At 40.0% G+C, this 144179-nt stretch overlaps 1 protein-coding gene across 1 annotated transcript; it reads right to left on the bottom strand.

Annotated features, from left to right (window-relative positions):
- Positions 1–47847: 47847 nt before the first annotated feature.
- On the bottom strand, positions 47848–142984 carry LOC126194666 (beta-galactosidase-1-like protein 2). The gene is made up of 12 exons (XM_049932867.1): positions 142861–142984; positions 122111–122312; positions 108751–108936; positions 104854–104995; positions 93204–93351; positions 79177–79329; positions 77881–78027; positions 75077–75264; positions 69265–69512; positions 68270–68482; positions 56126–56348; positions 47848–47984 (listed from the first exon to the last, which is right to left on the bottom strand). Exons 1-12 carry the CDS (start codon positions 142919–142921, stop codon positions 47916–47918), a joined length of 1980 nt encoding a protein of 659 aa, XP_049788824.1. The 5' UTR covers positions 142922–142984; the 3' UTR covers positions 47848–47915.
- Between the last annotated feature and the right edge of the window lie 1195 nt (positions 142985–144179).

Raw genomic sequence — 144179 nt, 5'->3', positions numbered from 1 at the left:
CTGCTGTCATAAAAAGTCGCACCAAAGACCAGTGTGTCTAGCACGCCGACAGGTTGGTTGCAGGTCCTCAACTGGCCTTCTAACCAACACACGACCATCACTGGCATCGAGGCAGAAACAACTTTTATCAGCAAAAACAACAGACCTACACCCTGCTCTCCAATGAGCTATCGCTTGTCACCACTGAAGTTGCAAATAGCGGTGGTTTGGGGTCGGTAGAATGCACGCTACAGGGCGTCTGGCACGGAGCTGTCCTTGAGATAAACGATCTGTAACAGTTCGTTGTGTCACTGTGGTGCCAACGTCTGCTCAAACTGCTGCTGCACACGATGGTCTTCAGTCTCGGTACTATCACGTGACCATTCGAAGCTGGGCTTCTTGTGACTGTACATTCTCGTGGTCACCGCTGCCAGAGGTCATGTATAGTGGCTAGATTCCTGCCAAGTCCTTTCTCAACATCGCAGAAGGGACATTCAGCTTGTTGTAGCCCTGTTCCTATTATCGACCTCGTTCAAACTCAGTGAGATGCTTATAATGGTGTCTTTGTCGCCTTAAAGACATTCTTGACTAACATAACTCACCACGTCCAATCTCAAAGCTAACTATCGCTCGCGACCGTTACAGTGTGTATTTAAAGAAACCTGATTTTCATCCTCAGAAAGGCGCTACTAGCGCCACTCTTATGCGACTAATGCGAAATTTGAATAGACGTAATATTGTAGGAGTAGAAACACTTCTACCAACTTTTGTTTAAGTCGCGCAACTCCTGCATGGAGCTGCGATTGTTTTTCCGTCAGTGTGTATGGAATAAATTTCATGATAAAGATTTTTCATAGATACTGTATGTTGGAAAAATACTTTTTAATTATTCGGACAGAAAGGGATGCAGCTAATTTTTTCCGCATTACGATGCAAAGTTTCTTGGAACATGCATGCAAGTCCGAAGGAACAGGCACTGCGGCGACTACAGCTGTTATAAAATACAAGAGATGTATTCACAATTGCAAATATCGACAAACATTGCTGTACACAAATGGAATGACTACAATGAAAATCTGTGTCGGACCGGGACTCGAATAAGGAATTCCCGCTTATGACGAGCGGTTGCTCGAGCGTTTGGGATCCCTATCAGGTCGGATTGAGGGAGGACATAGAAGCAATTCAGAGGCGGGCTGCTAGATTTGTTACTGATAGGTTTGATCATCACGCGAGTATTACGGAAATGCTTCAGGAACTCGTGTGGGAGTCTCTACAGAAAAGGAGGCGTTCTTTTCGTGAATCGCTACTGAGGACATTTAGAGAACCAGCATTTGAGGCTGACTACAGTACAATTTTACTGCCGCCAACTTACATTTCGCGGAAAGACCACAAAGATAAGATAAGAGAGATTAGGGCTCGTACAGAGGCATATAGGCAGTCATTTTTCCCTCGTTCTGTTTGGGAGTGGAACAGGGAGAGAAGATGCTAGTTTGTGGTACGAGGTACTCTCCGCCACGCACCGTATGGTGGATTGCGGAGTATGTATGTAGATGTAGATGTAGGCTATCTGAGCACAGTTCACGCCCAGACTCAAACCTCCATATGTCGTCAATAACCTATACTCGTACGTTTACCATATATATTCTCGTTCAGGGAAGACATATTGCTTGAAAGTCGCTTGCCTGGTGTTGGCGGATAAATACGATATTGCAGTACCTGTGTTGTTCATCCATGTATGCATGTCCGAAGGAACATTCCATCGTAATTCGGAATAACACAGACACTCCAATAACGTACTTATCCCCAGACATGGGGCAAGCAACTGTGAATACATTTCTTGTATAAATGTGCTGACACTCTTTGATATAGCAACAGCTGAACTGTAAAGTACCTCTGGCATTGCAAATATATGAATTACTAAGGCTCTCTCTCCAGTATCTGAGCTGTTAAGTCTCATAGTATGCGTGTATGATGGAATAAAACATATTACAACGTTTAAAAGAAAAATATTATTTATTATTTACATACTTTTGCTACATCTTCTATAAATTGTTAACATACATTTGGTACTTGTGGGAAGTAAATCACCATCAGGAGTAATGGTTGCAGACTTCGGTGTTGCACACATATGCACTCCTATACACTCATTTAACTGCTCACTCTCATTGTGAACTTCATGTTCCATTAGATACTCGGCAGTTTCACTAAAGGGTAGTTTTATATATCTTCGACAGAGACTGAATCTTTCTGTGGCTGTCCATTTTGCGTTGTACAGGCCACTCAGATTCCTGACACATGCATGCTTTAAATATACGCATTGCGTTGGGTATTGAGATGTTAACGTCATTGTATCGTCCCCAAACATGTTGACAGTGGGTGCATTGTTGCTGCTACTGATTTTTGTAAACATCCGTCGCCAGTTACGTAAAGGCGTCGTCGCTACTGCTGTGTAGACCGAATTGACATTGCTGTTAACGGCAGGCCGAGCTTACGGGCTTGTGAAATGGCTTCTGCCACAGTTACACAGCTATGCCCCAGGGTCAGGTAACAGGATAGGAGAAAATGGTTCTACAACACTCCAAACAATTAGTCTCACAAATGAGTTAAAAAGGGTTACTTATCTTTGTGACTTGTTGAATTATTAAGTCTGCAACACTGCATTTAATATAACACAAAAAAGCCCCTCAATGGCTAAGTGCAAATAATCGTAGGTAAACTTCACAGTACATAGCAAACGAAATTACTACAATTGTCTGATCAATTCTAAGAGTTCACTAAACGACATTCCCTGTCTCAGTCAACCCTGGACGATGATCTATAACCAAGTGGGTGAGAGCTGCTCTTCTAACTTCCGTGTAGGCTTCTCTAAGTTGTTGTCCGGTCATTGGCGGATTGTGCTTGGCCGGCAACTGGCCGAGGCAAAATCGACACCTTCATCCTGAGTGTCGCGCATTGGGCTGGTGGGACTCGCGCAAGTGGTGAGTCTATGGCACTGGCACCAGTTCGCCTCTTTGTGCCTGTGGTGCTTTTGCCCTGGCTGCGTCTTGTTCGGACGACACAGCACTGATGTATTGAGGGAATGGACTGTGCACAGTTGTCATGCAATCCTCGATCTGTTTCAGCTTGCTGCACAGTTGATTACACTCCATGTCACTCAACTGCACCTTTGTTTTTTGCTGAACATTCTATGTTTCCACTATACCTTCGGATTCTAAACTAACACTAATATACCTCGATCCACAGGCAGGCAGTTGATAAGTAGTGTTCAACAGCTGCACTCTGACAAGCTTGATGAGTGGTGCAGCTGTTCGACTCAGTGGGAGCTCAATGTGTGGAAATTATTTTGTGTCCTGCTCTGATATCTCAGGCACCGGATCAGAAGTCTTGTCTGCATGCTGACTTGGGGGTGGAAGTGATGAATATAGTGCAAACTCAAAGTCTGGAAACAGTTCTCCATACTGACTTGATTTCCAGTCCAGCGTGTCACGATCTGCATCAGGGAGCTTGTCCGGTTGCCGACTTGACTTCTACTTCTGCTGCTGCTCAAATGTTCTTGATTTCCATTCCAACGTGTTGGGAGCTGCATCACAGAGTGTGTCTGCATGCTGACTTGATGTTTGCTGCTGCTGCTGAAATTATCAGCATGAAAAACATACAATACACCTACACACATGACGAATAATAAAAGAGAGGGAGGAATGGCTTAATATTTACAATCAAGTGTGTGAGTCACTTTCTTATGCCTGGAGGTGGTAGGTCTCTGATGGTGCTTCACGATGACGATCAACCTTTCACTATACGCTTAATGGTGGGCCGCTTGATGGTAGTAAGCCTGAATGCTGAGGATGAGTGCCGTGGAGTGGACAAACTCAGCGTCATGGCGATTCGAACATCTGTGTGAACTCTGCTCATATCCTCACGTCAGCCATTCTGGATTTTGCCATCATCAAAGACATTGTAGATTCTAAACTTAGAAACATGACGGTTAGTACCTATAGGGAGATGACAGAGAAATACCATTACTCTCCTCAGTGCTTTACTGTGTTGGAATGTCACACACAAATAACGTTCTAGAAATTCGTAGCAGAAATTCATTCTGAAGTGTTCTTTCCGATGAGTGAGCTCTATAAGATTTCTCCAGACAATTCCATAAAATCTGTACACATAAGGATATCACATGCTGATGGTTTTGCTGACATGCATCAGGTTTCTGAAAGTGGGTGCACTCTATGATATCATCGTTGTTGATGTGTATCTTCGCTGTTCTTGAGTTGGTTTTGTCTACATCAATACCAATTTCTACCACACCATTGCGTACCTACAGTGAAAATTAGTGTTAGTTAAATAATAATACTCTCACCCATCAAATGAGCATGTGGGACGCTGCAGTACATCTGGCTCAGACTCCTTGGCACCTAGGTCGGAGCCTATTGCAATCTGAATTCGCCATAAGGTTTACTGTTTGAATCTATTGAATCAACCATTGCTTCTACTACTACTACTACTACTACTACTTCTACAATTGGTAGCACTACACCAACCAATCCACAGTGACACACAAACCTTTCCATACTTTAAGTGTTCTCTGTCAAGTATCTTTCAAGAGTTAAAATGTGGTGAACCTGCGCAACTTCTATGCTACAGTATGGATTGTTATGGAGAGGGTCAGTTATGGTGGACATTTATTAAAATGAACTTCAGTTATGCTGACATAAAGCTGGCATTCCTGACTTCTGCTCAGTGTTAAATATAGTCATGAAGTCTCACCGCATGAGCAAAATTCAGAATATCAAGTCCGATCTATGATTGGATCAAGGACAACACCAGTATTTGTTAAAATGTGTATGGAACTCCAACTTACTTTCTGTATCCGTCTACCATCCCCGTCACCTCCTGGTGTCTCCTTTCCTCTCCACTCCCCCCTGCTACTCCACCTTTACCGATGTGTCCCATTATCTCTCCAACTCCACACCCTCCATCTCCTCTCCAAAAGGAATTTCCAATGTCTCCCCATCCCAGATGACATGTTTCAAATGAGCACTATGGGACTAACATCTGAGGTCATCAGTCCCCTAGAACTTAGAACTACTTAAACCTAACTAACCTAAGGACATCACACACATCCATGGCCGAGGCAGGATTCGAACCTGCGACCGTAGCGGTCAAGCGGTTCCAGACTGAAGCGCCTAGAACCGCACGGCCACACCGGCCGGCCTGACATGTTTCATCCCGATATTTGTTCTTCCATCCAACTCTGACCCCCCTCTCCTCTCTAGGGCTCCCTCTCTTCCTTTCTGCCATTGCTGTTTCCTCCATGCTACCCCCTTCCCCCCTGTCCTCACTTCTCCTTTCCCAGTCCTTGAGCTCCCTCCAGGGCTGCTCCCTCTCCCTGTCTCCTGCCTCTTGGCGCACTACTGCCCCCCCCTCCCCCCTTCCAACCCATCCTGCTCCCTCTTCCAACTGACCGTGTAAGTAGGCTGTTTATGTTTTCTTATTGGCAACGTTACGTAGCGCTCTGTATGAAAATCACTGGCTGTGCTGTGTGCAGTCTGTGGCTAGTTTGCATTGTTGTCTGCCATTGTAGTGTTGGGCAGCGGCAGCTGGATGTGAAAAGCGCGTAGCGTTGCGCAGTTGGAGGTGAGCCGCCAGCAGTGGTGGATGTGGGGAGAGAGATGGCGGAGTTTTGAAATTTGTAAGACTGGTTGTCATGAACTGCTATATATATTATGACTTTTGAACACTAGTAAGGTAAATACATTGTTTGTTCTCTATCAAAATCTTTCATTTGCTAACTATGCCTATCAGTAGTTAGTGCCTTCAGTAGTTTGAATCTTTTATTTAGCTGGCAGTAGTGGCGCTCGCTGTATTGCTGTAGCTTGAGTAACGAAGATTTTTGTGAGGTAAGTGATTTGTGAAAGGTATAGGTTAATGTTAGTCAGGGCCGTTCTTTTGTAGGCATTTTTGAAAGTCAGATTGCGTTGCGCTAAAAATATTGTGTGTCAGTTTAAGCACAGTCATTGATAATTGTTCAAAGGGGACGTTTCAACCGACCTTCTATCTTCCCTCTCTCCATCTTCTCTGATCTCTCCTCCATTGGCAGGTCCTTCCAATTTTAATTCAGTTACTTTGTCGCGTTTTGGTGTTTGCCATGTATGCAACATAAGTGTAGCATGTGTTCAGTGTCGTCGTCTTGTGTGGCTCTCATTACTGTGAACGCCGTTTTTAATTGTGCTCTTCACGCCAGCAGCGTTTATATGCCGTCTTCGTCGATTGTCATTTTAATTATATGTGGATTTTATGTAAACGTGCCTCATGAAACTACCCCTTTTTTTATAACTCTCATTGTTTCCCCTTCTCATGTGTAAACTTCATCTTTTACCCCCTGTATTTTCTGTATGCACCATTCTCCTCCGTTGTTTTATGTAGTCTCTTGGCTGTTGAGTGTCGAACTGTGCTCCTCCCAGCCCACTCGTGCCTACATGGGGCAGGGGTACGAAATAACAAAATGGTTCAAATGGCTCTGAGCACTATGGGACTCAACTGCTCTGGTCATTAGTCCCCTAGAACTTAGAACTACTTAAACCTAACTAACCTAAGGACATCACAAACATCCATGCCCGAGGCAGGATTCGAACCTGCGACCGTAGCAGTCGCACGGTTCCGGACTGCGCGCCTAGAACCGCGAGACCACCGCGGCCGGCTACGAAATAACAACAAAGGGAAACAAAAGATGGGTCTGTCATGGTTGGTTACATTACTGCCAATGAAATAACCACCGTACACTCTACATACAAATTTTTGTGGCGGATTTTACAAATATAGCAACAGCCTGGATATACCATTTTTAAGATAAAACCTCTTCTGCTACAAGTACTTTATTTATAAGCATGACCTGTTTCACAGCATTATAGCTGCATCATCAGGTGCAATAAAATCAAGTCATGTTCTGATCTAAAAGGAGAATGGGATGACCCAGCGTTCAAAGTCAGCAATTCTTTGCCATGTAGTGGGCGTTAATTATAAAACAGCTTAAAACAACACAGAACACTCCCGTGATATCATATTGATCAGAACATGACTTGATTTTTTTGCACCTGATGATACAGCTATAATGCTGCGGAACTGGTTGTGCTTTATTTATAAAGTATGTACAATTGAAGTAGTTTAACCTGCCAACTTAATTTTTCAGTTTCCAAGTGGAACGTATGTGTGGTTGTAGATTATTTTACCGTGCCACTGCAGACTTCTCAAACGGTCAGGTGATCAAGAACTTTGCAACCACAGAAACGGAGCTAACCCAGTGCGGCTGTGGCCCAGCCAGCATTGAGAAAGTGTTAGCGGACAAGGTCAACTATCGTTGGTAACACAGGGGTGGCGGCGTGTCCAGAGAGGTATTACTCTTCCCTGGTGTGGTGTTAAATAAAGAAATAATTGTTCCTACCACAGAGTGTACAGTTTAGACTTTAACTCATGATGGTGTATCATATTATGTGCTGACCAAACACAAACAACTGTTTAAGCAAGGGGAATTCGCTTAAATCGGATGGAATAACATAGTGACCTGTCTGCTATGTCTATAGGCAAGTTATTTCCTTTTGTCCCAGCATCTCAGATTCTGACGTCACAGTAGAGCTGCACCTGTACTTCAACATTTGGATTCTGATGTCATACTAAGGCCGCAGCATTATCACAGATCCATCACCTCAGTTTCTGATGTCCTAGAGCTGTGCCAGTATGTCCAGGACGCATTGTTGGATCGCCATATTGTATTCCAGGTTGGTCATCCTGGATTCTGACATCATACTAAGGCAATGCTATTATCCCAGATCTCAGCTTCTGATGTCATAGATCTGTGCCAGTATTCCAGGTCAGCCACCATGACAATGCGTCATCTTGGATTTTTTAATTTCTCGCCTTATTATAGTAAGGACAACAGCCCTACTTCCACAGGAATTGGTGTGGGGGAAACACACTAAAGCAATTTCCCATCATTTTTGAATTTACTACCATAATGTGAATTTACTGCCATAATTTGAATTTACCATTATTTTATGCTTAGGGCAATTGGACTTCGTCAGGCAGGAAGGGGGAGAGGGGGGCACTCCCATGACTCATCGATGACGTCAGCACTCCAGAAAAGCACTCCAGAGCGTCCATTGTCTACCTAATGCTGGTTGTTACCCTTACAGTATTTCTTTCAAGATACTAAAATGTAAACTTTCACGGCCGGAAATATCATGTCAATTATAATTATCCGGGCTGTTATGCCGTGGTCGGTTGATGAATTCCGTATTGTTTACCAACGTTTCGTCTCCGACTGCGGGAGACATCTTCAAGGGGGTCCGTAGCTTGATGGAAGGTCCAACACACACACTGGCTCGCTACTGACTGCCGCTAAATTCCGTGTCCGCGCGCCTCCTCGAAACGAGACGCAAGTACTAGCCGCCACGAGCGGATACTACGAAAGGCTCTACAGGGAGGCAATCGAAATCGCTAAACACCCAAATAATTTCAACCGAAAGGAGGAGGGCGTCAAATTAAACGGTATATGGATGCCGGTGTTAAAGAAGATGTGTACCACTCGTCCACTACTGGGTGATGCCAACGGCGATCGACGGCGACGGACAGCGGCCAATTGCACTGACGTTTTCAAAACACGTGACGTCACGCCGCGGCGCGGGGGCGCGCGGACACGGAATTTAGCGGCAGTCAGTAGCGAGCCAGTGTGTGTGTTGGACCTTCCATCAAGCTACGGACCCCCTTGAAGATGTCTCCCGCAGTCGGAGACGAAACGTTGGGAAACAATACGGAATTCATCAACCGACCACGGCATAACAGCCCGGATAATTATAATGGACATGATCTTTCAAGATAGTAAGTAATATGTGTATGAAGTTCGGTTGAAATCATTCCACGGGTTTAGAATGAGTTTTTTACCCACAGCTTTGCCAAAATATGCACATGTCACATACATTTAACACAGTACACACATACTCTATGTGATCAAAAGTATCTGGACACCTGGTTGAAAATGAGTTACAATCTCGTGACGCCCTCCATTGGTAATGCTGGAATTCAATATGGTGGTGACCCACCCTTAGCCTTGATGACAGCTTCCACTTTCGCAGGCAAATGTTCAATCAGGTGCTGGAAGGTTTCTTGGGGAATGGCACCTGCACTGAGAAGAGGTATCAATGTCGGTCTGTGAGGCCTGGCACAAAGTCGGCGTTCCAAAACATCCCAAAGGTGTCCTGTAGGATTCAGGTCAAGGATCTGTGCAGGCCAGTCCATTACGGGGATGTTATTGTCGTTTAACCACTCCGCCACAGGCCGTGCACTATGAACAGGTGCTCGATTGTGCTGAAAGATGCAATCGCCATCCCCGAATTCCTCTTCAACAGAGGGAAGCAAGAAGGTGCTTATAATATCAATGTAGGCCTGTGCCACGCGAAACAACAAGAGGTGTAAGCCCCCTCCATGAAAAACACGACCACACCATGACACCACCGCCTTCGAATTTTACCAGCGTGATGTGTGGCTTAGGAGCAGCTGTTCGACCATGAAATCCAAGTTTTCTCACCTCCCGCTTAATTTTCATAGTACTTGCAGTGGATCTTGATGCAGTTTGGAATTCCTGTGTGGTGGTCTGTATAGATGTCTGCCTGTTACACATTACGACCTCTTCAACTGTCGGCGGCCTCTGTCAGTAAAGAGACGAGGTCCGCCTGTACGATTTTGTGCTGTACGTGTCCCTTCACGTTTCCATTTCACTGTCACTTCAGAAACAGTGGAACTATGTTTAGCAGTGTGGAAATCCCGCGTATAGGCGTATGAGACAAGTGACACCGAATCACCTGACCACGTTCGAAGTCCGTGAGTTCCGCGGAGCTCCCCATTCTGCTTCCTCACGATGTCTAATGGCTACTGAGGTCGCTGATATGGAGTACCTGGCAGTAGGTGGCAGCACAATGCAGCTAATATGAAAAACGTATGTATTTGTACACATATTTCACCTGTATCTCTAGCGAATTTCGCCCTGCAGTTTCGTTTTCACTCACCTCAACGCCATATCTCCTGTCTTACAATGATATACTTTTGCAGGTACATTCAGTGGTATATGTGAATACTGTCTGCGAAATGACTCAGGAATACAGTTAGTAGTAAAGAAGTAATAAGTTAAAACGTTATGCCTGATGCGGCAGTTTTTCTGCATTAAACGTGAAAATGTAATAAGCGACAAACTTTTTTCCTTTCATCATTTTGTGGGGGTTGGCATAGAGAAAAAGTTTCATAAAAGTTTGAAATTGTGTGTAATATTTGTTGCAGGACACTAAGTACTCTCATTCTCAAATACTGGATGAATAAAATCTGCGTAGGTTACATCGTGAGCTACAGTTCTTGTTCACCCCCACCCCTTTGATAGGTAGGTGGTTCTTACATCTTACCCCCAAATCAAGTCTTCTCAGACACTGATATGTGTACCAAGTTGGGTTGAAAATTGGCCCAGTGGTTTAGGAGGAGATACGGAGCATTCTTAAATCCATTATTATAACATCTGTGGATTATTGTGGTGCTGGCCCCTTTTTAAACAGGTGTTTTGTAGAACAGTGAACAAACAAACCTTCCTTGCGCTATTTCAGTTATTTAGGAATGTTCTTGATTATGCTTCATTCTCTCGAAAAATTAATCAGTTATGTATGCAATACCGACGCTCCATCAACAGTGTGATGTATTGGGACGTCGGTGTTAAATTGCATCAGTAGTATTGTTGTCTGTGTGTATTATGTCTTTAGTTACAGTTTAATATAGGAATGATTCCAGTACTGGATGAATTCAGTAACTGCCGATTCTAGCAGTCACACTTATTTCTAATTCGTTCCCTTATTCGTTGTTTATCCTGATAACGGTATGATAGCTTTCCCTATTATGTGCAGATAAATTATACAGTATTTTTCATAATTACTGGCGCAAACGCATACTAGAAGCAAAAAAGTCTCAGTACAGTACACCCGCAAGCGTACCGTTTGCGAGATAATTGCGACTTTGTGGTTACCAGCCACTACCGAAGTCATTCTGAGCAAACACCCATGAGTCCGTGGTGTGGCCCTTGTTTACGTTTTCGAGACGTTGAGTTGTAAACAGAATTGATACGGCAGTGCAGTACAGGGTTTGAGTGCCACTCTTGGCAGTCATTTGCGGAGATTCAGTCGTGTTGTACGAGTGTTAGTGGTAACATGAAACATTACAGTAACGAGGAGTAAGCAGATACGTATTTCGTGTATGATAGGGCTATTGGCAACGCACGGGAGGCTGCACGCTTACACCAAGGAGCATAGCCTGCTTGAAGGCACTACGAGAGTCGAACGTTTAAAAGGGTGCATCAACGCGTCCCAGAGACTGGCAGCTTTTGCACATACTTTGGGCGGGGATAAGACTGCACAAATTACACCTGTGCTTGAAGATGTGGTACTGGAAACAGTCGAACACTCCCAGGAATCTCGACATAGAGATTTGTCACACAAGTTCCTGGAATGAGTCATAGTAGTGTTTGGAGAATAATTCATCGCAATGCAATGTACTCATACCACCTCCAACGAGTTCTGCGGCTTGGTGAGGCGAACTTTGGTCCTAGACCAGGGGTTCCCAAAGTTTTGCCCTGACAGAATATTCGAGAACACTGGTACTTTGGTGAACACCTTGTTTATTTCGAAGGTAAATAAATGTCTAAAAATGAGAAAAACTTATTTTATTCGGTGATTACTTCAATTTCAAATCGTAACTAATAACACAAGAATCATAATAAAATTTTCAAAACAATTAGTTCAAAATGGTTCAAATGGCTCTAAGCACTCTGGGACTTAACTTCTGAGGTCATCAGTCCCCTAGACTTAGAACCTACTTAAACCTAACTAACCTAAGGGCATCACACACATCCATGCCCGAGGCAGGATTCGAACCGGCGACCGTAGCGGTCGCGCAGTTCCAGACTGAAGCGCCTAGAACCGCTCGGCCACACCGGCCGGCTTCAAAACAATTAGTATCGTCAAAATATCGAAAAGAACAGACGTCACATTGTTAATAATTTTTCACAGAACATTTACTCACTTCACGTGGAACACCAGTGTTCTGCAGAGCACAGTTAGGGAAACCCTGTCCTAGACTAACATTCTGTCAGCATACAAGTTGTACGCATCCCTACGTTAGACAAAAACATTTTATTTACAGATGAAGCATGGTTCATTCGTGATGGTGTGTTCATTCAACAATCACTTTTGGAGTCATCTTGGCCCCAACCCACATGATGTCGATGAGTGTCCACATCAGCGACATTTCTCATTGAACGTGTGGTTGGAGTACTAGGTGACTGTCTTACTAGGCTGTACATTTTACCAAACAAACTCAGTGGATGGAATTGCCTTCAGTTTCTGTGGCATTATATTGCAGGATTGCTTATGGATGTTCCCAGAGGATATTGTAAGTGGATGATGGAGCACCAGCATATTTTGCTGCTATGGTGAGACGACATCTGGCGAGCAAATATGGATTGCGCGACAAAAACCTGTGCTGTGGCCTTCAAGATCACCTTATCTGAACCCCATGGATTTCTGTGTTTGGGGTCACGTTAAAGGTGTAGTGTACACCACTCCCATTAACAATGTTGAAGTATTGGAGCAGAGACTTGTCAGTGATGTCAATAATGTCGAAGTGATCCAGTCCAGTCGTGTTTCAAAGGATTCATTGTGGCGACGGGTTCACGCCTGCATCCGGGTACGAGAACGACACTTTGAACACCTTCTTTAGCTACGATTACAGTCATGTAACTGTTGTTATATACATCCAAAACACCTGCACTTTTACCAAAGTACGTCTAATAACGTTTCTTAAAGTTGCACATTACTATTACCTTTTCCTAAAGGGATGACGTTGACATAGAATCAAGTTTAGTGGTGGTTGGTAACCGCACAGTCGCAATTGCCTCGCAAACGGTTTGTTTGCAGACCTATGTTTACTGAGACATTTATGCTTCCGGTATTGTGTACTTTGAACAGTATGCGTTTACACCATTACTTGTAATACATCCTATGTACCTTATATCTACTTAATTCAAACATCTTGTTTTTCCGTATGTCTACTTAATTCAATTAGGTCCTGATTTTTTCTCAGTGGTCCTTAGCTTTTTGTGCAATGTTTTGTAATTGGTTTTGACTTTCGTTACAAATAATGTGGAAACCTTCGACATGATGCACAGGCCCATTAACCGACCGACCGACAGACAAACTGGACGTGAGTAGCAGACCGATCAGTTTTTCTCATCAGGCGGTTGGTTGGGTATGACCACTCGGCAGCCTATCCTTTCACCACGTCACGAAAATTGTGTCGTGTGTAGCGCTGTCGTGCCAACTTCTCGACTGACGTTCGAGAGCTGTCTGTGCGCAGTGAGAAACATGTAGCTAAAATTGTAAACATGACAGATTGCGAGACAGATAGAGTTTTACTGAAGGAGTTTTCGGAGCAATTCAAAGATAGCAAATGCATATGGGACACGGTACTTGATCAAATGGTTCAAATGGCTCTGAGCACTATGGGACTTAACATCTGAGGTCATCCGTCCCCTATAACTTAAAACTACTTAAACCTAACTAACCTAAGGATATCACACACATCCATGCCCGAGGCAGGATTCGAACCTGCGACAGTAGCAGTCGCGCGGTTCCAGACTGAAGCACCTAGAACCGCTCGGCCACCACGGCCGGCACACGGTACTTGAAGAGTACATTAACAGAGAAGCAGAAATGAAGCATTGGCGTTCTTTTGGAGGCATACAAAAAATTAACCCCAAAGCCACACTCGCTGATACACTCTTAAGACTCACCGAAAAGAAATTATCCGCATGGGACGGAAATCGGTGGATGTGATGTACATGTACAGACAAATAAATGATTACAATTTCAGAGAGAAAGAGCTTCACAAAATAAGCAAGTGAATAACACGTTGGTTCATCTCTTACCCTGTCCGCCTCCGAAGCATAGCGATAGCGTTACCGCCTGCCATGCAAGGGTCCTGGTTCGATTCCCGGCAGGGGACTGGGTGTTGTGTGTCCTTCACCATCAGTTCATCATCATTGATGCGCAAGTCGCCGAAGTGGCTTCAACTGAAAATGAGTTACAACATGGCGGCCGAACTTCCCCGAATGGAGCCTCCCGGCCAACACACTATCATTTCATTACCTCTTGCTCTTATGCAAGCATTTATTCGGCTTGGCATTGATTGACAGAGTTGTTGGATGTCCTTTTTTGTCCAGTTGGCGCGTCAGATCATCAAAATCCCGAGATGGGAGGAGGACCTACTCATAATGTTCCAGACGTTCTCATTTGGGGAGAGGCCCGGCGACCTCGTTGGCCAAGGTAGGATTTGCAAGCACGAAGAAGAGCAGTAGAAACTCTCTCCATGTGCGAATGGGCATTATACTGCTGAAATGTAAGCCCAGGATAGCTTGCCATTAAGGGCAAGAAAACGACACTTACAGTACCATCGACTTGTCACTGTGCTATAAGTGTGCCGAGATTGAAAACCGAGGGGGTCCTGCTATGAAAAGAAACGGCACCCCGGACCATCACTCCTGGTGATCTGGAGTGCCACTTCTTTTCATAACAAAACCCCTTTGGTTGTCAGCCGCGGCATACTAGCACAGCGGTAAGTCGACGATATTCTACGCCTCGTTTTGTTGCCCTTCGTGAAGCCAGCCTGAGCTTACGTTTCAGCAAGACGATGCCCGCTCGCACACGGCGGGAGTTTCTACTGCTCGTCTTCGTGCTTGCCAAACCCTTCTTTCACCAGCAAGATCGTCGAATCTCTCCCCAGCTGAGAACGTTTGGGACATTATGAGCAGGACCCTCGAATCATCTCGGGCCTTTGACGATCTAACGCTCCAATTGGACAAAATTTGGTACGATATCCACCAGGAGGACGTCCAACAACTCTATCAATCACTACAAATCCGAAAGACTGCTTGCGTAACAGCCAGCGCATTATTGATTTCTTCAATTTGTAAAGCTCTCTCCCTGGTATAAATCATCCTGTTTTTCTGAAATTGTAATCATTTATTTGCTTGTACACTACATGTACCGATTTCCATCCCATTCGAATAATTTCCTTGTGATGGGTCTTTTCTTTGTCTTACAGAGTATGAGAAGGAAAACGGAAAAATGAGGAAGGCAAGTACTTTCCTGCAGCAGAAACTTCATAAGGCAATCTGACTGTAATGATTAGCACAAACAAATGTTGTAAACTGTTTGATACAGTACATTTTATGACTTTGTCCCGAGATTGTCCACTAATTTCACTACTGCATGGGAGTTTAGGTGAGGAAATCAATGTCTTCTAGAGCAGGAACAGAAAATATGTACAATCCTAAGCTGTGGTGCTTTCCTTCCTAGATGAAAAAAAGATACACATGTGGGATGCAACAGATACAATACAAGGGGAGGAAGAAGATTCCAGTAATATAAGAAAAAATAATTTTTTTCATTTACAAAATTATTTAAATATTTATTTCACTCATTTATATCATTTAAAGATTTACTTCAGTTATTATTTGTTGACATTCATCAGCACTGCTTCTTGAAATTGTAGGCCTACTTGTGCCCCGTTGTTGTAATTCATAAAGATTCCCAGATTTTGTTTCCTTCATTTTGTTCCTTTTCATACTTTGTGCCAAACTTACAAGGGACTGTAACAAACGCTAGTGAGCTGGCAGAAATATGGAATTCCCGACATCCTCTCTATAAAAAGTAGAGCCTGCGAGGTGGATGACAAAAGTAATGAGACTGATTTTTTATCTATCAAAGTTTTTACTTTTTTTCAAGCAACAGTATTGCACCTTCAAAATAGTTCCCTTCGGCAGCTGTACATCGTTGGAATCGTTGTTTCCAGTCTTGGTAGCAGCGCTGAAAGGTTTCAACTGGTGGGGCCTTTAACATAGCGGTCATATTCTTTTGAATGTTCTCCAGAGTCCCAAAATGACGTCCTTTTAAGACAGTTTTCAATTTCGGAAAAAAACTCACAAGGACTCAGGTCAGGTGAATACGAGGACTGTGGAACAACAGGTGTGCATTTTGAGGTCAAATATTCCATGGTAGAATTGGCTGTGTTCATGGGGCGTTGTTATGATGCAACATCCACTTTCTGCAATGTCTGGTCTCACTCTATTCACCCTTTTCCTGAGCCTGCTTGAGTAAAGGGGATTTAAATTCATATAGCAGTACCGACGTGTTTTACCTTTTCTTGATTCAACCCACGCGCCGCCTTCCAGGCGGGATACAAAATTTTGCAACAGATCAGTACCACATTTTCTCTTATGGGAACGGACCTTCAACTGTCCTCAGCCACAACGCCATTACAATAACTGCTACTCTAAAATCCCTCATACTCAATGCTTGCGCAATACTTTACACATAATTTCAAAGAAAAATACTGACCTGATGCTATCAGCAACGTAGCACTCAAGGTGACAGATGGGCTGATGTCTCATCAGAGCATGCGCAGTCGAAGACAGCCGCATCCCTTCTCTGAGCTGATCGTTGTGCTGCTGGTCATCTCAGCACTCGATACTGGTTTCTAGTTATCACAGAGACAGTGATACAAAACATGTTTTCTCCCTTTTACTTGCACACCAACAAGCATTCAAAGTAAAGCGGAGTAATTTTAGTGTGATTTCAGGCTCGCATGCAAAGAAAAAAGGCATAATTATAGTGTGATATTTCCAGTGTGTTGTAGCACGTTAGTATATTATAACTGGCCGTCACCGTGCCACTCCCATTCCTATCCCTTGTCTCACACATCCTGTCCTCCTCCTCTTCCACCGATACACAGCCATTTCCTTCTCCCTCCCCACTGCCTCCTCACTTGTTGAAGCCCATATAACAGAGAATGAAGATGGGAAAAGTAGTCTGGCAGAATTTGTATTTTTTTCATATGTGAGGGAGTGTTGGTCTAATTTCAGTAATAAAGTATGTGAAATAAATATAAAAATATGTAAGACAAAAGGTTTTGTTCTATTTTAAGGCTACATAATTAACAAAGTTTGTTTTAAAATATCATTTGTTTTGCATTATCTTGATGTATTTCCTCGGGCAACTGTAGAAAGTGGTGAGGAGGTAAGTGTTTAATGTCCCGTCGACAGTCATATCATTAGAGACGGAGCACGAGCTCGGATTAGGGAGAATAAATCAGGATGGCCGGACGCAGGTCGGAACCGTCGTCCTCCCGAATGCGAGTCGACAGTGCTAACTACTGCACCACCTCGCTCGGCAAGCAACTATGAAACTATAAAACGCAATACAGGTTTCAGGAGTCATTTTTGATAATACTTGTGGAGATACAGCACTGAATTTAAAGTCGTTATAACTTCTGCCAGTGACTAGAAACCGTAATGTAGCGAACAGCCTCTTCTCGCAGCTTACAGTGTCTCTCATGATAGTCTTCTTTTTCGTTAAGAATGGCTTAGTGATGTTCAGCAAATCCGAAAAGCATTTTATTTTTACAAGTCCGTCTTGATTACACAGATTTCTTACACTTTATTACCGGTTTCGGCTAGGGCCATCTTCAGATCTGCTACAAAAATAAGTATTGTATAAGCTTCTGTGTGACCAAGACGGACTTGTAAAAATAATGTGCCAAGAATGATTGCGGACTCATTTACAGATTTTATGTCGTCAATGAAATCCGAAAAGCATGGTTCATCCAGTCGTAGATAATTACGAAAACATCGGCACCTAGCTCCTTAAGTAACAGATCGAGGGTGAATATCTTCCTTTGCATTAGCCAGTTCTTTACCAACAGCTTTCTCATTCCTTTTCTTGGCCTTGTTACCTCTAAAACAGCTAAGATAAACCCCACTTTTTGTTTCTGTGTAATATCACACGGCATCTCATCTCAGCATAACCTCAATGAACTTACTACAAACAATTCACAATCAGCGATAGGAGTAATGTGGTGCTGTAACTGGTGAATGAAGTCGGTTGGGACCTGTGTAGGCTTTACACGAAGTTGGTTGGTCGGTTGGCTGATAAATTCTTACGGTGAAAGTGTACCGCTCTTAAATAACTTTGCATCTTGTGAAGAGGGTGGGCTCCGGCGTGGGGTGGGAAGAGAGGTGAAGCGACTAACAGCACGCCTTCTGAAGTGAGAGTGTTACGAACACGTTTGGGATCGCAAGCTGCTCAGTCACTGTGCTTATTTGTTTCTTGCTAAAGAGATTGGTGTACGAGATGAGCTTTGTGTACTCGATCTCTGACATCGTGTATGATATCATTGCCAGCATAACGAGGCGCACGAGCTTCGAAGATGCTATCTCTACACACCTGCCCACTCACATACGATAACACGTTCCAGGTTTTCACCGTATTGAAACTTTCGACTGTCAATTTGCAATTTAAGAAGAGAACGTTTCTTCATTGTTCTGTAGTCAAGGGTAGACCTACATGTGGCATCCAAACCTCTGTTGTTACGTTGCTTGCGACCTGGCATTTACAACATTTTTTTTGTCTAGTATTATACACTACTGGCCATTGAAATTGCTACACAACGAAGATGACGTGCTACAGACGCGAAATTTAACCGACAGGAAGAAGATGATGTGATATGCAAATGATTAGCTTTTCAGAGTATTCACACAAGGTTGGCGCCGGTGGTGACACCTACAACGTGCTGACATGAGAAAAGTTTCCAACCGACTTCTCTTACACAAACAGTAGTTGACTGGCGTTGCCTGGTGAAACGTTGTTGTAATGCCTCGTGTAAGGAGGAGAAATACGTACCATTACGTTTCCTACTTTGATAAAGGTCGGATTGTAGCATTGCTGCTCGCGTTGGTCGAGATCCAATGACTGTTGACAGAATATGGAATCGGTGGGTTCAGGAGGGTAATACGGAAGGCCGTGCTGGATCCCAACGGCCTCGTATCACTAGCAGTCGAGATGACAGGCATCTTATCCGCATGGATGTAACGGATCGTGCACCCACGTCTCGATCCATGAGTCAACAGATGGGGCCGATTGCAAGACAACAACCATCTGCACGAACAGCTCGACGACGTTTGCAGCAGCATGAACTATTAGCTCGGAGACCATGGCTGCGGTTACCCTTGAGGCTGCATCAAAGACAGGAGCGCCTGCGATGGTATACTCAACGACGAACCAGGGTGCACGAATGGCAAAACGTCATTTTTTCGGATGAATCCAGTTTCTGTTCTGTTTATAGCATCATGATGGTCGCATCCGTGTTTGGCGACATCGCGGTGAACGCACATTGGAAGCGTGTATTCGTCATCGCCATACTGGCGTATAACCCGGCGTGATGGTATGGGGTGGCATTGGTTACACGTATCGGTCATCTCTTGTTCGCATTGACGGCACTTTGTACAGTGGACATTATATTTCAGATGTGTTACGACCCGTGGCTCTACCCTTCATTCGATCCCTGTAAAACCCTACATTTCAGCAGGATAATGCACGACCGCATGTTGCAGGTCCTGTACGACCATTTCTGGATACAGAAAATGTTCGACTGCTGCCCTGGCCAGCAGATTCTCCAGATCTCTCACAAACTGAAAACGTCTGGTGAATGGTGGCCGAGCAACTGGCTCGTCACAATACGCCAGTCACTACTCTTGATGAACAGTGGTACCGTGTTAAAGCTGCATGGACAGCTGTACCTGTACACGCCATCCAAGCTCTGTTTGACTCAATGCCCAGGCGTATCAAGCCCGTCATTACGGCCAGAGGTGGTTGTTCTGGGTACTGATTTCTCAGGATTAAGGCACCAAAATTGCGTGAAAATGTAAACACATTCCAGTTCTAGTATATTTGTCCAATGAATACCCGTTTATCATCTGCATTTCTTCTTGGTGTAGCAATTTTAATGGCCAGTAGTGTAGCTGTACACATCGCTATTTTTCTCAGGTTAAGTTGCTGGTGACCTGGCATTTATAGCATTTGTGTTGTAGCTGTTTACATTGCCATTTTTCTCATATTACGATGGATTTTTACGATAAATATCTTACAGTAATAATTGCGATAATAATTATATGTTCATTGGGCCATTACAGCAATAGATAACGACACATACTGCAGCTCTTAATGAGCGGCAGGGAGCGACTAACTATTTTAGACGATTTTAATTGTTGACTGCCCTTTTAAATGCTTGGAAGCTCTCGATAGCACACGACAAAATTAAGACCTTTAGTGATTACCTTTTCAATTACATATTTATTTCCCGTGGGCCCTGCAGGGAGCCGAGCGTTCACGAAGTGTGGCGGACAAGCCGACTAGTGTGACATCACAAATTCGTTGTGAGGGTCGTATTTTTGCGGGCTTCGCACAGTACAATACAACTGATAATTCATAAGTACAATAGATTAACTGTTAAGATTACCATTTATATTATAATTAATAATTTCTTTTAAATAGCAGAGTGAGTGCGCAACTAGTGCAGTGTTTGCAGGGGCAGAACTTTAGTCATGGGGGCCTCGGAGCGAATACCTACAGTGAGACGACCCGTCTCTCCTGCATGCCTGCCGTCCCTTTCCACCCCGTGCTTCCTCCTGCCCCCAATGCATCCCGTTTCCAACTCAACAAAACGTCGCTCACAAAACGTTTGTCATGACTGCAGCGTGTTGAGAACAATAAAATTCGTAGACGTTCTCAACTGTTTCGTAATACAGCGATTCTTTTTAATTAGCCTTTTAGTCTCTGCAGTGCCTTTTAAAACGAAATTCGAGTTGTGACTTGATTCTTTTTTGATTACCATTGTGTATGCTACTCATGCAACATGTTTGGGCAAATCGCAGGTCGCAGCGGTCAATCGCTGATCGCTTGGAATTCTCATGCAAGTTGATGAATCTTATATGATGTGAAGTAATAAGAGTGCTGCTCTCGTTTGCTTACTGCGTTTCATGTTTTCCTAACACTTTATTGACTGGGGATAGAAACAGACGTGTTGCACTTCATGCGACATATCTAGAACTTAGGTAGGCAACCGCGTGAGCCGACGCACAGACTCTGTACTGTTGAAAAATGCGTCACGTCGCGCTTTTTTTGTTTTCTGGAGCCCCCCCCCCCCACACACACAAGCGATTGATCGCACTGCCTGGCGACAGATTGCTGCGACTAGTCGCTCGTGCGAGGTACCCGTATTTAACCAACAAATCGTGACGTGGTCCGTTTCTCAACAGTACAGGATTCCCGCGGTGGCTCACGCGATTGCCTAGCATAAGTTCGACATATGTCGTATGGCGTGCAACACGACTGTTTCTATACGCATTTAACAAAGTCTTAAGGAAAACCATGAATTGCAGTAGGAGCATGATAGCAGTCAGTAGGTAAGCCACTGGCAAGCTTTTCATTTCTGTCAGAGGCATACCATAAAATTCTCACAAGGATGTATGGATGAAGATAATGGAGATCTTCGATACAGCAGTTATATTTAAGGAAATTTGATTTTGGAAACCTGTCATCCAGACTGTTTATCACTGTTTGTCCTAGGTTCTTTTTGTTGGAGAAACACGAATTTTATAAATCCTGTAATTACAAGTAAATCAAGATACTACAAATTATACATACTCTTAGAATTGGCCATGTCCCTTGCTTTCTTTATTCACTTATATACATAATGTTCGACAAATTGAGCAATATCACCAGGGTGTCTTGAAACACACACTTTCCATGTACATATCGTAAGAAGTAAATAATTTTTGTAAAACTTTAAAAGGTGTTATAGACAGATTTCATGCATTAATCTACATTTTTGTCAGAAAATTAATTTGCCTTTTATATCATAGGTGTCTTATTAATGGAATGAACTGCGATTTAAAATTGTCATTCTGCTTACGAATCATTAAATGAGATGGGTCACCTTTATCGTCATTGTGAAAGTGTAGTTCGTATCCTCAGTTCCACTGCAATGTCCCCACATTTTCTTGTCTTCTCAACTCCCTAGTACTGAACCAGTAGAGGTCGCTGGAATTCGAGCTGCTAGCAGGATGATTCATATTGCTGCCAACAATGAGATTAAGCCACACTGTGCACGTAGGTCTACCACAATTAGGTTAATTCTGAATGTCATTTTAGTGTTAGTATCTGCATATTTTATGTTCAAGCACACATTTCTCGCGGTGTTTCGATATTTTTGGCCAGTCCCTCTACTTTGAAAAGAGTTGTCCTAAAAATTTACGGCTGTGGGTTAAACACTGTTAAATCCTTACTTTTACCACGAACGCTACCTGTGCAATGTCCTCAACACATTGCAAGTGTAAGTCGTGCTGTGGACAGTGTTTTGCATATTGTGTGTTATTTATGTCGGGCTAAGTGAATTCAAACGTGGGCGGGTTGTTAGTGCTCGTATGGTGGGTGTTTCCGTAACCGAGGTACCAGCCGAAGAGTTTTGTGTTTCGGGAGATGCCGTATCGAATATTTATACTGCACACAGGGAGGAAATAGCATGTTCTAACATATACACTGCTCTGCAGGACTTACGTATGAGATACATAAAGTAACACAAAATATTAATCACTAGGCGGAAATGAATCAAAATGTTTGAGTATGTTGCTAGAGGCCTCCGAGTCATACACAGGAAGTTGGACATTATATGGCGTGAGGTCAGCTTGACTATAGCGCCAAAAATGAAATTGGCACAACACGAGGCAGCGAGAAGTTACTAGTACATTTGCATGACTTCATCTACATCTGCACCTATATCATACTCTGCAAGCCACCTAATGGTGTGTGGCGGAGGGTGCTCTTTGTACCATTAAGTGAGCCCTCCAATCCTGTTCCACACGCGAAAAGCGCGTGGCAAGAACGATTGTCGGTAAGCCTCTGTATTGGTTCTATTTCTCGAATTTTTCTTCTCGTGGTCTTTATGCTAGACGGGTGTGTGTGTGTGTGTGTGTGTGTGTGTGTGCGTGTGTGCGTGTGTGTGTGTGTGTGTGTGTGTGTGTGTGTGTGTGTGTGTGTGTGTGTGTGTAGGGAGGGGGGGGGGGGGGGGAGTAATATGTTGTCTGACTCTTCCCGGAAAGTGCTCTCTCGAAATTTCAATAGTAAATCTCTCCGTGATGCGCAACGGCTCTCTTGTAACGTCTGCCGCTGGAGTTTGTCAAGCATTTCCGCAACGCCTCGAGCCGACTAAACGATCCTGTGACGAAACGTGCCGCTCTTCGTTGGATCTTCTCTATCTCTTTCATCAGTCCTGTCAGGTAGGGATCCCAGATAGATGAAAAATACTCAAGAATCGGTCGAATAAGTGCCTTATAAGTTACTTCTGTGTAAGTTATATTAAAAAAATATGTTGTTGTTGTTGTGGTCTTCAATCCAGAAACTGGTTTGATGCAGCTCTCTATGCAACTCTATCCTGTGCGAGCTTCTTCATCTCCCAGAACCTACTGCAACCTACAGCCTTCTGAATCTGTTTAGTGTATTCATCTCTTGGTCTCCCTCTACGATTTTTACCCTCCACGCTGCCCTACAATACTAAATTGGTGACCCCTTGATGCCTCAGAATATGTCCTACCAAGCGATCCCTTCTCCTAGTCAAGTTGTGCCACAAATTTCTCTTCTTCCCAATTCTATTCAATATCGTCTCATTAGTTATGTGATCTACCCATCTAATCTTCAGCATTCTTCTGTAGCACGGCATTTCGAATGCTTGTATTCTCTTTTTGTCTATACTATTTATCGTCCACGTTTCACTTCCATACATGGCTACACTCCATACAAATACTTTCAGAAAAGACTTCCTGACACTTAAATCTATACTCGATGTTAGCAAATTTCTCCTCTTCAGAAACGCTTTCCTTGCCATTGTCTGTCTACATTTTATATCCTCTCTACTTCGACCATCATCAGTTATTTTGCTCCCCAAATAGCAAAACTCCTTTATTACTTTAAGCATCTCATTTCCTAATCTAATTCCCTCAGCATCACCCGATTTAATTCGACTACGTTCCATTATCCTCGTTTTGCTTTTGTTGATGTTCATCTTATATTCTCCTTTGAAGACACTGTCCATTCCGTTCAGCTGCTCTTCCAGGTCCTTTGCTACCGAGCGAGGTGGCGCAGTGGTTAGACACTGGACTCGCATTCGGAAGGACGACGTTCAATCCCGCGTCCGGCCATCCTGATTTAGGTTTTCCGTGATTTCCCTGAATCGCTCCAGGCAAATGCCGAGATGGTTCCTTTCAAAGCGCACGGCCGACTCCTTCCCCGTCCTTCCCTAATCCGATGAGACCGATGACCTCGCTGTCTGGTCTCCTTCCCCAAACCAACCAACCAACCAACCAGGTCCTTTGCTGTCTCTGACAGGGCTACAATGTCATCGGCGAACCTCAAAGTTTTAATTTCTTCTCCAATGATTTTAATTCCTACTCCGAATTTTTCTTTTGTTTCCTTTACTGCCTGCTCAGTATACAGATTGAGTGAGATCGGCGTAGGCTACAACCCTGTCTCACTCCTTTCCCAACCACTGCTTCCTTTTCATGATCCTGGACTGTTACAACTGCCATCTGGTTTCTGTACAAATTGTGAATAGCCTTTCGCTCTCTGTATTTTACCCCTGCCACCTTCAGAATTTGAAAGAGAGTATTCCAGTCAACATTGTCAAAAGCTTTCTCTAAGTCTACAAAAAGTCTACAAAAAATATAATATAATTAATTAAACAAATTAATTTTTTCGCACTTTTTATCATTTTGATTCCTCATAGATATTTAAGCGAATACAATGTCCTTCATTTTCAACTTACATCGATTCCTGTATTCGATTTTCTGTTGAGATTTACAAAAGTTGGTTAAATGGTTCTCCTTCCGCCATGATTAGTTCTCATTCTTGACCGCGTGTACAATATTGATTCATAATCGGACTTCTTCTTCTGATGCAGGCAGCTACAGTGACCTGACATTAGGATAATGCGCGGAAGAAAAGAAAACTTTCGTGGTTTTGCACAAAAACGAACTCTCAGACTTCATATTTTCATAAAATTATTATGCAGACAACATACTGTTACAAGAAATGCGTCTTCTCGCCACGATAACTAAAGACAGAGTCCCTCTAATAACTGCCAAAAGAAAAAAAAAATGAAAAAGTTTCCACCATTTGTCTTTCACCTTCCGGCGTAGCAAAATATCTCTTTGCCGACGCTTACAGTGGCCGCGCTAGTATTTATTGTCATTGGTAATAGCTTTTATCGCAGCGTGTCGGGGCTTTTCCTTTACGTACCTATACACTTCCTTTGAGAATGAGTTACATTTCCTTAAGATTCTCCCTACGAATCTGAGTCTGGCATCTGCTTTTCCCACTATTTGTTTTATGTGGTCATCCACTTGAGGTCGCTCTGGATAGTTAACGCCTAGATATTTTACAGCGGACACTGTTTCCAGCGGTTTGACGTCAATAGTGTAGCTATACAGTAGGGGATTTCTTTTCCTATGTATGCGCTATTTACTTAAGTCCGGATCAACTGCCAGACCGTGCATCATTCATCAATTCTCTGGAGGCCATTCTGCATATCATTACTATCTTCGAGCATTGTTACTTTGTTATAGACAACGACATCATCAGCGAACAGCCTTAGAGAGCATCCGACGGTTTCTACTAGATCATTTATATATATTTTGTAAACAGTTACGATCCTATCACACTTCCTTGTGGTACTACGAAAATTAGCATTACAGGAGTCGATTTTGTACCGTTAGGAGCAACGTGTTTAGTTCTATCTACAAGGAAGTCTTGAATCTAGTTGCAAATCTGCTACGATACCCGATAAGCCCGTATTTTTTTCACTAAATGGCAGTGCGAGACGGTGTCAAATGTCTTCTTGAAGTCGAGGAACATGGCATCAAACTGAGCGCCATTGTCTACGGCACTGTGGATCTCATGGAGGAAAAGACCGAGCTGAGTTTCACAGGGGCTCTGCTTGCAGAATCCATGTTGAATATTGTAAAGGAGATTTTCCTTCTTCAAGACATCATAAAACCTGTGCCATTATTCTACAACAGATAATTTTTTACATGAGGAACAATCATCAGGTAAGTGCAAGAATGACAAAGTGTGATGAGAGTAGCCAAATAGTTTGGTATTTCTCACAGCATTGGTTCAGGTGCATGGGGAGCGTTCCAAACCATAGGCACTGCTGCCCAAAGGAAATGAGGTGGTTGACCATGGGTCAATTACAGCAGCAGATGACTGATACATTGTGTGACAGGCAAGAAGCAATGCGTGTTATACAGCAGTTGCGATTGTAACCACATTTAAGAGGACCACAATGCACGCAATTTCACTTCTCACAGTGGTATGGCAGCCGCATGTGGATGATCCCTCAGCCTGAAGACCAGTACTTTGTGTTCCAGTGACACCCTCACATCAGCAGCAGCATTTGCAATTGTGCCAAGACCATAGTGATGGGGCAGGACCAATGAACAGTGGGGTCACATGCTTTTCTTGGAGGGGAACAAATTCAGTCGGAGTAATGATTCTGGGCATTTCCTCATATGATAAGTGTAGGAACATCTAATGCACCCAGGAAAATTGTTGAACATCATTGTTTTGGTAATCCAGGTGTTACAGTGTGAGAAGACATGGTGTTTCATGGGTGTACTGATCTCCAGATCTTTGAATACAGTACTCTCATGGGTCAACATTATTGTGAGACTGTACTTCTTCCCCACATGCGTCTTTTCAGGGTTGGATTCAGCTCTGACTTCATATTGGTGAATGACAATGCTCAACCGCACTGAACAATGCAAGTGAGGAGGGGCTCATGAAATGAAAGTATATTCAGCAAATGGAGTGGCTGCCCTCTTCCCTAGCTTAAATCGTATTGAGCACATGTAGAATGTGATGGGGAGATGTACTGCCGCATGTCCACATGTATCAACGACCATTCAGCACTTGTCAACCACACTGGTGGAGGAATGGAACACCCTACCACAAGAACCCCTTACTAAGCATGTGGGCAGCATGGGAGCATGTTGCAGAGAATGCATTGCCTTCTGTGGTGGTCATGCACATTGTTACATTGTTAATCATGGTGAATTGAGTAAATTATTATGTTTGAATAAAAGTGTCACTCCTTTTCATCTCATTCCTTATTTCTTTTAGTTGCCTTATGAATTATAGTGTAGCAGTTCTTACTAGATATGGCCCAGGTTTCACTGAGGTATGTCACTTGGCAGTGATATATAATTTGTAAGTTATTTTCATTCTCAAGTTTTGCACACCGGTGTATTTCAGCCACACAGTCTACAAGTTGCCTTAACAAATAAATTATCCTATGGAGACAGACAAGTGTAAAATATTGCCTCACATTTATTCTCTGAACAGTTTGAAATGTCAGAGAAAGAAAAATTAAGTTTCAATAGCTCATTGATGATGAGGTTTTAGGGATGAACAGAGATGGGAAGCAGATCAGTTGCGACCTTTCAAGGAATTCGTTCAGATAATTGCTTCAAGTGATGTACAAAATTCATGGAAAACCTCAATCAGGATGGCCAGACCGGAATTTGAATGCTGTGCTCTTGAATGGAAGTCCAGTTTCTTACCACTGCACCATGTTGCTCGGTGGTTCTGGACATCAAAACTAGATTATTGACAAATGATAGTTCACAGGGGGCTCATAATCAGGTTCATGGCTAACAGACTTAATTCTTGGATTATCAGAGATTGTGAAGTTTTTTTTTAAATTGTATTGTAAGACCTCTTTGAGGGTATTCGAAATCTCTTGAAAAGATGAATGCAGTGGCCTAATTCTTCTTAATGTTGGCATTGAAACTCTGTGCTAAAGTATCTGAGGAACATGCTAAAACTGGATCCAAGGTGGTCACTGATATGTCCATATCGATTTTGGTGTGTGTATATCATAGGTCAAAAGAGTATACTCTTGGCTCAGCAGTGCGAATAGCTCGGAGGTCTTGGAGTGAAGGAGAGAGGCGCTGCTTGAGAACATTGTGAGTGGCCAACACCATGGCAGTTGTGAAGGGGATAACTGTATAGCATGAGGGGAGTAGAGTACACTCCAGTGATGGTCCAACAGCTGAAAATGTTGCTCTCTGGCAGAGGTACAGTGTGAGCTTCTGTGACCGAGTTGGTGTTTGAATTTCCTTTTCTGGTGGGCGGATTTCAACTGTTAAACTGTGGACCATTTGACAGGATTATTTGGTACCCATGTGCATTTGCCAAGGAGCCCAATGTTGTTCTTCTACATTTGTGGATTAAGTTAACTTAAGACAGTTGGGTTAATACATTCCATGTCACTGGCTTGAGATTTCCAGTTAACGGAAGATGTTGTCAACATTTCACCCCTAACTGACGTTGTGCAGGGTTTCACTCACCTTAGCAAGTTCGCATGCCTAGAAGCTGGCCCACAGCAGTCAGAAGATCCTTACTTGGCGTGTTATTAATTGGATGTTCTTCTGTTGTAGAAGTTTATACATCAGGGTTGAAGTAAAACTGGTCTTAATGGGAGGCTGTGAAGGAGTAGGCTGCATTTGGGTTCTGTGGTGGCGTGCAATGTACCAGCTGTGATGCAGTGGCTGTGAAGATTCAGCTCCAGGGCAGCTCGAGAACAGTTTTATGCTATTGGTAATGAGTATTTAAAATTGTCCTTCTGTAGTTAAGCAATCAAATTAGATTACCATGAGAGTAAATGGTTGTGAAAACACACTTGACCTCTTAGCAACAAATAATCCTGAGTTAATAACGAGCATCAAAACCGATTCAGGGATTAGTGAACACAGGGTTGTCGTAGCGAGTTTGAATACTGTAATCCCCATAGCCTCGAAAAATAAGCGAAAAATATACCTATTCAACAAAGCAGATTAAAATTCACTTGACGCCTTCCTGAGAGACAATCTCCACTCACTCCAAATTAATAATATAAGTGTGGACCAGATGTGGCTTAAATTCAAAGAAATAGTATCGGCAGCAATTTATAGATTTATACCAAATGAATTAACAAACGACGGAACGGATCCTCCTTGGTACACAAAACGGGTTAGAACACTGTTGCAGAAACAACGAAACAAACATGCCAAATTTAAACAGACGCAAAATCCCCAAGAGTGGCGATCTTTTACAGAAGCTCGAAATTTAGCGCGGACTTCAATGCGAGATGCCTATAACAGTTTCCACAACGAAACTTTGTCTCGAAACCTGGCACAAAATCCAAAGAGATTCTGGTTGCATGTGAGGTATGTTAGCGGCAAGAAACAATCAATGCCTTCTCCGCGCGATAGCAATCGAGATACTGTCGAAGACAGTGCTGCCAAAGCAGAGTTACTAAACACAGCCTTCCGAAATGCCTTCACAAAAGAAGACGAAGTAAATATTCCAGAATTCGAATCAAGAACAGCTGCCAACATGAGTGCGTGGAGTAAATATCCTCGAAGTAGTGAAGCAACTTAAATCACTTAATAAAAGCAAGTCTTCTGGTTCAGACTGTATACCGATTAGGTTCCTTTCGGAGTATGCCGGTGCATTAGGTCCAGGCTTAACAATCATATACAACCGTTCGCTCGAAGAAAGATCCGTACCCAAAGACTGGAAAATTGCACAGGTCACACCAATATTCAAGAAAGGTAGTAGGAGTCACAGTCTAACATAGACTGTGGTAGGAGTAATTCACCAAATTACATGCCTATATCGTTAACGTCGGTACGCAGCAGGATTTTGGAACATTATAAATCACCTCGAAGAAAACGGTCTAATGACACACAGTCAACATGGGTTTAGAAAACATCGTTCCTATGAAACACAACTAGCTCTTTATTCGCGTGAAGTGTTGAGTGCTATTGACAAGGGATTTCAGATTGATGCCGTATTTAAGGATTTCCGGAAGGCTTTGACACTGTACCACACAAGCGGCTCGTAGTGAAATTGCGTGCTTATGGAATATCGTCTCAGTTATGTGACTGGATTTGTGATTTCCTGTCAGAGAGGTCACAGTTCGTAGTAACTGACCGAAAGTCATCCAGTGAAACAGAAGTGATTTCTGGCGTTCCCCAAGGTAGTGTTATAGGCCCATTGCTGTTCCTTATATATGTAAACGATTTGGGAGACAATCTGAGCAGCCGTCTTCGGTTGTTTGCAGATGACGCTGTCGTTTATCGCCTAATAAAGTAATCAGAAGATCAAAGCAAACTACAAAACGATTTAGAAAACATATCTGAATGGTGCGAAAATTGGCAGTTGACCATAAATAAAGAAAAGTGTCAGGTCATGCAACATGAGTGCTAAAAGAAACTCGTTAAACTTCGGTTACACGATAAATCAGTCTAATCTAAAACCCGTAAATTCAACTAAACGCCTAGGTATTATAATTACGAACAACTTAAAGTGGAAGGAACACATAGAAAATGTTGTGGGGAAGGCTAACCAAAGACTGCGTTTTATTGGCAGGACACTTAGAAAATGTAACCGACCTACTAAAGAGACTGCCTACATTACGCTTGTCCGTCCTCTTTTAGAATACTGCTGCACAGAGTTGGATCCTTACCAGATAGGACTGACGGAGTACATCGAAAAAGTTCAAAGAAAGGCAGCACGTTTTGTATTATCGCGAGATATGGGAGAGAGTGTCACAGAAATGATACAGGATTTGGGCTGGAAATCGTTAAAAGAAAGGCGTTTTTCGTTGGGACGGAATCTTCTCACGAAATTCCAATCACCAACTTTCTCCTCCGAATGCGAAAATATTTTGTTGACACCGACCTACATAGGGAGGAACGATCACCACGATAAAATAAGGGAAATCAGAGCTCGTACGGAAAGATATAGGTGTTCATTCTTTCCGCGCGCTATAAGAGATTGGAATAATAGAGAATTGCGAAGGTGGTTCGATGACCCTCTTCCAGGCACTTAAATCTGATTTGCAGAGTATCCATGTAGATGTAGAGCTCATTTTTATTTCCTATTTAATTTGATTGGGAATTTGGTGACTAAAGATGGTATTGAATATAGAGTCTGTGTCGTTAGCCCTTCTAGTTAAATGGATGTTTGGAACTTCTAGTTGCAGCGGTAATTACAGCGCTGTGTTTGTTTAGTGTATTATTGAAATTTTTGAGCCTTATAATGCAAAATAAGTAAGGATATTTAAAATTTTAATTAATTTATCACTGATTTGCTGGATTGTAAATATTTATTTTGTGAAACAGATGTGGGTTTGTTTTAAGTGTTTTTAAGATTTAAAGAAGATTCATGTTGTTGATGAAAACTTTGAAAGATCAGTGTATGCCTGTGTAAGCATGTTGGTAAAGTAAGTGGTCTGTTACGCAATTAGCCGCTTTTCCACAGCAAAATCCTGCATTCAAGACGGATCTGCTCAAAGGGTCACCCTCCTATATCCCATTCTTGTAAAACTAGGTTTCAGTCAGAATGCTCTCTTACATTTACTGCATATAATGATGGATAGTGACAATGGAAATCCATTTGGGGGTGTTTGCATCTCAGTAACCAATACTGCCTTGTGTCAATACCAACATTACGCTCAGTGCCATTGTTGAGAAGCATTACATAACTGCACTTTTTTTACAAGGGCTTTCAACTACTGTTAATGCCACATGAGTAAAAATATACTTGTTTCTTCTTCTTTCAAATAATCTATTTGGAGGATACAATGAATCAACGTTGGCTACTCTTCATTGTATTAGACTTCCTTAGTTTCCAAATTTACTTCATCCTTATAGAGTGTTCCCTTTCTTCTTGAGTCCACTTTCATCTAGTTGTTTTCTATATCTCCTGAAATTCTGCCTTTTGAACTGCCTTTGTGGAATTTGTTCTGTTTTCTACACTCCTGGAAATTGAAATAAGAACACCGTGAATTCATTGTCCCAGGAAGGGGAAACTTTATTGACACATTCCTGGGGTCAGATACATCACATGATCACACTGACAGAACCACAGGCACATAGACACAGGCAACAGAGCATGCACAATGTCGGCACTAGTACAGTGTATATCCACCTTTCGCAGCAATGCAGGCTGCTATTCTCCCATGGAGACGATCGTAGAGATGCTGGATGTAGTCCTGTGGAACAGCTTGCCATGCCATTTCCACCTGGCGCCTCAGTTGGACCAGCGTTCGTGCTGGACGTGCAGACCGCGTGAGACGACGCTTCATCCAGTCCCAAACATGCTCAATGGGGGACAGATCCGGAGATCTTGCTGGCCAGGGTAGTTGACTTACACCTTCTAGAGCACGTTGGGTGGCACGGGATACATGCGGACGTGCATTGTCCTGTTGGAACAGCAAGTTCCCTTGCCGGTCTAGGAATGGTAGAACGATGGGTTCGATGACGGTTTGGATGTACCGTGCACTATTCAGTGTCCCCTCGACGATCACCAGTGGTGTACGGCCAGTGTAGGAGATCGCTCCCCACACCATGATGCCGGGTGTTGGCCCTGTGTGCCTCGGTCGTATGCAGTCCTGATTGTGGCGCTCACCTGCACGGCGCCAAACACGCATACGACCATCATTGGCACCAAGGCAGAAGCGACTCTCATCGCTGAAGACGACACGTCTCCATTCGTCCCTCCATTCACGCCTGTCGCGACACCACTGGAGGCGGGCTGCACGATGTTGGGGCGTGAGCGGAAGACGGCCTAACTGTGTGCGGGACCGTAGCCCAGCTTCATGGAGACGGTTGCGAATGGTCCTCGCCGATACCCCAGGAGCAACAGTGTCCCTAATTTGCTGGGAAGTGGCGGTGCGGTCCCCTACGGCACTGCGTAGGATCCTACGGTCTTGGCGTGCATCCGTGCGTCGCTGCGGTCCGGTCCCAGGTCGACGGGCACGTACACCTTCCGCCGACCACTGGCGACAACATCGATGTACTGTGGAGACCTCACGCCCCACGTGTTGAGCAATTCGGCGGTACGTCCACCCGGCCTCCCGCATGCCCACTATACGCCCTCGCTCAAAGTCCGTCAACTGCACATACGGTTCACGTCCACGCTGTCGCGGCATGCTACCAGTGTTAAAGACTGCGATGGAGCTCCGCATGCCACGGCAAACTGGCTGACACTGACGGCGGCGGTGCACAAATGCTGCGCAGCTAGCGCCATTCGACGGCCAACACCGCGGTTCCTGGTGTGTCCGCTGTGCCGTGCGTGTGATCATTGCTTGTACAGCCCTCTCGCAGTGTCCGGAGCAAGTATGGTGGGTCTGACACACCGGTGTCAATGTGTTCTTTTTTCCATTTCCAGGAGTGTATTTTGTCTATTGTAATTCCAGCGTTTTCCATGTCCTTTCCAGTCTCTATGAACCATGCGAGCTTGGATTAACAGCTACTGAGTAATGGGAATATCTGCTTGGTTAGCCTGTTGTTATCCATTCTAAATATATGTCAAAAAAACTGTAGTCTTCTCTTCTTCATTACATAAGTTAGTTTTCCAGTTTTCAAGTATAGCTCTCTGTTTGGTCTTAACCTGTATTCAGCAGTATCGTTTCTTTTATCTCCCAGTATTTTGCTTAAAATTCTTCTTTTGACCTTGTCTAAAGTCTGATTTAAATACACTCCTGGAAATTGAAATAAGAACACCGTGAATTCATTGTCCCAGGAAGGGGAAACTTTATTGACACATTCCTGGGGTCAGATACATCACATGATCACACTGACAGAACCACAGGCACATAGACACAGGCAACAGAGCATGCACAATGTCGGCACTAGTACAGTGTATATCCACCTTTCGCAGCAATGCAGGCTGCTATTCTCCCATGGAGACGATCGTAGAGATGCTGGATGTAGTCCTGTGGAACGGCTTGCCATGCCATTTCCACCTGGCGCCTCAGTTGGACCAGCGTTCGCGCTGGACGTGCAGACCGCGTGAGACGGCGCTTCATCCAGTCCCAAACATGCTCAATGGGGGACAGATCCGGAGATCTTGCTGGCCAGGGTAGTTGACTTACACCTTCTAGAGCACGTTGGGTGGCACGGGATACATGCGGATGTGCATTGTCCTGTTGGAACAGCAAGTTCCCTTGCCGGTCTAGGAATGGTAGAACGATGGGTTCGATGACGGTTTGGATGTACCGTACACTATTCAGTGTCCCCTCGACGATCACCAGTGGTGTACGGCCAGTGTAGGAGATCGCTCCCCACACCATGATGCCGGGTGTTGGCCCTGTGTGCCTCGGTCGTATGCAGTCCTGATTGTGGCGCTCACCTGCACGGCGCCAAACACGCATACGACCATCATTGGCACCAAGGCAGAAGCGACTCTCATCGCTGAAGACGACACGTCTCCATTCGTCCCTCCATTCACGCCTGTCGCGACACCACTGGAGGCGGGCTGCACGATGTTGGGGCGTGAGCGGAAGACGGCCTAACGGTGTGCGGGACCGTAGCCCAGCTTCATGGAGACGGTTGCGAATGGTCCTCGCCGATACCCCAGGAGCAACAGTGTCCCTAATTTGCTGGGAAGTGGCGGTGCGGTCCCCTACGGCACTGCGTAAGATCCTACGGTCTTGGCGTGCATCCGTGCGTCGCTGCGGTCCGGTCCCAGGTCGACGGGCACGTGCACCTTCCGCCGACCACTGGCGACAACATCGATGTACTGTGGAGACCTCACGCCCCACGTGTTGAGCAATTCGGCGGTGCGTCCACCCGGCCTCCCGCATGCCCACTATACGCCCTCGCTCAAAGTCCGTCAACTGCACATACGGTTCACGTCCACGCTGTCGCGGCATGCTACCAGTGTTAAAGACTGCGATGGAGCTCCGTATGCCACGGCAAACTGGCTGACACTGACGGCGGCGGTGCACAAATGCTGCGCAGCTAGCGCCATTCGACGGCCAACACCGCGGTTCCTGGTGTGTCCGCTGTGCCGTGCGTGTGATCATTGCTTGTACAGCCCTCTCGCAGTGTCCGGAGCAAGTATGGTGGGTCTGACACACCGGTGTCAATGTGTTCTTTTTTCCATTTCCAGGAGTGTAGTTGTCACTTGACGTTTGCGCTGCGAAGTTGCGGCGTTGTCACGTCAAGCTTTGGCTGGAGGCAACCGCCTCAGCGCATCGCTACCCCCGGCGATAGAAAATCGTTTTAAAGCCTGTATCTTCTACAAAAAATAAGTAAAAAATTTCAAACCCACATATGACGTATATTTCTACAATGTCTCTCAATCTGTCAAATATCTATTCTTAGTTTTAATTAGGACAAGAATTACGTTAATTTGTTTGAATCCATTTAAATTCTCGATTTCGCAAACAGCTTCTAACTTATCACGTCATTACTGAAAAACTGTTGGTGTCACAGCAAAACATTTTTTTCCGTTCATTACCAAAATAATGCACTCGGCAAAGAATCCTTAAAAGTTTTCGTAGTGCATTACGTTTCCTGTATATAAATTTCTGAAAACAGCGTTTTTAAGCAACCCTATCAGTTCTGAACTCGAAACAAGTATGACGTTTAAAATCTCTATCTCCTATAAATATTGTGTAAATATTTTGAAATTTACGTACAGTATCGATCTAAGTGGTATCTATAATCATATCAAATATCTTTTCTTAATTTTAATTAGGGCCGTTGTTACATTAACTATTGAAGTGTGAGAAATTTTCGCGTCCGGAAAAGTTTTCTTCTTTAGATTGCAAATCTCGAAAACTATTTCACACATTGAATAACATCTTGGTATATATACAAAATGAAATAGAATTAAAATTCAGTCTAACTTACCGTAAGGAGATGACGAGAGCTGGCCAAACAGTATTTCTTAGTCTCACAACAAGAATAAGAATTAATCGAAATAAATTTACAAACACAATATTTAATGGCAGTAAGTACACTACACACTAATCAGACAGTGCGAAAATACCGCTTAATTCAGAGTCAGAGTCAGTGGAACTATCCGTGTCGCTGCTCGTATTGACAGGTACAATCGAGTCTTCGACACTTTGTTGTAAGATATCTTCATTGTTCCATGCGTCCTGTATCACTCCTTTCACGTGATGTACTACCTTCTGCCAGTCTTCCGATGTCACCATTTAAACTACTTCTTTCAAAAGGCGTTCCACTTCGGTTAATGTGTATTTCTTATTTTCTGCAACAATATGCCGTTTAACCTGAGCCCAAATCAGCTCTATTGCGTTGAAATGACAATGGTAAGGCGGCAATCTGAGCACTTTAGGGCCGTATTTTTTTGCTACTTCATCCACAATGTAAATCGGGTTCTTTGGTTGTGTTGCGATACAAGTTCTAATAATTCTGCCCTTGTCAAATTATTGTCGAACTGTACCTTATCTTTCTGTAACCAGCTAACAATGTCGTTTTTCCTCGTTGTGGGTGCTTTATCTTGTATTACTGTGTGATAAGGGGCGTTACCCATAACAATGGTAGAGTTTTTTTTGTTAAGTTCTGGAACACACAGTCTTCAAACCATTTCACAAAAGTATTGTGGTTCATCACTTCGTGGTAGTCGGAGGTCTTCTTTGAACTGAATAGCAGCAGACAATTTGGAATGAAATCTTTTGAATCTCCGGCATGTGCTACAATTATCCTTTTTCCTCAGCCGATCGGAGCTGCCATACCACCGCTGATGGTACCGTCTGTCCAGCCTTTTTTTTAAACTGTGTCCTGCATTCACCCACGTTTCATCAAGCCAAACGATATCAAAATTTGTCCCCACTGATTCCCTAAGAAAGCGGCATCGCCAGGCTGCAATATCTTGGCGTTCCATTAGTAACTTTCTGCCAGAGGTGGATTTATAGCGGAATCCTAACATTTTCACGACTCGTAACAAAGACGATTTACTACCCTGAAACAGGTCAGCCGCTGTGAGGGTTGCATGTAGTTTTTTGAGTGTTGGATACTCCTTCCGTGAATAAAATGCGTATATTCGACATCGAATGGCATCGTCCTGAAAAGAGTCAAGTTTTGTGACCCTCTTCTCTAGTCGCCTCTTTTTCGCAGGTGTCTCCAATTTAGATTATTCACTTGAGCCTTCTTTCGTGAATTTCTCCTTGCAGTTTCTTATTACTGATCGTTCGCTAACTTGCAGAGCAGCTGCAGTTCGCTCCACCACCTTATCCAAAGGAACGAGAGGCCCTCCTGCCCTCTCTCTCTCAAAATACTCCCTTCAGAAACACACACGTATTCACGCGCCTGACTGCGTATAACGACGCCATGTCCTCCACTTTTTGGAGGTTTCCGAGGAGTGTGCAGCCTCGGCCTCCCTCTCTTGCGACTGCTTTCATCAGACATCGACGACAGCGCCGGCTGCCATTGGTTTATTTGTGGCGGGAGCCCTGCAGCCCGTTGCCTGTCAAGTGACAACTAGTTTAAATAATAGTGTAGCTTCACAAGATCTCCATTTCTTGTTAGTTTAAGTGTTTCTGCCGTATACAGAGGTTCAGGTCTGGCTACTGTTTGGCAGTGTCTTCATTTCGTGTTCCGGGACAAGGATTTTTTGTTATAAACGTTTTTGGTCATATGAAACACCCTTTCCGTTTTGTGCACTCTAGTTTCTATAGCTGTTTTTCTTCTGCATTGTATGTAATCCACTCCTCTAGGTATTTAAAGGAATTTGTTTGTGTAATGTTGTCAATTGCAATATTTTGAGGAGCATCACAGATTTTTGTCATGAACTTTGTTTTTGCAAAGGATATTTGTGGTTCTACTTTGGCTGCTTGCTTGTGCAGTTCTCTTTTATTTGTTCTTGGGCATTATCTGGGGAATCTGTAATTAATGTCATATCATCTGCGAAGGCTAAACAGTCAACAGTGATCTTGTTTGGATTTCTTCCTAGTTGAATCCCTTTAGTATTGATGGCCTTCCTCTATTCTCGATCTCTTTCTCCATCACACAATTGAAAAGCAGAGGTGACAAGCCATCTCTCTGTCAAACACCTGACTTTATTTTAAACGATTTTGAGAGCTCTCCCCTAAATTTTACTTTTGATTTTGTATTAGTCAAAGTTGCTTTAATTATTTCAGTTGTTTTGGCATTGAGTCCCAATTCTTTTAAGATATCAAGCAGCGTATTTCTGTCAATTTAATCGTAGGCTTTTTTAAAATCCACAAAAGTAATTAAATATTATAAGTTCCTGAATTTCCTCATTTCTATTATGTTATTTAAGTTTAATATTTGTTCTGCACATGACCTTCCCTTCCTAAATCCAGCCTGACACTCTCCTCATTGTTTGTCAAGTATTTCTTTTGCTCTTTTTAAAAGCACCTTGGACAAGATCTTATAGATCACTGGTAAGAGGGAGATTCGTCTATAATTGATAGGGCCTGTTTTCTTCCCTTTTTTATCTAGTGGGTGTATTAGTGCAGCTGTCCATTCTGGTGGTAAGCTCTGTGTTGTCGAGATTTCTTTGAGTATTTCTGATAGACATTGTATCGTGTTATCACTAGAGTACTTCCATAGTTAAGCACCTATATTATCCTCTCCAGGTACTTTATTATTTTTAAGGTTTTCTATGATTACTATTATTTCTTCTGTGGTTGGTGGCTTTGAGTCCAGTGGTGTTAGGTTTACAATATCGAAATTAAATTTTTCTTTCGGTGGATCACAGTTATGTAGTTCTTCAAAGTATTCGGCAAGTATTTTACAGTTCTCTGTGCTATTATATGCTGTTTTCTGCATTTTTGTGTCCATGAAAAATAGACTAGGTGAAATGTATTTCTTTACGCTACTTTTGAAAGTTTTGTAAAAGTCCCTAGCATTGTTCTGTTTGAAGTTGGAGTCTATTGTTGCTAGTTGGTCTTCTGTGTATTGCACTTTGATCTTTTTAAGGCATTTTGATGCTTGCTTCTGGGCTTCTTTTAGGGAGTTCCTATTTTTATCATTTTTATTTACATTCCATATGTTCCAAGTTCATTGTCTTGTTAGGATTAGTTCGTCACACTCATCATTCCACCATGCATGTTTCCATTTTTTGGTAATTAGTATGGTTTCTTCTTCTGTCTGTACTATGTCTTTTTGAAGTTGTTCTTATGTTTTAGGTGTTGGGTTGATACTGGCTCTTTCTTTTATATATTGGCCTAATTTTGAATTTAACAGTCGATAGACAGTGATCTGAATATAAACCTGCACTCTTAGCAACTTTTACATTGAGTATCTCTGATGTAGACTGCCTGCTTATAGCAACATGGTCAAGTTGCTTCTCCCCACAGACTGGATTCAGGGATACCCATGTAGTTTGTTTCCTACTGAGTTTTTTGAAAAATGTAGAGTTCAGGACTATGTCATGTTCTGTGCATAAATTAATAAGTCTTTCTCCATTTGCATTGGTTCTTTTATGTGCAGGGAATTGTCTACTATGGATTAGTGATGACATTCTTTGCCAATTTCAGCATTAAAGTGTCCCAGCAATATTATTGTGTTTTTGGATGAAATCTAATCTAAGGTGTTTGACAGTTCCTGTTTTTTCATTTGTTGGTGCATGTGTATTTACAATGGTACACAGTTTGTTTACTGATTTGAAGGTTAATTTTGAAAGTCTTTCATTGATAGATTTAAGTTCTACTATTGAGCTTAATATATTTTGGTTTAATTGAATTGAATTGAATTTTATTTGATCCTGTAAGACTACATTGTGTACAGTAAATGTACGTGTAATATAGGACATGTCAAAGTATTAAAATTCTTTATCACTTATTTTCCTACACCTTTAGCTTACATTTTTACATCACTGATAATGAGTAACAATATATACAAATTTAATGGCATAAGTATTCTGCAACACTGTAAAACTCTTTTTCAATGAGATGGTCTTTAAGTTTCTTTGCAAAGTCATTGTGAAGTACACTATCTTGCAGGGTTTTGGGCAGACTTCTTAGTAGTCTTATACCAGAGTACTGGGGTCCTTTTTCTAGCATTGCCAGTTGGTGGGGTATGCTCCGTACTTCATTCTTCTTTCATGTATTGTGGGTGTGTACACTAGCATTTGTAATCCAGTCCTCACTACCTTTTGTGGTGTACATTATTGTTTTGTATATATACAACGATGAAAAAGTTAAGATACCTAAATTCTTGAAACAGTTTCTGCATGTTTCAGAGGTCTTTCTTCTTAAAATGGTCCTAATTGCTTTTTTTTGTAATGTGAACACTCGTTTTGTCTCTTGTTTGTTTGAGTTTCCCCACACAGTCACTCCTGTACACAGAAGGTTCTTGTCTGAATACTGTGATAGTTGCATCATTAAGAATATGACAGAGCTCAGTTTCTTACAGATATTATTAATATGTTTTTTCCATTTCAGTTCATTATCCACAAGAATACCTAAGAATCTAGCAGATTCTACTTCTTCCAGCCTTGTTCCATCAACCTCTAAATCCATGTCTACAGCCTTTTCCTTGTTTTTAAACACTGCATACATAGTCTTTTTTAGATTTATAACCAGTTCATTTTCCAACAGCCATTGAGCTGTGACATTTGCAGATATGTATGCTCTTCTCTCAAGCTGTTCCATATTTTGGTCACTATTTAGTATTGTCATGTCATCAGCATACAATATTTTCTTTTCTTCCTCCTCAACACCTATATCATTAACAAATACATTAAATAACAATGGCCCCATTACCGAACCCTGCGGCACTCCATATTTGATGGATTTGGTTTCTGATTGGTACGAGTTTCCTAATGATACATACTGCTTGCGGTTGCACAAGTATGATTTTATCCATTCACCTGGTTGCCCCCGAATGCCATAGTTGCTTAATTTTTGTATCAGCATTTCATGGTCAATGGTGTCAAATGCCTTTGAAAGATCCAGAAACATTGCAGAGACAACCTTTTTCTCATCTAAGGACTGTAAAATGTATTCTGTTAGACTGACAATTGCTGATTCTGTAGATTTACCCTTTCTGAAACCATGTTGTGAGGTCATGAGAATGTTATGTTTGTCCAAATGGTTAACTAATCTGGTATACATAAGCATTTCTAGGATTTTTGAGAAACCTGATATCAGTGAAACTGGTCTGTAGTTGTTGGGATCATCCTTACACCCTTTCTTGTACACTGGCACTACCTTCGTTATCTTCAGTTTTTCTGGAAAAATTGCATCTCTGAAAGAACAGTTTGCTATGTTCAGCAGTGGTGTTATTGTCTCCTCACATACCAGCTTTATTACATGATTTGATATTTCATCATCACCAGCTGATTTCTTGGACTTCAGTTTCTGTATAGTTTTCTGTAATTCATCTTCCGTGACTGGTCTTAAGAACATAGTACTGCATGATCTTTTTGGTACCTTAATACTCTTCTGTTTTTGACTATTTCTTTCCAATTTTAGGTTTTCTACTACACTGATATAGTTATTATTCAGTATGTTTGCTATTTCCATACCATCTGTGACCACTGTGTTGTCTACTTTAATTGACCTAATACCTTCTTCTTTGTTTGACCCATCTTTTTCCTTTCTTTCAGCATTGATTGCATTCCAAGCTGCCTTTGCCTTGTTTTTTGAGTTTGCTATAGTGGTGTCAATTGCTCTTGCTTTCGCTTCTCTTATTGTTTTTCTATACTTCTTTTTTAACATTTTATAGTTTTCAGCTTCGCCCATCCGTCTCACTTCCTGAAGCTTCCTTCGCTGTTCTAGTATTTCACTCGTAATCCACTGTGCTTGATCTTGATGCCTTTCTTGTCTCTTTACTTTGGGAAATGCTACATTAAAATGGTACTTTATTGTTGAAATAAATGCATCATATTTTTCATTTACACTCTGGGCCTCTAGGGTTTCATTCCAGGTTTCCTTACTTAACATTGTTCTAAAGATGTTGATATTTTGTTCACTGATGATCCTAATTTCTTTGGTTGTTTGTTTTGGTTCTGATACTGTGTCATTACTTCTGCAAAAGCTGATTAGTTGTCCATGATGATCAGATATTTCTGTCTGAGCTACATGTGACTCATAGTTACACATATTAGTAATTATGTTGTCAATAATTGTCTCACTTTGTGAAGTCACTCTTGTTGGTGCAGTTATTGTCACTTTCATGTTATGCTGTATTAACAATTCTTCAAAATCCTGTCTTATTTTTGTGTCTTTTCCCATGTCAATGTTGAAGTCTCCACATATAATAAGATTTCTCTTCATATTCATTCTCAATAAGCTAGCAACTTTTTTTAGAAAGATGCTAATATTGCCACATGGTGACCTGTACACACAAAACACTCTAAAATCCTCTGCCACTATACCAGTAACTTCAAAGTCTTTTTCTCTAGCTATGGGAAATGTAGCAGCTTCACTGTTTACATTCTTTGATAGAGTACCTGTTTTAATATATATACAAACGCCACCACCCTTATATTTAGATCTGCAGAAGTAACTAGCTAGTTTGTAGTCCTTTATTGCCACATTATGTATTTTACTTTCAGTTAGTCCATGTTCACTTATGCATAATATGTCTGGTCTTACTTCACTCAGGAGTACTTCTGCTTCTAATTTTTTGTTACCAAAGTATTGAATATTTTGATGAAGTACTTTTATCTAATTTTTCTTTTGTTGGTTTACATGTTGTGAGCTGTATTCTGGGGCAAATTCTTTAGTATCATCTTTTTTTGTATGGTGCTTATATTTTTCTTTTCCAGCTGGAGTGTATGATTTTTCATCCCCTTCAGGCCATATTAGTTTCCCTTGCATCTAATGATTTTGCAGACATCTGCAAACATTCTGCTGAACGTTACAGACCCCAGTCTATTTAAATGCAAGCCACCCTTCGCTAGTGAGTTCTCACATAGGAATTTGTTTGGGTCTATAAAAATTGCCCCAAGACGATCACATTGTTCTTTAAGAGCACAGTTTATTTTGGCGATATATTTTTCACTCACCGACCTTCTGTTTATGATTCCGCTAAGTATCAGACGAGATCCTGCATACATATTTCTTGCAGAACGAATCATGTTTCTTGTTTCGCTTGCCATTTCTTCCTCACTGCTGCTCCTTAACGAATTCGTCCCAACATGTATAAACACCCCATCATAGTTATGTCTGGTTTCAGAATCTGGTTCTGTAGTATCTTGTCTTGCATTTACCATATTTTTAAAATGTTTACCGAGTTGATGCGTTCTAATACCAGGTCGTACGTCGATCTTGCAATTGGGGACAGCGATATTCTTCAGCAGCGAATCGCCAATTATTAAAAAGTCATTTTCCTTTTGTTGCGTATCTGGCGCTTTGTTTTTCCTTTTGCTGTATGTCACCACCTTCCATTTATATTTATCTTCCGGTTTTTGGCTTACTGAGTTTACCAAGACATCAACGGGAACACTTGAAATGTTGTTTTTAAAGTACGATCGGTCATTCGTATTTTCGCGATCTTCTTGCTTTTCCGTTTGATGGCTTTTACACACACAGGACTTCTTTTCTTGTATTAATGTATCGTTTTCTTTCTTGATGGTTGAAAGTTCGGTTTTTAATGCCTCAATGTCACTTCGTAGTAACTTTATAATTTCGTTTTTTGTATCAACTGCACTTACAAGATCGGCCGTTTCGTCACGTAAACAACCGTGACATGCCCTGTTCCAAATTAGGGTACATTCTTCATAACTCTTTTTTCCAGCTTCCCTTTGAAGATTCTGAATCCTGAATCAACTGAATGTTCATCAATATTCTTTGTTTCTTGGAGTGCTGTTATCATTGTTTCAATATATAAGTTGTTGCAAGTGTTAATAAGATGAATCCCTCACACAACTACATGCCACTCTGTGGAGTAACATGTGCATCAAATCAAATGTTGATATCGGGAACTGATTGGAGAGTAAAAGGGGTGACTTCCACTGCAGTTCTGCAGGTGCAGTTAGGATGTCTAAGACACTAACAAAACATCTGTAGGTAAACATCACATATTACTGTATTTGCTCATTTTTGTATGATCATGATTTTGATGAGTTACACAAGAAGAATGTACCATAAGTCATGAATGTGTCAAAACATGCAAAATATCTTAATACTATATACTGATTTGTTTGTTTCCCAAGCCAACAATTAGGCCAAGAGACAGATGTTTGACTTACCTGTTGGAGAAGCTCAAAAACATAATGTATTCCAGTTCAAATTTTTATCAACATGTTCATTCAAATCTTTAAATATCTACTCTATTCACTGATTGCTGTTTATGTGGGAGGCCTACATTGATCATTTATAGGTGTATTTCTTTCTTTATTCATTTTTTATGTTTTATTCAGAATACAAGCATACATATCTTTTAATGAAGAAAGTGTAAAACCACAATGCTTTAACAGGTGCCATCCTACTGGAGATGGTATGCTCTTCCCTTTACTAACCTTTGGACTGAATTATCCACCCATTGATATCTACTGTATAATGTGCACTCAAAATATTGAACGACTTAGAAGTTTTCACATTTAAAAAATAAATAAGTAAATAAAAATTTGCAACATAGTGACAGAATGTTCTTTTATCATTCAAACGTATTATTGTGATGTATTCTGAATAATTTTATAGAAATGTTTCTTACTCCACTGTTAAATATGAAGCCGTAGTGGCCATAAGCGACAAAGGGCACTGGCTTGTTTGTAGCATTACATTACAAGTAGATGTGTGGAGCACAATTAAGAATAATAATGTATCCTGTAACATTGTGCTTTTAAGCTGTGTAGTTGCACAGAGACCATGTCACTACATAGATTATGTGTAGTATATGTGCTGTAGAATATTGTGTGTCCGAGTCTGGGTGAATATGTACAGTTATGGTTTCAGATTTTTCTTTTTTGCATAGGCCTACATATTATATTGAAAACTTGTCAAAAATTTGAGTTTGCAAGCATGATATAATATCCAACTTGATCTAATATTAATTATAAGACTGTGCTTGTCATGTAATTTGATAGTATTTTTAAAGTGCTGAATGATCATGTTTATACAAAGCAGTATTAATCAATTAATTACACAATCAATTTCAGTCAGAAACAGAACAACTTCAAGTATTTTGTGACATTGTGAATAGATGTCCCAGTACACCTAAAGGTGGACTGTTGACTGTGTGAATAGGTGTCCCAGTACACCTAAAGATAACTGTTGACTTAAATTGTTTGTGTAATAAATTGATTAATACAGCTGTGTGCAACCATGATTTTTCAACAGATTTTACAAATTGTAAACCATTGCCTGTTCAATACAATGAGTATCAGTAAATGTTTGAACAAAGTATGAGGTTCAATTCTTCAACAGTTTCCTACATCATAGATACCAGTCACAAAAGGTTTACTTTAATGACAGTTGTAGACATCTGTGTGCTCAAAACTTGCAGTCCAGTCTGGGAAAGAAGGCAAGATTCCAACAGTCGGCTATCAACAACAGGATGAAACTCTGAGAGAGTTCACAAGGTCATTGGTACAAATATTAATAGCTTATGGAAGTGTATGGCAGAAGTTGCTACATTTGTCATGCTGTCACTGTAATTCAGAGAGTAAAGTTCTCTTTTGTTTTGAAAGAATTTGTCAGCCTGTGATGATTTGCAATTGGATACTGAATTCTGATGATTTGTGATCAAATACAACCGAATTGGTTGTAGCAGAAATGCGTATCTGAGATGCCTTGCCACATGCTGTTCAGAAGAGATCTCCACCCCATCATATTCTTACAGATTTATGGACAGCCCTGCAGGATTCATGGTATCAGTTCCCTCCAGCACTACTTCAGACATCAGTTGAGTCCATGCCATGTCGTGTTGTAGCACATCTGCATGTCCACAGGGGCTGTACACAATATTAGGGAGGTGTACCAGTGTCCTTGGCTCTTCAGTGTAGAACTCCATTCGGAACCCTAGAGGAGGGTTCATGGTCTACACGGAAATTATTTCTACTTCTTGTGCTTTGAATGTGAATTACAAAGTTTGTAATGTAGTAGAATAGGACAACATTCAATGAAAACACAGAAGCTAAACTGAACAAAATGATGAAGAGTGGGTATGGGAAATTGTCATCCCATATCTCTTCTTCCAGTCCTGTCAAAAGTATTTAAAAATCTGCTGCCAGGCAGATTAAAAATTTTATTGAAAAAAAGAGATAATTTTAAAAAATCAGTTTGGCTTCCAAGATGGAAAAAGCACTATAGACGCAGATTAACTAGTTTGTTTACAAAGTTGGCACATCATTAGACAATAACAATACAGCTGCAGCAATCTTTTGTCACCTCACAAAAGCCTTTGACTCAATAAATCATGCATTTTTTTATCAATAAACATCATGCTTATGGGACTGAGCTAGTATTCTACATTGGCTTACTTCATACCTATGCAAATGAAAACTAAGAGTGATTAATTGTCTCTGCAAATGCAGCAGATTATTCTTGCAAATGGAAAACAGTAACACAAGGTGTCCCTCAAGATTCTATTCTAGGACTTACTTGTTTTTGTTTTGCCTTAAATGACTTATCCATTCATATAAATGCCCCACCAGTTTCATTTGCAATAATACGTCTGTATTAATTGAAGATCATGAGACAGAAAATGTCCCTGTCTGCATCATCAGTACAATAAAACATCTAGAAATATGGTTCCAGCTGAACGGATTAACCTGAACGCCCCAAAAACCCATTTGATTCAGTTCAGGACAAAAGAGTCAAAATCCCAGGAAATTAAATTATCATAAAATTAAGATTTAAAAGAAGTGGATACCGTTAAATATTTAGGATTAAACATAGATGGGAATTATATTGGAGCAAACATGTTGAGTATCTAGTAAACACATTATGTATCTTTGCATTGGCAATGCAAATACAATATTAGCTACTGCTGCTGACATGCACACAAGGAAAATCACATACCATCGCTACTTCCAATCACTTATATGGTACATTATTATCTTAGGGGGTATTTGAACAACACATTCTGCACACTGAAACTACAGATAATGATCTTTAGAAACAGGTGTCTTGTACATACAAGAAAATCATGTTACCCATTATTTAAAAGCCTGAAGTTGTTAACAGTACCCTCCCTATACATCTACGATATTATCATCTTTTTACAAAGCAATTTAGATTTATTCATGGAAAATTGTTTTGATCATTCATAAAGTATCAGAAATAAAGATAATTTTATATGTCCTGCTTATTGTGTGAACTTACATTTCAAACTACCCCAGTAAGCCCCTATATAAGAATGAAAATTTACACCAAATTAAAAGCCAAGTACATTTTGAGTATGAAACTAGATTCAGTGGAAAAAGATATTCTACTTCAACAATGCTACTACTCAGCTGAAGGTTTCATAAAGGATGAACTGAATATTTGAGCAGAATTTAGCTTAACACTTGTCTTGTTGTGTAAATGTACCTGTTTTCCTGCAAAAAGTTTAATTAACATTTAAATACTGCTCTGTCTTACTAACAATAAGTTTATAAAAATTAAATTTGTATTAAATGTTGTAATACTGCTCTGTCTTATTAACTATAAATTTATATCAATGGAGTTGTATATTCATTTCTGGATGTGTCTCCCGTACTCTAATCAAATGTTATGGGACTAGTAAACCACAATTCATTCAATATATTTCCACTGATCTCTACTTCTGATACCTGTAAGACATGTTAATTTGTTTCATTGGTTTTTGTAACATAAAGGACTAAGCTGTTTGATGAGAACCAGTGGTAAGTATGTTTCATCAGAAAACTTTCAAAGTTTTTGAACAGAACTGGATTTGTTAGTGCTCAGCATTTTAAACTCTTTAAATGACATGTTCATTTTCCACTTTGGCTGTATTTTAGATAAATGCAAAGATGTAGTGCTCAAGTTGAGCTGTTATACTTTAATTGCAGGAAAATCAATCTAGAGCTCATGTCAGACCTTAATTTAGAAACCATACTTATGTACGTTTATCTTATAAAAATACATCTTTTTCTTGCAGTAATAACTAAAAAATCATTTACTGGCTATAAAGATTTATTTCATCAATTATATTTATAAATTATACAAATTGTAATTTATTTTATTTAGCCTAGAATTGGTGAGTCACTGAAGACCACTTTTGTAGCAGGTGTGTAGAGTTCAAATATGAGTATCTGCAAAGTAGAAAATTCGCAGTGTAAGTATATTATTATGAGTAACAAACTCATTTTTAAACTAATCTGCCTTACAATAAATAAAGCACTAAAAGATGACAAAGATGAATGACAGTATTAAACAAAATTTTCTTTATATGTGTCAAAGTCTTCACTTCTGTCAAATTACTATTTGGTAAAGGATATCATTAGAATCAGTAGGTAATGCTATCCTATTATTTTATGTAGATTATTGAGTAAATAAGAATTATTTTAATTTTAGTTCAGTTTTAGAAATTAGAGGAAGATTTATTCATCTAAAGCAATAACGTTACCCTAAGCTAAACTATATGATGAAAAGTACTTGGACACCTATTAGTGGACATTAATATGGGGTGTGTCCTCCCTTCACTTTTGTGATGGCTTGAACTCTGCTGGGGACACTTTAAATGAAGTCTCTGAATGTTTGTGGAGTAGTGGCAGCCCATTTTTCCTCAAGAGCTGAAACCGGAGGAGGTGGTGACGTTGAACGCTGGGATCTGGAGCAAAGTTGTTGTTCTAACTCATCCCAAAGCTGTTCCATTTTGTTCAGGTTAGTACTCTGGGCATGCCAACCCATTTCAGGAATGTTACTGTCCACAAACCATTGTATGTATGTATGTATTAAACTAAGGAGCTAGAAACGATGGAGAGGCTTTGACCCGCCGTTGCCCTCAGTGGTTCACAACCCCACAACAGGCCACAACAGTCAGCCCACTGCTGCCCCATATTGAAACCAGGGTTATTGTGTGGTTCGGCCCTCAGTGCCCCCCCCCTCACCCCCCCCCCCTCCCTGTCTGGTAATGTTTCATACCAGATGAGTTTAATGTCAAGTGTTTGCATGAATGAATGAATGAATGAATGAATGAATGAAATTTTATTGTCGTTTAGCTATTACAGCAATTGACAAAGTCAAGTTACACATATACAAGTTATACAGCATATATACATGGGTTAAAGATCAATATGTGACATAAGTTTTACATAAAATACAATATTTAAAATGAAATAATATGAAAACATTGCATCATAACTGATTCAGTTAAAGAAATTATGCTACACTCTCCAAATCGGTACCACTATGATATTTTACAGTCGTAAAATTCCTGAAGTGAGTAGTATGGGTTTGCAGCTAACCAACTGAACAATTTGTCTTTAAATACATCAAATGGAGCTTCTACCCATTCCAGTGGCAAATTATTAAACATCTTCATACCCACCACTTCGTAGCTGTTCAATGACTTGGATAATCTGTAGTAAGGTATGTCAAGATTGCTACTATTCCTGGTTCCATGAAAGTGTACATCTCTTCTACGCTGGTATTCTGATAAGTTGCTCTTTATATGCAGTAGGGCAGTGTAAATATACATGTTTATCACAGTTAATATTTTTAAGTTGATAAACAGTGGTTTGCAATGGGCCAGTTTATCACTGTTTGTGATAATTCGAATTACTTTCTTCTGAAGTACCAGAATGTCCTGAAGGTGTGAGCTATTGCCCCGTATTAAAAGCCCATAAGATATAATACTTTGAAAAAAAGCAAAGTAGGCTGATCTTACATAGGCCGCAGGTACATGGTTTATTAAATTCTTTAACAAATACACCACTCTAGACAGCCTTGCACTAATGTATTTAATATGTGGCTCCCAAGTCAGTTTAGTATCTATAACAATACCTAAGAACTTAACACTATTCTTGAAGTCTTCTGCTGGCGGATCTCTCAAACTAAATACAATCTTTTGAGTTTTACTTTCATTAAGCAGGAACCCATTAGCTCGGAACCAGACTGATGCCTGTGATATTGTGTCATTTGCCACAGTTTGGAGCATATCAATGTCTGAGCTGATATTGAAAAAAGTGGTATCATCTGCATAGAGAATGGAGTGAGTATTTATGTAGGATGGTAGATCATTTGTCATTAGGATAAATAGCAGAGGTCCTAATACTGAGCCTTGTGGCACACCGCAATTAACTTCAGCTAGCTGTGATCTCTGTTTACCAATACAAACAATTTGTCTACGGTTGCTGAGGAAAGATTCAAAAATGTTGTCGACTTCACTGTTTTTGATTCCGTAATAAACTAGTTTGTTGAGGAGTGAAATATGCTCCACAGAATCGAAGGCTTTGCTCAGATCACAAAATGTAGCCTGAGCAAAATTTTTTCTTTCATAAGCATTAAGCACTTTTTTAATCAGGGAGTCAATGGCATGGACTGTGGATTTGCCCTTCCTAAAGCCAAATTGTACCGGAGTAATAATGTTATTACATGTCAGATAATCACACAACTGGGAGTAGATGATGGATTCCAAAACTTTAGATAAAATAGGTGTCAGGGATATTGGGCGATAGCTAGATGGGCAATTTTTGTCTCCTTTCTTGTAAATGGGCACTACCCTGGATAATTTTAATACTTCTGGGAATACTCCTTCAATTAGACATCTATTTATACATTTAGTAAGAGGATATACTATGTAGCCAATTATCTTTTTTAACATATTACAAGAAATACCATATATATCTTCACTATCAGAGGGTCTAAAGTTATTTACAAGAGTTAAAACAACATCTGGTGTGACCTCTGTTAAAAGGAATTTATCGTTCAGGGTGTAGTCTACATTATGGTATTTAATGAGATCAACAACAGTCTCTTGTGGCCTCACAATGCTATCCCTAATTTGGTTAACAGATTTTATAAAGTAGTTATTAAATTCGTCTGCTGAAATTACTACCTCAACTTTCTGCTTGCTTTTGGCCACTGAATTTATTATAGTCCATGCTTTTCTGCATTTATTTTTTGATGACTCAATGCTGACTAGGTTATGTTGTTTTTTGGCCTCATTTAAAGCATACTTATATTCTTTTTGTGCTCTTGAGTACCTTTGTTTAGCCGTATCAGTTTTCTTAAGTCTGTAAGAATCTCTATACAACAACAACCTTCTTTTCATATTGGCTAGTTGAGCGGTATACCATGGACTCTTATCCCTATGTCTATTACTGTTACTTTTAGGGTTAACTTGACATTTGTATTGAGGGCAGTTAGTCTCGAATATATTTAAGAAATAATGAAAAAATCTATCAAACAATGTATTGGTAGAGTCCTGAGCATTATTGTTAAACAGATGTGACCAGTCATAATTACTGAGTGAGACCATAAAATTAGACAATTTTTCTTGCGTTGTTGGTCTTGTGATGACTACTTTAGGCTCTTTAAACTCCTTATACTCCATGTTAGGCCTATCTGTACCTATTTTTACCCAAACTGAGTCATGGTCCGAGAAATCGAAGACAGCTACATCTGAAGACAGTAACTCTCTATTGACATTTGTAAGTATGTTGTCGAGACAAGCGGACTGTCTTGTGGGTTTGCAGTTCGTAAAAATGAAGTTGAATTGTCGTAACAGGTTTTTAAATTCATTTACAGTGTGCACATCTTTGTTTACATCAAATGCGGCATTGATGTCACCACCAATCACGATACTATATTTCTTCCACTGAGGACTAAGAAAGAAGTTTAGTGAAGTCTCAAGTTTTTCTAAAAATATTAATGGACTTCCATCTGGTGATCTATAAAGAGATACAATAGCAATTTTTAAATGATCCAGATATACGCCTGTGGCTTCAAAATGTATCTCACTGCACAAAAATCCTAGATCTAGTTCATTACTACAATTTATTAATCCCTTCTTAATGTAATGGTAGAGTAATGATGGTGTACATGTACATGGAAACGGTGTTTGTGCAGCAGCTGCTGACACAGTGTAGCTGAGGCGGGATAAGGGAAACCAACCCACATTGGCTGAGGTAGGTGGAAAACTGCCTTAAAAACTATCCACAGCTGGCTGGCACACCAGACCTCAACACTAATATGCCATGTGGATTCGTGTCAGGGACCAGCATGCCTTCCTGATTGGGAAGCAGTTCATTAGATGGTGTAGCTAGCCAGGCAGCCTCCACAAACCATTGCCTTGTAGATCTTGCTTTTCCAAACCAGTGCTTTCTGTTGACACTGGGCATGGTATGAAAAACATTATGAACAGTATTTGTTTGGGCTAACTCCAGCTACACACTGCAATTTATAGATGCAGTTAGCATGAAAAAATATTGATCATAATATCCTTCATACAGTGCCCAGTATCAGAAACAGCTTCAGTTTGTTTTGCGTTACAAACAAAGGGATTTTCAAAATGGAATTTTATGTGCCCATTCTATAGAGCACAGCCAAACCAGTGAAGTGGGATATTTGTTTTCCTGGTGTGTATTAACAGGGAGAGTAATAATGAAGAATAATGAGTACAGCCAACAGTGACTGAGGAGTGCTGCTGCTTGATGGTAACAGTCAGTGGAGGCCAGGGCAGCATATGAGTCACTGCTGAATTACTGGTTATTCTTTTTGTTTGACTGTTCCTGTTAATACATATTGATAAAATACATATTGCATTACACTAATTTTGGGACACTATTGAATGGACACACAAAATTCTGATTTACAAGTCATTTTGATTGTGACAGGAAACAAACCAATGCTTTCTGTTGACAATGGGCATGGTATGAAAAACATTATGAACAGTATTTGGGCTAACTCCAGCTGCACACTGCAACAACAAAATTGCAAATTTGTCCTGAAATATTGGAGAAAATGTGTCTGATGACTTCGAGATGAACATCTGATATGCTGGTAGCAATATTTCATACCAACATTAACAATTTTCTGTCCTGTTTCACTTTCGTATGAAGTAAGGGGAAAATGACTGCATATGTTCCATGGTATGTGCCCTATTGTCTCTTGTCTTACTTGTATGGTCCCTATGTGACACATACAACAAAGACTTTAGAACTAACTGGCAGCCTTCCTTGAATACCAGTTTTCTAATTTTACTCAACTGTATTCTGTGAGGACAGCATGGCCTTTCTTTCAGGGATTCTTATTTCAGTTCACTGAACAACTCTGCTTCAGTTTGATATGGGCTACCTGATCTTTTGAGATCCCAGCAGCATGTATAATAAATTATTTGATGTTTGCTGTCATGCATATTTGATAAGGACATAATGTGCTGCAGAATTACTCAAGAACTGGTTGCACTAACATTTTGTGTGTGGTTTCATTATGGATACACCACAGTTTCCCTTAATACTTTCAACAAAAACTGATCCTTCCATTTCCTGCTACTACTATTACTACTGTTACTACTGCTGACGTTATTTGTGTGCCCCGTTTTGAGCTGCAGTGTTGTATTACCGCTAATCTTAATGATCTGGTACCTCAGAAACTTTCCATAAAGCTTTTAATTAGAAACTATCAGATTCTTTTTCACTGTTATGGCAATTATCTTACAATTAATTCACATTTAAAGAGCAAATTCATTTGTTATAGGAGGTGGCAGTAATGTCCAAGTCATTCTGTGCATTGTTATGATCATTCAGTGATGATACTTGCCTGTAAACAGCAGTATCATCAGTAAGCAACCTGATAGTGCTGATAATCTATCTGAAAAATTATTTCTATTTATTGAGAACATTTATGGTGTTATGACACTTCCTTGGGCTAAACTCAGTTTTATTCCATTTATGAAAAAGAGTTTCTGTCCAGTTGAGGATGGTTTTATCTTTACATATTAACTAACAGGAAATAACCTGCCATTGGATTAATAATAACATTTAAATTTATTGCTTGTGTTGTCTCCTTAACTACATCTTTCACCTATAACCAAAAACTGCAATGAAGATCTTCTGTCTGTAGCAGTACATTTGGCATGTCCAATAAAATCCATATCACCATACAAAACAACGTGCTGTGCCATTCCGGAATTACAATATTAAATTGGAGAGTGACAGATTTCATTTAGTCAACAACTTTCAGCTTCCACCCATTTCACTTTATAAATGATTTGATAATGATCATAGCTTTCCAGTTAGTGGGATCTCCTTTACATAATAATACAAAAAGCATTAAGTTTGTGTTTCTTTATGCCAGACTCCTTCCACATTTTTTTAGTCTGAACTTCTGGCTTGAGACACCATGGTTTGTGTACAAGACTATTTCCAGATGTTTCATTTCTGACTGCAGGGGACATCTTTGAATGGAAAATAGCAATTGCATGAGGGGCTCAAGGGCACCCCGGCTCTCCTGTGCCAACCTCTTCATTTCAGAGTAGCATTTGCAACCTATGTCTTCAATTATCTGCTTGGTGTATTCCAGTCTCTGTCTTCCTCCACAGTTTTTACCCTCTATAGCTCCCTCTAGTACCATGAAAGTTATTTCCTGATGGCTTAACAGACGTTCTGTCAGTGTTTTCCACATATATTCCTTTCCTCTCCACATCTCAAATGCTTCAATTCTTGTCTGTTCTGGTCTTTCCACAGTCCATGTTTCACTGCCATACAGTTCTGTGCTCCAAACATACATTCTCAAAAATTTCTTCCTCAAATCAAGACCTATGTTTGATACTAGTAGACTTCTCTTGGACAGGAATGATATTTTAGCCAGTACTAGTCTGCTTTTGATGTCCTCCTTGCTCCATCCATCATTGGTTGTTTTGCTGCCTAGGTAGCAGAACTCCTTAATTTCACATATTTTGTGACTTTCAATCCTGATGTTAAATTTCTCACTGTTCTCATTTCTGCCACTTCTCATTACTTTTGCCTTTCTTGATTTACTCTCAATCCAGATTCTGTACTCATTAGACTGTTCATTCCATGCAGCAGAGACTGCAATGCTTCTTCACTTCCACTTTCCCAAATTTATAGACCTACATAGAGGACATTACCATTCATCATGTGATGTTAACTGTATTATTATCTCTGGCTGGTGCCACTGTTATCAATTAAAAGTAATCAGTTCTCTTGCAGTTGACACAAAGTAAACATCAATATTTTATCTAATTTAACACCTTATTTTTTCTTAAAACTAGTGTGGTGTTTGTGAATCTCTATGGCTCCTACATACTTGCACACATGATAATGAGCTGTCTTTGCTAAAGGGCTTGCCTCACTGAATATGGTTTCATGACAATAGATTATCACGCATGTGCACATAGGGAAGACACAGAGATTTAGAAACACCATGATAATTTTAAAAGAAAAGAAGAAAATGTTAAACTGAATAAAATATGTATGTCACCATTACAGCAGCTGAATGACAATAACTGTTAATCAAGAATGTTGGTGCCAGCCAGAGATGATCATGCAGTTAGGCTCAAGTGATGAATGGTGATGCTCTCTATAGAGTTCTACAAATTTGGGGGGGGGGGGCTCTTAGCCGCTGTTTCAGCTGTCATTTTACTTTCAAAGATGTCTCCTACATCGAAGATGAAATGTCAGGAAACAGTTTTACGTATCGACAACTGCAGCCTTTCAGCTTCAAAGTTTCATGTGGACTAAACACCCACCATGAAATCCTACACTGTATGATATTCCAGATTGTTGTCATGCCATAGTACACATGGGAAATCATTAACGTTTCCAGATAAGTTTGTTAGCACAGATAGGATCTCTCCTTTAAGGATGCCATTTGTTTTCGCACTCATGTAGATCTTCAGATAATTTGTATGGCATAGTTTCCAGAAACATAAACATTGTTTAGTATGGCTTCCAGAAGTATAAATGCTACCCTCTGTTCCATAAGATAACTTACAAATTTGTGGGGTGCACTTGCTCATAGATATGTGTGAATATTTTTCTTAGGTCACACAATTAGTTCCATTACTGGTTTTCATTTTTGTGAGTTGTTCCATGTCCACGTGTAACAACACACTGCAGGATTTCTGGTGTCAATAAAAATCAAATCAAAGTCATCATCAGATGATTTGAAAATGTTATATAGTAACTTGTCATCTGAAGACATGCATTCCATACCTCTGACCATCATCTGATGATTGCTTGATAAGAAGTTGAAACCAGTAATGAGGCTATTTCTTGTACCTGAGACTGAAAAATGCAACAATAGACTCTCAATACAATATAGGCATTAAGTTGTCTAGTCTGTGTAGCCACTCAATGTTAGTGAACACTGCAGTACCCATAAAGAATGTTCCAAATAAATTAAATCTATTTGATAATAGAATATAATTTTAAGCATTACCAATTTACAATATTTTATTGCATTTTACTGGTTCACTTGTACTTACCTCATTTGACCCTTGTACAAGCAATGGTGCAGGCACATATAATGTTCTCTGAGGGCCAAGATTGAAGTAGCGACCAAGGGGGAAACCATTAATGAAGACTGATCCTTTCCCCCAGTCACTCATATCAATGAAAGTGTCACGTGGTGCAGAATCCACATCAAAGGTAGCACGAATCAATACAGGACCATTGACTGAATCTCCAATTGGCTGCCACCCAGTCAAACTAGAACAAATTGTATGTGTTCCAATATAGACGGAGTCCTTTCATATTTTGTGAATAACTGGTAGGTAATAACAAGAGTAATTCCATTTTATGGCATATTATCATATATCTTTAGGGAGAAAATTTTCATAATAATATCTCCAACAGAAACTGAAATCATACCAAGGGAAAAGAAAAGGCAAATCATTTCATTAGCTATAATTTATTGTGAGTTCTGTGTTTGTTCTTAATACAGTAACACAGCATAATGAATAGAGACATTCATCCTCACACTACACACACCAGAAACAATTGTTGTATAATACTGAGTACTAAAAAGATAGTGATCGCAGCCCATTTGCTGCTGGAAGACATTTCTTTAACAGTTTAATGAATGATAGGAAACAACAAAAGGAAAAATTAAAACAGGTTTAATTAAAACATATATGAGCTACAACACTTAATCTGTTTTTATATACAGTATATTCCCTTTTATCTGTGGTATGATTTTATTTATGTGAGTGTACAAGAAATTAGTTGAAATAGAAGTTCTATTAACTGACTATCTAAAAGACATTAACATACTATGCATAAGTGAGCACTGGGTAAAAGAAATGCAAGTGTCTACCATAATTATTCCAAATTTTGAAATGATTAGCAAATTTTGTAGAAGCAACCAAAAAGGGGCTGGGACATGTATTTATGTTAGGACAGGGGTAGAATCAAAAGAAATTAAAGGTAAACTAAAATGCATAGAAAAAGATTTTGAATACAGTATATGTGAGCTAACCAAATTAAAAATTACTATTGTGTGTTTGTACCGATCACCATTGGGCAACTTTGCCATTTTTGTGGAAAACCTTGAGGGACAACTGAAAGAACTTAAACATAATGTAATTGTTCTTGGTGATTTTAATGTTAACTTTAAGAATGATTGTAGTAAACAACAGCAACTGTGCAATCTGTTTTTGTGTCACAATATGACGTCAACTGTAAATGAAGTTACCAGGTGCCAAAATATGTCTGAAACTATAATAGATCAAGTATTTATAAACAAGGACCAGTGTGAATATAACACTGAAGTAATTGACACTGGTTTCTCAGATCACAAGGGTATCAAATTAAGTTTAAATGTCACATCTTACAAGTACCCTGTTATCAGTAACAATTACAGAAAAAGGAGATTTATAAATGATGACAGCATAAGAATTTTTAATTACATTCTGGAAAATAACAACTGGGGTAGTGAATCAAGTGGTGATGTCAACACAAAGTTTGACTCATTCCTTGAAAGCTACAAACACTGCTTCAATGTTGCCTTTCCTATAAAAAGAGTCAAAACTAAACATAAAACCAAAAGGGTTACACAGGGGATTAGAAAGTCTTCAGACACTCTCAGAAAGTTAAATAAATCGGCCAGGAAGAATGTAGCACTGAAAGCACATGTGAAATGTTATAGAAGCCTGTACAAGAAAGTAATAATTGCAGCTAAGAAGCTTGATAATGATTCATATATTGAGAAAGGTAACAACAAAATGAAGTCAACTTGGGAGATAATAAATAAAAATATAGGTAGACACAAAAGAAAAGATAACAGCTTTGTCATTAAAAGTGCGGGTAAAACTGTTAAGGACCCACTTCAGATTGCCAACATATTTAACAAACATTTCACAAATATAGCTATAAATTTAATTAAAACTAAATGTAATTCCAATAGCAAGGTAAAAATCCCCATGAATGACATGACAATGTTCCTTTATCCAGTAATTGAATCAGAGGTACTAAGTGCTGTAAATAAGTTAAAAAATAAAATGTCATGTGGGTGTGATGGGATTCCTGACAAAGTCATTAAGCAAAGTGCAAGAAACATAGCCTCACATCTCACTGAAATTATAAATGAATCTTTTAAGACAGGGGTGTTTCCATCAAAACTTAAATTGTCAACTATAAAGCCACTTTACAAGAATGGTGATAAATATGATGTTAGTAACTTTAGGCCTTTATCAATGTTGTCAGGTTTCTGAAAAATAATAGAAAGGATAATGTATCATAGACTATACAAATTTCTTAGTAAGAATAGAATATTAGTTAATGCGCAAAATGGTTTCCGTAAAAATAAATCAACTTAAACAGCTATCTTCAATTTTTTGCAACTTTTTCTAAATTCCATAAATAGAAAGGAATTAAATTGTGGATTGTTTTTAGACTTATCAAAGGCCTTTGATGTCATCAACCATAAGTTATTGCTTAGGAGGTTATATGTTTATGGGATACGTGGAGTTGCCCACAAATGGTTTGAATCATATCTGTCGGACAGGTATCAGAAGGTGGAGATAAGCCATGCAGATAGGACATATTCATCAAGATTCGAGAGAGTTTTGTACAGAGTACCCCAGGGATCTGTATTAGGGCCATTACTGTTTTTAATATTTATCAATGACCTACCAAGTCAACTATCTCAAGCAGAGGCAGTACTGTTTGCTGTCGATACAAGTTTGTTTGTTAAAGCAAATAGTGAAGCTGACTTACAGGAAAAAGTCACATTAGCAACAGACAAAACAGACAGATGGTTTAATGAAAACAGACTCATTGTGAATGCCAAAAAAACAACGTAGATAAACTTCAGGCATATTACAAATAAAATAAAAACTAAGCTCACAGTAGAACTGGGTAAGTGTAAGATTGAACAAGCATCATACATTAAATTCTTGGGAGTATGGTTTGATGAACACTTAAGATGGGAAAAGCATGTAATATCATTGAACAAAAAATTAAGTCAAACATGTTATATACTTAGAATGCTTAGAAGCTCATGTAATATTAAAACAGTGTTATGTGTTTATTTCTTATTCATGCACAGCTTATTAAGATACGGTGTACAGTTTTGGGGGAACAACAATCTAACAAAACATTCATTTAGATTACAAAAGAAGTCAGTCAGAATAATAAAAGGTATAGGATATAGAGACTCTTGTAGGCAAGCTTTCAAATAATTAAAAATCATGACACTACCATCCTTATACATATATGAAAGTATGTGTTTCTTAAAAGAACACGAGGAATTTTCTACATTAAACAGAGAATTTCACAACTATGAAACAAGGAGTAGGAATGAATTCCACAGAGAAATTCATAAAACAGCTATGTATCACAAAAGTGTACTATACCAACCCAAAATCCTCTACAGTGCTCTCCCCAAAGAACTAAAAATAATACCAAAACTGCACATATTTAAAAGAGAATTAAAAAACATGTTATTGAGCAATAGTTTTTACAGTATTGAAGAGTTTATGAAGCACTGACAATAAAAGTGCAGTTAATATTTCCCTGACATAATAAATATGTGTAATTGCTCACATTTAAATACTTGCTGTTTCTATGAAAGTGTGAAGCAGTGTTAATATAAGAATGGAAATAATCTTCGATGTGAGAATCACTAGCTTTTTTTGTACGTTGTTATCCTACTTGTATATTTTGATGTTAATGTTCTTATAGTTCTATTAAAATTGTAATGTCTAAGTGACAAGTAAATTCAATTATAAATTTTCATGTGCATGTATTTTAAATTGTAATGTTTATTGACAAGTCCTATGTCATTTTGATGATGTACTACAAGGACGCTAATAAATTGAATTGAATTGAATTGAAGAAATGACAACATCTAAGACTGTAAAGTCATTCTGGATAAATGAATATTATTTATTTATTATTGTTGTTGTTTGCTGTTGTTCTCTAAGTCTGAAGACTTGTTTGATGCAGCTCAACAATAGATGCCTTTGAATCTTTTAGCACTTGTCTATCTCCACATATAGTAATAGTTACAGAACACCAGAAAACAGTGGACAACATTCAATATTGCAAATTAGAAGGCTACAACCTAGCTATGTTCTACTGTAGAACACATAATAAAGGTGGTTGTGTTGCCTTTGAATTATTTGTCACAGGTCTGTCTTCACATATAGTAACAGTTACAGAACACCAGAAAACAGTGGATAACATTCAATATTGCAAATTAGAAGGCTAGAACATAGCTATGTTCTACAGTAGAACACATAATAAATGTGGTGGTGTTGCCATCTACTCAATAAAATGTAAGTTCATAACTGGATTGACAAATATTGCAAAATTGCAGTTAAACTCACATTTTGAAGTGTTCCTTTATATGTCATAGGTGTATATAGATCCCGCTGTGGATATATTGATGCTTTCCTGAAATAACTTGGTGGAGTTTTAAGTAAATTAATGTCAGGTTGTAGAAGTGCAAATCTTGTCATACTGGGAGATGTGAACATCAACACTTTACATAATGGTCAGGAAAGCATATGTTTTACAGTCTGTATCCTGTCTTATGGGGCTAAAAATCTTCTTGGACTAGTAGCCACCAGAATAGCTAACCACATAGTAGTTCAATTGATCATGTAATCACAAATTATGACCACACCATCTGAACAGACATCATAAATGGCCACTTCTCAGATCATTTAGGTCAAGCACTAGTGCTAAAATGTAATGTCAACTTCAAACCAAGAAAAGTGTATGAGCACATGTGACTACTATCTGCAAACAACATTGCTACACTAAGACACAGTTTAAGCCAGGAATCATGAGAATCAGTTATGACTGCCCTTGTGGTCAACAATAAATAGAACATGTTCACAGAAATTCTGACTGAGCACTTAAATAGAGCCATGCCATTAAAGAAAGTGAGTATCTAGAAAAATCTACCTTCAAAATTAAAACCTGTGCAATTAGATTTTAAAACAAAAGATCTGAAAGAAAAAATGGAAAACATATATAGCTTACGCAGACTGACTAACTCAGAGTTACATAAAGAACTCTACAAGCAGTACAAATATAAGTACCCCAAAGAAGTCAGGAGATTAAAATCAGAAAGAATCAGCCAACAGATACAAGGTTCAGATAATGTTTCAAATTCTTGGTGGCCAATTGTAAGTAAAATCAGAAACAATTAAACAGAAACTAAAATTAATAATTCACAATTAACTGTGGATAATGATGATATCTCTGAACCCCTTCTAGTCAGCAATATTTTTAATAATCACTTCATAGATACTGTCAAAAATGATGTCTCTACAAAACAGGATATTCAGCATATATTTTCGTTCAATAACAAACAGAACCTGCAGTAAGCACATTTGATATTCTGCAGCTTATTGATAGCCTCAGAAACAAAATATAAGCAGGATAAGATGAAATTTCTCCATAGCGATTGAAGAAATGCAACCATGAACTAATGAAACCACTAGTTCATCTAATAAACTGTATTCTCAAAGATGGTGTGTTCCCTGACAAGTTGAAACTGGCTGTAATTAAACCAATACACAAAAAGGAGGAAATGAAAGCATTGTTCAGAACTACAGACCCATTGTCCTAATCCCAACTTTCAACAGACTGACAGAGAAAATAATATTAAAAAAAATCCTGGAACATTACAACAATGCTAACATATTATGTGAATTCCATCATGCTTTCAGAAGCTGTCGAAGTACCATGTCAGCAACAGTACAATTCGTCCATCACATACTTGAAAAAAAATGAATGAAAAATCCCAAACAGCAAGAGTATTCCAAGGTCTCTCAAGGGCTTTTAATAGTGAATATCATGATGTGTTCTTATCAAAAATTGCAAAGAGTGGTGTCACTGGAAAACTCATGTAAGTGCTAGAAACATATTTATAGGATAGACAACAGTGCATGGAGATTGTATACTCTAATGGAGAAATAGTGGAGAGGAGAAGGTCAAGTATAAGAAATATGTCACTAACACAAGTACCCTAACCACAATGTACCATGCACTCTTTCACTCTGTACTTAACTATGGAATCATCTTCTGGGGCCAAAATTCTGAATCAATTAAGATATTCAAACTGCAAAAGAAGATAGTCAGAACAATTATGTTCAAAAAACAGAGAGACACTAGTAAACCATTATTTAAGAAACTAAATATTTTGCCCCTCCCATGCCAATACATACTAGAATTATTATTCTTTACCAAAAAAAGTATCAACAAAATTAGCAAAAATATGGACTACCACGATTATGACACAAGATCAAAAACCTCTCTAAGAATACTTCCCCACTCAACAAAACTGTACAGTGATGGTGTCAAGTGCATGGGAATAAAATTATATAATCATCTTCCAACTTTTATACAAGAAATCCAAGAAATAAATAAATTCAAACAGACAGTGAAATCTCTTTTAATAAAAGAATGCTTTTATACCACCCAAGAATATTTGGAATCAAAATTGTCTTAGTGCATGATAATGTATCAAAGCTGAATGTTAAGTCACTTTTGCCACATCATGTAACAATTCTCTGTAAAACTTTAAGTAACGTAATTTTGTAGGTAATGTAAAATAAACTTTCTTCTGTATTCTTGTTTACTATTTTAGACTCCTGTAAACTGTATATTTGTATTGACTTGTCCCATATCAGTTGTACAAGCCATTGTACTGATTTGATCTACGGAACAAATAATAAATAAATAAATAAATAAAATATGTTTTGGTTTTCCTTTGGGCTCCATTTTAGGTCTAGTCCTATTCATATGCTATGTTAAAGATTTACCAAGTTCTCATGACAATATGCAATTGATCACAATGCATGCAGACAATACATCTGGTGTCTGCTATGCAGACAGTGAGCCCAGCCTAGTTGAAGAGATACATAACTTTATTGAAAAGACAAGAGCTCACTTTGAAAGAGATAACCAAAAAATAAATAGAAAATCTAATATTATTCATTTTAAACCAAGTGAAACAGGCAAAATACTGTGATCGATGAAATTCTACCAAAAACATGTACAGATTGTAAATTCTTGGGTTTATGCATAGATGATCAACTTTCATGGAAGCAGCAAGCTGATTATGTCTGCAAAAAAACAACACCCATTCTATGTGTATTAAGAAGATTATCACCATATCTTAATTCTAAAACCCTAAGGATCATATATTATGGATTAGTGTGCTTTTTCTTGTCTCATGGAATAGTACTGTTGGGTGGGACATGCCAAACTAATATGAAAAGGGAAGTTGCTTCTCACAATGTAGTGGAGATGATGAGTTACAGATAGGCACAACAAATTCAATGTGAAAGTCTTTTGTTGTGCCTATCTGCAATTCAGCATCTCCACTATATGGTAAGTAACGACTTTTCTTCTCATAATATTGAAACATTCCATCCTGGATTTTCCATTGTTTGATTTGTTAATATGAAAAGGATTTTCATACTGCAGAAGTGAGCCTTGAGGATCATAGCAAAAGTAAAACCAGGAACTTCTTGCAAACCCCTATTCATTTGGCACAATGTTCTCATAGTTTATGTCATGCATATACTAGAAACTATAATGCTAGTGAAAGAAGACACTAAGATCACAAAAAGAAACATGGATATTCACAACTATGAAACAAGGCATGGAAAAGACTTTAATATGGTTAATAGAAGATTAACAGTGATAACCCCTTTGTCAAAGGAGTTGTTTTTAATAACTTGTTACCAAAAGAAGTTAAGGTATTGACAGGGGATTTTTTTTAAAAGTGAGTGAAGCAGTGGCTTATCCAAAAATTCCCTTATAACTTGAATTTTTCATGAATTATAATATAATAAGAAATCATGTAAACTAAAAAATTGTAATTGTAAAAACTTTATACTTTGTTTAAATTGCACATGCATGTAAAATTACATGTTACTAGCATTAAATTGAAATTTAAATACAACATATATCCACTTGAACCTCCTCACTGTAATCAAGCTGTGATCTACATTCACAGTTTGTACCCCACACACTTCCCTTCATTACCCAATTGATGATTTCTTGATTTCTCAGGATGTGTCCTGTCAACTGATCCCTTCTTTTAGTCAAATTGTCTCTAAATTTATATCCTCCCTGGTTCAGTTCAACACCTCTACAGTAATTATCTGATCTACCCATGTAATCATCAGCATTTTGCTGTACCAACACATATTTCATAAGTTGCTATTCTCTTCTTGTCTGAACTGTTTATTGCCAATGTTCCACTTCTGTATGACACTTCACTCCAGACAAATATCTTCAGAGAAGATTTGAAAACACTTAGATTAATTTTGATGTGACAAATTTGCATTTTTCGGAAACTCTTTTCTTGGTTTTATTGAACAGTATGTTATATCCTCTCTACTTTGATAGTCATCAGTGATATTGCTGCCAAAATAGTGAAACTCATCCACTACTTCTAATGTCTCATTTCCTAATCTAATTTTCTATGCATCACATTACTTAATTTGACTACATCTCATTAACATTGTTTTACTTCTGGTGATGTTCATATTATGATCCCTCTTCAAGATACTATCCACTCTGTTCAGCTGTTCCTCCAAGGCTTTTTGCATTTATCACAGAATTACAATATCATTTAAAGAACTTACTCCCATTTCCAAGTTCCCTCTAAGCTTTCTTTACTGCTTGCTCTCTTGAAGAACTCTGAGGATAGGCACTGTTCTTATTATTATTAATTTGCTGATTACAGAATGAAATAGGTTGTTTCTTGAAGGTACAGGTAACATGATATAAGCCACAGTACAAGAATTAATGTTTCTTCTAATATGAAACCCGCATGCTAGAATTTAGATTACAAAAATTTGAGTGTTTGGTTTGGAAACTATTATTTAAAACAGGAAAAAATTAAAAAATTTTCATCACAGCAAAAACACTCATACTTTGTCACTGTTTTTTCCAAGATTTTACTGTATTTTAAATTCAGCTTTGGCAACATGACAAAGTCACAGAATATAATACATTACATTACATTAATACTTGTTCCATAGATCATGAATACAACATTTCGTAATGATGCAGAAAGTGTCAGTTTTCTTTAAACAATGTATTTTTTATTTTTATTTCTTATTTTATTTTATTGTTTGCAGTTACTAATTCATATCTAAAAACTCATCTATTGAGTAGAACTAGTTGTCATTCAGAAATTCTTTTAATTTGTTTTTAAATGTTGGTTCACTGTCTGTCAGACTTTTAATGCTATTTTGCAAATGACCAAAGGTTTTGTCGGAACATAATTCATATATGTATTACAAAGATACTGTGAATATCCTGAGTTCCTCAAATAAATGTCTGCAGGGTGATCTTGGGTAGGCTCCAGTTATTATTCTGATTACACGCTTTTGTGCAATGCATACTTCCTCTCTTAATGACGAATTGCCCTAAAATATGATGCCATATGAAAGTGGTGAATGAAAATAGGCATAGTAGGCTACTTTACTGATATGTTCATCACCAAAAATTTGCAATTACCCCAACAGCATAAGTACCTGAACCTAACTGTTTCAGCAGATCATTGATGCGTTTCTTCCAAATCAATTTCTCATTAGTGCATACACCCAGAAATTTTGAGTATTCTGCCTTAGCAACAGACTTCCATACATAGTCTATATTTATCAATGGTATTTTGCCATTTGCTGTACAGAATTGTATAAACTGTGTTTTCTCAAAATTTAGTGAGAGTCCATTTGCAGAGAACCACTTAATAATTTTCTGAAAGGCATTATTTGAAATTTCCTCCTCTGATTCCTGCTTCTTCCGTGTGATTACTGTACTTGTATCATCAGCAAAAAGAACTAGCTTTGCATCTTCATGAATACAGAGCAGCAAGTCATTAATATATATTAAGAACAATAAGACTGAATTGCAGTAAGACTGAACCCTATGGGACACCATTCTTGATATCTGCACAGTTAGAGGACTCTCTTGGTTTTTGCAGAGTATCTGTACTGTTAATTTCAACCTTCTGCATTTTTCCATTTAAGTATGAATTAAACCATTTGTGCACTGTCCCACTCATACCACAATACTTAAGCTTATCTAGAAGAATTTCATGATTCACACAATCAAAAGCCTTTGAGAGATCACAAAATATCCCAATGGGTGATGTTCAGTTATTCAATGCATTAAATATTTGATCAGTGAAAGCATATATAGCATTTCCTGTTGAAAAGCCTTTCTGAAAACCAAATTGACATTTTGTTAGTACTTCATTTTTACAAATATGTGATGCACACTCTTGAATACATTACTTTTTCCAGAATTTTGGATAAATATGTGGCTGAGAATCCTACTTATCTGTTTGGAACGAGCTTTTAGTACTCTGTTCAAAATGCCATCAATTCCATGCAAGCTTTTACTTTTGAGTCAATTTATTATTTTCCTAATTTCAGTAGGAGAGGTGGGTTGAATTTCAGTTTTATCAAATTGCATAGGTATTGCCTCATCCATGTATTGCCTTGCATTTTCTAATGACTGGCTGGATGCTATTCTCTCTACAACACTTAAAAAAATTATTATTAAAAATATTTTCTACTTCTGACTTTTTGTTAATAGACTTATCATTGAGTTAGAAAGAAATGCAGTCTTTCTGTCATCTCAGTTGCCCTGTTTCCCTTTTAACAATATCCGAACTTGTTTTAATTTTATTATCAGAGGTGCTAATCTCAGACATAATGCACATACTTCTGAACTTTTTGATAGCTTTTCTTAAAACAGTACTGTAGTTTTATAATGTTTCACTGTTTCTCAGTCATACTCCTTCTAACTATAAGATACACTTCCATTTTCCGTTCACAAAATATTTTTATTCCTTTAGTAAGCCATGGCTTTTTAAATGGTTTCTTACAATTATATTTCACTGCTTTCTTAGGGAAACTGTTTTAAAATATACTCATACAGGTATCATGAAATAGGTTACATTTTAGATTAGCATTAGGTTCCCTGTACACTTCATCCCAGTCTAACTGTTGTAAGATCTTCCTAAAATCTGCAATTGTTAAATCATTAATTGAACACACTATTTTGGTGGACCGTTTTGCATTACTGTATGGAGCTATGTCACATACCGTAACTAGCTGTGCATCATGATCAGACAGACCATTCTTCACAGGAAAGGTTTTTACTTGATTAAATTTATCCTGGTCTATGAAAACATTTTCTATCAATTTGCTGCTTCCCTCTACCACCCTAACAGAAAAATCAGTAACTGATGCCAAATTGAAAGAACCAAGTAATACTGCAAGGTAAAGCTTTCTATCAGACGCTTTCAGGAAATCTACACTGGTATCCCCACAGACAATAATTTGCTCCCCTCTGTCTGACAAATAGCACAATAAAGAATCCAAGTTTTTCAAAAAAAGCTAAAAATTTCCCAATGGGGACCTATACACATCTACAATTACAAAAGCATCATTATTTACTTTAAGCTCACAGGCACTTGCTTCTATATGTTGCTCTACACAAAAATTTTTTAATTACTAAATTTTTCTTGCCATTATAAATATTAACATATATCACAACTTCTTCTCTCTCAATGCTGTCTCTACCTACATGTGCTGAAGGCTTATACCCACCTACATTTACCTTTTCCATACCTGTGACTAAATTATGTTCAGACAGGCATAGTACATTCATTCCGCCCTCAGTTTCTAAATCTTCTAAACAAACAATAAGCTCATATACATTGTTTTTTAATCCCCTGGAATTCTGATGCAATATACTATTGTTATTTTTCACTGTGCTTTTATGAGAATTTTGTGACATACTAACATTATTTTTCACTGTACTTTTACAAGAATCTTGTGGTATTTTAACATCTCTAGTATCTACCTGTCTGATGTTCTCATTAAGCTTAATTTCATTCAGTGTTAATCACTGGACACAGATATTAGCCTAAAAAGTATTTTATCTACTAAAAAGTTTATACAATTATTTAATTATTACTACTGAAAAGTTATAGAAACTGAATTTCACAATAATAACTTCACAACTTTTGGGGTCTTTTTTTAAAACTCCATTTATATAGACATGTGATTATCTTTTGTGTCCAACAGCTGAGTTTTGTGATAGCATATGTTCCATGAAAGTGCAGTCACTTTTAGACTCACCTCTGAAGCCATTTCCTCTTGAACTGAAGAGCAAAGATTTGCCAGTCTGAGAGAGCTGTCCCATCAATCAGTACAGGTCCTGACACAATTCCTTTCTTCTGATCAAAAGCACCACTGTTAAGGCTTCCATAGTTATTGCGTCCCCAGTTCTCAACTAGGATGTCCAGTGTGTGTGATGCACTGGCATCCGCACTCAGTGTTGTGCTGGCATTACTGTAAGGATTGCAGGTAGGAATATTATTTAAACAATGGTGATAAAATCATGTGATTTTGTGATGATATTTTTATAATGAAAAAATAATTATTAGACAGATTAACCAGCCTTTGAAGAATGGCAGGCAGATTAACTTTCAATACTTAAAAGACAGGCGATGCCGATATGTATAGGAAACTCAGTGAAACTCTACTGAAATATTCAAAAATGTGCAATCAAAGAAGAACTGAATGGATTTTACTTGATCACAAAAAAATAACTGCACATAAAAATTAAGCCCTTATGTTAATAAATGTTGTCAAATAGATGAAAATGTTTTCATTTTGAGAGTGACAAAGGTTTAAGTGTTAACTGTCCACTCTAAGAAGACTCATTGTGCATTGGCTTTGGGAGTCATTGTTTAGATAGAAGTCAGAAGATGGTGTATGACTTCAATCCAATGTTCTCTAGTTTCTGGTTGCTACCAACCTTAGCTGTCAATACTGTGTGCAGACAATGTGTCCAACAAAGATATCAACAAAATTTTATCATTTCAAACTGAATTCCATACATTGCTTCTGTGACATTTAACTCTGCAAGTTATGTCTGCTCCTCTGGTATATGAGCATGTACGTAGACAAAATGAACACAGCATCATATGGTAGCTAAGAGTGACAGACTGGCTACACTAAGAAAGCTTGCACAACTGACCAAGACCACTTGAATTCTATTGAAAAAACTGCTCTCATTGCTCACTGGACTAGGAGTCTTCTTCTTAGAGTGAACAAATAGTATTCATTACCTTTGCTCCCAGAAACCGAAGTTGTTCAACTGATCAGTTGACGTCAGCGGTTCAGTTTTACTTTCTCCATCAACAAGAACTACTGCAAGATCTCGGACATTACCAATAATTTGTAACACAGAGCTCTCTCCAATTGTTACACCACTCTTTCGGTAAAGCACAAAACCATAACTCTGTCCATTGCCATTGTTGACGTCAAGAAGTTCCATAGGCATAACATCAGTTGCATCAACACGATCCCCAGAATCCTTAAAACATCAATATATCTGGTATCACTTGCAAAAGAATTCTGGTATATATTTGTAATAAAAAAATCATAAATTATAGAGTCATCCACTACCTCACACACAATCACACAGCCACCCAAGTGCAAACTCCCACAGTCATGTTCCTTCCAGAAATTTCTGCTACAGTGTTTCCAGCTCACAATTGGTCACTTCATTTTTGAACAAACTCTATCAATGTATATTTATCTTGAAATTATAATGAATAGTTTTACTATGTTCTTCCTGTTTTACTAAATAAATTGTATAATCTACCATTACTGTTGGCATATCTGCTACACAAAAGGAGAATCCACTTGAGAAAACCTTTAATGTGCTAATCAGCAGTACTGAATTTTTACTGCCTAATGTTAAGAACAGGCCAATAGTTCCGTCACCACAAAAAAGCAGAAGTTATTGCTTTTATCAAGGAAAAAACATAGTTGACGGATTAAAAACCGGTTTCTTAATACAACGTGTAATCTTGGTTTTCGGTTGTATTCCAGTTCTTAGTGCAAAAGCTTTCAGAAGACTGTGCTGAAGATATAATTATGCAGGTACATGCTAAAGATAAAAATTAAAATTTCTATTCATTTTTTTTCCTGTAAATAGGTCTTCTGAGTTGTATGGTTCACTCAGGGCATCAACAGACAGTTGGTGAGGATTGTGTGTTCATTAACAGTGTTGTTTAGTTGTCACAGTTCATTACCTTTCCAGGTAAGTAATGCAGTCTCACAGAGATAAATTAATTTAATTTGTATGCAGCATATCATTGTGCTTTTGCACATACATCTGTATCTGAAAAGAAACACTTGGGAAATAAACCTCTCGGCTTTGCATAAGGAAAGCCATGACACTTGCTTGGGTGATTTACAAAATTCATTTGTTCATTTACTCATTGTGTATTGTAAATCCTCTCACAAAGGAGATGCTTCAGAGATGTAGTACGAATAAAATTATACATTAACAGGTAGAAGCAGCCACTGTCAGAAACTTGTGTAAAGTATACCACCATCCAAATGAGAATACGTCTAATCTACTCACATAGACAATAAGAATCACTTCTAGATTATTTTATATATAATGTATACTTATATTAGGAGAGATTCAACTGCTTTGAAAGACAGCATTATTCAACTCCTACTTCCTACTAAGCCTTTATGTAACTTAAATGATTTCAGACATTATTATAGTTGTCTATATACTGGAAAAGTTAAAAAAAAGACCCATTGAATATAACATTAATGTCACCTGGAATTACATCCTTAAGTCTCTCAACACTGCATTCTTTCAAGTGTGTATTTCAATGAGACATTGAGAGGTGCTTATTGATGACCCTTCTTTGGCCTCAGTTCTTGCGATTGTTTTGATATGGGTCTAATGGCTCCTCTACCAGTAGCCTGACCACTGTTTTCTTCAAAATGTGCATTTACAGGGCAATTTGAGAGGTGCTTATTGATGAAACACCTCCCATATGAGCAACACAATCTTTTCAACTTCTATATGTATAAAATTCCCTCCAGGGACTCACACCTAGTGAGTATGTGGCTGGCGACCACGGGGTCCCAAGCTGAGTCCTGGCATTGCTTCCACTTACTTATGCCAGGCTCCTCACTTTTATCTTTCCTATTTGGCCATCCTCGGCCAACTCTTGTTCTTTTCCGACCCTGACGCTATTAGGTTGTGAGGGCTAGGGGTCTTCCATTTCCAACCTATACTTCTACTGAGCCGAATATCTCCCGGGATAAGGAGATTACCTTCTATCAATTGCCAACGTCCTTCTAGGAGGGCGGATGAGCAGCTAGAATGAAGGGCATTCTCTTGCCCTTGGGTTGGGAAACTGCTCCTAAAGGCGGAGGAGCCACAAGGTGGCCAATGGCATAGAATGGAGAAGGCAACGGGAAACCACTACATTAAAGATCCGGGTGGGTATCCCAAGTATCAACAGCTTATGATGGAAAGCTCTTTGGTTAAATTCTCCGGAGGTAAAATAGTTCCCCATTCGGATCTCCGGGTGGGGACAACTAAAGAGATACCAAAATCCAAAAGCATTAATGTAAGAAGGATAGCAACATGGAAAGTCAACTCATTTCTTAAATGTGGTAAACTGGAAAAACTTGAAAATGGAAATGAAACGAATGGATATTGATGTACTGGGAGTCTCAGAAATGAGATGGCCAAACGCTGGCGACTTTTGATCAGGGGATTACAGAATCATACACACTGGAACAGCACAAGACAATCCCGGGATTGCAGGAGTGGGAATTATCCTCAATAAAGAGATGGGGTTAAGAGTAAAAGGATTTTTTCAACATAGTGAGAGGATAATTTATGTCCGATTGGAAACTAAACCAAGAGACACAATCATAATCCAAGTATACATGCCAACTACAGGGCACGAGGATGATGAAATCGACATGATGTATGACCACCTTGAAGAAGTAATTGGCAGAATTAAAGGAGCTGAAAACCTTGTCATCATGGGAGATATGAATGCCGTTGTTGGGGAAGGTAAAGAAGAGGATGTGGCAGGGAATTTTGGATTAGGATTAAGAAATGAAAGAGGGGATAAACTTGTAGAATTCTGCCAAAGAAATAAACTTTGCATTACAAATACCTTCTTTAATCATCATCCAAGAAGAAGATATACTTGGAAAATGCCTGTGACATTAACAGATATCAAATTGACTTCATATTAGTGAAGCAAAGATTTAAAAACCAAGTTAAGGACAGCAGATCATATCCAGGCTGTGATGTGGAAAGTGACCACATACTCGTTATGATGACGACTGAACTAAAATTCAAGAACATTAAAAAAAGAAGTACATGTAAATGGGATTTGACAAACCTGAAAAACGAAAATACACTGAAGCACTATCAACTAGAAACAGACAAGAAAACAAATACACAGGGCTGCTATGACATCCAAAGCAGCTGGGAAAAAATAAAAACTGGTATTTTAGAAGCAGCAGAAGAAGTAACAGGAAAAGAAAGGACAGAGAAAAGGAAGGAATGGATCACTAATGACCTACTAAATATGATGGAAGAAAGAAGGATATTAAAAAATTCTATGAAGAAGGAAGACCAAGAGAAATGCAAGAGTCTGTAAAACAGAATCAACAGAGAGGCAAAACAAGCAAGAGAAAAATACCTTGATGATCTCTGTATTTCAGTTGAGGACAACATGAGCAAGGGAAATATCGACAAGGCCTATAAATGTGTGAGACATTGCTTTGGAGACAGAAGAAACAAGTGTAGGGCTGTGATGGATGAAAATGGCAATATGTTGGATGACGATGATGAAGTTGCAAGAAGATGGAAACAATATATAGGAAAACTGTACAGCGGACCAGACCTGTCTGAAAACATCATGGAAGAAGAAACAGAAGTAGATGCACACAACATAGGAGAACCTATATTAAAGAAAGAGTTTGAACTAGCTCTGAAAAAAATTAAAAACCAACAAATCGCCTGGTATAGACAATATCCCAGCCGAACTTCTGAAATCTGGAGGAGCAAAACTGAATCAGGAGTTGTATAATCTTGTTTTCAACATGTACGAGCAGGGTAAAATTCCTACAGACTTTGAGAAAAACATTATGATCCCCATTCCAAAGAAGGCAAATGCTACAAGATGTGAAAATTATAGGACGCTCAGCCTAGTTACTCATGCCTCTAAAATATTAACCTCAATTATCCTAAAACGCATAGAACAAAAAGTCGAAGCTACACTCTCTGAAGACCAGTTTGGATTCCGGAAAGATAGAGGAACCAGAGAAGCAATATTTGCTCTAAAACTAATAATAGAGAAATGACTAGATAAGAACCTGAAAACATACATAGCTTTTGTAGATGTAGAGAAAGCCTTTGATAATGTTAAATGGGATAAGATGTTTGAGGTACTCAAAAAAGTAGGAATAGACCATAAAGATAGAAAAATGATATGGAACCTGTACAAAAACAAGACAGCAGTTATCCGTGGACGGACAAAACAAGAAGAGGTGCAGATACGGAAAGGTGTCCAACAAGGTTGCGCACTATCCCCTGTTGTCTTTAACGTATACATTGAAGAGGCGCTGAAAAAAGTAAGGGAAAATTCACAGACAGGTGTAGTAATTCATGGCCAACGAATAGATATGATAAGATATGCCGATGATACAGCTTTCCTGGCTGAAAGTGAAGAAGATCTTGTAGTCCTACTGAATAGAATGGATAAATTTATGGGTGAAGAATATAATATGAGAATTAATAAAGCAAAAACAAAAGTAATGGCATGCGACAAAGAAGATCAAGTGAAAGTCCAAGTTCATGTAGGCAATGAACTGCTTGAACAAGTTGATAAATTTACTTATCTGGGCAGTAATATTACCAGGGATGGAAGGAGCAAGGCAGAAGTGAGAAGTAGAATAGCTCAAGCAAAGGCTGTGTTTAACAAGAAGAAAAACATATTAACATCTAAGAGCATCAGCCTTGAAATCAGGAAAAGATTTTTGAAATCATATGTGTGGAGTGTGGCATGCTATGAGTGTGAAACATGGACTCTCGGGACAGAGAAAGACCAGAAGCTAAATTCTTTTGAAATGTGGTGCTATAGATGCATGCTCAAAATAAAATGGATCGACAAGGTCACAAACGAAGTGGTTCTGGAAAGAGCAGGTGAGAAGAGAAGCTTCTGGAGTTTCATTGTTAAAAGAAGAGTGCAATTTACAGGCCATCTATTAAGACATAAAGGACTCCTGAACACAATCATAGAGGGATATGTCGAGGGAAAAAGACCAAGAGGAAGACCATGACTGAGGTACATGGATAAAATTGTGAAAGATGTGGGATGTAACACCTATAAAGAAATGAAGAGAAAAGCTGAAAGACACACAGAATGGAGACAAGCTGCCATTGTAGCTGTTGCAAACCAATCCTTGGATTTACCACTACAGAAGAAGATGTATAAAATTCTTCCCCCACTCCCACTCAGTTTTGTAATTTTCACTTTCTCTACTCTTTGTTTTACTGTGGTCCCCCAAATGCTCCTGTTTTCCTCTCAGCTACCTCCCATTGCCTCCACATGTCCTCCTTACCCCTTCCCAGTTACCAGATGCCAATTGTAGCTGATCAGTGTCATCATTGCCATGGTGTGTGGTTATAAGTGGAAGACTGTGTATTTAAACTAGAGAAAAGTCCCTCTAAATTAGTTAAAACAGTATAATAGTATATGTGTCTACACACCATGTAGTAGTGACTCACTGGCTACCTTTCATCATTTTTTCCTATCAAAGGTATATTATTCTTAGTCCAAAAAGTTAGTTAATGATTGCATATTCTGTTGTACTGTGAAAACTTAGGACTGAGTGGTAGTATGTGATATGCTACATTTTATCTTTTTTTCTTTCTTTTTATTTAATTTAACTCTTGTGACAGTAATGCCTTAGCAAGATACTAAATCCAGCAGACATATTTGATGGAGGGTTAATGATATTAAAATTGGTTGCTGTATCTCTTTCATCTGAGGCGACATTTAAGATAATGACAAAAGTAAAAGCAGATAAGATTACCACTTGTGCAGCTAATTCATCCAAACTCAACTGTCCAACAAGTGGAACATCAGCATATGCCAGTTTATCACTCTCTTTTGGAGCTTCTGCTTTGAGGAATTTCCTAGGTGCATATTGCTCCAAAAGCTCTTGCACTGCTGTGTATTTATCAGTGTAATCACCAGCCTCAGAAAGTGGTGCATCATAATCTGAAATCAAATAATAAATGCTGTAAAATTTCTTTGCTCATGACTTCATAGGTAGTGCCATGTATTAGAGATTACAATCACCATCATGTATATTCAGATAACAGTTTCTAATTTCTGACAGATTTATGACATGCGAACATTCTTGAATGAATTATTAACATGCTAGTAAAATCACCTGTTAGAAAATAAGCACACTACTTATACTGCTGACAAGAAAATTCCATCTGATCACTGCCACTGATCAACTGCTTAATATGTGCAGGTTCTTTTTCTACTTTCAGAAATCACTCAACAAGGACTTTTGTAATGAGGTATGCATAATAACTGTGTGCTATAGCCTACCACGTTGCATGAGATTGTTTTTTCTCTGCCTGTGGATGGTAATGTATTGAGCAATAAGATGTCCAAGTCTGTCAAGTGACTGATAGTATTCATACACAGTGGACACTCAAGGGAATGAAAGTCTGCATTGTGGTATTAACAACATTTCTCCAAAGGAGAACAATAAATTTGAAATGTGCTTCATTACTTTAAAATGCCATCACCATTTGGTGAAAAATGAAACATTGTTGGATCTGCTTAGTCTGGAAGTAGGTAGTTATACTCAAATTCAAAATTTTGCTCAAATTCTTTATGAGTGTCTAGCCATGTTACATATGCTGGTTTGCTTTTGCATGATATTTTGTCTGGCTCATCCACTATTTTACGTAGAGAACCTGATGATGGCATAAAGGAAAGTCAAAACTGGTTGCTTCTGGAATAAATCAGAGATGAAAAACAACTGTTCATTTATTACTGGCTGGTTATATCAAATTCATGATGTAATCCTCTATAGGGAGCAGAGGCCCAAAGTCTTACCATGGGAAGATACTATGCACTGGACAGTTAGTGCAATTGGCATGCACTATGGACACTACTTTCTCTTTGGGAGTGGAAAGAGGTAGGGGGGGGGGGGGGGAGCCCATATGCATGAGTGTCAGTATGTTATCAGACTGACATAACTGTCCTCATGAGTATCAATCACAAGACCCGCTAGTTGTTTTAACAATCAAATTTTAATTGATCATCATGTCGATTTCAATTTTATGTCAATTCCTCTCTTGACACCAGTTCTGATACTAACCAGCTACAGTAGCACATAAAAAAATCACAAGTACAGCCATTACAGGATGTGTATACTTAACATCAAGAAAACGGTTTACCCATAACTACCTCTGCTTACTGATTGAATGTGACTGAATGTTTCTTTCTTTGTAGGCTTTTGTGGATAGTGTTAACATCCTTGATGATTTTTGTTATGTGGACATTAGCCCATGATCTAAGATATGTTTCTGTGTCTATTGTTTCATCTTCTAATGCTGGAGATGTCATCATGGGTTATAGAGCTGCAGTTCTGTTATAATATACAAACTGTTCAGCATGCACAGCTTGTTCAAGTTTGAATCTACTACCTGCATCTTTATAGCTTGTGAAGATATCTCCTGCATCAGAAGACAAAGTTTTTGACACAAAAACATTCACTATACCATAACTTAATGCTCTCATTACAAAAATCATGTCTCATTATCAAACATCTCTAGATGACATTAATTTAGTTGTTTAACCCCCAAAACATGAAAAATGAAACTATAAAATAAATGAAAGTATGAAATATTTTTGTACTCTTTAGGAATTTCCACAGTTCTGATTTATTCAGAGAATTTGCACTACTACTGTTGTCACAGGAAACTGCTTACAAAATTTGGACACCAGTGGCTTATTTTCAGTTCAGCTCATATGACAAGGCAACTAACTAGCTACATGTAAATACAGTTAATGCAGATCAGATGCCAGAAAGTTTGTGCAATCAGAAGCTGCAAGGCAGAACAATGTTCATATAAGTGCACTGTTATAATTAGGACCAACCAGTGTTAACTTTATCTCTTTCAAAGCAAAGAAATTGTAATTCACCTGCGTGTTTTGTGCATTATGTTCTAATAAACAAACCAAGGAATGACTTATGTTTTCACAATGTAATTTCATAATGTCTACAAGGTTCCTTGGTGTAGATGTGAAGTGTAAACCATAACACCAGTGGATTCAATAGCTGTTTCAGAAACTCTGCAATTTGGATCCTCCTTTTAACACCAGTTCCTTCTGAACTAAACAGGTCAACACCACACATCTAACGTATCCTCTGTTCTTGCAAGCCCACTCCCATAAGCTTCCATTAGTATGTCTTCAGAAATGAGAACCGTTAGTCCACTTTTCAGGGATGAGAACCCCATCTGGTAAGTCTCTCCTGACCCAGGTTCCTGGGTGATTTCACCAAACTCTCCCCATTTTCTAAGCCTCATCAGCCCTCTTCTTTCATCACTCTTCCTTCCCCTTCAACCCTTCTGCCAGAAGAGGAAGCACTGGCTCTGAAAGTTTGCACATTTTCTTAAACTTTATGTATGTTTTCTCCTGACACCACTTGGTAAGTAGATTTTTTTTCATCCAGTTACATTATGTTTTCAGAAAATGATTATTTTTGTTAATATTAAATTTTGGATAGTGAAAACATATTTATTTTCATTGTACTGTTATTTTATATAATAAAATATCTAAGTGTAAAAAAGAAAGATTCATACATACCATAGCTGCTAACATCTGGACTATAGGTAGGGAATGAAGAACCAACATTTGCTCCATTCATGAATCCAAAGCTTGTGCCTCCATGGAACATGTAGAGGTTGAAGGATGCAGGATATGTAATGATCCTCTCCAGGACATCACGGAAAGCTTTTTAATTTAAAAAAGCAATGTTTTAGATATGTGCCACATAGAAAAGTAATTTTAATAATACTAGTTCATTGTACAGTGTGTTTGAAACATAATGGAATTAGCTGTTCTTCTAGGAATCAAAAAGTGATCCCTGGCACTGGCTACAACTCCAAACATGTGTTCTGGCATCCAAGCTGGTCAAGGCAATATGCACAGACATGAGACTTCCTAAAAGCATGTGATGGGGATGACTACATCAATTGTCAAAGTATTTTGCGTGAAAATGGGATTTCAATGCAGACTAAACAACCAAAAGTAAGCTGTCTGCCAAAGATGCCAACCAAAACTCATAAATAAAAAAGATATTTTAATTTAGTCGTGTTCAAAACCTGCACTGACCAGTACTGCACGTATCAGGCAGTGTTCAAATGTATGATAACATTTGGCCATTGGCTTTGAAAGCATTATAGTGATTCCTGCTTATCCCAAGGATTATCCTTTGCAATTTTGCATGCTCTTTTTAGCTCTCTTTTCCACTGTTGCTTTGGTGCAAATTCGATGCTTTAGATTACAGCAACTATGTAACAAGAAGTAATCAACACTGACCATCAACCAGTGAATAACTGATACTCTCTATCACTACTGGCAATATTAGGGCCATCTATTTTCCATAATTTATTTTCAGTCAATCTCATATTTACAATGCATTTAAATTAAATATGAATCGTGAGTTTTCATTACCAATGGCTATACATTAATCGCATTTGTTATGCATTTTGTCACCTATTTATTATCACTGTTTTTATCCCTCACTGAAGTCACTACTTTCATCTCTGACAATGTTGATGAATTGCACCATGGTTTGGAGTACATGTTAAAGAGAAACTGTAGGTGAATCCCCCCCCCCCCCCCTCCCCACCACCACCATAACTGGCTGGGTCATGCCTACTAAAGCACTTTGGTGTTCAAACTAATCTTTGGATTGATAGTTTTACCTTTCAATTATTCTACAGGTAAACTTGAAACTCTAAGAAATCGTTCAGCAAGTATGTTACAATTTTTCACCTGAAAATAGAAGTTTCTTATGTGTTAGAACATGCAGCATTCTTATCAGAAACAAATGAGCAGTGAACTAACACATGTTATTGGTTTATTTTGAACACATACTTTCTACTGATGTAGTTGAGTGACTGCCTTGCATCCAGTGGTCATACCATCCTGACCAGTATTCCATGACCATTGATGGTTTATCTGGCTGTAACTCCTTCAGCCTGTCAAGCTGACCCTCTGGGTTGTCCTGGAAATTTGCTGTCTGCAACACTATTAGCACAAAGAATTAATAATCTGCTTTACTTAAAAACACTATATTCACTTTTAGAGTTAATATGATGCTTGAAATCTGTGGATGGAATACAAGTAATGGAAGCAATAGAAGTAACCACTCATCATTTAGTGGAGGCTTGAGCAGTCAGCAGGCACATAAATGAGACTGAAAACATTACTGAACTTCCAGTCAATGTCCTTATTCTGAACTGATGAACAAAATCACATGTATAGGCATGACTGTGTTATCCGAGCCATATATGTTGCCTGGGCACTGCAGCCTAAAAGTTCAGCTATGTTTTCAGTCTTGTTTATGTGTTTGTTGACAGAGCATCATATGATCACAGGATTAAAATATCCGTGCTAGATGATGGAAAGTGCTAGTGATGAATGCAGTACATGGTGAATGTTCCTGTACCAGTATTACAAAAAATACAGCCATTTGAATTGTCAAACATTTATAGTTTTACTGAGTGGCATTGTTAAAACATATTAGTCTTGTTCATAAAACATTTATTCCAGTGATTCTTACAGTACACTCTCCTTTTCAATGACGCTTCTGTTGTCATCTCGTGAATAATCTTCACCCTTTACACTTTGTTTACAGTAGCCATGGACAGGATTGAAACACTTTCAGTTGATGAATTGTATGATATCAGTTTTCTGGCACTTGCACATATTGCCAGGTATTTATTCACAAATTATTCATGCTGTCATCCCCAGTTAATCTTCAAGTACTATTATGATGGTGTTTCAACTTCTTGAGTGGAGGTGCTCTGCATACTAGGAATGCAGAATAGCTTTTATTTTATTTCACACCATGGCAATGTTGCCATGTAGTCTGCTGTAAATAATTTTGGTACCAGAAGATAGTCTGAAGATTGAAACTAGTAGTAAATAAGGAATTATTTATCATCAGATCTTGACAGCCGAAATATGAGATTTTTAAGATACTTTAACACCTCCAGTTTTCTACAAACTAATTTTCCTGAAGCATTTTGTGCTACTTGTTTTTTTTCCATCCATAGACAACAAATATTGTGTGGATGTTGTCCAGATGTACATGCAAATTCATAGGAAACTATAAATGTTTGACAATTCATAGTAACATAGAATAATGCAAGATCATACAGTACATAGTAACACCAAATAATACAGATTCATAAAATACATAGTAAATCAACTTTATATACATCTATGCTTATGGTATTATAACTCCATAGTCTGTTTTCCATAGGGCTTTACTTTTGTCCTCCCTAGATAGCAAGTCCTTGTATACACTACATTAATTAGGTAGAGATTTTTTATCACATAACAGCTGTCCCTTATAATGCGAATAAAAAAAGGTTTAGGGTTGAGAGACAGTATTTTCAGTTTTGCCTTAATACAAATATATCCCAGAAATATTTATTGGCCTAATTAGTCATTTACAAAGTAGAAACATTGTTTGAGTAGAAATTTTTAAAATTCTGCTTTAAATTTGTTTTCATCTTCTAGCTTTCTGATGTTGACTGGCAGTCTTGTGTAAAGTTATGCACGAAAGTGGCTCGCATGCCTTTGAGTGTTTATTCCTTTTGTTTGCTGAGTATATAGAGCTGTGCTTTTTCAGTTATTGTAGTTATGGAAGTCAGCATTTGCTTGAAAATCTGCAAGGTGGGCTGTGGCAAGTAAAACACATTTGTATATATATTTGAATATGTTTGCTTGTGTCTGTATATGTGTGGATGGATATGCGTGTGTGTGCGAGTGTATACGCATCCTTTTTTCCCCCTAAGGTAAGTCTTTCCGCTCCCGGGATTGGAATGACTCCTTACCCTCTCCCTTAAAACCCACATCCTTTCGTCTTTCCCTCTCCTTCCCTCTTTCCTGACGAGGCAACCGTTGGTTACGAAAGCAGAATTTATATATATATAGGCTGAAGAGATATTTGAGCACCTGGACATCACAACATGATTCCTCACATACTAACAATGCAAAAATGTTTGTCTAAAATTTCATCCTGTGCATATTTCCGGCAGTAAATGGACATCAAAGATTGGCAATCTGGCAACACTTTAAACACATGTATGGTAACCACCTCTGTCAGAAGGTATGAGCATTGCTGTGCAGTTGATGCAGTGGGTAGTGCCGGAGATATAGGGTTTGATTCTGGATTGAGGCAAATTTGTTTTTATTTGCTAAATGTAGCCTACATGGTATGGTATCTGGCATCATAACCATCATACAGCAATTACAGCGGATCTTTTACAAAACATTTGCACTTACATACTATGAACACAGCAATGGAAGTACAATCGTTTTCATCATGGAAGCGAATATTTTCACACCACTGCAGCTAAAAGATTCCAAACCTGTTTTTTATGCACCTTCCCCCAATAGCCCCATTGATGAGTACCAAATTTTAATTTTGCCATGTTCAGATCCACTAAATTTTGTTAGGGATGTACTATGTAAATGTCAGATGAATGTTGTTTAAGAAAAGGTTTATGTGGCAGAATGAAACTGGCAAATAAAAGTAAATATGTCTCGACCCAGAACTGGACCCTTGATCTTTTGAATGCTAACCCAAAACATTATCCACTGCACCACCTCACCACCTAGACAATACTACCTCTGTCTGCTGGTAGGTAGTAGCTAGTAGGGGTAGTGGGGATATGGAGGAGGCCGGGGAGAGGAGGGTACAGGGGGAAAGGTGGAGAGAGGGTAGTGCAGCTAGGTGCACTCAGGAGGTTAGATAGGGAGGTGGGGGTAGGGGGTGGGGAGCAGAAGGGGGTAGCGGAAAAGGAGAGAAGTAAAAAGACTGAGTGTGTGTTAGTGGAATAGAGAGCTGTGTAGTGATGGAACAGGAACAGGGGAGGGGTTAGATGAGTAAGGACAATGATTAATGAAGGTTGAGGCCAGGAGGGTTATGGCAACATAGGATATATTGCAGGGAGAGTTCCCATCTGCACAATTCAGAAAAGCTGGTGTTTGTGGGTAGGATTCAGATACCACAGGCTGTAAAACAGTCATTGAAATGAAGAACATCATGTTGGGCAGTGTGCTCAGCAATGGGGTGGTCCAGCTATTTTTTGGCCACAGTGTTTCAGTGGCCAGTCATGCAAACAGACAACTTGTTAGTTGTCATGTCCCCGTAGAATGCAGCATGGTGGTTGCAGCTTAGCTTATAGATTGCGTGAGTGGTTTCACAGGTAGCCCTGTCTTTGAGGGATAGGTGATGTTTGTGACCAGACTGAAGTAATTAGTGGTGGAAGGATGTATGGGACAGGTCTTTTACAGGGATATGAGCCATCAGGCAACAGGTAGGGAGCAGAGGTTGTGTAGGGATGGACGAATATATTGTGTAGGTTCAGTGGGCAGCAGTATATCTTGTGTAAGGGGTGGAATGGTAGTGGGTAGGACATTTATCATTTCAGGGTACAGGAGAGGCAGTCAAAATCCTGGGTTGGGTTGTTTTGGGGGAGGAGACCAGACGGCGAGGTCATCGGTCTCGGCAGATTAGGAAAGGAAGTCAGCCGTGCCCTTTCGAAGGAATCATCCTGGAATTTGTCTGGAGTGATTAAGGAAATCACGGAAAACCTAAATCAGGATGGCCAGACATGGGATTGAACCGTCGTCCTCCCGAATGCTCGAAATCCTGGCAGAGAATGTAATTCAGTTGTTACACTCATGGGTGGGAATGTTCCTCTGTGGCTGGATGGTGGGACTTTCGGAGCTGGTGGGTGACTGAAAACATAAGGCACCAAAGATCTGTTTTTGTACAAGGTTGGGAGAGTAATTATATTATCTGAAGGCTTCAGTGAAAGCCTCAGTATATTTCAAGAGGGACTGCTTGTCACTACAGATGAGGTGGCCACTGGTGGCTAGGCTGTATGGAAGGGACGTATTGGTATGAATCAGTGGCAGCTGACAAAGTGGAGGTATTGCTGGTGGTTGGTAGGTTTTATATGGACAGATGTAGTGAGCTACATCTTTGAGGTGGAGGTCAACTGCGAGGAGGTGGGTGGTTAGGATATAGGATATAATTGGTCACAGTGAGAAGGAAGGCAGTTGTTGGTCTGCAATCTGTCAGGTGCTGGGAAAGCTGTAAGGCCTTGGGCATTAGGGATGTTAGTGTAAAGGGACACGTTAGTGGTAGTGATGAGCAGGGCACCATGTGGTAAAGGAACAGGAACTGTGGAGAGTCAGTAAAGGAAATGTTTGGTATCCTTTATAGAGGAGGGTAGGTTGTGTGTAATACAAGGTAGGTAGATGTTGGTCTACAAGAGTAGTGATTCTCTCAGTGGGGCCGCAGTAACCAGCCACAATGGGGCACCCCGGGTGGTTCGGTAAAAGGCTGGAATGCAGTGAGTGAGGAGAGCAATGGATTCTGGGGAAGGGGGGGGGGGGGATTGGTTCTGGGATGGGTCTAAGGATTTGAGGAGAGACTGGAGATCCTGCTGGACTTCTGGAATGGTGTCACTTAGATGGGTTTGTAGGTGGATGAATCTGACAACTGCCAGAGTCCTTCTGCCAGGTAGTCCTTATGATAATCCTTCCTTTAGCTGGTGGTTTGTTGTTTGTTCTGCAGAAATAATGTTAGTTTGCATGTTGCGGGATTTGGGGAAGAATGGTGTGGCACGGTTTGAAGTTAAGAAATTCTGGAAAGTTAACAAGAGTGATTTAGGAGCATTAGGGGTGGATCACAGTTGGAAAGAGGAGTGAACTGAGCCAGGCAGGGTTCAGCATTGGTCTGGTTGAGTCTGATTGGTAGGGTTGGTGGCAAAAAAGTGTTTCCAGTGTAGGGATCAGGAGAAGGAAAGAAGGTCTTGAATAAGTCTTGCATGATCTAATTTTAGAGTGGGGCAAAAGGTGAGATCTTTGTAAAGGACAACTTCTGTGGGGCTAAGGCTTTTGGAGGAAAGGTTCATGACTGTGTTTCAGCTCTGTTTAGGTTCTGGATTCTGGATGATGGTGGGAGTGAGTTTTTGGGGATCAGGTAAATGTAGTAGGTCTGCGAGATATGGTTTGTCAGCTATGAGGGGACATGAGAGAGGTTGTTAGGTTGTGAGATGGTGAATAGTGGTAGCCCAAGGCAGAAGTAGGAAGTGAAGAGGGTGGAGAGTTTTTTGAGGTGATATTGTGCATGTTGCTCTAGCTTCTGGAGGCCACGAGTTTCAATGTGTGTCATGGGATGCAGGAATTTGGGGGACCACTGCAGGAGAATTTTGTGGATGGAGAGAAGTTATTGCAAGGAGGTTTGGGCTTGACTGATATGGTTTTGCAGGGCTATGTTGGTGAGGATTAATGATTGAAAAAATATGAACAGATGGTGGTAATTGTGGAAGGAAGGGTGGCAATTGGAAATTGGTAATTTAATGGTTAGGCCATTTCTGTGGATTCCATGAGACAACTAACAGTGCAGGAACAATATGTGGGACTGGGTTCTGGCTAGGAATAAGGAAACTTTTCTGTATTGATGCAAATGGAGGGAACAAGGATCCATGGTGGTGGATAAAAATGCATAAAAATATGTAATAATGTAGAGTTACATCCAAAAAATTCTCAAAAATACACTCAAACACATTGTAAAAATTACAAAAAGGATGAAACAGATTAATTAATGGAAAATACAATGAAAACTGATGGAGTAGACAAATAGGGAAAGATGAAAACCAACTGAAATTGGTGTGAAGACACAATGAGATGAAAGAAAACATAAATAAAAAGACTATAATGTAGGTTGCAGGTCTGTGGATGGATAGGTGTGAAGAAGTGGAATGGCAGATGTCACCAGATTAGATGAAGTTAGTAAGTGCAAACTGGAATAGAAAAGAGAAGGAGTGGAGTTTGTGGAAGGCTTGGTAGGATGAGATACAAGTTCATGTGGCACAGGAAAGTAATGGAAAATAACACACAAAAATACAGGAGAGTGACATAGCAAGAGGGATCAATTTGAAGGTGAAGGATAAAGGATATCGGTGGGAGTAATGTGGAGTATGAGATACGGCACCAACAATCAGCATGGTCTTGTAGCCATCATCTATTGTGTGTGGCTGAGATAGCTGATACACTGTGGCTCATAGGTAGAGCATGCAGTGTGGTTTGTAAGGTGATAAGAGAAACACAGGAAATGAGAGAAAGAAGGACAGAAACTGAATATAGTATTGCATTAGAAAATAATGACAAAGGAGAAAAGCTCTGGGTTACAGGATGGAAGAAAAGCCGACAGGAAAATCAGACAATGGAAAATAGGGGATAGAATGTAACAGTATTATGAAAAGGATAGTTGCTACTCACCATATAGTGGAGATTCTAAGTTGCAGATAGGTACAATGAAAAGGCTGTTAGAAAGTGAACCTTCGGCCAACATGCCTTTGTCAAAAATAGGAGGGGGAGGCAGGGGGGGGGTAAGGAGGAGGCTGGGGTGGGGAGGGGGAGGAATAGCAAGGTAGAGGTGGGGGATGGAAAAGTGCTTCTTGTGGGAGTGTGCTGGGATGAGGTGGAGAGAGGGGAGGGCAGCTAGGTGCAGTTGCTAGATGGAGGAGGAGGGGGCGGGGGGGAGGGGAGGGTAGCAGAGGAGGAGAGAAGTAAAAAGACTGAGGGTGCATTGGTGGAAGACAGGGCTGTGTAGTGCTGGCATGGGAACACAAAAGAGGCAAGATGGGAAAGGACAATGATTAATGAAGGTTGAGCCCAGGAGGGTTACAGGAATGTAGGACATACTGCAGGGAGAATTCTCTCCTCTGCAATTCAGAAAAGGTGGTAAGGTGGTGTTGGTGGGAAGGGTCCAGATCACATAGGCTGTGAAGCAGTCATTGAAATGAAGAACCTCTTCTTGGGACATATAGAGGAATCCTTCCTAAACACTCACAATCCCAAACCCCTCACCTGGTTCACATTCATTGATGATATCTTCATGATCTAGATTGAGGATGAGGACACCCTATGTGCATTTCTCCAGAACCTCAACACCTCCTACTCTATTCGCTTCACCTGGTCCTACTCAACCCAACAAGCCACCTTCCTCGAAGTTGACCTCCACCTCAAAGATGGCTACATCAGTACATCTGTCCACATCAAACCTACCAACTACCAAAAATACCTCCACTTTGACAGCTGCCATATCAAGAAGTCCCTTCCATACAGCCTAGTCATCTATGGTCATCCGATCTATAGTGATGAGCAGTCCCTCTTGAAATATACTGAGGGTCTCACTGAGGCCTTCACAGACCATAATTACCCTCCCAACCTTGTACAAAAACAGATCTCCCACACGTTATTTCAAGTCGCCCACCATCTTTCAAAGTCCCGCAAAGTGGAGTATTCCCCTTGTGACTCAGTACCATCCAGGACTGGAACAACTGAATTATATTCTCTGTCAGGGTTTTAACTACATCTCATCATGCCATGAAATGATAAATGTCCCACCCACTATCATTCCCATCCCTCCTACTGTGGTACTCCACCGACCACTGAACCTACACAATATACTCATCCATCCTTATACAACCCCTGCCCCCAACCCCTTGCTTCATGACTCATATCCCTATAATACACCTAGATGCAAGACCTATCCTGTTCATCCTCCCACCCCCACATACTCCAGACTGGTCACAAACATCACCTATCCCATCAAAGGCAGGGCTACCTGTGAAAACAGCCATGCAATCTACTGTGCAGCATTCTATGTGGGCATCACAATTAACTAGCTGTCTGTCCACATAAATGACCACCAAAAACTGTGACCAAGAAACAGCTGGACTACCCCATTGCTGAGCATGCTGCCCAACATGAGATTCTTCATTTCAATGACTGTTTCACAGCCTGTTTCACTGCCTGTGTCAGCTGGATCCTTCCCACCAACACTAGCTTTTCTGAACTGCATAGGTGGTATCTCTCCCTGCAATATATCCTACATTCTCCTAAAACTCCTCGCCTCAACCTTTGGTAATCATTGTCCTTACCAATCTAACACCTTTCCTGTTCCTATTCCAGCACTACACAGCCCTCTGTTCCACCAATGGATCCTTGGTCTTTTTACTTCTCTCCTTTTCCACTACCCTTGCTCCTTCCCCTCCCCCTTCCATCTAACCTCAAGACTGCACCCTAACCTCTCTTCGTCCCCGTATGCTTCCACAAGCAGCACTTTACTGTCCCCCACCTGTACCCTGCTATCCCTCCCCCTCCTTGCCCCAGCCTCCTCCTTAGCCCCACCATCTGGTTGCCTTTCACGTCATGTGCTGCTGTTCACAGTCTGGCTACAGCTGCCAGAGACTGTGGTCATGTGTTTGTGAGTTGCATTTGTGTGTGTGTGTTTTATCTAATTTTGACACAACCTCAATGGCTGAAAGCTCACTTCCATCAGTCTTTTTGTTGTGACTATCTGTGATTCAGCATCTCTGTTATATGGTGAGTAGTAACTATCCTTTTCATAATACTGTTATATTCCAACCCGGATATTCCATTATTTGATATGATATATAATAAAGAAATATTTTTTTGTTCATCATAAAGCATTGGCAGGAAAAGGGAAGAACCACTGTCCTGGCTATAGACAGTTGGGATGGAGCAACTGCCATGTTGTCATCTGCCAATGGTGTTATCTGGATGCATTATACAGGGGTGCTCTCACTGCCACTACTTCTCAATCAATTATCTCCTCAGATTGCATCACAAGGCTGAGAGGACCCTTTCCCTCTAGTACCATGGAAGTTACTCCATGATGTCTTAACAGCTGTCCTATCATCCTGTCCTTTCTTCCTGTCAGTGTTTTTCATAGATTTCTTTCCTTGCCAATTCTGCAGAGAACCTCCTTATTCCTGATCAACTCTTTACACCTAATTTTCTATATTCTTCTGTAGCACCACACCTCAAGTGCTGTGATTCTCTTCTGTTCCAGTTTTGCCACTGTCCATGTTTCACTACCAAACAATGCTGTGTTGCAAACATAAATTCTCATAATTTTTTTCCTGAGATTAAGGTCTATGTTTCACATTAGTAGACTTCTCTTGGCCAAGAATACTCTTTTTGTCAGTGCTAATTGACTTTAAATGTCCTCCTTGCTCCACCCACGATGAGTTACTTTGCTGCCTAGGTAGCAGAATTCCTTAACTTTATCTAATTCATGATCACGAATTCTGATGTTATGTTTCTCACTGTTCTCATTTCTGTTCTTTCTTCAATTAACTCTCAGTCCATATTCTATACTCATTAGACTGTTCATTCCTTCAACAGACCCTGTAATTCTTCTTTACTTTCAGTCTTGACAGCAATGTCATCCTCAAATCTAATCATTGATATCCCTTCACCTTGAATTTCAATTCCACTCTTTAACCTTTCTTTTACTTCCATCATAGCTTCTTTGATGTATAGATTGAACAATAGAGGCAAAAGGCTATATTCCAGCCTTACACCCTTTGTAATATGAGCGCTTCATTGTTTGTCTTCTAGTCTTATTTGTCCCTCTTGGTTCTTGTACATATTGCATATTACCCATCTTTCCTCATAGCTTATTCCTATTTTTCTTAGAATTTCAAACACCTTGCACTGTTTTGCATTCTCAAATGCTTTTTCCAGAATAACAGATCCTACAAACATGTCTTGATCTTTCTTCAGTGTTGCTCCCTTTATCAGGTGCAATCTCAGAATAGCCTCTCTGATGCCTTTACCTTCCCTAAAGCCAAAGTGATCATCTTCTAACAGGCCCTCAATTTTTTTCCATTCTTCTGTGCACTATTCTTGTCAACAACTTGGATGGGAGAACTGGTATGGTGACTGTGTGATATTTGTTGCACTTTTCGGCTCATGCTGTCTTCGGAATTGTGTGGATGATGTTTTTTTGAAAGTTGAGAGTATATTGCCAGTCTCATACATTCTACACACCAACCGATTAATCATTTTGTGTCATACCCCCAAATGATTTTAGAAATTTCAATGGAATATTATCCATCCCTCCTGCCTTATTTGATCTTAAGTCTTCCAAAGCTCTTATAAATTCTAATTGCAGTACTGGATCTCCTATCTCTTCCTTGTCAACTTTTGTTTCTTCTTCTATCACATCATCAGACAAATCTTGCCCCTCTTAGATGCCTTTGACATACTCTTTCTACCTGTCTGATCTCTCCTCTGCATTTCACTGAGGAATTCCCATTGTACTCTTAATGTTACCATTCTTGCTTTTAATTTCATGGAAAGTTGTTTAGTATTGTTAGCAGGTCTGGTAGGGTATATAATGGGTGCAAACAGTTTCAGATGCTGAATGATCACAGAGTTGTGGTGTACTGATGTGATATAGCATTATCAGCACATGATAGAGTTGATAGGGGTCTCATCTCGGGGCTTTCTTTGTCCAACTGGTGAGATAGTGCAATATCCAGAGTTTGTGGGGATGGATGTGACTGTGGCCTGATGCTGGACTGCGTGGGAGCATGAGTCCAGCCAAGCTCATCGTCAAGATTCTGGTCAATCATATCTGATCACCACAAGGGAGGATCAGCACTAAGTACATCTAAACTCCTTCACATTTGCACCTGCCATACAAGAACAAGTAATAAACATCCTGAAGGATTCACCATTGTCTGGTGTCTAGCAACAGCTGTGCTAGGTAATTTGAGTCCCATGTGCAGGTTGCCGTTAAAACCACAATGCAAACGGCTGGATTTGGAGTGGTGCCATGACTGGAAGCATGGACTGCTGCTTAGTAGCATCATTTTGTGTTCAGCAATGAATCACAGTTCTGCACTGCCCTGGATGACTATCGCTGATGAGTATGATGGTTTTGGAGAGGCACAGTGACATTACTCTGGGCGCTGTGACGTGAGGAGCCAGTAGGTATGGCTTTGTGTCATGCATAGTAATAAATGAGGTAACTCTGATGGCACAATGGAATGCCATGGACTGTCTGGTTTCATGTGTGTCAACTCTCATGTGACAGTATCATTGTGCCATTTTTCACCTGGACAGTTCTCATCCACACATGGCATGTCTCTCTATCAACTGTCTGCATGATGTTGAGATGTTCCAGTGGTGAGCATGATCCCAAGATTTTTGTCTATAGAAAATGTATGGACCCAGCTGTGATGTCATCTCTGTTCCATTGCCAGTATCTGGGATATCAATGACCAGTGACATCAGTTGTAGGCCAGCTTGCTTCAGGAGGGTACAACAGCTTTATAAAATTCTTCCCAACTGAAGCAGTGCATGCATCCAGGCCAAAGAGGTGAAATAGCACATTGATAAGTTGGCTTATTCTATCAAGTTCTTTGTAAATTTGATTCAGTTTTGTAATCACAGAAACATCACATACCTTCTCTGTGTGTGAAGTTCATTTTCCTCCTCCACTTCTGTGTGCTTCACTTTTTTTGTCAAGCAATGTACTTTTAAGCACTATAGCTCAAATACTATTGCTTCAGTCCTCTGTCAGCAGACACTGAAAGCCTTTAGTCAAAGCACATATTTGTTTCAGCATCTGCTTTCCAAATTGAGATCCTACACTCATGCTCATAAGTTAAGGATAATGCTGATACATGGTGAAAAATGCTCTGTTGGGTGGTTTTGCAGGTTTAAATCACCTCGGGGTATGACCATGTGGTTTATTTGACCTGCGGTCATTGTACGGAGGTGCTGGCAGCAGTCCTCATACACAGAGATGTGTTGGTGCATGTCAGAGTACAGTGCAGTGAGTAAGTGTGCAGATGTTTTAAGATGTGATAATGGTGACTGTGTGTTGAAAATGGCTCAAAGAACACATATTGATGACGTTATGAGGAGTAGAATACTAGGGCAACTCAAGGCTGGTCAAACACAGCAGATCATAGCATGTGCCCTCCATGTGCCACAAAGTGTGATCTCAAGATTATGGCAACAATTCCAGCAGACAGAAAATGTGTCCAGGCACTACAGCACAGGACGTCCACAGTGTACAACATCACAAGAAGACCGATATTTCACCATCAGTACCCGCAGACAGCCACGAGGTACTGCAGGTAGCCTTGCTCGGGACCTTACCTCAGCCACTGGAACAGTTGTCTTAGACACACAGTCTACAGACGACTGAACACACATGGTTTATTAGCCTGGAGACTTGCAAGGTGCATTCCACTGACCCCTGGTCACAGGAGAGCCCATAAAGCCTGGTGTGAAGAACACAGTACATGGTCATTGGAACAGTGGTTCCAGGTTATGTTCACGAACGAGTCCAGGTATAGTCTCGACAGTGATTCTTGTCGGGTTTTCATCTGGCATGAACCAGGAACCAGATACCAACCCTGTAATGTCCTTGAAAGGGACCTGTATAGAGGTCGTGGTTTGATGGTGTGAGGTGGGATTATGATTGCTGCATGTACGTCCCTGCATGTCTTTGACAGAGGAACTGTAACAGGTCAGTTGTATCAGGACATCATTTTGCACCAGTAAGTCCACATTTTCAGGGGTGCAGTGGGTCCAACCTTCCTCCTGATAGATGAGAACACAAGGCCCCACCAAGCTGCCATCATGGAGGAGTACCTTGAAACAGAAGATATCAGGTGAATGGAGTGGCCTGCCTGTTCTTCAGACATAAACCCCATTGAGCATGTCTGGGATGCTCTCGGTCGATATATCACTGCCTGTCTTCAAACCCCTAGGACACTTCAGGAGCTCCGATTGGCACTGGTGTAAGAATGGGAGGCTGTACCCCAGCAGCTGCTTGACCACCTGATCCAGAGTATGCCAACCCGTTCTGCAGCCTGTGTACATGTGCATGGTGATCATATCCCGTATTGATGTCAGGGTACATGTGCAGGAAACAGTGACGTTTTGTAGCACAAGTGTTTTGGGATGGTTTTCTCAACTTATCACCAATACTGTGGACTTACAAATCTGTGTCGTGTGTGTTCCCTATGTGCCTAGGGAGTTAGCACCAGTTTTGTGTAGTGCCATGTTGTGTGCCATCACATTCTGCAATTATCCTTAATTTATGAACATGAGTGTACAATACCTGTAGTGAAGTAACAACATTAACTGCCATTGTTGAATAAGAGTGAGTTGTGAAGGCAGCAGCTGTGTCAACCAAGCACACAATTGCCATATAAACCATGTTAGTGACAAATGTCTATTGGGTAATAGTCATTTCTTTATATGCCACTCAGACAAAATAAGACTGTAGAAATGATACTGTGATAGGAGCATGTGTTTGTTATCAGTCATGGATGGAGGGAAAGGGAGGGGAAGATAGTAACATAAGTATAGGATAACTCACCTCTTGCTCCCAGTTAATTCTTAAACTGTCTTTCTTTATTGCTTTTTCTAGTTAGTTCCTACACCCCCATGTGGGCACCATTGATGTGGGCCCATCTCACCATGCCATTCACACAGCCCTGGGTTGTGATAGATCTGTGAGTTTTAATTTCTCATACTCTCCACTGGACATTAAGGGGCAGATTATGTCAATAGTAGAATGTCAACTGTCCCTCATAACGGAATTTGCAGAAACTTAAGCAACAGAACAGAGAAAAGCTAACAGAGGAAAATCATCACACTGACTGAATCCTGTAAATTTTTTGTGAGAGGATCCTTGAAGATAACTGTCCTAATACAAAGATACACAGTTAATTTGAAATAAAAAGTGTAGCATTTGGCAAATACATTCCTGATGGGATTAATCTGTTTAAAAGTTGCTTACACACCATATGGCACTTAATTGTGACGTGGGCATTTTAAATTTTTACTGTTTCAAATGGGTTAAGTTAAAGTAATGTCTTTATTTTGTAGTATAGGCAAGAATTAATGTACTATACCAAATCTATATTCATTCATATTCTTTGGGGTAAAGGTACCAAAATACCACATATGACAAGGAGAAATTACAGTGTCATTTACATTATTGTGAATGAGGAAAACTGTATTGTTACCTCCTTCCAAGGCACCACTGTCACCACTACCAAGAGGGGAATCAGATGTGAAGAATAATCCCTCAATCCCATAACTGATGTACAGATCACGTAAGAATGCTAGGTATTCTTTATCATTGACACCTGTTGCTCCATATTCGTTTTCCAACTAAAAGAAAGAAATAAAAAAAGTCACTCATTAGAACATGTAATATGCTTCTTTCAGTGGGTTAAACATCCACCCAACTTTCATTTCCCATTTCAATACACTGAAAAATTGCCTTCCCTTCAGCTTCATAATATCGCAAAAGCTCCCTGCAAACCTCCATGCCCCTTTATTTCATTTCGAATATCAAATTTTTGGAACCACCCTCACATACACTTTCTTGAACATCAGTATATCATGAACTTAGCTGACAACCTTGAGAAGAGGCTGTCAGTAACTACATGGCAAGTATGGAGGGCCCACTCCCCCACAAAATTTTAAAAATTGGAAGCCTGATTTAGGCCTTTAAACATTGTATCTCAGACACTTTGCAACCCTAAACAAAGGAGATATATTTAATTGATCATATATTAATTTTTATTTTTCTTATTAAAATTAATCCAAATCATTATCTTCAGTAAGAGTTCTTCAGCCTCACTGTTATTAACACTTCCAATGAATGTGACAGTCGACTCTGCAGTTGGTGATCCTTCTGCCACATCCACATTTACTACTGACTGTTGCCTACTGCATGTGTTCATTTCTGGCTCACAGAAAGTGTCATACTTTGTTTTTGTTGTCACCATTCTTTCATATAACTTACTAACAACAATTTTTTCTTGAGTCAGATAATATATCTGACTGTAGTTGTTTCTGCAGTATTGAGAAATGGGAGAAGAAAGTTTTTTTTTTATCTACATAATTGCTGCTGGTGCAAAGTAACACAACATTTTTCTGTAGGGAGTCATGTTTCTGGCTAATATTTTTATCACTATGATTTCAAATATTCCACAGGCACTCCTCTGTCTCATAGAAGGTGATAAATTTGTAAATTTTGCATCTCATTCACTCTATTTCGTAAATGTACATGCATAAAGATAATGCACAAGACTACAGACAGAGCAAAAGCAAACACGAGTGCTGTGTAGTGCTATTTAGTGATAGCAGACCAGGAACAATGTTCCTTTATCTGTATTGACTTTGGCTGTGGAACACTGGGTTTTTTGTTGCCATGACACTGAAAACAAGTTGTGAACATCGGTACCCCAGTAATAGCAATGACTAGTGAGCCAAGGTGACAAAATAATTTGTGACATGTGTACTGCATGCTTAGGAAGGATATCATTACAACCTATAAAACATTTTAGTAGCACATGATTAGCGAAGGGCAAACAGTACCATTTTTTACTTTTTTATATGCGTCAAATTGTAAAATGTCTATTTCCACAATTTTTTAATAACTTCCCACAACTCTGTAATTAAGGTGATAAATGTGTAAAAATTGCAGACACCCATAATAGTTGGCAGCCATGCATGAGCAATATAGTGGGCTGATGTGACACCAATGTTTCTCACTGCTGCATTATCACTCACAGTAATATGACTGTTTTCCTGTATTAACTCATCAACTCTCGCAAAGTGGTCTCCATGACTGCACAGACAGAGCATCCTGGGCATTACAAATCTTCAGCATGTGCTACATCTTGTTTGAAGGTATTTATCTACTCATGCATTTGTGTTTGACATGTGGCGACTTTCGACAAAGTCACGTGTAACATCTTTGTTTGGCAAAACATGTGCGCCAAGAATCGAGAGGTGTATATCTGTATATGTGTGCTTCAGACCAATAAAATAATGCTTATTACATGTGATATAGTGTTCATCATTCAATCTGGCAATCCTACAACACTAAACCCATACTGGTGACCCCGAATTTATTCGCAAGTGCTACAATGAACTCTTGTACTGTCGAACAGTATACAATGGATTGTTTGCCACCCGCTACACCGCACATATGCCAACCAGGATTTCCAACAGATGCTTCACCATTGTTTTCCAACTATCCACCTTGTGTTCACAACAGTTTGACGCAGTTTCCGATCACACCAGCTAGCTGTACTCAACAGGACAGTGCTTCTACACTCCCACAGCCATGTGTGCCAGCATCAGGTGTGAACAATAACTTTTCATTAACATTAGGTGATTTTAACAATTTTAATGCATCTGTAGGGAAGGGGACTGGAAACTGTACTCTGTCATTTCCCACAAGTCGGTCAACTACAGGTGACTATTCTGCACTGGTCCATTCTATGCCTGTTGACGTTACTCCATCGAATGCCCGACTCATTGATTTCTTGACCACGGTCAAGCCAGCTGCACCTACTGTGCCATGTGCCACTGACAGTGTCAGGAACTGGTACAGCGCTACTGCACCTGAGCTAGTTACGCTGCAGAGCTATGGACAGGGAGTAACAGTTTCCGACAAACAGTTATGCCAAAACTCCCTTATCTATTGGCCTAAGCTACCATCCCTTCACAGGGACCATCCACACACACGGTTTGCCTTGGTCGACCACATCCTGCAGCTACACGGCATCACTGATGACAACTGGAAGTTCCTTTGCTTGCTATGTCACCTCCATGATGAACCAGACCTGATCTGCGATATTGTGGCGTCACTCTTCCACTACGGACAAATATGCATTCGCCCAATGCACCATCCTTGAGTGCCTGTCCACATTTACAGAGGAAGCTATCCACCTCATCATCAGTCATCAGTCGCTGGTTTCCAGATCCCCATCACAGCTCTGGCGTCATCTCTGCCTTACGATTGACACACATCGTATGCTGGACGCTACACTTTGGACCATCTGGTTGCTCAAACTTCCTCCAGAAGTTCAAATTCACCTTCTCCATGTAACTTTGGCCCTACTGGATGCTAAACTGAAGATCGCAGACCGGGTTTACAACATTCTGCCACCCCCGCATACCCCCCTAGGGTTCCCTCAGGCCTCAGGGGTTGGCACACCTGCACAACAGTTTCCATCATTCTGTACAGAGTGAGCACGACTTGCTCTGCGCTTGCACGTGAACCCAATGCCACCTGGTAGCCCCCGCCATAACTCCTCTACTGTCAGAGGAATCTACAAACACGACCCCCTCCACTGCCGCTTCGGCCTCAGCCAGTTCGACGGACGACACTACGTGCCATTCTGCTTGATGTTATTTCCATTCCCACTTTGGTGATATGGCTAAGAAATGTCATTCCCCATGTGCGTTCCCAAACTAATAGTGCTATGCAACTCAGACACTATGGGTGCATTGCACTTCAAAGACGCCTGTCCCTTAATACTTCTTCACCTCACGTGCCAGGACGCTTGTACATGAAAGATGCAGTGACTTGTCTTTCATTTCTAGTTGACACAGTGGCTGAGGTTAGTGTGATACCTTTGTCCACAGGTATTAAATTCAAGGGGCATTAATACACCCTGACAGTGGACTTTCACTGTCACTGATGTGGATGAACCCATGTTCGGGGTGGATTTTCTCTTTGCCAATGCTCTTTCAACTAACCTAAAATGAGGTACACTAATCTTTAACTCAGTAGATCATACCACTGGTCCCAATATTTCTTCCCTCTCATCCAAGAGCGCTACTCTGTTGTGTGAGCTAGCAGAAGCTGCTGTTGCAGTGCTCTCTCTTGAATCACACAATGACAAACTGGGACAGCAATGAAGCCCTCTGCTTATGCATCGCCAGCATGCAAGCCGAGTTCATGGATGCTCATAAGCAGGTCTCCCAGACATCACACACAGCCATGCCCCATTCCCAGTCCCTGCTCTGCCTCCTTGCACCTGCCGCCAATGCCTTGTGACTTTTCTACTGCCGGACAGAAGCTGTGCCCGTGACACTACCAAGTACCCCACTGAGTTCCATGACAAGGACTACCAGTGGATCACCACCACTGCTGCTGATCCAATGGCCTGGGACACACAAGTGTGTGCATTACAGGTTAGTCATACTGCATCGGGTGTGGGTCCATCATCCCCGTCAGTGTTTGCGATCAACAACGGTACTGTCCATAGAATCAATACCGTGGGAGGTCCACCGGTATGTGCAAAGGCTAGATGTTTAAACCTGGAAATACTTAAACATGCCAAAGCTATTATTCATGAACTTTAGACAGTAAGACTATTCGCCCTTCTTCTAGTAGTTGGTCATCACCCACTCATTTGGTGAATAAGAAAGATGACAGTTTCTGCCTCTGCAGTGACTATCGGGCACTTAACACCAGAAAAATTTTAGATAATTATCCCATCCCAAACATTCACAACTTTGCTTCCCAATTGCACAGGGCACAAATTTTCAGTGAAATTGATTGTCACAAGGCGTACCACCAACTGCCAATGGCACCAGAGGACGTTGAGAAAACTGCCATCATCACCCTGTTTGGATTGTTCGAGTATCTGTTTATGTTGTTCGGCCTAAAAAATGCTGCACATACGTGGCAATGGTTCATTGACTCGTTGGTCAGAAAACTAAACTTTGCATATGCGTACCCGGATGACTTGTTAATATTTTTCTTCCTCACTCGAGGAACATTAACTCCACTTAAATGCAGTGTTACAATTATTACAAGCAAGTGGTGTTGCAGTGAACAATGCTAAGTCACAACTCAGTTGCACTAGTGTCACTTTTCTGGGCCATGTGGTTTCTGCCGACGGCAATTGGTTCAAGGCCATTAGTACGGTGCCTTTGCCCAAAGACTTTCAGGGCCTCCGCCACTTCCTAGGAGCATTAAATTACTACCACAAACACGTCCTGCATGCTGCCAACATAGAAGCCCCACTGACAGATGCTCTTGCAGGAAAAAACACTTCAGGGTCTCGGGCGGTCACATGGACTCCAGATATGTCATGTGCATTTGATAACCTCATGTCAGCCTTACAGATGGCCATTACACTCGCTCATCCCATCCCTGATGCTCCCATCTCACTTACTACAGACACAAGTGATACAGTAGTGGGGGCGGTACTTCATCAATCTATGGGTTGTACAGCTGCTCAGATTTGTCTCCCAGAAATTGTCCACTTCCCAACGAAAATGGTTGACCTTTGACTGGGAAGTATTTGTTATTCACACCACTATCAAATGTTTCTGAGATGATATCGAAGGTCGCCATCTTGTGGTATTTACTGAAAATGAACCACTGCTATACACTTTCTGTAACACAGGCAAGGACTTATCCCCAGATGATTTTGTCATTGTTTGTTGTGGTCTTCAGTCCTGAGACTGGTTTGCTGCAGCTCTCCATGCTACTCTATCCTGTGCAAGCTGCTTCATCTCCCAATAACTACTGCAACCTACATCCTTCTGAATCTGCTTAGTGTATTCATCTCTTGGTCACCCTCTATGATTTTTACCCTCCACACTGCACTCCAATACTAAATTGGTGATCCCTTGATGCCTCAGAACATGTCCTACCAACCGATCCCTTCTTCTAGTCAAGTTGTGCCACAAAATTCTCTTCTCCCCAATCCTATTCAATACCTCCTCATTAGTTATGTGATCTACCCATCTAATCTTCAGCTTTCTTCTGTAGCACCACATTTCAAAAGCTTCTATTCTCTTCTTGTCTAAACTATTTATCGTCCATGTTGTACAGCTGCTCAGATTTTTCTCCCAGAAATTGTCCGCTTCCCAACGAAAATGGTTGACCTTTGACTGGGAACTATTTGTTATTTACACCACTATCAAATACTTTCAGAAACGACTTCCTCACCTTTAAATCTTCTTTAGAAACGCTTTCCTTGCCATTTCCAGTCTACATTTTGTATCCTCTCTACTTTGACCATCATCAGTTATTTTGCTCCCCAAATAGCAAAACTCCTTTACTACTTTAAGTGTCTCATTTTCTAATCTAATTCCCTCAGCATCACCCAACTTAATTCGACTACATTCCATTATCCTTGTTTTGCTTTTGTTGATGTTCATCTTATACCCTCCTTTCAAGACACTGTCCATTCCATTCAACTGCTCCTCCAAGTCCTTTGCTGTCTCTGACAGAATTACAATGTCATCGGCGAACCTCAAAGTTTTTATTTCTTCTCCATGGATTTTAATACCTAATCCGAACTTTTCTTTTGTTTCCTTCACTGCTTGCTCAATATACAGATTGAATAACATCGGGGAGAGGCTACAACCCTGTCTCACTCCCTTCCCAACCACTGCTTCCCTTTTGTATCCCTCGACTCTTATCACTGCCATCTGGTTTCTGTACAAATTGTAAATAGCCTTTTGCTCCCTGTATTTTACCCCTGCCACCTTCAGAGTTTGAAAGAGAATATTCCATTCAACATTGTCAAACACTTTCTCTAAGTCTACAAATGCTTGAAACGTAGGTTTGCCTTTCCTTCTAAGATAAGTCGTACGGTCAGTATTGCCTCACGTGTTCCAATATTTCTACAGAATCCAAACTGATCTTCCCCGAGGTCAGCTTCTACTAGTTTTTCCATTCGTCTGTAAAGAATTCACGTTAGTATTTTGCAGCCGTGACTTATTAAACTGATAGTTCAGTAATTTTCGCATCTGTCGACACATGCTTTCTTTGGGATTGGAATTATTATATTCTTCTTGAAGTCTGAGGGTATTTCGCCTGTCTCATATATTTTGCTCACCAGATGGTAGAGTTTTGTCAGGACTGGCTCTCCCAAGGCTGTCAGTAGTTCCAATGGAATTTTGTCTACTCCCGGGGCCTTGTTTCGACTCAGGTCTTTCAGTGCTCTATCAAACTCCTCACGCAATATCATATCTCCCATTTCATCTTCATCTGCATCCTCTTCCACTTCCATAATATTGTCCTCAAGAACATTGCCCATGTATAGACCCTCTATATACTCCTTCCACCTTTCTGCTTTCCCTTCTTTGCTTACAACTGGGTTTCCATCTGAGCTCTTGATATTCATACAAGTGGTTCTCTTTTCTCCAAAGGTCTTTTCCTGTAGGCAGTATCTATCTTACCCCTGGTGAGATAAGCCTCTACGTCCTTACATTTGTCCTCTAGCCATCCCTGCTTATCCATTTTGCACTTCCTGTCAGTCTCATTTTTGAGACGTTTGTATTCCGTTTTGCCTGCTTCATTTATTGCATTTTTATATTTTCTCCTTTCATCAATTAAGTTCAATATTTCTTCTGTTACCTAAGGATTTCTAGTAGCCCTCGTCTTTTTACCTACTTTATCATCTGCTGCCTTCACTATTTCATCCCTCAAAGCTACCCATTCTTCTACTACTGTATTTCTTTCCCCCATTCGTGTCAGTTGTTCCCTCATGCTCTCCCTGAAACTCTGTACAACCTCTGGTTTAGACAGTTTAGCCATGTCCCATCTCCTTAAATTCCCACCTTTTTTCAGTTTCTTCAACTTAATCTACAGTTCATAACTAATAGATTGTGGTCAGAGTCCACATCTGCCCCTGGAAATGTCTTACAATTTAAAACCTAGTTCCTAAATCTCTGTCTTACCATTATATAATCTATCTGAATCCTGTCAGTATCTCCAGGCTTCTTCCATGTATACAACCTTCTTTTCTGATTCTTGAACGAAGTGTTAGCTATGATTAAGTTGTGCTCCGTGCAGAATACTACCAGGCGGCTTCCTCTTTCATTTCTTCCCCCCAATCCATATTCACCTACTATGTTTCCTTCTCTCCCTTTTCCTGCTACCGAATTCCAGTCACCCATGACTATTAAATTTTTGTCTCCCTTCACTATCTGAATAATTTCTTTTATTTCATCATACATTTCTTCAATTTCTTCGTCATCTGCAGAGCTAGTTGGCATATAAACTTGTACTACTGTAGTAGGCGTGGGCTCCGTGTCTATCTTGGCCACAATCATGCGTTCACTATGCTGTTTGTAGTAGCTTACTCGCACTCCTATTTTTTTATTCATTATTAAACCTACTCCTGCATTACCCCTATTTGATTTTGTATTTATAACCCTGTACTTGCCTGACCAAAAGTCTTGTTCCTCCTGCCACTGAACTTCACTAATGCCCACTATATCTAACTTTATCCTATCCATTTCCCTTTTCAAATTTTCTAACCTACCTGCCCGATTAAGGGATCTGACATTCCACGCTCCGATCCGTAGAATGACAGTTTTCTTTCTCCTAATAACGACGTCCTCTTGAGTAGTCACTGCCCGGATATCCGAATGGGGGACTATTTTACCTCCGGAATATTTTACCCAAGAGGATGCCATCATCATTTAACCATACAGTAAAGCTGCATGCCCTCGGGAAAAATTACGGCTGTAGTTTCCCCTTGCTTTCAGCCGTTTGCAGTACCAGTGCAGCAAGGCCGTTTTGGTTAGTGTTACAAGGCCAGATCAGTCAATCATCCAGACTGTTTCCCCTGCAACTACTGAAAAGGCTGCTGCCCCTCTTCAGGAACCACACATTTGTCTGGCCTCTCAACAGATACCCCTCCATTGTGGTTGCACCTACGGTACAGCTATCTGTATCACTGAGGCACTCAAACCTCCCCACCAACGGCAAGGTCCATGGTTCATGGCAGGGGGATTTACCTCATATGTCAGTTTATGATTGACATACGTTAAGTCAGAGGGGCAGACAACATCATCGTTGACTTTTTATTTCGTGTGTCAGTATTATCTTCACAACTGGACCTCAGTGAATTCCCTAAATTGCAAACAGATGATACTGAACTCACTGCATTGCACTCCTATGGTAAGACAGGGCTCAAACTAGAGTTATGGACACTTCCTGGATTCTTGTCACCTGTCTGATGTGACATTTCAACAAGACGCATATGTCTGATGATTCCTGCACCTCTCCGCCGGGACATTTTTAATAGTATTCACGATTTGGTACACCCTGGCATACGTGCCACTGCACATCTTGTATTTGAACATTTTGTTTGGCCCAGGGTGATAAAACAATGTCACAGTTGGGCGTGTGCATGTGTGTCCACCATTGACAGGTTTACCCACTGGGTAGAGATGATTCCCCTCACTACTATCACAGCCGACATGGTGGCCTGAGCCCTTTAATTAATGTGGATCTCGTGCTTTGTCTGCTCAGCTTCTATCACTACTGACCAGGCCACCAGTTCGAGTTCACCCTCTTCTGGCAGCTTTGTGAACTGGCACCAAACGCTTAAAGCTTCACTGATGTGCCACGGAGGTGAGTGAACCAAAGCCTTACCATGGCTAATGTTAGGCGTTTGGGACCTTGGTGCATCTCTGGCAGAAGTACTCTACAGAGAACCCCCCACATTCCCAGCAGAGCTAGTCAAGCTTTCACTCCCTCCGGATCAAATCTGCGACTCAACATTCGTCGGGCACGTGAAGGAGCTAATCACTAACATTCGCTTGCCCCCTCCTCAACCGCACTCCCTCCCTCCCGTATTCCTGCATAAGGACTTGGCATCATGCACTCACGTCATGATGCGCAATGACATCATCTGACGGGCACTCAGCCATCTGTAATCAGGCCCACACAGAGTCGTATCACGGCATAACGACACTTTCGAAGTGCTCGTTAAAGGCACACCTCAAACCGTATCTGTCTGCCACCTCAAACCAGTGTGGTCTCTGGAAGAACTGCCCGATACCCTACCCAGTCAGCCCCCACCCACTGCTACATCTGCCTCGCATGAGGCATCTACCGACGGTCCACTGGTGAGTGTTGACCATTCCCGCACGTGTGACATTACCTACTCCCAGTCATGTGACAGTGCTACAGGTGCATGTAACATCCCCCTACAGAGTAACGCATTTTATGACTCCCCTTCCTACAGGCAGCCTCTCCCCTGTTAGGATTTAGTGATGTATCAGTGGCCAGCCTCGGAACGTGTGACGTCGCCAACTATGACTCGTGTAGAGATTCGGTCAACCCCTATACGGAAGTGGTAGTTAGTGTGAACACTGATTTCATTTGCAATTCTAAAGCATTTTTTGTTGTGCATCTGGATAATGTGTTTGTACTCTATGAACGAGCCAGCTTCCCCAATGACAACTTAACCCACATTCATCTTCTCCAGTCTGTCCCCTTGCCTGTTGGTACTGACCCATCAACAGTAAAAGTCCTTCATACCACAACAGGCATTCAGGTTCACTACCTCAGCTCCTCACAACCCACTGTCCCCTCCACAGATACTTCCACTGCATGAGGATTCGCCCAGTTGGGCAGGACCACCTGCCCCTCTCGCTGGCTCGAGGACTTCATTTACTAATGTAATTTAATGTATTGTTTCTGTTTAAACACCCTCTCCCTCCCCCCTGGGTGCTTCCTTTACATGTATGCCCTTATATTTGTGTTTGTGCTCCACACTCTAGTTGTGGGCTGTGGGCGGGGGGAGGGGGGGGGGGGCTAATGTGGCGACTATCAACCAAGTCGTGTGTAACATCTTTGTTTGGCAAATTCTTTGTGAGCAGCCAGTGGTTGCGGGCGATATGATAAACACATGTATCAAGAATCAAGAAGGTGTATATATGTGTGCTTCAGACCAATAAAATAGTGCTTATTACATGTGGTATATTGTACATCATTGCATCTGGCAATCCTACAACACTAAACCCACAGACTCAGACAGCTTTCACCATATTGCATTGCCATCTAATGGTGAATATATAATCAGCTAACAGAAATCTGATGACACTCTGCCACTCCACATTATTGCAAACCTACAAGGATACCACCATCTTGTTTCAGGTTCCCAGCATCCCATTGTGAGGCAGACATGCCAGGCCCATCTGATTTTAGTTCTATGACACTACCAAAAAATAACAAAGAAGCATAAATATTACCAAAGTTTTTTATGCAGCATTTCCAGTTACTTAGTGAATGAAACTTTTACTTCTAGCTACCATAGTACAAATGAGAAGACAATGGAATTCTCTGAAAAGAATTCTTGGTACTATAAACTCACTTATTAGTAAGGAACTTCTTCAAAATGTTATCAAACAACTTTCTCTTATTTCCTCCATGGCATAGAAAGTCTGATAACCATATAATAGCAACTGTCGTAAACAGCCTAAGTTATATTCCTTGCTTAACAATAGCATTCCTCATCATGTCATAAACATGTACACATCTGTTTATATAATTGAGATGCTCGTATTTTAAGATTACTACAATTTTATGATGATACAATGATTGAAACATCAGTAATTTCTTGCTCTTAAAACACTTCTTTTTACAGAATCCTTACTGCTCTTTTTGAAGGGCAAGTACTTGCCTATAGCACATCCCATACATCAATTCCATATGTAGAATATGAGCACCCTGGTGTGAAATATACCATATACATTGATTGTAATTCAAAATTTGGCACAGTCCTCATTATATAAATGGATTTATTTAACTTTTGGCGTAAAATATCAATGTGATCTTCTCAAATGCTAAAGTTGCAATATTTTCAAGCCAGAGCAGTAGAATATAAAGCTCAAGAGTTAAGAGGAATACATAATTCATGAATTAATCAGGATTTAAACAAAATTCATAGGAGAGAAAAATATGGAAGAAGTTATAGAATTATCACGATAGATAAGACACACAAGAGCACAGACAAAAAAAAATGAACTAATTATGGTGAAGGTCACTGTTAAAATCCTTTTAAAGAGCTTCATTAACCATAAATTGAATTTCATTTCACTACCCACCTGAACTGCAATGATGGGTCCACCTTTTATAAATTGCCACTTTGCAATAATTGGTAGGAGCTTATCATAATAAGCTTTTACTTTTGAAGTATATTTCTCATCAGATGTTCGGACTTTGATATCTGGTGTTCTCAACAACCAACTGCAATAGCAGAGGTGGCATCAGGATCAGATTTATATTACCTCATTAAAATAATAATTTGGTATGCTAAAAACTTATGAAGAACAAACAGTGAATTGTATACTGCAATAATTTGCAATATTACTTAACCTGCAAATAATATAAATACATAATTTTATACACTGTTGTTTCAGAGGCTGTTTACATGATGAGAATAATTTCCTACAGTTGAAATTATAAAAAAATCAAAATAAAATAACAACAATATGAACAGGATAGATTGTTGCTCACACACAGAGTAGGTGTTGAGTGGCAGACAGGCACTGCTGCTCCCAATCCTGTGTCCGACAGCACATATCCCTGCATCAGACCTAGATGTAAGACCTGAATCATATGTCCTTCCACTACCATCTACTCCAACCATGTTACAGGCATCTCTTCCCTATATGACCGAGTAAGGTGGCGCAGTGGCTAGCACACTGGACTCGCATTCGGGAGGACGACAGTTCAATCCCGTCTCCAGCCATCCTAATTTAGGTTTTCTGTGATTTCCCTAAATTGTTTCAGGCAAATGTCGGGATGGTTCCTTTAAAAGGGCAAGCCAATTTCCTTCCCACTCCTTCCTTAACCCGAGCTTGCGCTCTGTCTCTAATGACCTCGTTGTCGACGGGACGTTAAACACTAACCAAAACCACCACCTCTTCCCTATAAAAGGCAGGGCCACCTGTGAAAGCAGCTATGTGATCTAACAATTTAGTTGTAATGACTGTGTGACATTCTATGAGGGCATGTCTGCTAACAAGCTGTCTGTCTGCATTAATGGCCAGCACCAAAATGTGGCCAAGAGGCAGCTGGACCACACAGCTGCTGAGCATGCCACTCAACATAATGTGTTTAGCTTCAATGAACTTCACAGTCTGTGCCATCTGGATTCTTATCACCAACAGCAGCTTTTTTTACTTGCTCAGGTGAGAACTCTCCCTGCCACATTTACTTCATTCCTCTAACCCCTCTCATTTCAACCTTCTCTTGTCCCTGTCCTCCACCAACCTATCCCTGTACCTGCTCCCATTGCAGTCATACATACCTTCTATCCAGACAGTGCCTCTGCATTGTTCTTTCCTGTTCTTTACTTCTCCCCTCACACTCTCCATTGCAGCACAGCCTCCCCAGCCAACTGTCCTGTCCCCACCATGAGCCTGCATGCTCCCACAAGCAGTACTAGCATCTTTCCCCATCTTTGCTGTGCTAACCCTTCCCCTTCCCATCCAACCCCTCAGCCTCCTTTTGTACCTCACTATCCTCCCCAACAAAGATTTAAGGTCAACCCCGTCATAGCTGTATTAAGGTTTTAGCACCTGCAAACAACAGTCGCCACATGTGTGTGAGTTACGCATGTTTGAATGTGTGTGTTTTGTCTACATTTGATCAAGGACAGTTTGACAGCTAATGATATCTAGCAGTCTTTTTCAATGTGTCTGTCTCTCACTCAATGTCTCCTCTATGTTGTAAGTAGCAATCTGTCCTTTTCACATTTCCCACAGTTCAGTATTTCTATATGTACAAATGTATGTGTCACATCTACATCTACATCTATATTCTGCAAACCACTCTGAAGTGCATGGTGGAGGGTATGCCCCATTGTACCAGTTATTAGTGTTACTTCTCATTCCATTCACATATGGAGCATAGGAAGAATGATTGTTTAAATGCCTCTGTGAATGCTGTAATTAATCTAATCTTGTCCTCATGATCCCAATGTGAGTGGTACATTGGAAGTTGTAGTATATTCTAGAGCCATCAGTCAAACCTGGTTCTTGAAACTTCACAAGTAGGCTTTCTCAGGGCAGTTTGTATCTAAAGCAGTGACACTTGCAAGGAAAAAAAAGTGTATAATTTCACAGTTAAAAATAAGAGAAAAATTGAAAGGACAGTTAAATAATGAATAAGAACAACTGATTTTGTGCAAAGATTAGCAGAATTATATGAAATACCTGCCTTAGTATAATATCTGTCAGTAGATCATCATTAAAATAGAGAAACTGAATGGATGCACTTCTGCTTTACTCAATTAGGTCTTAAGTAAATAAACTTTACATGGAAAATGGGATAGTTTATGTAAACAGTAAATCTAGACATCAGAATATATGACATGTAACATCTTTCCATGTGCTAAACATCAAAAGTAGAGACAAAAATACAAAAAATACAATTGTTTATAGCCATAACAATTTACAGATGAAAGGGGGTACAGTCTGCGAGAATGAAACTATTAGTTTGTATCTGTACTTCCCAAATTAATTACAGAAGATACAACAAATACTCTACCTAACTACAGTCTGTCAAATCAAAATCTCAAAACTCCTAAGGGAAAATTATTGTGTGTTTACCTAAAAATAATCAACAAATTAATCATCAATGACAACTATTTCAAAATATTTGCATATTATTTAGATGTGAAAATCACTAACATAATGAAATGTTGCTCAGCTGAACTGTATAAGATATTGAGTTACATATCTTATAACATTTTCGTAGTGGTATTTTTCCAGACAGACTTAAACAAGCTGTTGTCTAGCCACTTCACAAAAAGATAAATAAAACATTGTGTCTTGGTTAAAGCTTTTAACTGTCACACACGTTAAAATATTATGAACTAGTAGACACTACAGGTTCTTATTTTTATTTTATCTGCATGTCAAAAATTAGTCACATGACAATTGAAAATCTGTGCAAGCAGTGATTCAAACTTCATTCTTTTTTGTGAGCTCTCACCAAAACCATTAGGTTACCTGAGCACATCTTGAGGCCTGGCTCAGACTCTGATTGTCACTGATGCATCAATCTATGATTTCAGAACACCTCAGCCAGAGGTTCTCCTATGATTTCTGTGTGAATAGCATAACTAGGGGCATGGGTATGATGGAGGACTGTGGCTTAGTCAGATACTAAATTCACTTCATTTAAGTGCCTTTAATCTTATTCATGTAAATATGTGTTACACTGGAAACAAGTGATGCCCTTTATGTGTTTCTATTATATTTCAGTATATTGCAATACAGAATCTGTATTGTTAATGGTAGTCATTGGTTCACAAATTTGTCTTTTTTGTAAATAACTGAGGAAATGTCATGCATGATGGATATTACGCAGGCATATTCTGCTTTACATAAGTTTAGCTCATGTACTCTGTCTAGTTATACATGTACTGTATTATGAATTAAATTCAGTTCTTTAAAAGATAGAGCACTACTCTGCTGACAGGAGAGGTGCTAAACAGCAGAAAAGTGCCTAAAGAGAGGAAAGGAGGGGGAAATAAAAGGGAAAAATAAAGAGTATTTGGCAAGTTATTTGGTGAGTTGCGATCTGTCCTCATGTAAGTAGTTATAGTACACCCTGGATTTTTCATCAATAAATATTTTTTTAAATTTATTTTCTGGTGATCCATTTGTTAAACTCAACATTTAAGCTGGGTTAGTTCTGTGTCAAACCTCAATCTATGACACCTATAAATCACATGCAGTGGGCTCTACTCCTCTTGCAACTAGTTGTTAATTCATAGGTCATGTCTGGCTGGTTGAGATGCAGGTTCATACTCTTCAGGTCAATATACAAATTAGAGTTTAGTTCTAGTCTTACTCAAAGTCTGACTTGACATGAATCTTCAACATTAAGCTTTCACATTCTTACCTCAACAACATTATAAAAATGTACTGATTTCATTGTATACTGATAATCATAATTCAGTAACAATGTAATCATAAACTTTATAGTACCTTGGTAATCCACCAAATTCCCACTCTGCACATATGTATGGTCCTGGTCGTATCAGCATTAGAAGATTGGCTTCATAAACTTTTTGAATAAATAAGTCCAGATCCAAAAATGGAGAGAATTCTCTGTCTCCATCTCCGAAGTCATACACACCCTCTTCAGGTTCATGTAAGTTCCATGGTACATACCTAAAAACATATTGGCATTTAGACCATCTATTTCAGATGTTACAGAAATTTGTATTATAAACACAAATAAAATGAAAAATGAAAAGTTTGAAATGCAAGCATAAAAATTTTGAAATATTGCTGATATGTCACATGTAATGTTTTCCTTAAAAGGTATGCATTGATATGTGAAGGTCAGATAAAGCTGTGTTAGTTTTAGCAAGGGATTCATATAATATTTTATGTGTTTAATAAATGGTCCATTTTTTTCTTTACAACCAGATTGAAGCTTCTTGTACTCCAGAGAGCAAAGAAAGATGGTACCATCACTTGAATCATTATATATCAGACAGCAAAATGTTACAAATTTAATTTCGAAACTTTCTGGGCTCCTGTAAATATACTATTTATCAAGCACTCTAGGTAAACCTCAGGTATCACATGTTCTTATTGGCCTTTAATAAATTCTTTGCAATACACATGAAAACTTTCTACTTAGCAAATAATTACATTTATTCAAAAAAATTCAGTTTGTGGTTCTTGCATATGTTAGCTTATTTGTGGGTTTCATTAATATCTCTAAACATGTGCAGAGGTACTCTATCTTACACAGCCCTTCTGTCTTCCTCTGATATTAATATTACAATTAAGACTATTACAAGGTGCAAAATGTGGCATTATCTGCACATGTTAAATGAAAATTCCTGCTTCTGTGGGCAATGTTTAAAGTTTCCACTCCCATTAACTAGATAATAAAACATGTGTTTTATATGTTTCTATCGGCAGTACGACACTTTAGCCATCCGAAGATAAGAGTTGACTAGCAATTCTGTCTCATAATTCATTTGTTTCCTCAACTGAATTTTCCTTTAATACTAACAAATTGCTTAAATGTTACATTTTTAATGCAATGTTTTTGCAATTTAAACTCAAATTCACACACATGTTGTGACCAAGTACTTAGCTATAAGAAGTTTCAATTTAAATTAACTGAATGGCATGTATTCTATTTTTTTTTTTTTTTACACAAATTTGTGACTTTTATATCATGTTACATATCACATTTTAATATGAACTATGTAGGAAAAAATAGATTGCTACTTCCCATACAGAAGACACGTCAAGTTGCAGACAGCCACAATTAAAAGACGCTGACATACAGTTTTTGGCCATACCTTTGTCAGCAAAACACACACACATACACACACACACACACACACACACACACACACACACACACACACACACACACACACACACATACATATGCACACACAAGCAGGCATACTTCATGCATACACCACCCAGCCATTCTGGCCCAAGATGCTGGAGTTGGCAGAAATGTATGCATGAGGTGTACGTGTGTGTCTTTTACTGATGAAGGCTGTGGCTGTCTGCAACTTGATGTGTCATCTGTACAGGAAGTAAATCTGTGTCTTTCCCTACATTGTTCATATTCCTACCTGGAGTATCCATTGTTTGACATTTAGTAATATAGAAAGAATTGTTATGTAAATGAACAAACAGAAGTAACTGTCAGAAATTACTTCTGTTCATGTATTTTGAAGTGAATCTAATTGATTTGCTATAGCATGTGGGAGCTAAAAAATAATACAAATGAACAAAACGTAATTAATGGAAAATAAATTGGCAATATGGATGACAGAAGGGTGTAACTTGATTTATGACACTTGTACTGGCTCTACCTGACATTGCTATGCAAACCAGGTAGATGATGTAACATTACTGTCTACTGCGTTGGTGTCACTTCTCAGATGACACTTATCATCAGGAGCACCATCTGACAAGACCACACCAGAAGTTGCCATATAAGCCAGCTCAGGGCCAGCTTCAGTGAGTTGCAATATGACCCAAAGAATGCATTTCAAGCAGTGACAGGAGAGAACACATAAAAGGTGTGGAAACATGAGGTTTTTGAGTCAGTGACACCTTCATCTGCAGAACAGGTTAGATTAGATTAGATTAGATTAATACTAGTTCCATGGATCATGAATACGCTATTTCGTAATGATGTGGAACGAGTCGAATTTTCCAATACATGACATAATTAGGTCAATTTAACAACATACTTAAGTTAATATAACAACTTTATTTTATTGTGTTTTTTGTTTTTCTTTATTTTTTATTTTTATTTTTTTAATTTTTTTAAAATATTTTTTGTTTTTTTTCCCTTAATTTATATCTAAAAATTCCTCTATGGAGTAGAAGGAGTTGTCATTCAGAAATTCTTTTAATTTCTTCTTAAATACTTGTTGGTTATCTGTCAGACTTTTGATACTATTTGGTATGTGACCAAAGACTTTAGTGCCAGTATAATTCACCCCTTTCTGTGCCAAAGTTAGATTTAATCTTGAATAGTGAAGATCATCCTTTCTCCTAGTATTGTAGTTATGCACACTGCTATTACTTTTGAATTGGGTTTGGTTGTTAATAACAAATTTCATAAGAGAGTATATATACTGAGAAGCTACTGTGAATATCCCTAGATCCTTAAATAAATGTCTGCAGGATGATCTTGGGTGGACTCCAGCTATTATTCTGATTACACGCTTTTGTGCAATAAATACTTTATTCCTCAGTGATGAATTACCCCAAAATATGATGCCATATGAAAGCAATGAGTGAAAATAGGCGTAGTAAGCTAATTTACTAAGATGTTTATCACCAAAATTTGCAATGACCCTTATTGCATAAGTAGCTGAACTCAAACGTTTCAGCAGATCATCAATGTGTTTCTTCCAATTTAATCTCTCATCAATGGACACACCTAAAAATTTGCAATATTCTACCTTAGCTATATGCTTCTGATTAAGGTCTATATTTATTAATGGCGTCATACCATTCACTGTACGGAACTGTATGTACTGTGTCTTATCAAAATTCAGTGAGAGTCCGTTTACAAGGAACCACTTAGTAATTTTCTGAAAGACAGTATTGACAATTTCATCAGTTAATTCTTGTTTGTCAGGTGTGATTACTATACTTGTATCATCAGCAAAGAGAACTAACTTTGCCTCTTCATGAATATAGAATGGCAAGTCATTAATATACACTCCTGGAAATGGAAAAAAGAACACATTGACACCGGTGTGTCAGACCCACCATACTTGCTCCGGACACTGCGAGAGGGCTGTACAAGCAATGATCACACGCACGGCACAGCGGACACACCAGGAACCGCGGTGTTGGCCGTCGAATGGTGCTAGCTGCGCAGCATTTGTGCACCGCCGCCGTCAGTGTCAGCCAGTTTGCCGTGGCATACGGAGCTCCATCGCAGTCTTTAACACTGGTAGCATGCCACGACAGCGTGGACGTGAACCGTATGTGCAGTTGACGGACTTTGAGCGAGGGCGTATAGTGGGCATGCGGGAGGCCGGGTGGACGTACCGCCGAATTGCTCAACACGTGGGGCGTGAGGTCTCCACAGTACATCGATGTTGTCGCCAGTGGTCGGCGGAAGGTGCACGTGCCCGTCGACCTGGGACCGGACCGCAGCGACGCACGGATGCACGCCAAGACCGTAGGATCCTACGCAGTGCCGTAGGGGACCGCACCGCCACTTCCCAGCAAATTAGGGACACTGTTGCTCCTGGGGTATCGGCGAGGACCATTCGCAACCGTCTCCATGAAGCTGGGCTACGGTCCCGCACACCGTTAGGCCATCTTCCGCTCACGCCCCAACATCGTGCAGCCCGCCTCCAGTGGTGTCGCGACAGGCGTGAATGGAGGGACGAATGGAGACGTGTCGTCTTCAGCGATGAGAGTCGCTTCTGCCTTGGTGCCAATGATGGTCGTATGCGTATTTGGCGCCGTGCAGGTGAGCGCCACAATCAGGAATGCATACGACCGAGGCACACAGGGCCAACACCCGGTATCATGGTGTGGGGAGCGATCTCCTACACTGGCCGTACACCACTGGTGATCGTCGAGGGGACACTGAATAGTGCACGGTACATCCAAACCGTCATCGAACCCATCGTTCTACCATTCCTAGAACGGCAAGGGAACTTGCTGTTCCAACAGGACAATGCACGTCCGCATGTATCCCGTGCCACCCAACGTGCTCTAGAAGGTGTAAGTCAACTACCCTGGCCAGCAAGATCTCCGGATCTGTCCCCCATTGAGCATGTTTGGGACTGGATGAAGCGTCGTCTCACGCGGTCTGCACTTCCAGCACGAACGCTGGTCCAACTGAGGCGCCAGGTGGAAATGGCATGGCAAGCCGTTCCACAGGACTACATCCAGCATCTCTACGATCGTGTCCATGGGAGAATAGCAGCCTGAATTGCTGCGAAAGGTGGATATACACTGTACTAGTGCCGACATTGTGCATGCTCTGTTGCCTGTGTCTATGTGCCTGTGGTTCTGTCAGTGTGATCATGTGATGTATCTGACCCCAGGAATGTGTCAATAAAGTTTCCCCTTCCTGGGACAATGAATTCACGGTGTTCTTATTTCAATTTCCAGGAGTGTATAATAAGAACAACAAAGGACCCAAGACTGACCCTTGTGGAACCCCATTCTTGATAGTTCCCCAGTTTGAGGAATGTGCTGATCTTTGCATGTTACGAGAACTACTTATTTCTACTTTCTGCACTCTTCCAGTTAGGTACGAATTAAACCATTTGTGCACTGTCCCACTCATGCCACAATACTTGAGCTTGTCTAGCAGAATTTCATGATTTACACAATCAAAAGCCTTTGAGAGATCACAAAAAATCCCAATGGGTGGTGTTCGGTTATTCAGATCATTCAAAATTTGACTGGTGAAAGCATATATGGCATTTTCTGTTGAAAAACCTTTCTGGAAACCAAACTGACATTTTGTTAGTACTTCATTTTTACAGATATGTGAAGCTACTCTTGAATACATTACTTTCTCAAAAATTTTGGATAAAGCTGTTAGAAGGGAGATTGGACGGTAATTGTTGACATCAGATCTATCCCCCTGTTTATGCAAAGGTATAACAATAGGGAAAGAAAGAAGGATGAAGGATAAGGACTGATAAAGTTTAGAATCTCATCTCAAGGGTGACTTATTGGATGAGATAAAAAGGAAAGACTGGCTGTTCACACATATACTGAATGAGATTTGAAAACCAGAGAACTTAAAGGTGGAAGACACATTAATAACCAAGACAGAGATTTCTGAGGAAAACATCATGAAAGAAATATAAGAGCTGAAAGCTAAGTGCATTCATTATAATTGATAGAGAGGTGAGAGGTATGGGGAAAAATAGACTGGCTAGAAAATAAACAATAAAATAATAAGAGATAAAATGGAGCAAAGCAAAGGGTGTGGCTGAAACCACAGAAATAAATGTAAATTAACCTAAACTTAGGCCAAATGGGTGGCAAGAATCAAGCACTTTTTGTAATGCCAGTTCCCACCTGTGAAATTCTGAGAAACTGATGTATAGATTCTCCCTCCTGAAAACCCAAGTTTCTCAGAATTTCACAGGTAGGGACTGGCTTTACAACACATGCTTGGTACTTGCCACCCACATGGTCTAAGTTTACATTAATTTAAATTTATTTCTGTGGTCTTTGCATTTCTTTTCAGTAACTATTCCTTTTCTTTGCAATATTTTATCCTTTTTTTGTTTTTCGTTTTTTCCAGTCTGTCAGCCCCCCCTCCAACTGTCTACCATGTCTAATGCATTGAGCTTTCTGCTCTTATGCTTTCCCTAACCCAATATTCTGAACATCTTTTCCATAACTCTTCCCATTCCTAAACCTTACCAATTGTTTTTCTTCATCCGTCTTCTTTTCCCTTTAACCCTTCTGCCAGAAGTAGGAGCCACTGGTTCCATAAACTCATATGTTTGCAGATGTTTTATGAATTTTTTCCCACCTCCATGAGTAGATTTTTATTTGTCCATATTATATTTTCAAACAATGATTATTTTAATTTGTATATGATGTGTATGTGAGAAGTGCTACTTTAAAAAAGCTGTGGATCCTCTTCCTCCTCCTGCACTACTGAGCTGCCATTTTCATCTAATACGTCAAACAAGGAATGTCTAATGAGGCATTCTTCTACTTTCTTTTTAAATTATTGTGATGTTTTATTTTCTGCCTAATGTCTGCTGGCAGCCTGTTGTAGACTTTTGCACCAGAATATAAAACTTCATTCTCTACCCCAGAGACTGATGTATAGTCAATTTGGTAATTATTTCTATTTCTGGTATTGTGGTTGTGACTTGAAGGTTCTTCCTAAATTCACTCTTGTTTTTAAACACAAATACTTTTAGGATGTGTATGTATTGAAATGTAAGTGCAAGATCCTCTATCTCCCTGACGAGGCTTCTGCAAGATATTCAATCATTAACTACACTCTATGCTTGTTGCACCTTTCTGTTGAATAAATACTTCTTTCATTTTAGTTGCAACGCCCCATTAGATTATGCCATAGGAGAGAATTTAGTGAAAGTGTACACAGCACTCAGGTGATCCTGTCTTCAGGTCAACACAATGAGAAATAAGACAGAACTGAGCTTTTTGGTTAGCCTGTTCATGTCCTGGTACCACCTCAGTTTATTTATCCATTTGAATACCCAAGAACTTCATACATAGAGCCTTCAGGTGGTCAAAGTGTAGTACCACCAATAGACACAAATAAAAGGCATGTTTTACCACCTAGATAATGGAAATGTGAACTGCACATAGAAGCAGGAATTTTCATTTTTTTGTTTTATGCCTATTAGTACTTGTGAACAAGTAAGTAAGTAAGGGAGTTATCAATCTGAAGGTTGGTTTGAACATCACAGTGCTTTACTAGGCATGGTCCTATTGAAGGTGGTATGCTGTTGCCTTCCTGTGACATTCAAACCGACTTACCCAACCAGATATAAGAGGATCTACAATTTAAAGTAACCTCTAAATCACACTGTAACTAAGTATATTTCACATTAATAAACATTGCCAGAGGTCAAAGAAGTGATAAGTGACAGCTAAAAAGTCTAGGACTGACTGCAGACTGAACCTGAGACCTTTGGATCTATTATGTGGCACTTTAACACTGAGCCACTGACTGTATTTCAGGTATATGTAAGTCATTTTTATTTCTTTGAAATTACATAATATAATTTTTGTACTATAAAGTGTTAAAACTGTTGGCTGTGAACCATTTGTAAGGCTGTTCCACCATTCTCCTGGTTGTGTCTGGCACAGATGTGTTTGGGCCTTTTGTCAGTTTATTCATGTCATCATAAAACTTTACATTTTTGAAGAGTTCTTCAATGTCTCAAGTAAATCATTTATGCAGACCAGTATCATGAGTGAGCCAAACACCAAAACTTGCAGCATATCATGCTGAACGTTTTCCCTCTCTGAATTTAATCATTTACTAACTTGACCCCTCTTTTCTATAGTTAAGAACACGTTTTATCAATTCAGGGGGAAGACATCTACTGCCACACCATTTTAGTTTCCTTAGGAGAATTTTATGATCTACACAACCAAAGGCCTTTGCATGATCATAGAAAATGTCAAAATGATATTTTTTCTTGTTTGGCATTCCTAGAATTGAGTTTGTGTGATCACATATTGTATTGTTGATAGAGAAGTCTTTCTGGAAGCCAAACAGAGCTGCTGTTAACAGGTTATACCAAGAAAAATGGTCAGCGTCCTATTGCAAACCAATTTCTCAAAAATGTTTGAAAACGTGGGAAACAGGGAGAGGGTCTATAATTAGAGGTCAGATGCTTATCTCCACATCAGTATATTGGTGTTACTACTGCATATTTCAATCTTTCAGGAAATATACCTTGGCTTGGTACTACCAAGTCACGTTACGAGTTTAGTACTTTGGCTGAGATACCACCAACATCAGAAGAGCTACTACTTTTTATTGACAAATGATTTTTGGGTCTTTGTAGCAGAGGAGTGGGCAAAATTGTCATCTGATGGTGGAGTATTCATTTTCTGTGTAAATAAGTTTGTTGGATCCATTTTTGATGGACCATTCTGTCACCATATTTTGGACTACTATTGTATGGTATTGTATGTATTGTATGTTAACCAGGGACCTAGAAACGATGGAGAGACTCCATCTCCACCGCAGCCGCAGTGGTCCACAACCCCACGACGACTACGGCAGTCCACTTCACTCCTCCGCTGCCCCACACTGACCCCAGGGTTATTGTGTGGTTTGGCCCCTGGTGGACCCCCCAGGGAACGTCTCATACCAGACGAGTGCAACCCCTATGTTGGCGTGGTAGAGTAATGGTGGTGTATGCGTATGGGGAGAACTTGATTGTGCAGCAATCGCCGACATAGTGTAACTCAGGTGGAATAAGGGGAACCAGCCTGCATTCGCTGAGGCAGATGGCAAACCACCTAAAAACCATCCACAGACTGGCCGGTTCACCGGACCTTGACACAAATCCACCAGGCGGATTCATGCCGGGGACCAGGCACTCCTTCCCACCTGGAAAGGACTACTATTACAAAGTATTCATTGAAGTTAGTAGCCAATGATTTGGATTTAGTTTCATATGTGTTGCCTCTGCTGTCATCTGGCAGTTGAATATCATGTGCCTTTCCAAATTTATCCATCCCATCCCTAATAATGCTCCAAATTTTCCTTGCCTTTGTCTTGGAATTTTGAATTTTTGTGCATAGTAAATGGTTTTTGCCTTTTTATAATGTGATGAAGAATTTCACAATACTGCTTATATTAGATCTCATCCTTTGCATTAAATTAAGCTCTCTCTACCAAGTACAATGTACTTTGATTCCAGATGTTAGCCACTCTTTTTCTCAGTTCCTGCTGTAAATATCCCTGACCCACTGTAAAGGACAATAGGATTAATAATGTTTTAAGAACAGTTTTAGACAATAATTAAATTTCTCATCTACTGTGTGTCCTTCGTTATTCCCATTTTTTATCCTATAAATTCTCTCTGAGTATTGAAAAATTCTGTGAAGTTTTAATTTTACTTTCTTAGTTGAACCTGAAAATCAGCACATGCTTTATTGCTATTGTTTGACCATTGTGGTAGATAAACTGTTTATTATGGACTTGATGTTTGTTTTTAAAAGACAGTTAAATTTAGAAATAAGTTATTGTTCACTGTTGTATTATGTCCTACTCTTGTTGGGAGTGTTACTGTGGGGGGTCAAACAAAATTAGTCATGCAAATATCCTCTTACTGGAAACATTCAGATGTAGACCATGCTGTGTATGTGGTGTGACCTTATGAGTGATGACACATCAGTCACAGCCATGTGTGATTGCCCCAATCTGTCAAAGCTCTGCATTTATGTCTTTTACAGAATGCTTCATCCTCGGCTTGGGTTATTTCTCAAAGACTGACACAATGAACAATGGTAACAACTTATCATATAGGTGAAGCTTTGGCTGATTGATTAGGACATGAAAGAGATGTAAAATATTGCTAACCTCTCAGATGATGCTGTACTTCTACACCTACGTCTACATTTATACTCTGCAAACCACTGTTAAGTGCATGGCAGAAAGATGTCCCACTGCACCAGTTATTAGGGCTTTTTCCCATTCCATTCACATATGGAGTACTAGAAGGATGACTTGTTAAAGACCTCTGTGCACCCTGTAATTTATCTAATCTTGACCTCGTGAACCCCACGGGAGGAAACATAGGGGGTTATATTATATTCTCAGATTCATCACTTCAAGTTGGTTCTAGAAACTTTCTAACTAGGTTTTCACAAGTTAGTTTGTGTCTGTCTTCAAGCATCTGCCAGTTCAGTTCTTTCAGCATCTACATGGTACTCTCCCATGGCTCAAACAAACTTGTGGCTGTTCATACTGCTCTTCTTTGCATCCATTCAATATCCCCTGTTAGCCCTATCTAATATTTGTCCCACACACTTCAGCTGTCTTCTAAGATGGGTTGCACTAGTGTTTTGTATCCAATCTCATTCATAGACTGATTGCATTTTCCTTGTATTCTGCTAATGAACCACAACCTGCCAACAGATTTACCTTCCACAGAGACTGTGTGAACATTCCATTTCCCATCCCTAAAAATTTTTACACCCAAGTATTGTATGAGTTGACAGATTCCAATTGTGACACATTGATACTGTAGTCACAGAATACCATGGTTCTCCTTGTATTTTGAAGTGCATAATTTTACATTTCTGAACATTTAAAGTGAGCTGCCAATCATTGCATCACTTTGAAATCTTATCAAAATCTGACTGAATATATGCACAGCTTTTCTCAGACTGTACTTCATTATAGACAACTGTATCATCTGTGAAAAATCTGAGTTTACTATTAGTATTGTCTGCAAAGTCATTAATATACAACATGAAATGTAAGGTTCCAACACACTTCCTTGGAGCATTCTTGAAGTTATTTCTACATCTATTGATGACTTTGCATTCAAGAAAACAAACTGTGTTTCCCCACCAAGAAATCCTCAATCCAGTCACAAATCTTGATTGATACCCTATGTGAACATACTTTCAATTGTAAGCATATGTACGGTACTGAGTCAAATGCCTTTTGGAAGTGAAGAAACACTGCGTGTGTCTGACAGCCTAGATTCATGGCTTTTAATATATCGTGGGGGAAAGGCGCAAGTTGGTTTTCACGTAATTGGTGTTTTTGGAATACACGCTGGTTGACATGGAGGAGATAATTCTGTCTGAGATGTCTCATTACATTTGATCTCAGAATATTCTACATCAAATGGATGTCTATGACACTGTGTGGCAGTTTTGTGGATCACTTCTGCAGCCCTTCTCGTAGCTGGATGTGACCTACTCTTTCTTCCAATCACTGGGAACAGTGGAGATCTTTTGTATATTATGGTTAAGAAAAGTACTAACTCAGCTGAAAATTTGGTGTAGAACCTGGTAGCAATTCCATTGCCCTGGAGCTTTGTTCAGTTTTAATAACTTCAGCCGTTTTTTCAATGACACTGACACTGTTATCTATAACAGAAAAACGATAGATTGCTGCTCACCACACTGATGAGATGTTGAGTGACAGATAGGCGCAACAAAAAGACTGCTAAACATGTGAGCTTTCAGCCAAATGTCCTTCTTCCAAAGTAGACAACACACGCACATTCATGTAAGCACAACTGACACATACGTGACCACTGTTTCTGGCCGGTGAGGCCCGACTGCAAGTAACTGCCCATGATAGGAGAAGCAATGTGGGTGGCAGGTAAGGAGGAGGCGAGGGTGGGGAGGGGGAGAGATAGCGGGGTAGGGGTGGTGTACAGTAAAGTGCAGCTTGTGGGAACATGAAGGGATTTGGTGGTGACAGGATAGGACGGGCAGGTGCAATGGGTGGTTATACAGGTGTGGTGGGGTGGCGAGGGGTTCACCCTAATATCCCTCCTCCTCCCCATCCCAGCCTCCTCCTTACCCCCACCACCCACATTGCTTCACCCATCATGCACAGATGCTCACAGTCTGTCCTCAGTGGCCAGAGATGGTGATCGTTTTTGTTTGTGTCCACTTACAAATAACTTGCTGTGGATGGGAGAATAAACTCTGATCTTCATCCTTTTTTTATGGAGCAGATCAGGTACCAAACCTAGCAGCTCAATGTACCTTAAGATAGGATTGCCAACATACTTTGCATACATTCACTTAGTATTTTGCTATCTTCAGGGTCACGGCAGCTAAGCCCAGAAAAGTATTTAAGTCCTGAGCAATTTTTTTCCAAAATAATTCAGGTGGCAGGGATTTCACTTCTGGAGGCAGTTGATTGTACATTTTTAGGGCGACTGTTGGAAAGCTGTCTTGTGTACTTGATAGGCGACACCTTGGCACTTCAATGTTCCTCTTACAGCGAGTGTCATACCAACACATAGGCCCCATGAAAGTATTTGTAGTTAATAACAGTGAATTTAGTGTGAACTGTACAATTCACAACACTAGTAATAAAAATAATTCCATATAAGCTATGTGCCCTTACCAGTTTATCACAATATATGGACTCAGATATGTAAATTCCACTTGATACTAATGTTTGTTTTAGGCAGATCTTGAGTTTGCCAGTATACGTCCTGTATGTAGCTGATAGCAGCATGTGTGTAATAAATACTTTGAGGTATTAGATTAAAATGACAGCTGAGAAGTAGAAGTGGCCTATTTCAAAGTTTTCTGCTATGACATTTAAACACATATAAAGTAATTTAGAAGTAATTGCTATAATGTGAGCAGATAAGAACTAGTTGGTTATTAATATCCTCCACGGAAGTAGTCTGCAATAGCTGCTTGTGTTTATTAATGTATAACTTGACTTAACCACATCACTGAAAAATCTCCTTCAAGATCAACAGAACTCAAAGTATGAATTAATCAATTAATTAATCACTTCATTCTGACTCTAGTTTTACTCCTGTGGTTCAAGCTATTGTAAACACAATCTCAATTATGCGGAGGCATACCATTAGTGTCACAAAATATTTGTTTCTCAGTTTCATTTCTATGACTTACACAACCAAAGGTATTCAGAAGGTAGGAAAAATGAAAGGTGGAGTAGGGGGACGGATAAATATTCTACTTGTGAGCAACTTGCTGAAAAAATTTTGAACAGGGGAATTAGAGAGTGTTTGTTTATTTCTGTGTTTGTACACAACTGTCATTACTTTATATTTAAGTTTGTCAGGAAATATACCTTTAGTGAGTGACAGATTACAAAAATACCCTGACAGAAATCTTGTCAATCAAGCTCAAAATTTTAATACTTTACAAGAAATATGGACATGGCATGAAGAACTATTGATTTTCTGAGGGTAATCATTTCTGTAATCTCATTATAAATTGGAATTTGGTTGTGATGTCTGATGGTGACACAGTCATTGTCTAAATCTAACACAGTTATATTTGATAGTTGTTTCTGGCCCATATAATTGCTGCCATTATTAAGACTTGACTGCTGAAATAATTAGCCACCAAACTGTAGCTGTCACCATTTATATTACAGCCATTGCATCAAAACTGAACATAATTTGTTGTCATTTTTCTTCTTTAGTACTGATGTACAACAATTTTGCTCTGGTTATTCATTTTTTCTTGTACCCAGTGTGCACTTTATGATGAAACCAGTGCTACAAACACTTTCCACAAAAAAATTTATATTTTGAAGCATCATACACAAACTTACATGTTCTCTGCGAGATACGAGTTAGACATACAGAACATGTAAATGTGAACTTACGTCTCAACAGCAACCAGTCCCATAGCACTAATTTTGGCTATGCGATCTTCCCAGTAGGAAGGATGAACTCTGAAATAATGGAGTGCACCACTGAATATAGTGAGACTCTTGTTGTTTAGGTGAAAACCATCAGCATCTGCTACAAGTCCAGACTCTATTGACGAGCCCTGGTAGTATGTAAGAACTGGCTGTAGCTCTTCATCTGGAAGCAGCATAAATATTGATGGGTTAGTGCATCCATAAAATGTCAAGTATAGAAACTTATTAATGAAAGAATAAAAAAAATTATACAACTGAAAATTTGTATTATTAATTTATTCACTGTGTTAGGATTTTCTTCAGTTTTCTGAATTGGAAAGTGATTTTTTTTTATTTTTTATTTTTATTTTTTTTGTACCCTTCTCACCACCTGAGTGTTCTACTGATGCCCACACAGCCACAGAAGTTTTTGATGAATTACACTTGAAGAAATTTGTTCTGAATCTTACATTCCTTTACTCAAGTGCCTGGATGGCTGGCTCTTAGCTCCTTCTTACCCACATGAGCTGCTGCCCCCTCTTCAGTATTTCTAAAATCCGATTCTTTGTTATTGTAGATGATCTTCTACATTCCAAGTCACATGGTTATGATCATAAATTAGTATTTACAGAGTAACTGCCATTTGTAGCAATGGAAAATTCAATCTAGCTAGTTCCTTCTCATTCTCTACTAATAACACTACCAGTTTCACCTCCTGAAGTGTCACTGGTCAGCAATTCTGTCTCAATTTATTAAATATATTTGAAGGCAATTCCCAACAGCTCTTAAGTGTTACTTTTACTACCAGTTTCAGTTTTACTACCAGTTAATAACCATTGTTACATCGCAAAAATTCATATATTGTTTATTTTTCATGTCATGTCATATCAATATGGCAGTATTATTAATATACCCACTTCAGAACTTCTGACCATCAAGAGAACAAACAGGTATCTGTACCTGAGGTTGTGTGTCAAGTGTGTGTTTGACATCTGACACATCACCTATTGATATAGATAACTGTTTGTTCTTTTCACGTTCAGCAGTTTCGAAGCAGGCAAATGCTGGGGAAGTTCCTTTAACATGACCACTCCTCATCAACTGTTCTGTTCTCTCCTCATTAAACATACCTGCATATTCATACATCTGTATATATGACTAATAAAAATAGTAATAACTTTGTCTGGCTATATGGCCTGGTGCATGTCTTTCAATTGGATGCCGCTTTGACAACTTGCATGTCCCTAACCTACCCCAGTTGTCCAAGCAGGTAAAGGGGTCATTCAGTTTAATATTGATCTGAACCATGTGTCATTGCTGGTGACTCCACAAGGCCCAACTTACATGACTAATCTCTTCCTTGTATTAAGTTCACAAAACGTATATCATTGTAAAATGATGCTTGGTCTGATAATTTCTAATAATAATATAGCAAGTGAGTTTTGGCTGCAAGAACCAAATGTGTTTAAAATTATGAAGAGAAATTTCATGGGCTAAACAACACACAATCTGTGTTACTTGTCAAGTTCCTCCACAAGCTGTTCTGAATGGCAGCTTAACCAGAGAAATCTGAGAATAGGCCATGTGCTCAGTATGTGTGAAATAGGCAGTTGCCTAGGATGCCAAAATGGGAGGCTGGAGTGGAGGTCCATAAAATTTCCACAAATTTGTTTATGTTTGATTGTCATGTTGGCAGTTTTACCATATGGCCAGCACAAAATAAAAGCATCAAGGCTGCTGCACATGTAATTCCAAGCATGACAGTTATACATGAACCAGTATTTTGTGCAAGAATATTTGAGTGCCTGCACAAGTACTTAGACTCTATAAGGCCTGACTGATTTTGAATTACCTAAATACACTTACACAAGGTTACCAGAACTCCAATATTTGAACATATACCAACACTACTCAGGCTCATGCAAGAAAATGTCAGTTATCAAACAACCTTCTTAATAATCATGTCAGATGATGTTAAGCAATTCAATCATGAAATCCTGGAGTATTTTACTCAGGCTTACAAAAGCCAGTCTTGTCACTGGAACATCAAAAGAAAAGCCAGTCATGGTAAGGTGAAGAAGGATACTGCATTTGATATCTGACAAAATATAAAACAATTGACACTGACAACAGACAAGTGTAAACACCCTGTAAAGGAACAGTCACAGAGTTCAACAGCATCCACTACAGATAAAATTCACTTAAGTGTAAACACATGTGTTTGTGACTTATGGTTGTATTAAGTCTGGTAATTAGAATGTCAATCTGCTGTTTATGGCAAGTGTTGTGTTGATGAACAGACTGTCAAAATTAGTAGTTCTGCTGGTTTTCCTTGTTGTGCATCAAATGGTGCTGGACAGGCATGAACATAATGCTTGATGTTTTCAAGTTTCTGAAATGCGGTCTACAATGATTTTTATGTTTGAATCCACAGATGCTTATGATGGAATTGGCCTTCCTTCTCCTTTTTTTCCTCCAGAAGAATTGCCCCATAAAGAAGTCAATATGCAAGTGGTTTCAGAAGAAAAGGCACAGCAGGCATGGAGCATAACTAATCACTAACACAGGGACCTACATTTTCTTAATAAATAAGATTATGTAACAAGTACAAGCATTGTACACTGGGATTCAGTATGAGTTTTACATGGTAATTTTCAGTCAAGATGAATCCCAAGATGCACAATCATTGCCATCACCCGAATAGAATATTTACAGTTTTCTCATAATTAAAACACAACTCATTAATTCCAAACCACATAGGCCTGCTGGCCACTCTGAGATAATCGTTACATTGATGCTTTAATACTGCTAACTTTCTTTCAGCTGTAACAAACATAATGTTATCTGCTTATAGTCTACACTTACACAATGTAATATTAGACATATCAGTGATGCAGATTATGAATAGTAAAGGCCAAACATAGAACCTTGTGCCACACCCTTTGTTACATCCAGGACATCCCCCATTGCTGAGCTGTAATATTTGTTTTCTACCAAATAGGTATGATCTGCTCTGTTCTGAGCAGTGCATAGTAGAGGTTTTCATTTTTAACAGAATTGTGTTGCTGATAAGAGTCAAATGCCTTGGTGAGGTCCACAACCATGGCATTAATGGATAGCCATGTTTCAAATGAAGACAGTACAACAGAAACAATATCTTTAACTGTTTGATCAGCAACAAACTGGATCTGAAATCACATTTTGAGACATGTAGAATGTTCTTGGTAGATAAATGGTCACAGATTTAGGGTTGCATGCAGTACTCTGTTACTTTTGGAAGGATGGGTACAAGAGAGATTGAGCAGTGATTATCAGGATGTGACTTGTCACCTTTTTTCATAGAGATGTAACAACTGTCATTTTTAAGAATGAAGAGAAAAGCCATTACTAAATATCCAGTTAATCATGGAACATTGTGGGTGTGCTACCATATCCAATTTTTTTTACATGTTCTTCAAAATACAAATGAAGGCTTCTTCTTTTGCTCAAGCTTGCCTTTGTTGTATCCAGGTTGTTTTTCTGTGAAGAACTGTCATATTGTGTAACTTTGTCTTTATAATTTGTGGACTGAACCAGCCATAAACCATGAAATGCATGATAATACTCTTCAAATTCCATGTATTTCTCATTAGACCACTTGACTAAGGTGCTAACTCTAAGGTAAATTTGAATTTGCATGAAAAACTCTGTCAACTTTCAGAAAAAGCAACAAGCAGAGAGAACCATGGATAGGCACATGCTTGTTGTAGATGCCTTTCCATTCCATCTGGGTAGATTCCTGTGCATGTGCACAGTGGCCCACATGCAGAAATCAGAGGCATGCACAATTTTCCACCATTTAATTTGCTCCCTTGCCTCTTCAAGCAATGGTTGTTAACTTTGTGAGGTTCGTCTTGTCTTGGACACTATTTATTTTGCTCTCTTTAACATTGTCATATTTTGTGGCAAAACTACTAACATTTCTGTATCAAATATTAATTGTTAGGATCCAATTTTGATGTAATAAACAACTGGGGCAGTCAAAGAGTAATTAAAGTCATTATTGACAAACACCATAAAATAATTCACAACCACTCAGTTTGATACAATTAATTTCAAAAATTATGGAAAACTGAGAGCATGGACCACACAGAGATCAGACATAGAGTACATCCTAGTGCCACTTAGCTTGGAGAACTACAGGAATCACTAGCAAATTTCATACAACATCGGAAGGATTTGTATCTCATTACAGTCATTTTACTGCATAATAGAATTGTGGTACTGATAACAAATTTGACTACAAGATCTGTTACCAGGAACTACATCAGCAAGAGATCTGTACAGAACAGGTAGGGGGAAACCATACACATCAACTCACAAAGGTAATCCAAAAAGTGCTTATCTTTAGTTTTGCATCCTCAAGTAAACAGTTTGACCAGTCTTACAGTATATGGCCTATGTCACCTCATACCTATGGACTTGTGAATAGACTGAGAAAGATTTCTGGAGGGCTAGTGCATGGGGGCACAAAAAGATCTTACAACTTCATTAACATTGTTGTGTGTGCCCTCACAAAGATTATAAACAGCTGATGATCTTATAAACAAATCTTCAGTTCATAATAGAACAGGAGCTTGCAGACATTTATTAATTTCATTCTTTGTTACTATATCATTATTCTGCTGCACTTTGGTATAACTGAACCTCACATTTTCATAGAAACTGTTTAAAGAACATAATATTACAATTGACAAATATATTACTTGCCTACAGCTATGCCTACATAAATACTTCACAAGCCTCATACAGTGCACTGTGGAGAGTACATTGCACCACTATTATATGTTTTCCTTCCTATTGCATAAACATAATGAGTGAGGGATTAATGGCTATCTTACTGCCTTTGGGTGTGCCATAGTGTCTCTTTTTCTCATGATTCCTGCACGAGATATAAAATGGTGGCATCATAATGGTCACACATTCTTCTTGAAATACAGTTCCTCTAAATTTACTTAACAGGGTTTCATGAGAACTACGCTGTCTTTCTTCCACAACTTTTATATTGAGTTCCCCAAGCACCACTGTTACACTTTCCTACAGGTTATATGAATCAATTACAACCCTAGTAGCACACCTCTGAATTTGTTCAATGTTTGTTGCCCTGTCTTCTACAAGGTTATTATAATTTATTGAAATGATTGCATAAATTAATTGTAGCTACAATATCTGACATATTATCACAAAATTCAATGCTCATATAGAAAAACTCAAAAAGATTGGCATTTTTGCATTTGCCACGAGAACACAGCAGTGGGCAGTTAGGTAAGGTGGTGACAGGTGCTGAGAAAGCTTATTCCTTGTTTGAAATGGAATCACAGCAGTCTGCTGTAATAGTGCAGTGGCACTTCAGAACTAAGTTCAACAAAGATATACCAAGTGCCAACTCCATTTGGTTTTAGTATGCACAGTTTAAAGCTTCATGATGACTCTGCCAGGGGAAATCAATGGACCAGCCTGCTGTGACTGAAGAAACGGTTGACCACATGCGGGGGAATTTTGCATGTAGGCCACAGAAGTTGACAAACAAACAAGAAGAGATCTGAATGCACCATAATCAACAATTTGAAAGATCTAAGGACATGACTGAAGAGACAGTCTTACCACTTACAATTACAACAAGTCAGACAGTTTGAATTTTCAGCACAGTTGCAATAGATTATGGAAGAGGATGGGCTTTGTGAGAACATCTTCTTCAATGATGAAGCAACATTTTTGTGAATGGCACGGTGAACAAGCACAGGGTGTGAATCTGGGGCCAAAAATCCCCACGCTATTTTGCAGCATATTTGAGATTCACCAAGAGTTAATTTGTTTTTAGCAGCCTCATGGTTTAAAGTTTATGATCCCATTTTCCATCTGCAAAAATACTGTTACAGGACATGTGCATCTGGATATGCTGCAAAATTGGCTCATGCTATAACTGGAGACCGACAGTGTGATTTCATCTACCAACAGAATGGTGCTCCACCCCATATCTGTTGTGATGTTCAAGAATTCTCAAAGAAGAAATTGAGAAACTGATGGATCAGTCATGATGGGGTTGGTGATAAGCAGTTCATATCACTCTCCTAACTAAACCCCATCAAATTTTTTTGTGTTCAGTTGTAACAAAGATAGAGTGTCTATGTTTCCTCTACCAAAACATATACCAGAACTGTGAGCTAAGATCAGAACAGATTTATAGGGACATGCTGCAATGAACGTGGAAAGAAATTTGATTATTGACTTAATATCTGCAGAATTAGTAGTGGCTCACATATCCAGCACCTGTGAAATGTCAATATTTGTGCAAAGTCCAGCGACAATATGTAGAATAATATAGCTACAGCAAATCTGTGAAGTCATGTCAATTGTTTATAATAACCCTTTGGGTAAGGATTACAAACATTGGAACAATATTGGAGAATTGATTGTACGAGTTTCATATGTGCTACTCCCTTTAAAAATGCACTGGATTCTCCTAAAACTCTTCAGTTAATTCTGTTTCCCATTTTCTCTCTCTAATACTGATTTTATTTGATCATCCCATTTCATATCGCTTTCTTAATATTACCCTAATATAGGTCCTATACAATGTGACATGCTCAAGATGCTCACCACTAATCTTGTAATTGAAAACTATCTGGCTCTTTGTCTTTATCAAAGGTATTATCTTGCATTTACCAACACTGAAAGAGAGCTGCCATTCATTACACCAAATGAAAATTACACACAAGTCTTTCTCCATCCCATTACAATCACCCAACAACAATACTTTTCTGTACACAACAAAATCGTAAGTGAATGATCTTACAGACCTTCTGATCCTATGTGATTCCGCAGGGAACGTCTCACACCAGACGAGTGTAACCTATATGTTTGCGTGGTAGAGTAATGGTGGTGTATGCGTACATGGAGAACTTGTTTGCACAGAAATAGCTGACATAGTGTAGCTGAGGCAGAATAAGGGGAACCTGCCAGCATTTGCCGAATCAAATGGAAAACTGCCTAAAAACCATCCACAGCCTGGCCGGCTCACCAGACCTCAACACTAGTCTGCCGGGCGGATTCGTGCCAGGGACCAGGCGCTCCTTCCCGCTCCAGAAAGCCTTGCGTTGGACCACTCAGCTAACCGGGTCAGCTAGGATTAAAGTTAATTATGCTCTCTTAAAATTTTTGAGAGCATTAAGTCCATCCTCGATCAAAACAATCGTTTTCTAATTAAACAGCTCAGTTACATGAGAAATAGGGTGTTTTTGAGAATTTTCGGGTGCATACGCTATATTTTTGTTAAGATAGTGGTACAAGTGTTATGGGTACGTAATTTATATCATAGTAAATCAGCGATTGTGGTTCACAGTTCTGCCAAGAATACATCACCCGTGAAATTCATTGTATATCAACACAAATAACCGTGCATTTTTGAGAATTTTCAGAACTACCATTGTTCTTTGCATGATCTACAAGCAACTGGCGTTTGTGATTTAGTTACTGTGGTAGATATTCTAACTAGCATATTGAGTTAGATCTAGCTTTCCTGTAAGGAGGAGTAGCCTTATATATTATCTGCATCCATCATAAATAACCCTGTATTCTTGTTTGCAAACAACTATAATTAACCTCAAAACGTTTTAGGAAACTACTAATTTTTACCACAGGCTTTTGTGTTGCCTTCAATAGAAACCTCATTTTGTGTATTTGCTTCAATTCTTATTGGGAATGAGCAACTTTGTACCTCAACAGATTAAAAGGTAGTCAGCGGGCTTAATTTAAAATTATTTTTTCACTACCTTGTAATACATTGCACCAGCCAAAATGGAGCCCCACTGTGAAAGCTGTTCTTGAACACTGTATGAATTGGCTAACATTCATAAGCAGCTGAAATTGGCCATGACTACTGTCAAACATTTTGGCAGCCACTGCGAATCGATGTGTTGGAAGGTCTCCTGAGAGTCATGTAACTGTGATACCGGTACCAGAGGTACCTCAAATAACATCCTCTCCTGTGAATCCTAACTCCTCTGCAGAATTCCAGGATCTATCATTACTCATCCATTACACTGCGAGTGGCATGTCAGTGGTTGATCTAGGTACCCTGCACGGGGTGGATGAAGACCAGTGGTGACTCTGCTTTTTGTACTGATCCTTGTTACCAAAGTTTGAGGTGCTCTGTCTCACTGAAACTGAATCATAGCCAGTGGGAGCAAGAGGAGGCAAATGCAAAAGAGTAGGGTCCTATTAATCATAGGCAGTTCAAATGTATGGCGAATGATGGTACCCCTTAGGGAAATGGCAGCAGGGGCAGAAAGGACACCAGGTGCACTCAGTGTTTATGCCTGGGGGCTCATTCAACATATTGAAGAGGTTATTCCAGCAGCCATTGAAGGAACAGGATGCAACCAGCTGCAGATTGTGGCACGCATTGGAACAAGTGATGCTTGTCGACTGAGCTCTGAGATCATACTTGGGTCATTCCAGCGATTGGCAGTCAAGACTGACAAAAACCAGCCATGAGCAGGGAGTTTCAACGAAGCTCATAATTTGCAACACTGTCCCCAGAACTGATTGTGGCCCTTTGCTTCTGATTTGAGTGGAAGGACTGAACTAGAGACTTTGAAGGTTCTGTGACAAGCTAGGCTGTGACTTCCTGGACTTGCGCCATGGGGTTGAGAACTGTAGGTTCCCCCTAAATGTGTCAGGTGTGCTCAACACATCAGAGGCTGCTATTCAGGTAGCTGATTGTGTGTAGGGTGCACACAAGGATTTTTTTTTGGATAAGGAGACTCTCCATCCAGTTCCAATAATAATAGCTGAAATAAACCCAGAAGTATCAGTATAAGATCAAAAGAATTGCATCCCACAGATGAGAGTATTAAAAGCCTAATGGTAAAGTTCTGAAGCACTCGCAAAATGCCAGAGTTTGAAGTGCTCATGAAAAGCAATGAAGTTCACATAATACTAGGTACAGAAAGCTGGTTGAAACTTGAAATTGATAGTAATGAGATTTTGGAAGAAAATTTAAGTGTATATCTGAAGGATAGGCAAATGGGATGTGGAGGTGGTATATTTGTCACAGTAGACAAGAAACTCAAATCCACTGAGATAGAAATTGAAGCTGCATGTCAGATTGTTTGGGTAAGACTCAATATCAGGGCGGGCATTAAATGATAATTGGATCCTCCTGTCACCCACCACACTTGTCTCCTGATGTAACTGAAAAATTTAGAGAAAACCTCAGTTCACTTGTATGTAAGTTGCCCAATCATAATGTAATCATTGGCGGAGACTTTAGTCATCCAATAATTAATTGGGAAAATTACAGTTTTGTTAGTGGTGGGTGTGATAAGAAATACTGTGGAACAGTACTAAATCCTTTCTCTGAAAACCACCTGGAACAGGTGGTTAGGAACCCCACTCATGATGGAAATGTACTGGATCTAATAGCAACAAATAGACCTGACTCTTTGAGGATGTCCACATCGAAACTGGTATCAGTGACCATGACACAGTTGTGGCAACAATGATACCAAAGTATAAAAGACAACTAAAACAAGCAGAAAGATATAAATGTTCAAACTAGATAAAAAGTCAGTAGTGTCATATCTCAAAGAGGGACTTGGAACTTACATCACAGGACAGCAGCATGTAGAGAAACTATTGTTCAAGTTTAAAAGAATAGTTGACCATGCACTGGATAGATATGTACCCAGCAGAACAGTCCACAACAGGAAGGAATCTCCATGGTATACAGGCACTTTAAAGAAACATCTAAAGAGATAGAGATTACTGCATAATAGTTGTAAATGAAGCATAGGGCTATAGATAGAGAGATGCTGAATGAAATGTGCTTGGCTGACAAGGGAGCAATACATGATGCCTTCAATGACTACTGTTGCACAATATTGTCAAATTATCTTTCAGATCACCCAAAGAAACTCTGAACATATGTAAAGAAGGTTGACAGTGGTGACAACGTTAGTATCCAGTCTCTAGTAATGAGACAGGAACTGAAACGGAGGGTAGCAGAGCAAAAGGTGAAATGCTTAACTCCATTTTCAAATGTTCCTTCAGAAAGAAAAACCCAAAAGAACTGTGTAGCACCCATACAATATAGGACAAACAGAGGATATTGAACGTGTACAGAGAGGAGCAGCACAAATGCTCACATGCTTGTTTAATCTGGGGAATAGTGTCACAGAGACACTGAAGAAACTGAACTGAAAGACTATTGAAGACAGACATAAATGATCCCGAGAAAGCCTGCTAACGAAGTTTTAAGAACCAGCTTTAAATAGTGATGCAAGGAATATACTACAATCCCCTGCATATCGGTCACATAGGTATTGTGAGATTAAGAGTAGAATAATTACTGGACGGACAGAGGCATTCAAACCTTCTTCCCGTGCTCCATACGTGAATGGAAGAGGAAGAAACCCTAATAACTGGTACAATGGGATGTACCCTCTGGCATGCACCTCATGGTGGTTTACAGAGCATAGATGTAGATGTAGAATGAGTAGACTTATACATTGATTAGCAGAAGCAGCCATTAACTTTGCACTGACAACAGCCTTCAAAACTGAGTGCTCAGAAAGCAATTGAACAGTTCTCGATTGTTTGAAAGGGTATCTTAAGGAGAATGAGCCTACATGACCTCATCCTCCTACATTTGTGCTTTTCAGGGGCATCCATAGAAATTTTCCAAGAGGGGCAAGTTTCAAAACTTGCCACTTTGCGTATAATTGATTCAGTGCGTTGGAAAACATGACATTTGACGAGAAATACATAAACCTGTTGGACCGTACATCACTAGAGTGACAGTTATCTATTTCGTTTTTTGAAGGTATATTACGTTGGTACCTAAATGATATGCACTTTTCAATATGATATGCAGAGGACTTCCTTTTTATGTCATTAATATGCATGACATATTTTCATTCAACGATCTGAAATTATGTCCTCATATGTTTAAATGCACAGTATATAATGATTTATGATGTAAGGATATAAAATATAATTTTAAGTCGAATCTGAAAATTAAAAATCTGAAATAGGAATAAAGTCAGAATGACTGAGAAAATCTTGCAATATCAGTGAAATGCCACATTAATACCCACTGAAGATAGGAAACAGGGTGAAACTTTTAAACAATTCCACTTTGATACCATCTATACCATCTATAACACTTGGATTGCTCATAAAAATTCATATACGTGGCTTTATTGCATTGCTTCCATGATTTCTGTTTTTAGTGTCGACTGGTATAGCTGAAATTGAGCAAAATGTGTTTCGAAAGCTACATTCATTTTGGCTGGTCATGTAAAATATAGCTCAGGGCCAGTATATGATGAGATGAATGTGGGAAACCTCTTAAAACCAACCTCATGTTCGTCGGTAGAATCAACTGTCAACAGCCTGGGTCCTCACCAAGGCAACCCTCGCCTATTTTGAAAAGTTCCCAATACTAGAAATCACATTGTTGTATTTTCACAAGTTTTCCTTCCTCTCCTAGCACAGAAAAAGGTATTTTCTTCTTCAACTGATGTGTTGTGGGGTTAAATATGGACATATACACCTACAAGGTCCAGTCACGTTAATGTGACCACTGCCTATGTTCGACATCACAGGCGGCAGCTGACAGCACTAGTAGTGCAGGGTGTATAAAGTGACTGGGGGGAGGAGGAATGGTGGCCGAGGGGCCCGGAAAACAGTGCAGTCATTGTCGTAATGCGGAACTGGAACTATTTATCTGATGTCCAAAAGGGCATGATAATTAGCTTTCGGGCCAAGGGTGGTAGCATTCCCAAAACAGCTATGTGTAAACTGTTGGTGTGCCACTGTGGTTAAAGTACACTGTGCTTGGCAAAATGGCGCTATCCGAAACTGGTGCTGAGGCATCTGTGGTGCACCATGGACGATAGATGAGAGAGAAGAACAACACCTGTAGAGATGGCATGGATGAATAGATGTGCAATGTTTGAGCAACTGACTACCCAGATGAACCAAGGGGCTAGCAACAATGTCTCCTCAACGAGCATTCAGCGAACGTTACTGTGTTTGGGCCTCACAGCAGGTGCCTGGTTCATGCATCCACACCACCTGTCAGCGACGTAAGCTGGAGTTTGCACGCCAGTACTGCAACTGGACATTCGCCAAGTGTTAACTGGTGATCTTTTCTGATGAATCACATTTTGTGCTTCATCAGACAGATGGTTGTTGGAGTGTACGGTGTGAAACGTCTGAAAACAAACACTCTACTACAATCACCAAAAGGATTCAGGTCGGAGGAGGGGCATTATGGTCTGGGGAATGTTTTTGTGGAGTTCCCTGAGTGATCTTGTCATTCTGGAAGGCAAAATGAATCAATAACAGTATGTATCTATCAGTAAGGTATCACGTTCACCACTACGTACAGTCTGTTTTTCCTCAACTTGATGGCATTTACCATCAGGACAATGCAACATGTCACACAGCTCGCAATGTACGTGCATAGATCGAAGAACACCAAGATGAGAATATCATAATCCCCTTGCCCCTAAATTCCCCGGATTCAAACTCAGTCAAGAATATATGGTTCCACCTCAGTCGTACTGTACATACCATGGACCGTCAACTGAGAAATCTAGAGCATCTGAGCACGGCATCTGACTCAGTGTGGAACCGCATCCCTGTCAGTACCTTCTATAAGCTAACTGACTCTCTTCCTGCACATGTCACAATGGTCCAAGCTGCAAAAACTGATTATTCAAGCTTTTAACATGTGGTAGTATTAATGTGACTGGAAATTGTGCAATACAGCATGACTGCGTTCTTCTGAGTCTGCCGTGTAAAACTGAATGCAGAATCAGCAAGCTTCCATGGGTTTTCTTTCTCCTCAAACAAATGGTAGACTACTGTTGTGATACCATTGTGTATCAAGTAGGAGGGAACGTCCTTATGATAATTGGGGACAGGTGACTGGTACGTATACTGTTGCCATGCTAATGTGTTGGAGCGTCTGTGATGCGCTATGGTGTTATACCAGCACCTTTCTGCTTGGAAAGTTCTTAACAAAAAAAACAATGAAGCAAAGATTGACGGCTTCGTTTCGGCATGGTTCTGTGAAGATTCATATCCATATTGACTGCTGATCAGCACCGAAACTGAAGTCACACCAAGGAATGTGTATCATTCCCTGTGAACAGAGTGACATTTAAGGAAACCAAAGATACGCTGATGGAAAAAATCCTAAAAGCAAGAAGGAGTTCTATGACATAAACGAAAGTTGGTAAACGTGTTTCTATACCTGAAAGATGATGTCTGTTCAAGTTTCGCACCAACCGCATAAGAGAGGCGCTAGTAGCACCACTATGAGGATGCAAATCAGATTTGTTTTAAATACTGGTTTTCAAGGTCGTGAGCGTTAGTTACCTTTGAGACTGGATTGAGTGAGTTGATGTAAGTGAATAATGCCTTTAAGACAATGAAGACACCATTACCAACACCTCACCAAGTTCGAACGAGGTCGTGTAATAGGGCTATGAGAAGCTGGACGTTCCTTCAGCGATATTGCAGAGAGACTTGGCAGGAATGTAGCCACTGCACGTGATTGCTAGCTGCATTGGTCACAGGAAGGTATGGTCACAAGAAGACCAGGCTCCAGACAGCCATGTGGCACTACCAAGAGGGAAGACCGTCATATCTCAGAGAGGAACTTGAAACATTTACTAACGGACTTGAGAATGTTGAAGGACTGTGGCTGAAATTAAAAAAAAAAAAAATAGTTGATCATGCACTGGATAGATATATGTCGAGTGGAACAGTTCATGATGAGGTGTACCTTCCATGGTATACAGTCACTGTAAAGACTAAATGAAAAGTGTATGACTGTCAAGAGGACAATACACGAAACCTTGAAGAGCAACAGTAGCAGAATGTTGTCGAAAGATCTCTCATATAATCCAAAGAAATTTTGGTCATATGTGAGGCTGTTAGTGGCAACGAAGTTCGTGTCTGGCCTCTGCTGGATAGCACTGGAACTGAAATTGAGGGTAGCGAAACAATAGCAGAAATGCTGATCTCCGTTATCAAATGTTCCTTTACAAAGGAAAATCCCGGAGTATTGACCCAGTTTAATTGTAACACCATTGCAAAGGTAAGTGAAATACGTTCCCAGAAAAAAATTTGTACACCTGGAAAAACGACGTCGATTTTGATCCGATGACGGCATATGCCATTTGGGGATAGTAGATGTATTGATAATGGCTTTAACATCGTTCGCCAACGGACAGGGCAGTGGCTTAGCTATCAGAGCGCCATTTTTGTCTACCATTTAGTAAGGAATGTTCACAGCGAGAAGGTTCAGTGTGGTACAAACAGCAGGACGTTGTGGCCGAGCGATTCTAGGCGCTTCAGTCTGGAACCGCGCGACCGCTACGGTTGCAGGTTCGAATCCTGCCTCGGGCATGGATGTGTGTGATGTCCTTAGGTTAGTTAGGTTTAAGTAGTTCTAAGTTCTAGGGGATTGATGACCTCAGATGTTAAGTCCCATAGTGCTCAGAGACATTTGAACCATTTGGTACAAACATGTAAAGCAAGCAGGCGACCATGCCACTGAGGCGCATTTCTGCTTCCAATAGCCAACTGACCAACTTTGAAAGAGTTCAAATTGTGGCCTCCTGAGTTGTGGGATGGTCCTTTCATAGAATTGCCTCACACGGTTAACGTGCTACGTCAGTTGTGCAACGATGCTTGTATCAGGGATCATGTAAACATTCTCACACCAGTAGACGAGATTCTGGACGTTCACACCGCACGAGTGCCTGCCAGGATCGTCTTACTATAACGGCAGCAGTGGCAGATCGTACAGCTACCACAGCATAGATAGGAGGACTTGTGAGCCCATAAGTATCAACATGAACTATCGAGAACCAATTTTGGCAGTGGGACTACGGGCACGCAAATCTCTAGTCCGTCTTCTACTCATGCCACAGCACTGACTGCACGGCTCGACTGGTGCCTCACAGGATCACTTGGAAGATGGAACGGCGCGCCTGGCCTTCAGCGATGGAAAGCAGATTCTGCCTGCACGCAAGTGATGGTCGTTTCCACGTATGACATAGACTTAGTGAGAGCCGTCTTGTAGATTGAGACACACTGGCCCCCCCTCAGGCCTTATGGTCTGGGGTGCGATAAGCTACTACTCTCGTTCACCTTTGGTGTTCTGGCAGGGACGCTAACGAACCATCGGTACACGCAGAATGTTGGTAGAGCTGTTCTTTTGGCGTTCTTGCAACAGGAAGGGGATGTGTTGTTTCAACAGGATAACACTCGCCCACACACTGTCCCGGAAACTCAACGTGCTCTGCAAGATGTGCTGCAAGTTCCCTGGCCAGCACGATTTGTCGGTTTGTTTCCAATAGAGCACTTGTGGGTTACGATGGTGGAGTCTGGTAGCCAGGGGTGTATGGTAAACTCATCTTGGCGCTCTTATAACTACGCAAGTGTACTGCAAGTTGTGTGACATGTTGTGTTGTCCTGCTGGTAGATACCATCATGTTGAGTAGCGACAAAGTGCATGTAGTGGTGACCGTGGTCCCCAAGAATAGATACTTACTTGTGATGATGTATGGTGCCTTCCAGAATGACGAGAACATACCGCAGACCATAACTCTCTCTCCATCGGCCTACTTCTGACGATTACTGCATGGTGTGTGCTTTCAGACCTTTTATGAAGTACATACCAATGGCCATCTGTCTGATGGAGCATAAAAAGTGTTTCATTTGAAAAGGCCATCTGTCACTACTCAGTGTATATCCAGTTGCATTTCTGACGTGCAAATTCCAGCCTTTTTCGCCGATGATCAAGAGCCAGCACGGGTGTATGAACGAAGCACCTGCTGCAATGGCCCACACGCAGCAGTGTTCACTGAACGGTCGTCAAGAAGGCACTGTTGGTAGCCCCTTGGTTCATCTGGGTGGTCGGCTGCTCAGCAATTGCACGTCTATTAGCCTGTACACACCTCCGCAGCCTCCGTTCACCCCTGTCATGTATGGCCCATAGTGCAGATCAGTTGCCTCAGCACCGGATTTGCATAGCGCCATTTTGCCATGCACGCAACGTTTTAATTATTGCGGTATGGGAACAGTTTACAAACTTTGCCGTTTCAGAAATGCTCTTTTCAGAAATGCTCCCACGCTTGGCCTGAAAGCTTGTCATCACTCCCCTCTTGACATCAGATAAATCGCTCCGTTTCCACATTACAACATCGACTGCACTGTTGTTCACGTCCCACCGATATGCTTCACATACAATCCACTGCTAGTGTTGCCACTGACCGTCGGAGAGTGGTTATTGCACGTTGATGTTAAACATAAGAGTGTGATCACATTAATGTGTCTGGTCCATGTAGCAGGAGAACATGGACTGGGGGAAAAGGAACGAAAGTAAAGCTACTCCTTCCGCAGAGCATAATTTAATCATGGCTAAGATTTGGCTTAAGAATAGGCCTAATAGGAAACCGTTATATACATGGAAGATAACTTGTTATACCATGAAGTTTCGGATAAACTATGTGATCGGAAGATTTTAAACTGAAAGGCATAGCCAGGGGTAGATTCGTACTCTGGCCATAATTTATTTGTTATGAACTGCAGATCAAAACTAGTGAAACTGGAAAAGTAGGAAAATAAGGAGACGCTACCTGGATAAATTGAAAGAATCAGTAACTGAGAGTTTCAAAGAGCATTAAGGCGTCTATTGACTGAAACAAGCGAAAGGCATACAACAGAAGACGAGTGGGTAGCAGTGAAAGATGAAATAGTGAAGGCAGCAAAGGGCCAATTGAATTAAGTTGAAGAAAGGGAATATAGACCTATAAAAATAAGATTCACAGAAAGTACAAAATGTCTAAGCAGGAATGGGTACAGGACAAGTAGAAGCTGTAGAAGAGTGCATGCCTAGGTGAAAGATAGATGTCACCTACAGAAAAAGTCCTTTGGGAAAAAGAAAAGCAGAGATATTCATACCAAGAGCTCAGATGGCAAGCCAGCACTAACAAACATGGGAAAGAAATGTCTCTCTGTCCGAACATGCCTTGTAAGGCCCAACGGTACCGACCGGCCGCCGTGTCATCCTCAGCCCACAGACGTTACTGGATGCGGATATGGAGGGGCGTGTGGCCACCACACCGCTCTCTCGGCCGTATGTCAGTTCCCGAGACCGGAGCCACTACTTTTCAATCAAGTAGCTCCTCAGTTTGCCTCACAAGGTGTGAATGCAGCCCACCTGCAACAGCGCTCGGCAGACCGGATGATCACCCATCCAAGAAGTAGCCCAGCCCAACAGCGCTTAACTTCAGTGACCTGACGGGAACCGGTGTTTGCACTGCGGCCAGACCGTTGGAAACAATGGAAAGGTAGAAGGAATATATAAAAAGGCTCAACAGGGGAAATTATATTCAAGGCAACATTATAGGAAAGGAAAAGGTTGTAGATGATGACAAAAAGCTAGATATGATGATACGAGAACAATTTATCGGCGCACTGAAAGACCTACATCGCACGAAGTTCTTCGGAGTAGGTGACTTCCCTCACAAGGGAACATCCCCATCGCACCCCCCTCAGATTTAGTTATAAGTTGGTACAGTGGATAGGCCTTGAAAAACTGAACACAGATCGAGCGAGAAAACAGGAAGAAGTTGTGTGGAACTATGAAAAAATAAGCAAAGTATACAAACTGGGTCGTCCATGTGTAATATAGGCCCTATTAAGGGCAGTATGAGACGAGGAGCGCCGTGTTCTCGTGGTTAGTGTGAACAGCTGCAGAACGAGAGGTCTTCAGTTCAAATCTTCCCTCGACCGAAAATTTTAACTTCTTATTTTCAGTTTATGTGAAAAACTCTTATGTTTTCATCACTTTTTTTGGAGTGATTATTACATCCACAAGAAAACCTAAATCGGGCAAGGTAGAAGAATCTTTTCACCCATTCGCCAAGTGTACTAGTTGGGTGGGTCGACAACATATTCCTGTCATGTGACGCACATGCTATCACCAGTGTCGTATACAAAATATCAGACGTGTTTTCCTGTGGAGGAATCGGTTGACCTATGACCTTGCGATCAAATGTTTTCGGTTCCCATTGGAGAGGCACGTCCTTTCGTCAACTAATCACACGGTTTTGCGGTGCGGTCGCAAAACACAGACACTAAACTTATTACAGTGAACAGAGACGTCAATGAACGAACGGACAGATCATAACTTTGCGAAAATAAAGAAAGCAAAATTTTCAGTCAAGGGCAGATTTGAACCAAGGACCTCTTGTTCAGCAGCTGTTCACGCTAACCACGGGACCACGGCGCTCCTCGCCTCATATTGCTCAAAAGATTGCCTGTCTTACACATGGACGACCCAGTTTGTATATTTTGCTTATTTTTTCATAGTTCCACACAACTTCTTTCTGTTTTCTCGACTGATTTGTGTTCAGTTTTTCAAGGCCTATCCACTGTGCCATCTTATAACTAAATCTGAGGGGGGTGCGATGGGGATGTTCCCTTGTCAGAATTATGGAGATCCTTGGCAGAGCCAGCCATGACAAAACTGTTCCACCTCGTGTTCAAGGTACATGAGACTGTCGAAATACCCTCAGACATAAAGAAAAATACAATAATTCCAGTTCCAGAGAAAGTAGGTGCTGAAGATCTATTATGTGTCATGGATGCATATTACTGACGCGAATTATTTACAGAAGAATGGAAAAACTTGCACAAGCCGACCTAGGGTAAGATAAGTTTGGGTAACGGAGAAATGTAGGAAGAAACTAAACAATACTGACTCGATGGTTTATTTAAAAAGATAGTTTGAAGATAGACAAACCTACGATTATACTGGGTTGATGAATAAATTCGTTTCGTTTTTCTATAAGTTTAATAAGCACAACAGACACGAATGACAAAGACTTCATTCATCAATAATATATTCTTCTTTACTATTTCCAACAGTCTACCGACGCTGTGGTAACTTCTCGATTTCGCGATAGTAGAAATCATATCCTTTTGAGGCGAAGAACTCGTCGAGCCATGATTAGAGCTTTGCGGAATGACTTCCCAACCCATCTGCTGTATGCTACTTTTTGCCAGTCTAGCAATATGCAGGCGGCTGTTAACGTGGAGTAGCATTACAACATGCAGTCTTCCTTGTTGTTCTTCTTGGAACGTGTCTGCAAAGCGTTTCAGTTGTTGACGATGAATGTCAGCAGTGATGATTACGCTTGGGGGAAGCAATTCGTAGTACACTATAGTATCGCTGTTCCACCAGATAGATAACGTTACCTTTTGTGGATACTTTGTCTGGGCTCAACCATCTTTTCCTTGTGGTAGCATAAGGACACCATTTCTCGTCACCAGTAACGACACAAGATAAAAATGGTAGGCGTTGTTCACGAGATGACCATATGGGCACCCGCTGATTTTTGTGATTTTGGCTTAGAGCGTGCGGTATACATACAGCGCAGTTTTGAACCTTCCCCATTGCATACAAATGTCGCACGATAGTGGAATGATCAGAGTTCATCACATTCGCCAATCCGCGGGAACACTGACTTAGATTAATGTGTTTAAACGATCATCATCAAACCCCGAAAGTTTTGATGAACGGGGAGTGTCATTAATGCCAAACCAGTCCTCCTTAAAACGAGAAAACCATTTCATTGCCATGCTCTGTGGAATGATACTATCCCCATGCACGGTGCAAAAATTTCCGGCTACCTCCGCTGCTGTCAACCCCTATTGAACTCAAACAAAAGAGTATGTTGGAAATCACTTGGCACTCCACTTTCTAGCGTCCACACCTCCACTCACCATCTCCAAATGACAAAATGACAATGTGTAATCTCAAATAGCAACAGTGAACTACAAATAAAAGAATGAAATTCGATAAATAAACCCATAGCAACCGGAATCACAACATGCAACAAAAAACGCTACGAACTTATGCACCAACCTAATAGCACTTGCAGATTTAGAGAAAGCTTTTGACAATGTTGACGGGAATACAATCTTTGAAATTCTGGTGGTAGCAGTGATAAAATACAGGAAGCAAAAGTTTAAAAACTATTTACAACTCACGGAGAAACCGCAGTGCAGTTCTAAGTATCTAAGGACGTCAAAAGGATACAGTGGTTGAGAAGGGGATGAGATAGGGTTGTAACCAATCTCCAATGTTATTCAGTCTGTACATTGAGGAAGAATTTTCATATTGAGACACACCAAACTGCATAACACACGATATTTTCTCGTTGGAATGCTTTTATGTACCGGTATCCACTTTTATCTTGTCCACTTTCTTTCGAAAGGCGCTATCGAAACAAGTAAAGTACACAAGGTGAACGCGGATATATAAAAACAGGCAAACGAGAAAAAATTGTGTGGCAGTGCAGTGTGTTACATATCGAACACCCAAGTACAGAAGAACGCAACGGAATAATATAGGAGCCAAATAAATGACCATTGTAGATCCTTTACGTAAAGCGAAATGCGTTTGGTCCAAATAAGACATAAAGTCGTAAAAGATGGATTATCTTCCATATTAAATGTGACCTGCGGCTGTGGAAGATAGGCCTCAGTAACAAGAATACACCTCCGTAGCGGAGGTCGCTACGCGCTAGTGATACTTTGACATGAAGCGAAGAGGTGAAAGTGGCCTTACGAACGCTTGCAAGTCATCAATGCCTTACCTTGGCAGTGAACACTTCCTGTGGCCAGAAGGCCGAATATACACGCTAGTAACCACAACATGTTGGCCCTGAACTGCACGTTTCTGTCTCGGAATCGCTTATATACCGATCGCTGCGCACCGACCTTGACAGATTAACGAATGTTACCTCACCTGCTATGCTATCGGCGCGTGCTGACCGTGACAGACTAACACGGCCGAAGTTACCGCGTCATAACCAGGAGCTCTCTGTTCGTGAAATCCGAAACAAGTTCGAACGGAGTCATTTGTCGGATGACCTATCATTTACGATAACATATTTTTACTGACCATAAAAATACTAAACAAAGAAACACCGATCTAAACATAAAACAGTTCAGATATATTTTGTATCACATGTCTTACAAATAACACAGGGATATAAATACATGGCCTAATTTGAAGAGTTAAAATAGGCATTAAAGTATGCCTACCATTTAGCAAAAGAGGTCCAAGTAATTATTATTATTTGAATCTCATTCTTCTTCTTGTCCTAACCGATCCATAGTGGTCTCCACCTTTCCACCACGGCCATTGACGCTAGGATCTTCCTCGTCGTCGTTAGAGGCTTGGTCGCCTATGAGACTGGTAAGTATTCCGGCACTTGACATTCACTCTTGGATATTTTCGCATTCTTTCATCAGTCCAGCCGTTTCGGCTGTTTGGTGGTTCTTCCGGCGTAGTGATAGACTCGCCTAAAGAAAGGAACTTATTCCAAGTTTTTAGCAGTGTCTAAATTCTGGTTTTCTGCTATTTCGCCGTTTTTATGTATAAATTTCCATCTTCAGTCACAAGTGCACTCGCAAATTTTGTAACTGTGTTATTATTCTTTTTAATAATCAAACCGATATAGTTGCACTTATAACTACACATTCCTGAGCCAAGCATGATGCACTGGCATCTGTCTTCAGCTGGTCTATTACTTTAAGTTTACCAGTAACAACATTTAACTGTATCGTGCCTTGATGACATGCTTATATGCCGAAAACGGTTACGGTACCATTTGTGTGAGCTGAGGTTAAAAATAGAACTAAAAGATTCATTTATTTATCGTCGGCTTCCAACTAATTTGTAGGGTTCACATCTTATTCTCAAATGCCACAAAGATCACTTAAAGTGAAGCTATTAAAAAAAAGAAACCATTGCCCTATAGATGCATCTAAGTAAGGAATATTTATTTATTTATTTACACATAGCTAACGCACTTAATTTTCAACAGATCCGGCAGATATATACGGTGTTTCAAAATTCCTATTACACAGTTATAGGTGTTGTAGAGGGGACTCAGGACAGCAATATTTG

This window comes from Schistocerca nitens, chromosome 7 (genome assembly GCF_023898315.1).
Source record: "Schistocerca nitens isolate TAMUIC-IGC-003100 chromosome 7, iqSchNite1.1, whole genome shotgun sequence".
NCBI lineage: Eukaryota > Metazoa > Arthropoda > Insecta > Orthoptera > Acrididae > Schistocerca > Schistocerca nitens.
This window is presented reverse-complemented; position numbering and strand designations above follow the sequence as displayed.

Bases quoted from the DNA above. Each gene is read 5' to 3' on its own strand.
- LOC126194666 (XM_049932867.1), bottom strand. From the start codon at position 142,921: ATGTTGTGGTTACTAGCGTGTATATTCGGCCTTCTGGCCACAGGAAGT. The intron at 122,313-142,860 runs GTAAGGCATTGA...TGCTGCTTCCAG, and splicing joins AGGAAGTGTTCACTGCCAAG to ATGAAGAGCTACAGCCAGTT. The intron at 56,349-68,269 runs GTGAGTCTAAAA...AATTTGTTCTAG, and splicing joins AAGAGGAAATGGCTTCAGAG to TTTGACTGGGTGGCAGCCAA.